This window comes from Pogonomyrmex barbatus, unplaced genomic scaffold, assembly GCF_055798465.1.
Source record: "Pogonomyrmex barbatus isolate J1 unplaced genomic scaffold, ASM5579846v1 scaffold9, whole genome shotgun sequence".
Classification (NCBI taxonomy): Eukaryota; Metazoa; Arthropoda; class Insecta; order Hymenoptera; family Formicidae; genus Pogonomyrmex; species Pogonomyrmex barbatus.
This window is the reverse complement of record NW_028297193.1, coordinates 7,043,549-7,157,096: the sequence shown is the minus strand read 5'-3', so window position 1 is coordinate 7,157,096 and position 113,548 is coordinate 7,043,549. Positions and strand designations below refer to the sequence as shown.

General features: G+C 35.0%; 6 protein-coding genes, 2 long non-coding RNA genes and 1 other non-coding gene across 10 annotated transcripts; 6 read left to right on the top strand and 3 right to left on the bottom strand.

The window, feature by feature from the left end:
• Positions 1-1,384: 1,384 nt before the first annotated feature.
• LOC105431119 (BTB/POZ domain-containing protein KCTD9) lies at positions 1,385-6,701 on the top strand. The gene is made up of 7 exons (XM_089084492.1): positions 1,385-1,893; positions 2,652-2,773; positions 2,887-3,063; positions 3,174-3,334; positions 3,407-3,633; positions 3,944-4,273; positions 4,426-6,701. The coding sequence occupies exons 1-7, from the start codon at positions 1,846-1,848 to the stop codon at positions 4,540-4,542; spliced, it is 1,182 nt and encodes a 393-aa protein (XP_088940618.1). The 5' UTR covers positions 1,385-1,845; the 3' UTR covers positions 4,543-6,701.
• A 7,432-nt stretch (positions 6,702-14,133) lies between these two features.
• Positions 14,134-14,205, bottom strand: TRNAT-GGU (transfer RNA threonine (anticodon GGU)). Its single transcript has one exon. It is a non-coding gene; the product is annotated as a tRNA-Thr (tRNA).
• A 2,214-nt stretch (positions 14,206-16,419) lies between these two features.
• Positions 16,420-50,218, top strand: LOC148934575 (uncharacterized). 2 transcript variants are annotated; one of them, XM_089084486.1, is made up of 3 exons: positions 16,420-16,946; positions 22,697-22,808; positions 47,684-50,218. In XM_089084486.1, exons 1-3 carry the CDS (start codon positions 16,899-16,901, stop codon positions 47,773-47,775), a joined length of 252 nt encoding a protein of 83 aa, XP_088940612.1. In that variant the 5' UTR covers positions 16,420-16,898; the 3' UTR covers positions 47,776-50,218. The 2 variants fall into 2 exon arrangements, with proteins under 2 accessions (XP_088940612.1, XP_088940611.1); XM_089084485.1 differs by lacking the exon at positions 47,684-50,218 and adding an exon at positions 23,110-25,819.
• On the top strand, positions 32,062-38,308 carry LOC148934576 (uncharacterized). The gene is made up of 2 exons (XM_089084497.1): positions 32,062-37,071; positions 37,190-38,308. The coding sequence occupies exons 1-2, from the start codon at positions 36,676-36,678 to the stop codon at positions 37,220-37,222; spliced, it is 429 nt and encodes a 142-aa protein (XP_088940623.1). The 5' UTR covers positions 32,062-36,675; the 3' UTR covers positions 37,223-38,308.
• A 1,394-nt stretch (positions 50,219-51,612) lies between the features above and the next one.
• On the bottom strand, positions 51,613-55,222 carry LOC148934574 (uncharacterized). Its single transcript, XR_016141236.1, has 2 exons — positions 52,594-55,222; positions 51,613-52,540 (listed from the first exon to the last, which is right to left on the bottom strand). It is a non-coding gene; the product is annotated as an uncharacterized LOC148934574 (long non-coding RNA).
• A 1,131-nt stretch (positions 55,223-56,353) lies between these two features.
• LOC148934573 (uncharacterized) lies at positions 56,354-60,190 on the top strand. The gene is made up of 2 exons (XR_016141235.1): positions 56,354-56,964; positions 57,019-60,190. It is a non-coding gene; the product is annotated as an uncharacterized LOC148934573 (long non-coding RNA).
• A 10,937-nt stretch (positions 60,191-71,127) lies between these two features.
• LOC148934572 (uncharacterized) lies at positions 71,128-73,330 on the top strand. The gene is made up of 2 exons (XM_089084609.1): positions 71,128-72,767; positions 72,844-73,330. Exons 1-2 carry the CDS (start codon positions 71,128-71,130, stop codon positions 73,328-73,330), a joined length of 2,127 nt encoding a protein of 708 aa, XP_088940735.1.
• Positions 73,331-79,922: 6,592 nt separating this feature from the next.
• LOC148934571 (uncharacterized) lies at positions 79,923-81,148 on the top strand. Its single transcript, XM_089084608.1, has 4 exons — positions 79,923-80,068; positions 80,127-80,551; positions 80,602-80,798; positions 80,903-81,148. The coding sequence occupies exons 1-4, from the start codon at positions 79,923-79,925 to the stop codon at positions 81,146-81,148; spliced, it is 1,014 nt and encodes a 337-aa protein (XP_088940734.1).
• Positions 81,149-102,694: 21,546 nt separating this feature from the next.
• LOC105431122 (venom serine protease 34-like) lies at positions 102,695-108,758 on the bottom strand. Its single transcript, XM_089084594.1, has 8 exons — positions 108,603-108,758; positions 106,280-106,494; positions 105,907-106,110; positions 105,490-105,691; positions 104,742-104,945; positions 104,516-104,667; positions 104,226-104,382; positions 102,695-104,115 (listed from the first exon to the last, which is right to left on the bottom strand). Exons 1-8 carry the CDS (start codon positions 108,607-108,609, stop codon positions 104,090-104,092), a joined length of 1,167 nt encoding a protein of 388 aa, XP_088940720.1. The 5' UTR covers positions 108,610-108,758; the 3' UTR covers positions 102,695-104,089.
• Between the last annotated feature and the right edge of the window lie 4,790 nt (positions 108,759-113,548).

Below are 113,548 nucleotides of genomic sequence, written 5' to 3'. Positions count from 1 at the left end.
GTATAGCCCAGACATGGCGCCTTCCGATTATTATCTATTCCGGTCGCTGTAACATCATTTGGCTGATACACATTTCGTGAGATTTGAAGAGATACGAAAATGCATTGATGACTTTATCGCTTCGAAACCGATGAGCTTCTATCGTCAAGGAATTCGCAAGCTACCCGAAAGATGGCAAAAGCTCGTTGATGCAAACGGGGAATATTTCGCCGATTAATATTTTTTTGTTTGTTTTTGAATAAAGATTGAATTTTACAAAAAAAGCTCAGAACTTTTTTGTACACCTAATATAATTAATAATAAATAAATATATAAATATATATATATATATATATATATATATATATATATATATATTAATTTATGGGAGCGTCCCAGATGCGCACATTTTCAATCGGACATACTCACATCATCCGATGACTAGGAATTTTCTAGTAAGCCACCTATCAAAAATTTTTTTATTTAATCAACCAATCGGCAATATGTCCGATTGGACTTCACCCTGAAGAACATTTCGTAATCTTCAAATTCCATTTCTTTGGTCAGATTGTCACTTTGTAATAATCTTCGTCTTTTTGCGAATATCGGATGCACCCACATTCTATGACAAGTTTTTTCTTGTTATCAGTTTCCATATTCCAAACAATTTTAAAATATTATATCGTCTAATTTTCTGTTGTTTCATCTTCTTCCACTTTTGCCATCATTTCCATATTATTAATAATAACGGATCAGGGTTCATAATGACTTCTGAATCATTCTCACAGATTAGATTCACATCTACTTGATTTATTCGTACATAAAGTCTCGATTCCTCATGAAGCGTACTTTTTCAGATACAAAAACCAATCACAAATTAGTTTAGTATTTCTGTTAGAGAGTACAATAGAAATCCTAATAGCAATTGGTTGTATTAATTACGCATTTCTCGAAATTCCGCGAAATAGGCTCTATGTGAAAGAAGGCTTTCAAAATGGCGTAACGTGTTTTAGTAAAATACTAGAATACGCAAATTACGCTTACGCAAGTTACGCCGCATGTGATGGCAACCCTTAAGGCCATATCAGACTAGCAGTTGCCCGGCTGCGGTTGCTGATTAACGATTCTACTATTACCAATCACATTGACCATAATCAGGACCTGCTACATTGTGATTGGCTGAAATAAAATCGTCAACCGGCAACCGTAGCCGCGCAACCGCTAGTCTGATATGGCCTATAGGATGCCGTCCCATGAAGCGTATCGCGCGTATCGAAAATCTGACCAATCGCGAAATTTACAATAATGGATTCGGCGGAACGGCTGCGTATCGAAAATAGCGGAACGTCTGCAATTGGTCAGATTTTCGATACGCGCGATACGCTCTATGAGACGGCATTCGTGCTATTTGTTCACTCTATTTACTTCATGTTATTCGGTGTAAACACGCTAGATTTAATATTTAATGCATTCCATTTTGATTCGCGTATTAAAATTTGCGTATGGTATAAACTAAGTTTATGCTGATGAGTGAATTTTGAAACGGTGTTCATAGGTGTTCATAGTTACTGTCAGCGCTAACAATCAATTTTGGAACACAGCTCATAAACATCTGTGACTCCAGCTTAAATACATGCATTTAGGGCATGGCACATATACGTGTCGCTGTATTTCGTCGATATGATAGATTTTTTAATCTGGAAAGTCGTCAACTTTAATGATTAATATTTCACTTCGTGGGGCAAAACGACGTCTTTTTCTATCTAATTCTTTCATTTTGTAAAATTGCATCAAATAAGTATAATTTCAACATAACTGAAGTTGGTGGGGCTAAATAGAACAATTACCAAAAATTATCTTTTCATCATGAAGAGAGCAATTATTTTTATTAATGGAACTGATGTTAATGGCAAGGTATTGTCATGTGTCACTCTTAAGTTAAATTAAATCTACTCTTAAAATTATTTTTTTATTTATAAATTTATTATTTGATATACGAGAATAAATCAGAAACTATGCAATTATATTATTATATTTTGTTCAAAATGTTTAAAAATAGATGTATTATGTTTGTAGACATAAGATAAATTTGCATACTGCAACTATATTTGTAATGACATATCAAGATTTGCAATACTCTTGTAATTAATGAGTAAGCATGAAAATATCATTTGTGTATCAATATTGTGCTCTGTTAAAATTTCTGTGAGCAGGGAAGGTAAAATTTTTTCTTTAAAAAGAGTGGTGCTACAAAATTAAGAAATAATTATGATATAAAAATATATAATTGAATACAAAATATACAATTGAAATATTGAAAGATTTGATTAAGTAACAAATGAAACAAAAGAAACAATGTGTTTCTGGCTAATTAGTAAAAACTATTTGTTAAAATATAAGATTAAAATATAAAAAGTATAGACAACAAGAGAAATTGAAAAGAAATGACTTTGTTACTAACACTTTTATTGTTAAAATAATTGTTGAATAAAAAAATTATTTTTTTTAAAACAATATATGTTTGTTTTTGATTTAATCTTGTGATATCTTTTGGTGTATTGAATTAAAAAATAATATATATCTCTTGATAATTGTTCTTATTTTATGCAAAAATAATATTTTTAGATAAAAATATTTTGACAATGTAAATTTGATATATTTATTTACCCTAGGTATTTGTAGTGACTCATTCATTGAATGAATTATTGGCAGCAGCTAGTATAAAATTTGAAATAACGGCAAAAAGAATTTTTACATCACAAGGTGGTGAAATTGATGATATTAAACTCATTAGGTAAAAAGTCTATTTAATTTAATTTTCCTTTTATTATAAATATACTTATACATAAAATATGAAATTGATCAGATCTTTTGGTATCATAAAAATATTGAAATTTTTCTTCATAGAGATGATGATATTTTGTATGTTTCAAATGGAGAAAATTTTATACATACAAATAAAATTTGTAATCACAATTTGCTAAATAAGAATTCCGAATGGATAACATTGAATGTTGGAGGAAAATATTTTACTACAACTAGGGATACTTTAACGAAAAAAGAACCTATGAGTATGTTAGCAAGGTATATTATCTGTTCTGTTTAATCAGTTTTATTATATATAGTTTTATAAATATAGTTTTCTATATACATGAAATATTGATATAAGATTAATGTAGTATTTTACTTACTAGAATGTTTATAGAAACTGGAAATGCTGAGCATGTTATACAGCCAAGTAGACAAGATCACCGTGGAGCATATCTGATTGACAGAAGTCCTACTTATTTTGAACCATTATTAAATTATCTGAGGCATGGTCAAATCATACTTGATTCCCATGTTAATATTACGGGTACATAGTAAATTATATTTATATTAATATGATTGTATCATATTAAAATAAATATTTTGAAATATTTTGCAGGAGTTTTGGCAGAAGCTTGTTTTTATGGCATTGAAGGTGCTATTCAAATTCTAACTACAATGGTAGAAAAGGAAGAATTGCAGAAGGAAGGTCTTATATCTCTAACTCGTAAAGATGTACTTAAAGCAATCATGTCAACATCAACTAATGCAGAACTTAGATTTCAAGGAGTTGATTTTGTAAGAGCTGATCTGTCGAAATTAGATCTTAGGAATATTAATTTCAAGGTATATCTATTCCATACAATGTAAAAAGAATAAGTTAGTTTATTAATTTGTTAAGTTAACAACATGTAATGCGATTTTTTGTGTTCAAACACAATTTAATGAATTATTGATCACTATATGATACATTTTTAGTAATTTCTTAAATTTTGTGTGTGTGTGTGTGTGTGTGTGTGTGTGTGTGTGTGTGTGTGTGTGTGTGTGTGTAAGTGTAAATAAATATGAAAAATAACATTAGCTCTTGTTAGTTTTAATTGATACAAAATGATGATAAAAGAAAGCTACATCTACTTTTATATATTTCTTATTCTAGTACGCCATTATGCATCACTGTAGTTTAGCAGGTGCTAATTTGTCAGGATGCTGTTTTGAGCGCGCTGATTTATCCCATGCCAATTTGCAAGGCGCACAACTTGTATGTGTCAAAATGTCATGTGCAAATTTAGCCGCAGCTAATCTGCATTCGTGTAATTTTGAAGATCCTGGTGGTTTGCCGGCGAATATGGAAGGTGTAAATCTAAAAGGTGCTAATCTCGAAGGTAGTAATATGGCAGCCGTCAATCTCCGGGTGGCTACATTAAAGAATGCTATTCTTAGGAATTGCATTTTGAGATCAGCTGTTTTAGCTGGTGCTGATTTAGAGGTATTAATCTCATTATTATGTGTACTATTTTAGTAAAACATAATATCCTTATATTTTTTCATTAATACATTTTTCATACATCCGTTACTTTTACTATTAAATTTATTATATTTATACATGCATTTGTATATTTATGCTTCTATTCTTTTTAGTGTTGTGATTTATCTGGTTCCGATCTGCAGGATGCAAATTTACGCGGTGCAAATTTGAAAGATGCGGCTTTTGAATTAATGTTAACACCATTGCACATGTCTCAAACAATACGATAACAATGAATATGCTGCACATATTAGCGCAGCTTAAAGTAATGCTGGAGGGATGAATGAACTTTAATAAAAGCATCCACACATATGTACATTTATGCACATCTAAACATATATACATACATTAACTTATGCATATATTTGTGCACATATATAAAAAAATTTTTGTATACATTTTTTTATATCATATTAGGTATCTAAGCTTAATTTTAATAGCGGCTTCGATCACCTGCATTGGGTTAATGTACATTAAAAATACATATGAAATATCTACTACATATGAAATATTTAAATGCTATAGCATAAGATTACTTTTTTGATAATGAAATTACTATAGTATATAGTGCATAACATATAGTGCTAAATTACTATAGTATATAGTGCATAGCATATAGTGCTAAATTACTATAGTATATAATGCATAGCATATAGTGGTGTAACATATAGTGCTAAATAATATGACATATTGTTAACTATTTATACAATTATGTGAAATGTTTATATACTTTTATATTTCAATAATTTTATGTTATCAGCAGCATTTAAAATGCACTAATCTGATGTAATACAGGTGATTGAATTCGTTATAAGAACTTTTATATATATATATATATATATATATATATATATATATATATATTATTTCTTCATTTCTGTAACTTAATGTTGTTTCTATTAGTGATATCAATTTTTTATATAGGCTGTAGAGAAGAAATCTTATATAAAATAAATATTGATATGACTTGATAGTTTTGGATATTATAGCAAATGATAAAAAGGATTCTAAATTAAAAAAATTTTTCGCGTTCTTAACAAATCCATATGTTAAGAACATAATATATATTAATGTAAACATAGATATATATTAATGCAAAAACTTTAATCGTGGAAAAAGATTTTTAAATCTATAAAAACAATATAGAAAAAAAAAACGAAAAATATTGTATTCTGTCAGTAATACAAACGAATATAGCATTCTCTTAAATTCTAATAAATATTTTATATAATTTTACATAATTTATAACAACATGAATGTATCTAACGTGATAACAAAATATTTTTTTTTAGTACAAAAATAACGAATTCGGATGCATTAGTATGCGCTGATGCATCTTGAGTTATCGTTATACAAATTAAAAGTATGTGTATTGTACACAAGCGAATTGGACCACGAGATGCTTAATATAATTAATTACATTGTTTAATGAAATGTATATTGAGCATTTTATTAGTAAAACGTATTTATATTATGTTTCTATCTATAAATAGATTAATGTACAACGGACTTTAATCTGCATCAGTGCGCATTGGTGCCTTCAACCGAAATCGCTATAAATAATTATATTGTTTGAACTGTTTGAACAATAATTATATATTAGACTGCAAAAAAATATTTATAGACACATAAGTGCGCGTATGTGTATTTTTATACTATACATGCACGCATGCGCGCGCGCCTGTGTATGATCTTTTATTATTATTTTACCTATAATGTATTGTGTAAAAATAATAGCAATTAATGAATAAAACGTGATGTTTTTCATTGTCAATTTGTCATTATGTCAACTTTATTTACTAAGTAATAAAAAGAGATTTTTAATATATTATATCTTTCTTTTTTTCGTTATTATTAAAATTTCTAAATTATTTATACAAATATTTTATATCATAATTTTGTTATATTTTATAATAAATTTGATATACTTAATTGATACTATTTTACAATTAAGTGTTCTCAATTTCGAAAGATTAAAAAAGTTATATTTTTTGTAAAAGTTTAAAAAAGTTATTAGTATGAAGTAAACTGGAAGTGATATAAAATATTAAAATATGTAATTTGACAATGAAAATAAACAAAAGGTGCTTTATGTATTTTATAAAATTCTATAAATTCTTTGTATATTAATTAAATAACAGATTTTTTCTAAGAGAGAACCAAAGAATGTACGGAATTTGTGACATATATTTATGATATATATGATATATTGAATTACATATAAATATAACAATGTATTTACATGTATAGCAATAAGGAAAATCAAAATTTAACAAATTAATGTAAAAATATTTGTTATAATTTTAATATTTTAATATTTTAATAAGTTTTGATTATATATTGTATACTTTATATATTGTTATACTTTAATAAATAGGTGTTATAAACATATTGTGTGATATATATTATTAAAAATTACGATGATTTTATCTTAGTTTTATAAAACGTATCAAGTTTATATTGAATATATAATATTATTGTATTTATATTTTTTGGATTGAATTTAATAATTATTATTGTATTATATGTATGTCATACTAGTATATTGTGTATGTCATACGTAGTGTATGAACGTATATATTCTAATAGCACAGAACGTCCTTAGGATGATCCTGTATTGTTCTGAATATCCCGGGATATATGTAGAACATGTTTAGAACATTACACTTATATTAGACAAAAATTTCTGGATGTCCTGTGGACTAACAAATAAGCGTCTCATTACGACCTGAAGACGTCCTCGGGATGTCCTCCACTCAGCCTCAGGCTATTCTGAGGACTTTTTTAGCACAACTTTAGGATAAATTCAAGATAACTTCAGAATATTCCGCAAGCATTCTTAGGAATGCCCATAATGTAACAATACTGATCCAGAATATGTTATTATGGTATTTTCAGAATACGTTTCAGGACTGTGTCAAGACAATGTCAGGATTATTAACATTTTTTATTAAAAATGCTTTATATATATATATATATATATACTATATATTGTTGTACCCCGGATGAGCTACAACGTTAATATTAGGGATAGTCGGGTTCGTTAAGCCTAAAGAGAGAACTCCGAGCAGGATCAAAAGAATATAGGGATCTTCTTGAATTCATTAACACACACTTCCTTTATTTTAATTGATTTATTCTCACAAGTGCACAGATGCTGGATATATTAACGATTATATTTTACACACGATTAAACGTCGTCGGGTGACTCGGTGCGTATCGCGTTACTCTGGCGGCCGACGACCGAATATGTCACCTGAGATGCTGATAGTATGGCTCGCGGGAACTTCGCTACGAGATTCGATAATATCTCGTGCGATTATTATAAGTCCGATTCCGGACGACACGTAGTATTTGACTCTCCCAACTCTGCCTTGTATGATCGATTATATAGACTGGTCGATGCCCGATCAGCATTCTGATCGGTTGCGTCGATTGATCGCGTGATATTGATTGCTCAATATCACGCCTGGTTCGATCAGCAAATTGAGGAATTTGCTGATAGACTTTTCGCAAATGTTCGCAATGTTCTCGCGCGATGCATTTCTGCGGTCTTTCGAAAGACTGATCGCAATTTTGGCGATCACGCATTTATGTCGTCTTTCGAAAGACTTTTTCCGATTTCATGCGGATTAATTTTGTTGCCATGTGGATTACTTTTATTATTAGTTGTAGACCTGGCTACAACAATATATATATATATATATATATATATATATATATATATATATAAATATAAAGTTCTTTTAAAAATTAATTATCCTAAAAAAATATTATTTACGTTAAAGAATTTATAGTTTATGTTTTATATATATATATATATATATATATTTTTTTTTTATTTCATATGCTAAAAATGAGAATTTTTATGTTTTGTATAACTAACAAGTTATAATTAATAAAGCTTGATTCATTTATGTGCGCATTTATATATAACGCATTTTTAATAAATAATTGTTGATAATCCTGACATTGTCTTGACATAGTTCTGAAACGTATTCTGAAAATACTAATTAACTTCCTAATAACTATTATGATCCAGATAACAATATCAACATCATTATAACGATGATTAAAGTCATTTTTTGTCATTCGTCATCAATGTACTAAATAATGACGTAAAATAAACGTTACATTTGTTATGAAATATTATCATAAATATATCATTATTTAATCGTTTTTATTTTTAAGACATTTTTAATGAATAAATAATGATAATGAAACATTATTAATTACTATCTTTCTTAGTTAACTATAATATATAAATAAGAAAAATATTTCCCATATTCAATACAATTATTAACAAATTCATAAACAAATACGCAAAATATATACAACAATTTTCATAAGGAAAATGATTCTCATTAAACATCCCAGCAAGCAAAATGCTAGCAATTTGCTAGCAGATTGGCAACAAATTCAATTAGATATTGACTACAAATCCATAACCATCTGTGTCCGCATTAGTCTCGGAATTTGTCGCTGACATGTTATGCCAGCAGATTGACGGCAGAAACCGAGCAGAGTCTGTTGACATACTATGCGAACAGATTGGCGACAAAAATCAAGCAGAGTTTGTCCTAACTTCCTTGTTGGACGATTATCTCATCTTGCATCAAATATATACATAAAAATACATAAAAAAATACATAAATGCATGTTTAAATTTTGATTATGATTTCGCTTATATAGAAAGTTTGATAAATTTTGCATATGAGAAACGGATGCCATCTAGCGGTAGTTTTCCAATTATTGTGTTTAAATATGCGTAATGACAGGCTCTGCTCGGTTTTTGTTAACCAGATTTATCATATTTTAAACTGAGATTCTGTAAAACTTATTTCATCACTTTATTTCATCATTTATTTCATCACTTATTTCATCATTTCAGTATCCTTGTAGAAAAATACTATTGTGCACCTCGTATGAAAAGGAACTATTGAGAAATATAACTATTCAGAACTATTCAGAAAACTATTAAAATTTTGTGTAGTATTATGGGACATTACTATTGAAAACATGAATGGTTTACTATTGGATGAATAGTTACTATAAGCATTTATTATTCATTGCTATTAGAATTATAAATAGTTTACTATTGGAACGAATAGTAACTATAGGGCACTCACTATTCATTACTATTAGAATCGTAAATAGTTTACTATTGGAGCGAATAGTAATTATAAGGATTTATTATTCTTTACTATTAGAATCATGAAGTTTGCTATTCTAGTGGAACAAATAACTACAAGTTACTAATTCGCGATTTTCGCAAAAAATCATGGAAATCTGATATTAGTATTGAATAATATGCCAGTTACTCTGGACAGTACGCGGATGCCCTGATTAATAATCTTTTTATTATATTTTTTAAAATAATGTTATGATGTATGTACAGGAGGTCTTATTTTAAATGACGGATTGAAATTACTTTACACTTTACACTTTACTCTTACACATTTCAACATAAAATGTCAATATAAAATATCTCATAAATTCAGTCTTTGCTATTATATCTTAACACTTTTTTATGCATAAAATAAGATAAATAAATTAGTGTATAGAAAACATATAGTTGTTTTTAAAAAAGAATTATGCAATTCGTAATATGCAATTACATGTTTTTTTTTAAAAAGCAATAGCATTTTTCTTACACTCCCACTACTGCGCACTAGTAGTCCCATATAAAGGAACTACTGAAAACTATTGAGAACTATTGAGATTTCTATATATCTTATTATTCAATTTCTATAATAATTTGAGTAGTAACTGGCGATTACATGCATGAATAACTATTCAATTACTATTCATACACGTAGTCACCAATAGTCACCATAGTTACTACTCAAGTTACTACAGAAATTGAATGGTAACTATAGAAATCTGCACAGTTCTCAATAGTTTTCAGTAGTTCCTTTATATGGGACTACTAGTGCGCAGTAGTATTTTGAGACATTACTACACTACTATACTACTATACTATTGCACTATTATTGCACTACTATGCACTACTATATATTACTGCGCGGTACTGCATTATTACGAACTACTGCACTACTACACTACTCCGCTGTAGTAATAGTACAAAAATATCCAGTAATGTAACTGTAAATGAAACTCAAAACGGGCTAAACATGTCTATTTTATCGTAACGAACGAAATTTATAAAAATAAAAAATATGTTTTTTTAATATATACTTACTTTTGTAACTTTTAATAATTATTTGTACTAAAAAGGAAAAAAAAAATAACGTAATATAACGTATTATGTCTCGTTTTATTACAATATGTTGTACTAAAGCTTATTTATTGTATACTACATTATATTTGAAAACATTATTTGAGAACATTATTTGAGAAATAATTGTTTTTCAAATATTCTGTATCGATGAAAAATAATAATTTTATATTAATAGTTGTATCTGGTATTGAGATGAATAAAATAAGTTTTTTATAACTTTTGAATTGGATAATTTTTGTCCTAATTAAATGAGACCTTAAAGTCATTAATACGTACATATCAAAAATACTAATATGTGCATTATAGCTCGTATTCAGAACGCGCAAATATGTTAATGCGTATTTTTGTCATTCTATCTTATTCGTCTAATGATTGATAACGGGTTCTGAATACGGGCTTACGTGTACACAAGCATAGAGCTTTCAGTAATAATAAAAAATAATACGATTCGACAGATACAAAATATACTGTTGTTCTTGTTTCAATGTCATATATAATTTTTATTTTTGATATTTTTTCATGACGATTATTAATTTTTTTAATCCGTAGCTTATTTTTGTACACACACACACACACACACACACACACACACACACACACACACACACACACATTTCGTATATTACACTGCTGCAGCACTACTTATCCTAGCAGTGACACTATTGCCGCACTAGTAGAGTTGAGTAGTGACATTACGTCACACTGCTAGTGCTTAATAGTGAACACTATGACTATTTACACGTCCTCTTCATTCAAATTTAATAACATCCGTAATTATAAAACTTCACAATCATTCCATTCTTCAGAGGAATAGCTATGATTGGCCGGTTTGATAATTATTAAATCCGATTAAAGGGGATCTTAAAATAAATCTATGCCGCACTAGAAGTGCTAAGTAGCGACACTACTGCGCACTAGAAGTATTCAGTAGTGACACTATTGCGCACTAGTAAGTGCACAGTAATACTTTTTAACAAGGGTAACAGATTTCATTCCAATACAGAGGTTAAGCGACATCGAGCAGGATCTCTAAGTGGATGGGTGATTTTAGAAACATGCAATGATACGAGATAAAACGAGATAATGTTTCATCACTTTCTCTCTTTTTCGTTTTTTAATTTTTTTTTCACTTATTTTCCGTAAGGGATGTCACGTATATTATAGATTTTCAGTACTAGCAGTCAATATCGGAACGTAATCGTTTTCAGGATGTCCCTGAAGTCATCCTGAAGTCATATTAAGAAAGTCTTCAGGATAGCCTGATAAGTGAAGAACATCCTGAGAATGTTCTTGTCTCCAGGTCATAATGAGACGCTTATTTGCTAGTCCACAGGTCGTCCAGAAATTTTTGTCTAAGTGTAATGTCCTAAACATGTCCTATATATGTCCCGGGATATTCAGAACAATTTATACAGGATCATTCTGAAAACGTTCTATTAGGGTAATATATTTCTAAAAAAAGTATATATTTAAACAAAATTAAATACTAATTTTTAAAAATTATAAATACACAAAGAATATATCTTGAATATATCAAAGGTTGAATTTGGGAAACGCGCTATTAGAACTATCGCATCATTCTATCCTTAATTTACATATAATGAGCAATAAAGATGAAATGATGCGATAGTGCTAATAGCGCGCTACCCGAATGCAGTCTAAGAGTGCGTTCGAGAAGCTTGCTATTGTATTATCAACGCTAACTATTATCAACGTTACTAACTCCGTTCAATCAAACCAAAATAGCAAATGCGAACTCCATGTATAGTAATAGTGAATATAGCATTAAGGGAATCCTTAAACGAACTGACGAGCGAACTCCGAAAACGTTTATATCATGGATCTAAGAATATATGGATGAAGCCTGTTGCGCGGAGGCTAGCTGAGATTAGCGGTAAGGAGAGACTAATTTCGGCTACTACCGGCGGGGAAACGTCCTGTTTGATCACGTTGCGATCATAACCACTCACAGCGGCCACTGCCTAGAGGTTTTCCTCTGTTCTTCAAATGCTATGAGCGGTTGGTGATCAAACGGGCCCAATTCCTACCGGGATTTTTCGGATATATTCGATTTTATGTGAAGACTGTTTTATATATATATACATATCATGGACCTAAGAATGTATGAACGGAATGTATGGACCGAGAAAATATATTATCAGTTAGGGCAAAGGGGGCAGTGAAATTAGCGGTAAGGAAGAACTACATGCATATCAGATCGATTCGGATTGACTCGGAATTATTCGGCAATTCGGCTTCCAGATATTCGCTTTTAAAGTAAATGCATGTTGTGGCCACAAATAAAAACTTGTGCAAATTTTAAAATTTTATAGTTATATTATGAGTTATTAAAGTGCATATTAAAGTAGTAAATACATATTTATATACATATTAATTCTTTTATATCAGTTTTCATTACGATTAGCGTTAATTTTTCAAATTCGATCCGTCATATTGGATCCGCCATCTTGAATTTTGAAAATCTAATAGCGGATTCATAATCCCCCAGTGACTCCAAAAATCCTTTATGTACTAGCTTTCATAAAAGTCATTATAAAAATGTGTACTTCCAATAGTTAAAACATTTTCTGGTATTATTTGTGACAATAAATTCATTTTGCCCCCATCAAGAGGCATCTGAGCTGACATTTCAAAACGGGACACACGGCATTTGAAAGTAGGTATTTCAAGCTACAATTTGCGTAGCATATTTTTAGTTACAATGTATTCTGGGCAGGGGGGGTCCGCACGCACGCACGCACGCACGCACGCACGCACGCACGCACGCACGCACGCACGCACGCACGCACGCACGCACGCACGCACGCACGCACGCACGCACGCACGCACGCACGCACGCACGCACGCACACACACACACACGTACACACATACACAGGATATCTAAAAAAATGACCAAACGGTCATATGCAAGAAAAATAGATTAAACTGAGTCCTGTACTATTTCGCGATTTTTGCAATAGTTAACGAGTTATTAATTTATGAAAATAGTCAAATTGCAACCGCGCGATGAGATAAGACCGCCCAGTGAGACATTCGTTCGCCATCGCTAAGCACGCATGGAGTTGTTGATTGCAAGCGGCATTGGCCACGCTTTCATCTACGTATGTTATGTGAGCCTACTGCTCCACGCATGCCTAGCAATGGTGAATGCGTGTCTCTGGGCGGTTTTATCTCACCGCATACTTGCAATTTGACTATTTTCATAAATTAATAACTCATTAACTATTGCGAAAATTGCAAAATAGTACAGGACTTTTCGACTCAGTTTAGTTCTGCTCTACCTGCATATGACCGCTTGGCCTTTTTTTGGGGGATACTCTGCATATATATAATACATATATATTTATATTTATATTTATATATGTTACGTCCAGACTCCGAAATTATTACTTACAGATTGAAGGGATGGGGCAAGGAAAGACGCACCAAATATCCTCTCGCAAATGACCGCTCTGAAGCGTGCCTGCGAGTCGGAATAAGAAGGGAGGGTGTGCGTCACGGCGGGGCCCGACCACGAACCAGTCGTGAAAACTCGTAATTATTTTGCGAAAAAATACCACCTCAGCCAGGAATCGAACCTGGATCTCCTGCTTACCAGGCAGGCATCTTATCCTTTCGACTACCGAGGCATGTCGGACGCACCGTACAGCCGGTACGGGTCAACGTCTTGAAAGACTATGATTCCGACTGCGTGACTGCGTGACTGCGTTCCGACGTACGTTCATCAGTCCGTTAATTTAGGCAAGAAAATTTAATTTTTTTGCTTGAGATAGGATCATATGCGATCCCCGAGAGCGGGCGGGCGGGAACGAGCGTGATGAGAAGGTTAAGTTAAGAATAAATAAATCGATTTATTATTAAAGTAAACATTTAATTAATTAATGTAAAAGGAACAAAATACAGGATTAAAACACAAAATATTTAAACATAAAGAAGAAATGGTACGCATAATAATTACTCGGTAGATAATGGTAACGATTAATATTCTTTCGAATGCTTGCATGTGAATGGAAGAAAAAAATGTAAGTGTAGCGGGTGTTACAAAAGGAAGTCGTCGGGCATGGCAATTCGGGGTAAGACTCTACGTTAAAATATTTAGGGCCATGCTCGATTTTTATAATATAAATGGATAAAAATAATATTTTAATAGAATATTTTAAATAAATTTATGTAAAAGTGTTAAACCTTAAGCGCGATAAGCCCAGAAAGGTAAGTGAGGGGAGCAATGGGAAACGATTGGTAATGGGTAGATAACAAATAATATTAATTTATGCAACTTACAACTGAGATGACTGAGAAATGTCGTTGCAGATAGCTAAAGACAAAATGGGAGTCAGGATCAGCGGCTAGCGATTAGTTCTCTGCAGAATGCTCCTGGGATTCCACTGGGTGAGGTCGAAGAAAGCAGAGGCGCACGAAAAAAAAGGAACACTCCCATTTGGAATATAAACAAAATGATAATTAAAGAAAATTACGAATTTATTTTAATTTATCCGTCTCAATGTTAAAATTTTAATAATTAAATCTGCAATTACTTCGGCGAGAATCAACAAAGGTTAAACCGAGACTTAAAAAGTGAATGCGGATGCGAACGAACGCGAATGCACATGAATATCCGTAATGAGCTCGTGAATACTGACGGATAAGAGTGCATGAACATTGATGGAAAAAAGGTTTCCTCCGGGAAGGATCTTAATAAAAAGTTGTTTCTGGGAAGGATGTTAATAAAAAGCTGTGGAGGTAGAGCTTCGGTTCGAAATGAAAAATATCTCACGGATCTTTAACGATAATAGGAGTCTTTAGCGAGTCGTTAGAGAGGGGTTCGATGTGGAGGGAATTAGTCTATCGTAGATTTGAATTTTGAAAAACGAGTCTGATTGGTAGGGGGGTAAGGAAAGGATTTTTAGGGAGGATAGTTAATGGGTCTGAGCCTCTGTTAATATATAGCATTATCTTAACATTTGTGGCTAAATGGGTGGTCGGCGGATTAAATAACTGATGCCACGAAGGCGACTATTCGCGCAGCCTGTCATGAGAGAAAACAGATACCTGCTTTCGCAGTTTATGATTTTCCGTCGTCGTTAGTACACTAAAGGTTTCTTTACGTTCGATATATGGCTGTCAAATGTTATTTTAGTTTGGTTACAATTCAGTCGGGTTTTATAGTTTATTTGTTAGCTCGAAAAGCGGGCCTTCAACAGTCTGAGATTCGCATTGTCGACTGGCGTCCATGGAGCTTGAGCTCGTAAAAATTATTTTAGCTTATTATTCAGAATAATTTTTTACACTGTATCGGAGCTCGCTCATTCGCTCCGAAAAAGAAAAGAATCATGAAGTTCTTCGGATATAAAAGTACATATTTATATTTATATTAATATAATTATATATTTTAATTATATATAATTAATACATTTATTAATTAATATATATTAAATATATTAATATATTTAATTATATATAATATATATATCTTATATGATACTATTTAATTATGAGTAAATTCTCTCTCCCTCTTTCTCTTTCTCTCTTAATTTTTAATATATAATTTATTTGAAGTTGTGTACAAATTTATAAAATAACTTAATTTTTTTGTAAATCTTTCAAAATGTAACTTTTACAAACTTTAAGACTAAATATTATTTGCTCTTACAAAAAAATGCATTTTATTCTCTTTAAAAATACATGTAGATAATAATGAAAATAACAATACAGAATATTTCATATAAATTCTTATATATATATATATATATATATATATATATATACAACAGTCTTCACGTAAAATCGAATATATCCGAAGAATGTCTAGTAGTCGAAGTGCATGTAGTCCCTCCTTACTGATTGTAGCTCAGCTACCTCCACGCAACAAGTTCTATCTATATACTCTTAGATCCATGGCTAACTCTGTTTGCAGAAACTTTCACTGCCCGACGCTAGCCGAAGTTATGCGAGTAGACGCGAGCACACGAGTTGCTTGCTTGTGTGGCATGCTATAAGCTTTTTAAATCTGGCAGCTCTAGTGCAAGAACGTGCTGCAATTAGTACACTAGATGTCATCGATGCCTTCCCACTTGAAATTGATTTTGTCCGTTCAGACGCATCTATATATCTGTTCATTATGATTGTCAGGTTCGCCAACGTTACTTCGGAGTTGTATGTAATGTATACATATACTGTGTTCGGCATTGTAAATCTGAGATGCGAGCTAGCAGATGGCTTGAATCACGTGATCTTTGAGTAATCCGAGCACCAGTGATGCTAATTTTAAGACGAGAGTCACGAGAGAATCAGGGAGTGGGGATGCCGCACACAAGGCGAAAGCATGTCCGTGAGAGTTCGAAAGTTCGGCCGGCGTCGGGTAATAGACGAGGTTAGCAAACCTAGTCCTGACTCTTTTGCTGTTTATTCTCACAACTAGCCTGCTCGTTCGGCGATTCTGACTTCTGACTATCGAAACGATCGCGCTTTACGATATAGGCTACGTTCGCTTTAGCGCTTACAGTTATAAGCATTATATCAATAACATTGACATACAATGTTTGTTATATTAAAAAAAAAATGGAAATTATATCTGTAATTAGAAAATAATAAAGAATAGATATAATAGAAGATAGAAAAATTAGAAAAATAAAAAATGTTATTATATTTTTTTGTATTTTTTATATTTTTTAATTTTATTTTTTATTATATTTTTTACACATTTATCTTTGTAACAAGTGTAATATGTGCACATTAAAACAAGATAAAATTTTGTGCAGATGCAATGTTCTTTATAGATATTATATTATATATTATTTATTTAAACTTATTGCTATTATTATTATTTACTATTATTATTATTATTTATTTAACTTAATGCTTTAATCATTTGATGAAACATAAGCAATTATCCTTTTTGCATATTATTGTTGCATATTAGACGAAGATAGACCAGCAATATCGTTTGCAGCATATAGCTGAAAATTTTTCTTTTGCTTTACCGAAGAAATAACATATAATTTATCTGTCGACATAAAAGATAAATGCTTTTCATCGAGCTTCATGTTTAAAGCAGTTTCGTTTCTTGCTTTTAATGCTGATTTCAATACACCAACGGCATTTACAGTAGTCGACGATAATCTGTTTCGTTTTTTTGTTTTAACATCTGTTAAGAGGGAAAATATTCTTTCCGGAGCTGCATTTGAATTTGGAAGTGCTCTAATAGAATTCAAGAGGAATCTTAAATTGGGATATTTGGTTTCATTATTTAAATATTATTTTTGTAAAATTTCCTTCCACATATTATCAAAATTTAATTTTAACAAATCTTGTTTCTCTGTTATTGAAAAATCTGAATTTAAGGCAAACCATTCTTTCTTTAAATCGTTTTTGTCAAAACTACCCATTCTTGCAGCAATAAAAGAAAGATCATAAAAAAATGATATTTCCCTATCAGTACTCAATAAAGCTGTATGTAGTGAAAGAATTTGTAATTTTGATAAAAATGTATCACTTACTAATCTTTTGAAAATTTTTTCGGCTGTAGTTATGTAAAGTCGCAAACAGTTCTCTCGAACCGTTGCAACCATGTTTGCGTATCCATCAATTGATGAAGATATTCTTCGCACTCCGATCATAAAAAAAATATCATTTAAAGATTTATGATTTATGATTTTCTGTCTTACAAAATGTTATATTTGGCAAATGTGTCAAAATTTCTGGTTTTATAAAATTTGTACAAATTTCTTTTAAAAAAATCAATTTGACTGTAACAGATGTATCCTCATTTTCTCAGCTTGAAAAAATACATTAAATATATTAAAAAAATATAATGTATATTTTAAGAATAGCAAATATGCTTTTGTATCTACATTCTGCATAACACGCAACAAATTTTCTGCAGAGGTACCTTTTTCGATCACAATCATTTTATTCAAAAAATGTTATATCGTATTCCAAAATTGAAGAAGTCTGTCGGTACACACGTGGTGAGAAAGCCGTGGTGAGAAAGCGTCGTGTATTACACAACTTTACAATTTTCCTTTCTTCAAAACATTCACTTAGTTTGGTGAAAATAGACCATCGCTTGGGACTACAAGTTATATACGTCAATACCTCAAGCTTGTAATTCTTTTCAAGAATTCTTCACAAACTTGAGGTATCTTAGCACACGCGGCATGCGAAGCTAATGAAGCAGAATGGCATGGACATGATAATGTCAATACATTATAAAAGCTTGTTGCGTAAAATATATTTTGCGAGCATATTTGACATGTAATATAATAAATCATAATAAAGTACAATTGTAAAGTACAACGAGAACCGGTACCGTGGTCAGAAAGGTTCCGTATTTTTATATATTACATTTCATTCATGATTTATCATCATGAATTATTAAGAATGCAAACATTAAGAATGCAAATTATAAAATTTATTTATCATATAATCTTGTTTTATATTCTTATATATCCGCGAGGAGGTATCGATATCATTTTCAAAAATTAAATTTTCTTTTTCTATTCTTTTAAGACACATTCAGAAATATATTTTACGCAACAGGCTTTTCATATATATTTGCATTTATTTCTTATATTTGCGACAAGTCAATCTTACATTCAATCATAGTCGCAGTATTCATTAATATAGAGTCTGGAGTAATTATTAATACTGAGTATCGGAACTTTTCTCATCCTCCTCTTCCCTCCCTCTCTCCCAGCATCAGGTGACGTGGTCACTCTCATAAGCCACCTCATGACGGATTATTTAACAATGAAGACTCGTATTATAATATTATTCCAAATTACGCTGTTGATTAGAGCGGACGGAATAGAAAAAGAATCGTCTACGTAGTGAATATGGATTGTCAATAAAAGTAATAGTTGTAATAAGTTTAGCTTTAGAATTGTTCAGTGTAGTTAGTTAATGCAATTGGCTACTTCTGTTTATTAGCTACCTCTATTTAATCAATAAGTTTTACATTTTTGGTTTTGCTATATTTCTACTTTGATATGGAATCGTGCGATGCATTGAAAAAGAAAGTAAAACGAAGCTTCTCAGAAACTTGGCTTAATGATGAGCGATTTAAATTTTGGATACAAAAAGTACCTTTTGATGATAGTCTTTTTCATTGTATCGTATGCGCTAAAAATTTTTCGTGTGGTCCAATATCAAATATTATAAGACATGCAGAATCTGTGCAATATAAAAAAAATATTGACAAAGATGTATCATCATCTGATAATGATAATGTAACTTTTGAACAAAAATCATTGTATCCGAATGTATTTAAGCAGCAATGGTTAGAGATCGAGCAATTTAAGCCATAACTACGCGAAGTGCAATGTGATGCAAATTTATTTGCATCATGTATGATTTGCGAAAAAACTATTGCTGGCGGTTTATCGCAAATCTATCGCCGAATCTAAAATACATAAGAATAATTGTGAAAAGTTTGATGAAATAACAAGCAAAGACTGAAAGTTCGAATGAAGACTGTAACATAGAAATTAGCTATCTGTTTTCATCCTTTGAGGAGCGGAAAACATTCGCGGAGATTCGATTTGCTGCTTTAATCGCCGAAAAAAATATTTCACACGAAAATGCAAAAATAATACTCGATTTTTTAAAAAATGTAGACAAAGATCCTAACGTTTTGAAAAGTATGACTATGAGACGACAAAAATGTACGAATATAATTACGAACGTTTTATGTTCAGTTGAGACGGATCGTGTGATAGAAAATATTCAAAATACAAAATTTTCTATTTTTATAGATGAATCAACAGATATTTCTAGTGAAAAATGGACATTTCATGTTCGATATGTTCATATTGAAACATTAGAAGTTCATTCGCAACTAGTAAAATTAATTGATATCGATGCAACAGATTGTAGTGCGGAAAAATTGTTTAATGCATTTAAATATGAAATGTGGAAACTACAAATATTGTTGCCTTGTCATGTGACAATGCGTCCGTTATGGTCGGAAAACATTTATCTTTCAAGAAAAAATTGGAGATGTGCAATAATGTATTAACATTATCATGTCATTCTGCTTCATTAACTTCGCATGCAAATTTTATAATTTGCATTCTTAATGTTTGTATTCTTAATAATTCATGATGATAAATTATGAATGAAATGTAATATATAAAAATACGGAATCTTTCTGACCACGGTATCGGTTCTCGTTGTACTTTATAATTGTACTTTATCATGATTTATTATATTACATGTCAAATGTGCTCGCAAACAAAAATATATTTTACGCAACAAACTTTTATAATGTATTGACATTATCATGTCCATGCCATTCCGCTTCATTAGCTTCGCATGCCGCGTGTGTTAAGATATCTCAAGCTTGTGAGAAATTCTTGAAAAGAATTACAATCTTGAGGTATTGAGATATATAATTTGTAGTCCCAAGCGATGGTCTATTTTCACCGAACTAAGTGAATTTTGAAGAAAGGACTCACAAAATTGTAAAGTTATGTAATACACGACGGCTTTCTCACTACGTGTGTATCGACAGACTTCTTCAATCTTGGAATACGATACAACATTTTTTGAATAAAATGATCGTGAGCGAGAAAGGTACGAGGGTGAAAAGTTTTGAGCCTAACAGAAACAAGTATTTTTTCGGTCAAATATAGTTTTATTTTTCAACATAATCTCTTTTTAAGTCGATACACTTTTCCCATACTCTAACCTCTTTAACTCCTCCAAATAGTAGTTGGCTGGTCTTGCGCAAAATAGGCGTTTACATATGCGATGATCTCTTCGTTCGATGAAAATCTCTGTCCTCCAAGCGAAACTTTAAGCTTAGAAAACAGGAAAAAATCGCTGGGGGCCAGATCTAGTGAATACGATGGATGGTCAACCAATTCGAAGTGCAGTTCGTGAATTTTGGCCGTGGCGACCGCCGAAGTGTGAGCAGATGCGTTGTCTTGATGGAACAGCACTTTCTTCTTCTTCAAATGCAGCCGTTTTTTTGCAATTTTTGCCTTCAGCTTATCAAGTAATGATGCGTAATACGCTCCCGTTATTGTTTTACTTTTTTCAAGATAGTCGATACACACAATTCCATGATTATCCCAAAAAACAGTCGTCATTACCTTCCCAGCTGATGGAACCGTCTTCACCTTTTTCGGAGCAGGTTCATCCTTTGCAGTCCACTGTTTTGACTGTTCTTTTGTCTCTGGAGTGTAATATGTGTAATGATGGATCCAAGTTTCATCTACAGTTATGAATCGACGCAAAAAATCTGACTCGTTTCGCTTGAACCGCTCCAAGGGCCTTGGAAATGTTCATTTGAATTCGTTTTTGATCTAAAGTGAACAAACGCGGCATCCAACGCGCGGATAGCTTGCGCAGATCCAATTCTTCAATCAATATATAACACGCGTTCTTTCGATATGTCCATAGCCTCTGCTATCTCTCTAACCTTGATTCGACGGTCGTCCAGTACCATTTGGAACATTTTCGATGTTATCAGCGGTAGTCGCAGTTTTTGGCCGTCCCGAACGCTCATCATCAGCCAAGCTGATACGACCACGTTTAAATTCAGTTGTTCATCTTTTTACGGTGACAAATGATGGGGCAGAATCCCCGTAAACAGCGTCCAACTCGATTTTAATTTGCGCAGGTGTATTGCCTTTCAAATGTAAGAATTTAATCACGGTACGATATTCAATTTTTTCCATTTTTACAAAAACACTGACATCGACTGACACAAATGACTGTCAAACAACAACTGAGCGTTTAAAATGACTGAAATTTTCACAAAAGTCTTTCAAAGCATATACTATTGTAGTATGATTGAATGGTTTTGACGAGTAATGTCATCTTCATGTTAAGGCTCAAAACTTTTCAGACTACCCTCGTACATCTGCAGAAAATTTGTTGCGTGACATGCAGAATGTAGATACAAAAGCATATTTGCTATTCTTAAAATATACATTACATTTTTTTAATGTATTTAATACATTTTTCCAAGCTGAGGATACATGTTACAGTCAAAAGCAATTAATTTTTTAAAAGAAATTTGTACAAACTTTATAAAACCAGAAATTTTGAAACATTTGCCAAATATAACATTTTGTAAGACAGAAAATCATAAATCTTTAAATGATATTTTTTTAGGAGTGCGAAGAATATCTTCATCAATTGATAGAGGATGGACACGCAAACATGCAACTGAGAGAACTGTTTGCGATTTTACATAACTGCAGCCGAAAAAATTTTCAAAAGATTAGTAAGTGATACATTTTTATCAAAATTACAAATTCTTTCACCACATACAGCTTTATTGAGTACTGATAGGGAAATATCATTTTTTCATGATCTTTCTTTTATTGCTGCAAGAATGGGTAGTTTTGACAAAAACGATTTAAAGAAAGAATGGTTTGCCTTAAATTCAGATTTTTCAATAACAGAGAAACAAGATTTGTTAAAATTAAATTTTGATAATATGTGGAAGGAAATTTTACAAAAATAATATTTAAATAATGAAACCAAATATCCCAATTTAAGATTCCTCTTGAATTCTATTAGAGCACTCCCAAATTCAAATGCAGCTCCGGAAAGAATATTTTCCCTCTTAACAGATGTTAAAACAAAAAAACGAAACAGATTATCGTCGACTACTGTAAATGCCGTTGGTGTATTGAAATCAGCATTAAAAGCAAGAAACGAAACTGCTTTAAACATGAAGCTCGATGAAAAGCATTTATCTTTTATGTCGACAGATAAATTATATGTTATTTCTTCGGTAAAGCAAAAGAAAAATTTTCAGCTACATGCTGCAAACGATATTGCTGGTCTATCTTCGTCTAATATGCAACAATAATATGCAAAAAGGATAATTGCTTATGTTTCATCAAATGATTAAAGCATTAAGTTAAATAAATAATAATAATAATAATAAATAATAATAATAGCAATAAGTTTAAATAAATAATATATAATATAATATCTATAAAGAACATCGCATCTGCACAAAATTTTATCTTGTTTTTATGTGCACATATTATACTTGTTACAAAGATAAATGTGTAAAAAATATAATAAAAATAAAATTAAAAAATATAAAAAATACAAAAGAGTACAAAAAAATACCAAAATACAAAAAAATATAAAATTTTTTATTTTTCTAATTTTTCTATCTTCTATTATATCTATTCATTATTATTTTCGAATTATAGATATAACTCTTTCTAATAACAGATATAATCCATTTTTTTTTAATATAACGAACATTGTATGTCAATGTTATTGATATAATGCTTACAACTGTAAGAGCTAAAGCGAACGTAGCCTATATCGTAAAGCGCGATCGTTTCGATGGTTTCGATTAAAAGTCAGAATCGTCGAACGAGCAGGCTAGTTGTGAGAATAAAAAGCGAAAGAATCAGGACTAGGTTTGCTAGCCTCGTCTATTACCCGACGCCGGCCGAACTTTTGAACTCTCACGAACATGCTTTCTCCTTGTGTGCGGCATTCTCACTCCCTAACTTTCTCGTGACTCTCGTCTTGAAATTAGCATCACTGCCAAGCACTGATATTAATTCCGAACGATAGCACAGAGTACAGAGCTGTCAGAGTTATTGTAAAACTGTTATTTAAGGTTATAAGGTTATAAGATTACAATGTTTTTTTATGTGAATGTTTAACGTACTGTTAACCGTATATTTCTCTGGTTTTTGACATTAAAGATTACAAGATTCAGACTAAAAAAAAAATTAAAATTGAATATTTATTTTTTAATAAAATATAAAAAAATAAAAAATTGATGAAATGTTTTTATTATTTAATGGTTTTGTTATTTAATGGTTTTTATTATTCTTTTTATGATTTTTTTGTCAAGGAAAATGAATTAAAAACTTATGTAAATATTATTCACTATCAATTTTTATTATTATTTCATAGATATTGTTTGTGAATGCAGCCATGATAACTGATAATTGTTTATGCTGGCTGCTTTTCTTTTAAGTGATACTCTCTACACAAATATTATTTTATTTTGAAAAATAGTTGCTATAAGTTATAAATTTTAATTTAGGCGCGTAAAATTAAATTATTTCTGCGAGCTCGGTTTTTAAATCCGATGTGAATCAAGGAACTTGATTCGCTCTAAAAATGTTAATACCGAACGCAGATGAAATGACATCTAGCAGAAAGATATGAATTGCCGAACGAGAGATGAAGGAGCAAATAGATCTGTCTTTGATTTATAAAACACGCAGTAGTATTAAAAAGAAAATATTTCACTGCTATGATATGTTTTATTAGTGTTATTAATAGTATAATGTAATATTAAATTTAATATTATATATTAATAACAATATATAATATTAAAATTATGATGAAATGCTTGCGTTTTTAGTTCTTATTATTCATTTTATTTAAGTTTACATTTCATTATTTATAGCCGGTAATACTTAAAGTTCAAGTTTGAGGTATTATAATAAGATTTTATAATAAAAAGCGATAATTGAAATAATACAAAAGTGATAATTGATGTAACAATGCAAGAAATAAAATCAAAATAAAAAAGTTTATTAATGTAAGAAACAAATCGATATATTAAATTTTTTAAAATAAAAATTCTAAATAAAAATTAATAGACATAAAATTGTAAATAAATAAATATTTTAAATAAATTTTGTTTATTTTGTCTTTTTTTTATATTTATTTCTTTCTTCGATATTGAAATTCAAAAACTACAAAAATAAGAAATAATACAAAAATCATAATACTATTTAATATCACTATTAACAATAACATTATTTTAATACGCTGTACAGACATTAAGTAAATAGTTTATAAGTTATTTATTATTAATTAAATTAATAATTTATTATATTATAATTTACAAGATTTTTAAGAACGATAAATATATTACAACAATATATTACAATAATCGAATTACATTATAACAAGAGAAAAATAAAGATTGATAAATTATACAGTACAGCATAAAAACTGTTTCATTATGGATTAGAAAATACGAAGAAGGCGATATAGTCTTCGAAGCTTTAAAAGATCACAGGAAAAATAATACAGGAAAAACTACAGTGCAACGGGAGCGTCCCGTTTGACCGTTGCAATTGGCACTCACAGCAGCCGATGCCTAGAGATTTTCCTCTGTTCAAACGCTATGAGTGGCTAATGATCAATTGCAACGTGATCAAACGGGCCCCACTTCAGTGCAAAGAAACTGTTCGATTAATTTATAGAAATGCTGCTGTAATAGTAATTTTCTAATTTCTGAAAGCACAGTAAAACGATTAAAAGCTGCTAAAATTCACTCACCTACACCCGTAAAAAAATTTCACTCACACAAGCTTATAAAAATCAAAGAATCGAATTTCTTATGTAATATTTAAATATTTCACAAAAAGAATGGAATGCTATATGAGTAAACAAAAAAATTTTTTTTCAACAGAAGACGAATGATATAGAGTATTGCTTAGCTGGAGAACGTCTAAATCCGAAATATGTGTTTTCCTCTAGATACAGTTGAAAAATCATATTAGAATTTTAGGAAAGCATGATGTCTGCAGGATTAATGGATATTGTAGAAATATCACCACGTATGAAGATTATGTCAAAATTTTGGATTGAACAGTGCTTGAACAGTGAAAAAATTCTAGGCGACGGTCCCTGTGAGTGGCTAATGGTCAATCGGGACGTGGTCAAACGGATGTCACCCGAAATTTTGGAAGAAATATTGAAAAGTTAGTGCAAAACAAATATATCCTGAGGAACAATATTCAATTATCATTGTGCGAGAAATTATTAATCTATGTATTCTTCAAGTTCAGAAATGGTTTCATGCGAATCCTAACTTTGAATTAATACCTAGACCAGTAAAATCTTTTGATTTAAATCCAATCGAAAATATGGGATAAGATAAAAATATCCAGAAATAACTGAAGCACATAGCTAAAGCTTCTAATTTTCACATTTTTCTAATTTTTTGCTTCTAAAAAAGAAAAATTTGTATATACAGATTATTTAGAAAAAAACTTTTTTAAGATGCACAATATTGAAGTATAACACTACTCTCAGAAATCACAATAATGGACTAATAAAGGCGGGATTCTGCATATGTCGACAACGAATGAAACATGAAATAGATAAGGAGAGAACAGGATAGACAGATAAATCAATCATATCGATAATTTCGATGTTTCTGAAACATTAAAATTAAAATTTATTCAATTTAAAGATTTTCAAGTAAACGGTTGCTATATAGATACATGATACGCCGTTACGTGAATATTTGATATAAGATACAACTGTCTCCGAATATTTACCAATATGGAATCTAAAAACCATCTTTTTGGATAATTTGTTGTATCCGTCTTGGCATTGAGTTCACCAAATTTTGTGTATAATTAGGACTCAATGCTAATTCGTCCCATATTTGATAAACATGGTTTCTTCATGCTTCTTTGATTTATAATTCACCAGCTATTCGGGATCTTTTTATTTTACCATACATTTTATCCATACATTTTCGATCGGATTTAAATCAAGAGATTTTGCCGGCCAAGGTCAATTCAAAATCAGGATTTGCATGAAATCATTCCTGAACTAATCTTGAAGAATGCACAGAACTATTGTCTAGCACAATCTAATTGGATAATTGGATATTGTTCCTCATATATTTGTCTTGCATTAACTTTCAATATTTCTTCCAAAATTTCGACATATTCTTCAGCATTCATACGTGGTGATATTTCTACAATATCCATTAATTCTGCAGATGTCATGCTTCCTCAAAATCCTAATGTGATTTTTTTCACTGTGTCCAGAGAGGACCATGTATTTCGGATTTAGACGTTCTCCACCTGATCGCCTTATTCTATATCGTCCATCTTTTGTAGAAGAAAACATTTTTTTGTTTACCCATATTATAGCATTCCACTCTTCTTGTGAAATATTTAAATGTTGTATGGCAAACTTGATTCTTTAATTTCTATAGCTTGTGTAAGTGCAATTTTTTTTACGGATGTATGTGAATAAATTTTAGCAGTTTTTAATCGACGTCTTATTGTGCTTTCAGAAATTGGAAAATTACCATTATTGCCATTAGCAAAACTGTTGCAACAGCATTGAAAGGATTTCTATCAATTAATCGAATGATTTCTTCGTCTTGTTGCATTGTAGTTTTTTTTTAATTCTGTATTATTTTTTCTGTGAACTTTTAAAGCTTCGAAGTTGTCTTCTTTGTATTTTTTAATCCATAATGAAACAGTTTTTATGCTGCACTGTATGATTTGGGCAATATTTATCTTTTCTATTCCTGCTATATAAAGTCCGATGATACAATCCTATCTGCTTCCGATAAATTTGCAAATATATGTCTTTGCATATTTATTAAATTTATTGAAATATTATTATATACTGCGATCGCTGCCCTGAGTTCGTCGGTCGCCGGTCTCACAAATAGCGACCGCGCGGTCCAAGTCCGCCACACGTCCGCACTCCCGGATCGAAGATAACCGGCACACGACAGCAACACTTTAATAATTTGTTAATCGCTTACATACAACACGGTTGGGTACCAAGCACGCGGTACAAAATTACGAGACTTCGTAATTTTGTTCGTACACGGACCGAGGCGCGGCACGCGGCGACGGAATGCACGGCTACTCAGAAGTCATCATGTAAAGGGGATGGTTCAATGGGGCGTTATTCGAGGGGAAAAGAAAGAGATCATCAAATAATTACCATTGATAGTTAACAAGTATTAACAGTTTATTCGCGAATCTTCCAATACGACTCCGAGGTAGTCCACAATACAACTTTGATCTCACCGATCACGTGGCGCACGGCCGAAGATCACGCGACGTAAACAAAGATGATCGGCAGTTTCCAAAAATTTCGGTTTAATACCCGCAGTAATTCGTCAACGACTTCTCACACAAAATTCGTTACAATGAGCCTTTGAGATTCTGTGTGAGACTGGCAGCAAAATATATAATACCCAACATGCAATTAATTAGCGCACATAATTGTTTTAACGCAAATAAGGCGATAATAAGCGCGCGATAATCCGCAGCCCGAACGATAGTACGCGCAAGCGAAAATATGCAGCAAGCTAAGCTCGCGATCGAAAGCGGAATAGCGTAACATATGAAAATAGCAAACAGCAATCGAACGTTAACGATAATTTGGAACTGCACAATACTACACGGAAGTGATCCACAATCACTACGACAAATCGACATGCAAATGCAACGCAATTTAACAGCGCGATACAACAATTAATAGCTGCCGGAACGGCAAGAAAAGACAATGCATACATTAATTATAAAACGGCAAAAGAAACATTAACGGAGGTGACTTAACGTGGCCGCTGGGAGGCGAAACGTTGTCCGGACTTTCTTCTAAAGAGAGTGATTGCCACGACCGTCACAGGCACCGGCACTGTTACACTCTAACTATCACTCACAGAAATTCGCGCTACCGGCGCTTCCCGCGACGCTCGCTTGATTCACTCGATGGAAGTGACGGCTTTACACGATAAAACAGCTTCGGCTCATCAACTACGTTAGCTATGTCTCTTCGGCAAGTCGATCACGGCTTTCGGATTCACGTCTGTACAATATGAGCGCACCACGAGAAGTGATGATCCCACGCCCTCGCGGGATACACGCAGGCAATCGCCTCCTTCTCGCGATTTGAGGTAGTATTATCATTGGCTGAAAATCGGCTAATCGCGCGGCCCTAATCGCGAAGTCCTCGCGGGAAATTCAAATGTGGCGGCATCTGCCACGGCTTCTTGACTCTTCAGGCTCTAAGATTCTCGCATCTCCTATCATCAACTCGGTAGCCTTGCCGGACGTTCCATGACCGGGGTTCTCCACGTTTTGTTCCGTGAGATGGCGCCTTCCCCATCCTCGCCTCGCTCGCTTCCCGATCGGCAATGACAACTTTTCAAGCTGAAACGAGATCTTTTTCAAAAGCATTTCCCTTCCCGCTAATACGAGTGCGTGGGATAATACAATCTGCGTGCTACAATGCTTCCGCGATGCTCCTTCCTCAGCTATTCCTCAACTGCATCCTTGTATCAGCCCGGTTTTCATCCGTCAGTGAGAGCACATACATGTGAAAGACAGCCGCCCACTCCGCGCTCTGAAAATAATTATGGTCGCCGCACGCGGCCGCGACAATAGGTTCGCTGGTCAAATGACAATTGTCCGCTTTCCTCCCCCTCTCGGAGGACTCGAATCCGACTCGAGCCTACGGTCCCTTGTGATCGGCAGCTATAAAGCATCACGTCACAATACTTATTAATATTCAGATTGAGAGTAATATTTATTGATTAAACAAATAACTATTATTAAAGCTGCATTTCGATATTTATTGCCAATACTGAAAATATATATTTTAGGGCACATATATATTATAAATTTTCATAATTTTCATTATTTTTTTCATTTTTTTAATTGTTAGTGGTAAATAGTATTATTATGATTAAATTTTTGTATTATTGCTTATTCTTGCAGTTTTTGTATTTCAATCAAAGGAAAAAATATCAAAGGAAGAAATAAGCATAAAAAGAAAAGGACAAAATAAACAAAATTTGTTTAAAATATTTATTTATTTACAATTTTATGTCTATTAATTTTAAAAACTTTTATTTTAAAAAAATTTAGTCGATTTATTTCTTACATTAATAAACTTTTTTATTATTTTGATTCAATTTTACTTCTTGCATTATTATATCAAGTATCACTTTTATATTATTTTAGTTGTCATTTTTTATTATAAAATTTTATATCTCAAAATTGAACTTTAAATATTATTGGCTATAAATAATGAAATGTAGACTTAAATGAAATGTGTTGGCGTTATTATCACTAGATGAGGCGCCCCTTCGCAAAATGGGTAATATGGGTAGCGTGAGGACACCACCGTGCGCTCTTCTTTACGTACATCTCTATAAGCGTTCATGGTATCCATGTTTGTATCGCCCAGCAAGGCTATTAATAAAAGTTCTGTGTTTCATTTTATCTGCATCGAGTTTGTTTTTGGTGTCACTCTACAACTCTAATAGGTTATAGGTCCAAACACCTGGCATTCAAAAACAAGTGTGTTACCGTGCATATCGAAACATTGTCACGCGTACGAGCGTGAGACCTGCGTGATCGAAAGACGCGAGTGCTGTGTTGCATGTGCAGAACGGACAGGTTACGCGTAATAACAAGATACGGGCGCAGCGGAATAAACACGTTATCGCGATTAATCGAACTCTAAGTGATACATGAAACAGCGTGGTGCGAACAGCATCGTGCGTATACCAAGGCGCTCGGACGATAATTATGACACATGGAAACTACAAATGTGCGAGGGGGGGGGGCGTCGATCGAAGTCGCACGAGTAACATGAGTAGAGGTAAAAAGCGCTCCTCAAAAAGGTAAAAAAAGAGAAGCAGAATTTCGGAGGAAAAAAAGATAACTAAAGATAACTAAGAGAAGGGAGAGATAACAGAGAATAAAGACAAGAAATTTTAGGAAAAAATTCAAGAAAAAGAGGCAAGTCAAGAAGGAATATATAAAGTTACGTCCACGTCTTGTCCATTATGTGGACAAGATAGCAGAAAAGGTAAGGTGACATCTAGTAATTGTCACCTGCAAGATCAAGATCGATAAAGTAGCAAAGAACTGACAGCGATAAATAGAGGTAGAAAAAAGTCTGAGCGATAAATCAGGAAACAATAAATGAATAGCACGAACGAACAGAGGACAACACAGGAAGAACGAATGCCGATGAGGGAAAAAGGAGAAGGAAACAAAAAAGGAAACATAATTTTAGACTATCTAATACCAAGAGTCGAAAGCGAGAAGTGAGGAGTCGATTGATATTTTAAACAAAAAAAGAAGAAACAAAGAGGAAGATAGAATCGAAACGAAAAGGGAGTTTAGGAAAATTCAAAAAAGCAAGGAAAATCACAAAATCACCGTCACGAAGAAAAACATATTATAAAGAAGAAAAAGGATCGATAACGAAAACAGAGGGAGGTGCAAAAAAAGACAGAATGAGAAACTATGAAGAAGACATAAGAACAATAAAATAATTTATAAAAGACATCAGAGAAGAATTGAAAAATGCAATGGGAGAAATAAAAGCAATCAAGGATGAATGGAGAAAGAAAGAAGAAAAGTGGGAAAGAAGAATCAAAGAAGCTGAGAACAAGATAGAAAATTTAGTGATAAGAAGCAGAGAAGATGAAGATCTACGGGAAAAAATTAGGAAATTAGAAGGATTAGAAGAGGCAAGAGAGAGAAGAGAAAGAAGAAATAATATTGTAATAAAAAGATGGGAGATACCAAAAAGAGAATCATTAGAAGCAGTGGACGAAATGTTAAGGAATGAACTCAACGTCGAAGCGACTGTAAATGAAGCATATTGGATGAGAAGAGGGACAAACATGATAACAGTAAAAATAAAAAGCAAGGACCAGAAAAAAGAAATTATGATAAAGAAATTATAATAAAGAAAAAGAATCTGAAAGGTAAGAATATATTCATAGATAATGATTTAACTTGGAGAGGCAGAAGGAAATACGCATAATAACAGAAGGAAATACGCATGATAGCAGAAGCGGAAAAAGAGAGGAGAGCCAAAGTGAAGATCGGTTATAGGAAACTGCAAGTCAACGAAAAGAAGTTCGTATGGAAAGAGAAGAAGGGATTAAAAGAATAAAATTTTTGGAGCAGACAGAGCTCCGTAGGCTCATAGATAATGAGCAGACGGAGGGAGAAAGATCCCACATAGCCATTCCGCCGAGGTCTGCGAGAGCACAGGAATACAGGAAAGGAATATAAGAAAAAAGACGAAAATGAAGGAAATAAAAATATAGAAATAAAGATAGAAACAAGAAAACTTAAAATTGGCTTCTAGAATGTTGCAGGATTGAACAACAAAGATGCGCAATTTTGGGAATATATCAAAGAATTCGACATAATCGAAATGATCGAAACGTGGATAGAAGAAAAACGCTGGAATAAATTAAAAGAACGTATGCCGGAGAATGTCAACTGGAAGTGTCAACACACTAAGAGAGAGAAGAATAAAGGAAGAGCGATAGGAGAAATTATCACAGAAGTAAAAAAAAATATTGAAGAGGAGATCAGGATAGAAACAAAAGAAAAAAGGACTGAAGGAGTATACGTAAGAAGAGTAATTATAGAAAAAAATAAATACAGTAAATACAGAAAAAAATAAATAACAGTATATAATAATCAAGGAATAACTGAAATTATGACAGAAATCAAAGCTTTAATACCCGAAAATAACGAAGGAAATCTTTCATAGGAGGAGATTTCAATATCAAAATAAAAAAAAAGAAATGCTTATTTGGAGAAATGATAGAGACAAGTTAGGCAGAAAATCAAGGGACAAGATGTTAAATATCGAGAGTAAGAAATTTCTAGAAGAGATAGAAAAGAGGGGATGGAACATTCTAAACGATAATATACTGAAGATGAAAAAGGAGAATTTACGTACATAGGTACAAGAGGTAGTTCAGTAATTGATTATGTAATAAGAAACACCGAGACAAAAGAAAAGATTGAAAAGCTAGTAGAAAAGCAGAAGAGAGAACAGAATCGAATCACTTATCAATTTGTGTGTGTATATATATATATATATATATATATATATATATATATATATATATATATATAGGCCGAAGATAAAATACGCTCCTTGGACACAGGAATAAGAAGAAGAATCCCAAATAAGAAGGGAGGATGTGCGTCACGACGGGGCCCGACCACGAACTAGTCGTGAAAACTCGTAATTATTTTTGCGAAAAAATACCACCTCAGCCAGGAATCGAACCTGGATCTCCTGCTTACCGGGCAGGCATCTTATCCTTTCGACTACCGAGGCATGTGATGATATTTATCGCAATAACGTGTTTAAAACAACAAGTCAACAATACAATGACATACACACATATACATATATTACAATATACACACATATATATATATATATATATATATATATATATATATGTATGTATATTTTCTCAAATCCCCACGACCGGTACTCCAGAGAGATGATGGTCCTATTCTCTCGATGGATGCAGGTCGGACGACTGCAGCGGCGACATTCCTCCAACGCCATTGGCAAATATACAAATAATCCTCCTGGAGCACGACAGGAGAGATTGCATTAAGCATGGCTCGAGCCCCCGAAGAAAACAGGGGCATAAACTTCAAGCAACAAATATGGACAGGGGCATAAACTTCAAGCAACAAATATGAACAGAAGAAGGAATTGAAAAATTTAAGGAATTTTAAGTTCTCGGAAATTTAAGAAAACAAACCTGGAAGATGCATGGACAGAGCTAAAAGAAGGGATAAAAACAACTACACAGGAGAAAGAAATATTTATTAAAAAAAGAACACTAAGTGAAAAAAAGTGATGAAATAAAGAATGCAGAAGAGAAAAGAGAAGAAGAGAAAAAACTCAGGAGATTTCTCAGAAGAGCTAAGAAGAACAGAGAGCTATTAGAAGAATATAGATATCACAAACAACAATACTAGAATTTCTGCAAGATAGGAAAGAAAAATTTAGAAAAGAGAAGAAGAAAAAACAAAGAAAATCAGTACGGAAACATGGAAGCATGGAAATACATAAACATGGAGAGAAGAAAAAGAGAAAACATATCAAGACGAATTTCAAAAGAGGAATGGAGACAACATTTTATGGGACTTCTCCGAAAGACAGAGGAAAAAAAAACGGAAACAAAAAAGGAAGAACAAATATTAGATACAGAAAATGAGATCACCTTAACGGAAGTGGAAAACCAAATGAAGAAACTGAAAAAGAAGAAAGCCGCGGGCGAAGGTGAAGTAAAAAACGAAACCTGGTTATACTGTACAGACGAGGCAAAATACAGGTTATTAGAGATCTTACAGAGAATTTGGAGGGAGGGTTTCCCAAATAGTTGGAGGAAGGGAGTGATAGTTCTTATATATAAAAAAAGTGACAAAGATGAGGTATTATCGCGATATCTTACTTCTCAATACGGCATATAAAATCTACGCCATGATCATAGAAGAAAAGTTCAAAAAGGAGGTAGAGAAAAATAAGATTCTTTCAGATACGCAAGCAGGGTTCAGGAAAAAACGTAGCACGATGGATATTTATATATTAAACTATGCTGTGGAAAAGGAAATAAGTAAAAAAGGAGGAAAAGTATATGCTTTTTTGAAAGCGATATTATAAATACCTTCGATATCATAAATAGAGAAAAATTATGAATAATAATAAAGAAAAAAGAATTAAATAGAGACATTTATTAAGGAGAATAGAGAAAATATACGAGGAAACAGTTAATACTGTGCTAGTAAACATACTTTAAGGAGAAAACATACTCTAAGGAATTCTGGACAAATGCAGGAGTAAGACAAGGATGCCCTTTGAATCCAACATTATTCGCAATATATATAGCGGATTTAGAGGAGGCTCTGCAAAGGACAGGCGGGAGGACTGATGCTCAACAAAGAGAAGATATGGAGTCTTGCGTATGCAGATGATATCATATTGATGGTGTGGCTAACGATATAAGAGAAATGTTAAATAGATTTACAAATTTTGTAGGGAAAAGGGAATTAATTCTCAATGTAGAAAAATGATGACGTTTAGGAAAGGGAGTGGAAGGAGGAAAAAAACAGTGGTTTTGAAACGGAATAGAGATAGAGGAAATCGATTATTTTAAATATTTAGATTACATATTTAAATTATAGGTACAAAGTAATGATGGCGCGGATAGACTCAAAGAGACAAATAAAAAAGCTATATGTGCTATGAAGCAAATTTGGGAGATAGGGCAAAGGAAATTCGCTGGAGAAAATTCAAAAGGAAAATATGAATGTTTGACCATTTAATAAAGAGTATATAAGAATAGAATCAGGTAGGGCGATTAAATTTAAGGAAAAAATTAGGGAGAAATCAGATAATAAAATATTAATAGAGTGCTAGGGAAATAGAAAAAAAAATAAGAGGAGATTGGAGTCGGAAAGAGAAATGTATTTTCATAGGAATGAAATGTCGGGAAGAGAAGTTAAAAGTTGTAGAGAAAAAGGCGTGAGGTTGTAAGCAACTAATGGCAAGGGACCTAGAAGTATAAAAACAAATACAACATAATAAAATCCAGAAGTTGAAATATGGGAAAAGATATAAAGAATTATGTACGATAGGGATACCCGAATATTTAAAGAAAGGTAGTCACAAACACTTTCAAAGAATTATTGCGAGATTTAGACGAAGAATTAAGTAATAGATACTGGCGCGAACAGGATAAGAACGTATGTAGGCTGTGCAATATTGAGATTGAAACATTAGAACATTTGGCGACAAAATGTATAGTAGAAATAAGAGATAACACAAGAATAAGTCAGTTGCTAGGAGAAAAGGGGGAAGAAATCAGTTGAATGAAAAAAATCGTAAAAGCAAGGAAAGAGAACAAATCCAAAGAAAATATAGAAAAGTAGGAAGATAGGCATATAGCAAAGAGATTTAACCGAAGTAATTAAGCTTAAGAAAATATTCATATATCATATTAATACGTCTTAGATTTATACATTGTTATGTAAGATCGATGTAGAACCCATTTCAAAACCGAAAGGCAAGAAATAAATAAATATATATAACTAAATGCGCGCGTTATTGGTAAAAAATGATGCCTGGGGCTATGTGAGTGGCGAGATAGTGAAACCCGAACCAGCGCAAAATAATGCAGTAGCGATTCAGTACTGGAATATCAAAGACAAAAAGGCGAAGTCAGATTTGAATGATTTGAATGCTTTTGATTCTGTGCATAGGTGCTACTTAGCTCAAGTTAATTAAAAACTGCATAACTTCACACGAGATATGGATTAAATTAGAGAACGTCTTTCAATCAAAGGGACCTGCTCGCAAGACCACATTATTGAAGAGTGGGTCTCATTAGTGCACAGTACACACATCAGCCGCTACTTAGGAATTTTCCAATGGACCACCAATTAGAAAATTTTATATTTAATTGGTCAATCAGCGTTGTGTGCTATCGGATCCCCTCTCTCTTGAAGAGCCTTACTTTGTAAAAGATGGAAGAGAATGGTGACGCACGTCATTTGCACGATTTTTTCGATGCGGTCGATAAATTGTCAGACATGGACGTACATATAAATCTGGATCAACTGGCAGTCATGATGCTTTACAGCCTTCCTTTAAGTTATGAAAATTTCAGGATTGTTATTGAGAACTGGGATCAGCTTCCCACGCCTGAGAACTCACGAACTAAGATCATCGAGGAGAGTGATGCGAGAAAAAATACAGCGTCCTCGAACTCGATGCAGGGCGCCATGTTCGTCAGAAATCGAAAAGCTAAGAAAGGGAAGGAGGATTCAGGCGATAACAAAAAGAAGCAATTGACGACCAGATCGTTCATGTACAAGTCACAAGTGTCATCGGAAGGAGCACAAGGCTTCCGAGTACGAATGGTAAAAATTTTTCAAATGTATCCTTTTTGTCGATCGAAAATAAATACAAGTGCCAAATAGCAAATGACCGTCGATAATGTGTAGTGTCTTAACAGCGGGTGTCTTAGCATCTTTGCAGGGACATCAATGCTTTTACGAGAATCAGCAATAATGAGACAAGCAAATTAAAACTAGCAAGTAGCGCATCCGCAGAAATCAAGGTCAGGGATGTAGCAAACATTTCGACGACCAAGAGGTACGAAGTGACTCTACATGATACCTTGCACGCTCCGGAATTGCGTGCAAATCTGTTGTCCGTTTCCAAAATCACCGACAGAGGCTATGTAGTGACATTCAATAAATGGAAAGCCACGGTGACGAATAGAGAAGCACGTTAAATTAATTGCGAAGCGCTCCGAAAATTTTTACTATGTGAAATGGACATCATCTGACAATTATCGAAGTGCGGAGACTGTTACTAATCGAAGCGGTAAATCAACGCAATGCGCCATTCAAGTTTGATATCGATGGATGGGTCACCTCAACTTCCGTAACTTGGTGAACGCGTCGAAGAACGAGGCAATCCGTGGAATCAAATTATCAAACAGAACTGTTTATATTATTTATTTATTATATTTATTTATTAAATATTTATTTATATTGTTAATATATAATATTAAATTTAATATTACATTATATTATAAATAACATTAATAAGCATATGTATATCATAACAGTAAAATATTTTTTTTTATACTGTATATACAACTCCAAAGTAACATTAACGAATCCGACAATCATGATGAACAGATATCTAGATGCGTCTGAAAGAGGAAACCAATTTCAAGTGAGAAGGTATTGATAACGCCTAGTGTACGTGATTGTTAAAAGCGTTTGAAGTGAAGTTGTGTTTGCGCGATGTGTTTATGTGGTTATGACAATATTTTGACAAAATGGACTGGCAAAAGTTGGAACAACGTTAAATTTTACGTAAAAATGTTCTCCATAAGCCATGTTCCCCTTTGTATCTTTTTGTAAATCACAGTAGCAGATTTGTCAAGCTTTAACCCCCGAAAATCCCTTTTTGGAAATTTAACGTTGCTCCAACTTTTACTAGTCCATATTGTCATAACATTGCCGTAACACGGGAGACACCCGTTTGACCACGTCCCGATTGACCACTAGCCACTCACAGCGCTTGAACAGTGGAAAAATTCTAAACGCTGGCCCCTGTGAGTGGCTAGTGAGTAGCTAGTAGTACCGGTCGTGGGGATTCGAAAGAATACATGTATATATGTATATTGTAATATATATATATATATATATATTACAATATACATATATACATGTATTCTTTCGAATCCCCACGACCGGTACTACTAGCTACTCACTAGCCACTCACAGGGGCCAGCGTTTAGAATTTTTATGTATATATGTATATTGTAATATATATATATATATATATATATATATATATATATTACAATATACATATATACATGTATTCTTTCGAATCCCCACGACCGGTACTACTAGCTACTCACTAGCCACTCACAGGGGCCAGCGTTTAGAATTTTTATGTATATATGTATATTGTAATATATATATATATATATATATATATATATATATATATATTACAATATACATATATACATGTATTCTTTCGAATCCCCACGACCGGTACTACTAGCTACTCACTAGCCACTCACAGGGGCCAGCGTTTAGAATTTTTATGTATATATGTATATTGTAATATATATATATATATATATATATATATATATTACAATATACATATATACATGTATTCTTTCGAATCCCCACGACCGGTACTACTAGCTACTAGTTCTATATATATATATATATATGTATCATTGTATTGTTGACGTGTTATTCTAAACACGTTATTTGCGATAATATCATCACATGCCTCGGTAGTCGAAAGGATAAGATGCCTGCCCGGTAAGCAGGAGATCCAGGTTCGATTCCTGGCTGAGGTGGTATTTTTTCGCAAAATAATTACGAGTTTTCACGACTGGTTCGTGGTCGGGCCCCGCCGTGACGCATACCCTCCCTTCTTATTTGGGGTAAATATAGTAGCTATATTTTATAGCATCTTATTTTGTTCATTAGGCCATAAAATATATAATATAATTAATTGAAGAGAAGAGCCAAAAAATAATCAGGATGTTAATAGATTCAATAATATTTTTTATGTTTATATATTTTATATATATTATATATATTATATATATATTTTATAGTTTTTCAAACTGCGTGTGACTTTAGTTTTAAAACAGTTTTAAATTAAGATAAATAAAATTAATAATATTACAATATTAAATTAATTATCAATTTAATATTGTGATATTATACTAATTCAATTTAAAACTGTGTTTCAAGACAAAACAATGGCAATTTGAAAAACTAGAAAATGTATATACAATCACATAAGAAGTATTATTAAGCATTGTGATCTTTTTATCTTGATCTTGATTTTCTGATTATGATCTTTCCTCTATTGCTTAGTCCTCTTCTTCAATTAATTGTGTTATAAATAGTATTTATTTAAAATTATTGTTATTTATCTCTTTATGTGCATAGGACGTCGTGTATTTATTTTGTAACCGTTCCACTTAATCTTATGCCTTAAGTAAATTAAGCCAATTGTCAAACCGGGTTGCGCGGAAAGCTACTGCGCGACCTAAAGATATACCGCGAACGCTGACGACCATTATGATTGTCTACAAGCTTCTCCCATCTTATTCTGTTAGGGGCAATGACTTTTATCTCCGACTAGCTCTTCCTTATCGCTTTTATTTCTTTGTTAACCATTCTTCTCTAGGTTATGGCATGTCTTCCTCTACTCCCTACATGGTCATGCGAGTTATATTCTGTGGAGCTTTTCTCAGAGTATGATCAATCTATCTCTTTTCGTCGACGGATTTCTGTATCGATTTCTTCTTGCTTGAATACGTGCAAGAGTTCTTCGTTTGTTAGCGTATTTGACCAGTATAGTCTCATTGCATTTGATTGTAGAAATGATCTTTTTCGTTGTCATCATCATTTGCCGCCTTCGTAGGTGAGTAATATTGAATGATTGTTACATTGTGATTTTTGATTCGAAAGCGATTATTTGGTCGGAGACTGAGCTCTAGTCTATTAGTCTTTTTTATTTCAGTGGTCATGGCAATTCCTACTCCATTGATATGAGCGGATGAATTGCCCGAGAATATCATATAGTAATTGTCTGGCATTATATAGTAATTGTCTGGCGTTGTTATATCGCCGCTGTCTTTCCACTGCACTTCGCTAAGGCCCAGGATCTCAATTTTATAGTGAGTCATTTTTTTGGCTAGTTGTGCCTGCGTCAATGTCCAAATGTTCCAGGTACCAATTCTATTCGTATACCTTTTCGATAGCCAAGGGTTGTTGTCAATGGATCCGTCCGATATCCGAGGCTCATATTTATTTCTCGAATCATGTTTGTTTCTTCGAATTTATGAATGATTGGTCCACAGAATTCTATTTGGTCGTCAGAGTTGTGCTGTCGGTCAGTCGAAGATGGGAATCGGTTTTTATTTTTATTTTATTTAGGTTGAGTTCTAGGTGGATTTGAACTTGGATTTTTAGCTTAGGAAGCTGGTATATTGTTACGTATGCCACGACCGCTACTGCATTTATTTAAAATAACTATTATTAAATAAATATTATTATTCATTAATATAACTATAGATATAGCTAAAATGGTGTCCATGTCGTCCCTCTTTATCACTTTTGCATCTAGCAGCGGAAGAGAACCACAAAAATGTGCACATTACCTATGCGAATAAAGATACAGTTAAAACACGTCCATAACCACTCTCAGACTTTTCTCTGGTTTCCTATATTACCGATAGATAGTCCTTGCGAACCCAACAGATAACCTGAATCAAATTTGACTTCACCTTAGACTTCACTTAACTTTTATACATTAATAAGACAAGATAAGGAAAAATATTGTTAACGAAATTATGTTTCACACAGGGAATAAGAGGATAATAATAATTTTTGAAGAGGTACAAATAAATAAGACCATGATGATGTCACTCAAAATTCTGTAAATAACAAAATAAATTTAAATTTGCAAAATAGTCAGTTTAGTAACAATAACAAGGACATAAAAAAGATTTTTTCGAAAATTCAAAATTGTAAATTTTCAAGATGACGATCCCCTGATAACAAACTAAAATAATAACGCTATTTGATAGCCCTATGTTAATTGTAAACTATCACGTTTAAATTTTCTTGATACGATCAATAGTTTTCGAAATAATTCCATTTGTTTATAATTTTACAACTTTTTCTCAGCAACTCTCCTTCTACTCCTCTCTCCTACTAATCACCTGTATTAGTAAATATCAATCCGACGCTCCGTTTTTGAGATATTTACAATCATTTATTGCAAAAGGCAATCAATCAATAAACTATATTATTATAAAATAAATTATAAACAATAAAATTTCATAACAATAACATTTTAATTGTTATAAATATTTAATGGTAAATTTTTATTAACAAATAACCATAGTAAATAATGTCAATTTACTCCCTCTTTCGACCTAATATAAAAATCTTGTGAAAAAACGAGAAATAAGGAAAGGAATAAGGAAAACTGCTCTTATGGAAGAACAGCATTAAGCGATGACGCCATCATCGACATGCACGAATAGACTCATACCTTGTTCTATGTGTGCTTAAAAAGATACCACCTGTAAAATGTAACACGCGTACCATCTATTACAATATAGTATATTTTACGGATATCCTATATTCGTGTCCGCCATAAATTATAAGATTTATGGAAACTTATGTAATCTTAGGGCCGCAGCACACACTTCTGCATAACGCATAAAAAAATGAACCAATCACTTTCCTCGTAATGGAAATGAAAGATTCTAATTGGTTTTTCTTATGCGTTATGCATTATGCAAAAATGTGTGTTGTGGCCCTTACGGATGCAGTAAGCATATAAGCACTCGGAAAACTAAATCCTACTAAATAAATATGTGAAATTAAAACGCAAGTTATTTAATGTAAGGATTTTATTAGAATTCAATAGAAACATTTATTCCTGATTTTAGGAAACTAAAACAAAATCCGTAATTTCAAGAATAAGGAAAATGTAACATTAATTCTTATACTCATTGTGTTCGTTAGACAATTTTAAGTATAATAATATACATTTATATAATATACATTTCTTTGTGTACTACAGAAAATTGCAGAACGTTAAACATACAGATATATATATATAAACATGCATGCACTGCTTTAAAAAATTTTAAATAATTTCTCTCTTAAAGATGGTATTTTTTGATATCAAATTACAGATTCTATTTTCTTTTGATATGTCGAACGAGCATGTAAACTTACAATTGGTTCCTAAAAAAATAATTCAGAGTCATGTTAGTTTATATCAGCGCTCGGAGTTGAACACTTCGATCCGATTTCGAAGGCGACGCCTACAGTTTGCCCACCACCGCTCGAGTTTCAGTGGCCGAGCCGCCGAACGGCTGTGCCTCAGGAGCATCGTCCTGTGAGAAACATGCTCGTACGCCTTTTGCCTCAAACTGTCACTTAGATATCTTTTTTGCTAAATTATTTTTATTTTTATAAATAAAATGTTGAATTTGCTATTATTTTCTATTATTAATATATTATATTGTAAGAATTAGACGACCGTAAGCGGTCATGAAAGAGATTCGGAATATAAACAGCTAACAGAGAAGAGTCGTCGTGGTCGTGCAGACTAAGTGTCAGATTAATAAACGAGAGATCCCGAGTTCAAATTCAGTTAGTCTCCGTTTATTTTTCCAAACCTAATAAATATCTTTCTATATATTAAATGGATGTTCTTTTTTCAAACATAATATGTTTCAAACATAATATCTCAAAAAATATAAAAAATATAGAAAAACATTTCAGATAAAAGATTTATAGCTTCGAGAAAGAAAGATGATTATCAATTTCATTGTAAATAGCGCCACTTTCGATTTTTTATGATTGCCATTCTTTTAAATAGAATCATATATTTTTTGTTATGTAATATGATTCCTCTAATTATTCTGGATATAAAAATATTGTACATATAATATTAAGACACAAATTAAAAAGTTACTAATTTACGAGATATTTTTTACTTATTTTTTCGTCGTATTTTGACATAAAACATAAAAGAAATCAATCATTTTTTGGTAAACGTATCTTAATATTTTGAAATATTATGACAGAATAATGAGATTATGGTGGTTGGGTACACCAATGTGGTTCGTATGTCCACCAATGAAAACGTTGTGCATCTGATGAGTCTCCGGCGCAACCAGTCCGCTGTCTGCTTCTCGAGTGTGCAAAGCGGAATGGGCGACAGGGAAAGGAAGGTTTGTCGTGCTGGTTCCCAGAAATAGGCGATTCTCACAAGTACATTTTATACATTTTTAATATAGAGAAAGACGTCGTGTACATCAGGGGCGCGGCGTGGGGGTCTGTGTCCCCCGTGTATACGAGGTGCCTCTGGTGGTGACCGGGTCGCGAGGTTCCTCCCGGTACCGCTGTGCGCATCTCTCGCGGGCACCGGCTCCGCCGTGGTGTCGTCCTGGCTCGGGTTGTCAGTGCGACTTCGACGGATGGCGAGGCCTCGGTCTGAGAAGCGGCGTGGAACGAAGGCTGCCGGTGGTCTCGGCGGGGCGTTCCCCGCGTCATGCTCCCCAGGTCCAGGGGTATGAGGCGCCACGGACTGCTAGTGGGCTCTGGTCGTAGTCCGGTAAAGCCTGGGACCGACGGGCAGCGATGTGCCGCGATCTGAGGCGAGAACCTCGCCCGTTGCGGGGTAGTTGGTTCGCTGCGTGCGTCCCTGCGGGCCGGAAAGTGAATGTTGCGGCCCGGCGTAGGCGGGCAGGTCCGCGGAGCTGCTGCGCTCGGACGCGGTGGCGTCCGTGATGTTGGGCCGGACGTGTGGCTATCCGCTGATGAGGAGGAAGTCGAGAGGGCGCCAAATAACTCGACTAATCGTTCTCGCTCCGAGGCCGTGGGGCGATGGTCGCTCCTCCGCGCTGGCAGCGCGGGCTCTGGTCGGCGCGGTGTCGCCGGTGTTCCGGGATGCGTCGGTGTCTGGCTGTCTCGTTGTCCTCCCAGCCGGGATGTCCGCTCTGTGCTGGTCCTGGCGGCGGAGGTAGGCCTCCCCGCGGTGATGGCGGCCAGCAGGCTTTCATTGGTGGCCATACGAACCACCACATTGGTGTACCCAACCACCATAATCTCATTATTCTGTCATAATATTTCAAAATATTAAGATACGTTTACCAAAAAATGATTGATTTATTTTATGTTTTATGTTAGGGCACGGACGGATGCGGCTGCGACGTGGTGGCGGAGTCTGGTCCTCGGCTGATGTTCTCCTGCGTCGTCTCCGCGGCGTGGCCTTCCTCTGGAGTCTGCGGCGGTGGCTCGTCCAGGTGCCTCTCGGCAGGGATGCCTAGAGTCCCGCTCAACGGCGTGAACGGCCGCTGAGGAGAGTTCGGCGAGAGGAGGCACGGCGTGGACGGCTGCGTCGGAGGGTAAGGAGTCCCTCTGAATGGCCACCGAGGGAGAGTACGACCTATGAGTGGTCGGTAACGCCAGCCGCAAAAAAGGCCGTGTAATTGACCGCAAGCGATCGGACCTCAGTGCTTCTTTAGCCGTGTACGGGCCTCAGAGCGCACTGAGGGGTAGTGCCGGTCGCTGGTGCTAGCCGCTCTTATATAGCGGCGATGTGGTTTTCCGCGCACGAGTTGATGATTGTTCGGTTGGCCATCTCGTGGCGAGCGCGTGTATCACCCTCGTGCGCGGGCGGGCCCTACTGCTTTCCGCGCACGAGCAGACGGTCGGACGGCTGGCCATCTCGTGGCGAGCGTGTGTCACTCCCGTGCGCGGGCCCACGGTGTCGGCGCGTGGCAGCGCGGCGGCGCGCGCCGGCGCGCTCGTTGCTGGGCCAGAGTGGCGGTGACCGCCACAAGATAAATCAATTGGTGTAAAGTTTACAATCTCGAAAGTGGCGCTATTTATAATGAAATTGATAATGTTATCGTCTTTCCTCTTCGAAGCTATAAAACTTTTATCTGAAATGTTTTTCCATATCTTTTATATTTTTTGAGATATTTGACATATTACGTTTGAAAAAAGAACACCCATAAATAAAGCACAATATAATATATTAATAATAGAAAATTCAACGTTTTATTTTATTTATAAAAATAAAAATAATTTAGCAAAGAAGATATCTAAGTGACAGTTTGAGGCTAAAGGCGTACAAGCATGTTTCTGGGTGACGCTCCTGAGGCACAGCCGTTCGGCGACTCGGCCGCTAAGACTCGAACGGTGATGGGGAAACTGTAAGCGTCACCCTCGAAATCGGACCGAAATGTTCAACTAATTCCGAGCGCTGGTTTATACAATACTTCCTTGCTGGAATGTTCGAGCCAATTCGTGGGTATATATGAACTCTAAGGAGCGTTCAGAGATGTCGTCAAATTTGGTGATTAAGAGAGTAGTCAAATTTGGTAATTAAAGAGTGCGCATTTCCGTAGCATCTCCGTATCGATAAATTTTTAAGGATTATATTTCTGTGCGAAATAGAGCAGTCAAAAATTAATGAGCAGATAGTGCGCATCTTCGTATGAATGAAGAAGAATTAAAAATAATAGAAAGAAATATAAAAATTCAAAAAGACATATACCAAGAATCGAAAATTATGCAAAAAACAAAGTTAAAAAAAATTTTAATTTTAAAATAAAAAAATTAAATTAATTAAATTAAATTTTAATCTTTTAATCTTTTAAATTCTTCACTTAAATTTAACAAAAACTTCTAAATCTTCGGATTAACAGACAATTCACTGTTAACTACTATTCGTGAAGCTCGCAAACATTAAGGCTGGTTGCACATAGAACATGGCAAAACGGCAACACGGTAGCCAATCATGATATAATTCATTACATATCAGAAAACAAGACGGTGATTGACTATCGCGTTGCCGCGTTGTCGCGTTTCCACTTTGCCGCGTTCTGTGTGCAACCAGCAGTAAGGATCATAGCACACAAAAAGAAAAGCAGTAAGCGAATCAGTCAATTATAGTGGAATTATAGTGGAGAACGTAACATATGGAGAACGTAAGGCAATAACAGTAAGTCAATAAGCAGTAGCAAATCCATGACGTTGTTTCCTTATTGCTTAAGTTTTCTTTGTGTGTTATAACCCTAACGCTATCAAACGCTACTAATGCACTTTCTCAGAAGCGATAGTATTGATAGCGTGAAGTTATAACGTAAACATGCTATCGATATGACGTCATGATAGTATTTGATAGCGCTATCAATTAGCTCTCCGAACAGTAATAATAAAGATTCTCTAATAAGAGTCGCGAAATAATGTCAAGGTTAGGTCGGTATCTTCATTTTTCAGCAAAAAATATCAGCAAAAATATGAAAAAATATCTCCAATATTCTTCACAGTTTCTGATTCATCGAAATCTGTTATCTGTTGCTATTCTGTGTTTCCTGTTTCCTGTATTTTTTCATTGTATCTCTTAATTTATAAGTTGCTAGAACATGTTTAAATACAGTCAGAAAAGTTATATTACATATTTTGATAGCAAAACAATGGCGATGCATAATATTTGAGAAATAAATAAAAGTTTGTTATCTATGAAATTTTTTTCTTTTCTTATTTAAAACACCATACTTTAGAAATTAAATTTTGCGCCACGTTACTTCCGGTTTTTTATTGAAAAATGGAAATGCCGATCTAACTTGGACGTTATTTGCGATTCTTATTAAAGGGTCTCTAAATAATAATGATCAAAAGTATCGATACGACTATCAATATGTATCGATATATTGCTAGCATCGATTCTCATTGATAAGTTTTCTCCCTATTGTTTGAGTATCGATATATAGGCCGATATTCATAATCATATTCATATTATTTTAAGCTCTTTTTAAGTAATGTCTTAAAGATCATTGCACATAAAAAAATTTTGGTCATAATTGTAAAGCCACAAGCAAATTGACCAAGGCTACGTTCCAACCAATATTCACTGCCAGAAAGTCTATAATATACATGACATGAACTATATATTTTCAGTACTGGCAATAAATATCGGAACGCAGCCCAAATCAAGTATTTTCACCATCAACATATAGAATTCTATATCGATGATTCTCACAATGTCATAATAATACTTGACTGTGATTGATCACCTCTCTTATGGACTTACGATTATGACTAAAACTTTTTCACGCGCAATGACCTTAATACGGCTCTGTGATTGATTTATGACATCTTAAGACTATACCACAGTATATACAGTAGCGCAACTCTCCCGATTTCAGCGTATGTCAAAATGAACTGCACATGTGCAAGCGAGGTACGTAACCAATTAGGACACGGATATTCCGTCTCACTTCTTCTCTATATTTTCTTCTTTTGTTAGCATGAGATGCCTATACAAGCTGTGGGTTCTTATTCCTCACTTATTTATCGAAAAGGATAGGATAAGATCTCGAACACCACATAGAATAGGGTTACTGACAAAATATATCTTTATTTCTTCCAGGTACGAAAAGAGGTGTATACGGCTCTCAAGGCTCGGCGACAATGATGGTTAAGCTTGACGGGATGTCTAAAGGCATGTGTCCACGATGCTAGAACTCGGTCCGAGAACTCGGATCGAGAGAAAATTACTAAAACTCAGATCGTGGACACACTGAACTTAGATGAAAAACTCAAATAGAAAGCTCGAATGAAAAAATGCACGTCCCATTTTTTCATAATAGTTATTAGCTTTCTGATAATCAAATACCTTACTATCAATCTTTTATACAAGCAAGACATTAATAATTTAGATCCATTGATTTACATGAAAAATAGGTTATAGATAAATCTTTGCCATTAGTGTGAAGAAAGAATAAAAATAAATTTAGTTAGACTAATTAATAACTAATCTTGAATATAATAAATTAATTACATTAAAAACCCATATTGATATTGAAATAAGAATTTTACATATATGTGTATTAATATATTGTTATTAAAAATTATATTTTAGATGAACATGGATAAAGATAATATAAAAACATTAATATTATTATATCAACAACATTCTTGTTTATATATTATAAAATCTGCAGATTAGTAATAGAAAAATCTATAGATTACTATAATCGAACGCAAAAAAGCATTAAAAATAATTAGCGAGCAATACAAAAATATAACGCAATAATCAATAACAACGGAAATTATAAAGAAAAAGATTAATAATTTATGATTTTAATATTTAAAACATTTAAATAAAATAAAACAATCTAAAATAAGTGGTGCATCTTCTAATGATATTGTTGCGTGGGTCGTTTCGGGGATCGATCAAGGAGTCGACGGGAAAGAGGCGCTCACCATTTTGTTCGACACTCAATAAACTTTATTAAAAAATTGATACAGGTTGTCCTTTTTAATTCGGATCGCGACAGACGTGACGGCAAGGCGGATCTCGACGAGTCCTCTCCTAATATCGGTCTCCCGTTTTTATCCTGTTCCAGGCGGCCGGTCCTTGCCGTGTCATCAAAATGTTCGTCAGCGTTCGCGATATATTTCTGGGTCGCGCGGCGGCTTTCGCGTAAGGGCCGCGCAACCCGGTTAGCAGTTGCTTCACATGGAGCGGTTACACAATAAATGCGCGATTAGCACGGTAACGTTGGTAATCGCTATCGCTTGATAAAATAATAATTCGTCGGGTAAAGTATCGCTTGCCGCAATCCGCTTTGTCAGCGATGGGCGTAATTACGTTCTCGACGCTCGCGACAATATATATAAGCCATTATGGTGGTTTTTTGAAGAAATCAGTTTTTTAAATCCTTATATCACACAAAGAAAAGGAGAATCTTCATTAATAGTGAGCAAATATAAATTGTTAAATATTTAAAAACATTTTAATGAAATATTTAATAGAATTTAATAATTTAATAAAGTTATATTCATTTATAGATCTCAAAAACTCAGACAGAAGATACATGTATTGTTAATGAAATATATGATGATGAGGACAACGATGATTTACAATTTCTAGATGTTCAAGATATTTAAAAAAAACAATAATAATGAAAATATTAAAAGTAATTAATATATTTTGATATATGTATGTTTTTACAATATTGCAAAATTAGTATAGTTACATATTTTTCCTTTTTTATAATTATAGGTAATATTTGTTTAAATGTACGATCATCGAATTCATCATGCAGTTCTTCCAATAGGTCACGTAGTCAAACACCAGTAAATAAAAAAAAAAAGATATGACAATTTTAATGATATTAAAAACAATTTTTGGAAAACTGCTATCAATATGATGACATCAATGGAAATTGACAAAAAGGTTCAAGATGGATTGAAGCACTGGATTTTATATTTAGAAAGCGAAATATTTATATTTAGAAAGCGAATTAAGAAATATAAAAATCCAAAGAATATAAAAAATTTACAAAGAAAAATTATTCAGTTAATCGATAATGCAGATACAGAGTAAAATGAGTTTTTTTCATATTTAATATTTTTTAATAATATATTTTTCTTATATTTCACATTTTTTCAAAATTTAAGGTATATAAAAAGCTCGAAGAACTTAAAAGCTCTACAAAAAAATTATTTAATTAGCCAATAATGCAAATGTAAAGAAGAATTCACATCTTGAAAGCAGAAACCAATCAAAACTTGCAGTGATAGTAAGCAATACGTGAAGCATTGAGTTCTGATTGGCTCTTGCTTTTCTGTTTTCTGTTAAAGAGTGAATTTTTCCTAAAAATATTCTTTTTCATATTTCATTTCTTTTAAAAATATATTTCATATCTTTTAAAGAATTAAGGAACGTAAAGAGTCCAAAGAATTTAAAAATACAAAGAAAAATTATTTAGTCAATTGATAGTACAAATATAGAACAAAAATACTTTTTATTTTATTAAATACTTTACATAATAATTCATAAAATTTTATTTTATATTGTGATATATTTTATTGTGATATATTTCATTGTGTAATATATATTTTTTTAACATAAGTTTATATTTTATAATATTAATCTAATAAAATAAATTTATATGACAATATTATTCTTTCTCATTCAAATAAACTCTATCAACCACTTACAAAATTAATTTTCAAATTATATACTTTTACAAATATGATTTCATTAATAATTAAATTGTTAATTATAGTTAAGTTTAAAAATAATTATCTGTAAAAATAATTATCTATTACTAATTATCTATTTAAATTTTCAGACTTTTTCATATGTCATATACCAAATTAAAAAAAAAATGATTGCTATTGCTTTGATAGCCAAAGATGTAGAAAAGAAACCAAAAGATGAAGAAACAAAAAATTAATTAAACATCGAAATCAATCAATTTGTACTCGAAAATCAATTTTTCGGAGATATTTTCAATTACAGGATGTACTTAACTGTTAGTTTAAAAAATTAATATATATTGTATTATACATACAAAGGTACAAACAGTAAATATATATGATTAAGTTTCTTTAAAAATTAAATAAAATATGAATAAAATAAAATAAAATAGATTAAAATAAGTTAAATTAAATCACATATTCCTGCCATTCAACATGACCGACGGTTAAAATACTCCTTAAAAATATTACGAATAGAGATAGCGTTTCTGCTAGGTCTTTATTATGCTAGACATTTATTATTTTTAAATTACGTAATTTTTCATCCATAGAAGTAATACAGTTTGGAACATTCCATATCTGAAAATAATTATCTGCTATCTTCTCCCATTCCACAGTTATATTTGGTGTCTGTAAACATTAATAAGAATATAAATATTAAATTACAAAAGTTTTACTTAAATATTATTAATAATCTATGTAATATATTTTAATAATTTTTATATATTTTTTGAAATATATTTCTTAATGTAGATTTTACCTGTAAATAATGTTTAGAATCTCATATAAAACACGGCAAGTTTCAAGAATAATACGAAATATTGTATAAGCTGGGATTCTTGTTGAATATTCTAGACTTCTATAACTTTCATCCGTAGCCAAAAATCTCAAAGTAAGTGATAACTGTTCTTTAGGACTTATACATTCCCTCATATTAGTATTTTAGTACGTTGTATGCTGTTATTATTTCCACAAGACGATCAAATAAATCATTTCGCATCCTAAAAAACCTTTCAAAACATATATTATCTTTTCTTCTTAATTCTACGTGTGCAAAGTTAAGTGTGCCTCGTAATTGAAAATTTCTTCGAAGAATCCATTTTCGAGTCCAAATTGATCGACGTCGTCGTCTTTGATGTTTAATTAATTCTTCTGTTTTTTTATTTTCTACAGCTTCGGCTATTAAAGCAATAACGATCAATTTTTTTAATTTACACATTATATGAAAAAAATCTGAAAATTTAAACAACTAATTAGTAATTACTTTTAAACTCATTTTTACAAAAAGAAATGGATATAAATTAATAATTTAATAAATTAAAAAAATATATTTATTTACATAAATAATATAAATATACACAATTAAACCTTTCAAGTTCAATACTTTAATATTGGCATGCCTAATTATAGTTAATTTCATAAATTGAAATATATTGCCATCTGTAGTTATCCGAATCAAATGAATTAGTAATAAAAACTGGGTGACACCCGTTTGACCACGTCCCGATTGACCACTAGCCACTCATAAGCGTCTAGAATTTTTCCACTGTTCAAGCGCTGTAAGCTCCATAAAAACTCGATCCGAGTTTTCGGACCGAGTTCTAACATCGTGGACACAGTCCTTAACAACATGGAAGAAATAAGTATAGAATGGAAACTCTAGTGGTTTAAGTTATCAGATAGTGCGCGCGTCATGACCGTGCCATGGATTGTAAAAGTTGCATGTGTGCGTATGCTGTGTGTGTGTGTGTGTGTGTGTGTGTGTGTGTGTGTGTGTGTGTGTGTGTGTGTACACGATTCCCCCTTGAGTGTCTATGCATAAGCGCGAATTATTTATATTACGAATTATTTATATTCTTTGTACTAGTGGATGCAAAGTGTATTTTTTTGGTATCACAGGTTTTTTTTGGCATATTTGTCCCAGCTGCGTTCTCCGTTGGTTCCTGCTGAAGTTACTGGAGTAGCTGATTGTTATTTACTTGCTCTAGGGAGGCTCCTATGGCAGTGCTGAAGCGTTCGTAGAGAAGAATAATATTGCTTTTTCCATAGAATGTGCTAGCATGTTGTAAAGTGTGCCAGTTCGGTTCTGCAGGTTTCGAAGGCGTTTATGGATCTTGACTAAGACATCAGTCTCTTGTCGTTTCTTCGGCTGTCCTTCAATAGTTCATTGAGTGGCATTTGATTTGCTGCAGCTTGTTTCAAGTGACGGCGGTAATAATTTAACATGCCTAAGAATCTACGGAGTTGGATTAATGTTTCAGGTCGTGGGAAATCTAATATGGCTTTTACCTTGTCTGCTAGTGGTTTGATACCGCTGGTTACTTCATGTCCCAGGAATTCTATCTTAGGTTGTCCGAATTTGCATTTGGCCGGGTTGATAGTTGCCGGTGACTTGCAAGTATTGAAAAACTTGGTGAAAAACGCAGATCTTTTTTGTGTTGTTCTTCATTCGTTGAAGCGATTAGCACGTCGTCCACATAACAAAAACAAAGCCTTGTAGAATGTGATTCATCAGGCGCTGGAAAGTTTGCTCCGCATTTCGTAGACCATGCCGAAAGGCATGGTTACAAATTCGAAAGCTGGGTGGTTACCGGGCGATCTTTGATATATCTTCTTCATATATGGGCACCTGATAGTATGCTTTGACTAGGTCCAGTGTGCTATATGTTTTCCAAATATATGTGTGAATATATGTTTTCCATAGAGGATGTTCGTGAAATCATGTATGTACAGAAGTGGGTCTGGTCGTCACCGAGTGATTAGGCCTCTATAATCCCCATATGGTCTCCACATGTCCGATTGTTTCTTTGATGCAAGGTGCTGCTCATGGGCTGTTGGACAGACGGTAGATTCCGAGTTCTATCAGATGCGCGAATTCCGCTTTCGCGACTTTCAATTTTTCTGGAAATAAGCGGCGAGGTCCGCTGGCGACGGATGGTCTTTTGGTCTCTATGAAATGGTATACCTCGTGTGCCCTTTATGCGGGTGACCTTGGTTCTTGGGGAAATTTCGTCAACATTTGATGATATGTTGAAGACAAGTCGAGAGTCTTAACGGCGACGTAGCTCACTCGACATCGAAATTCTGTAACGTTCAGTTGCGTGACTTTATCTATTAAGCGCTCAAGCCTTGAATATCGACGACTAGACCGTAATTTTTCAATAGGTTCGCTCCTAACCGGACGGTATACGTCGGCGATTGTGAAGTGCCACGTGATAAGTCTGCGTAAGCCTACATCGAGGGTGAGAAACCTCTGCCCATAGGTTTTTACTTGCGACCCGTTTACGGCATACAATGTGAGTGATGCAGCTGCGATTGTTCCTTTGATTCCTGTTGCTGGTAAGAGAGATATATCTGCACTTGTATCAATTAGAAATATTAGTCCGGAGCGTCTATCGATTATATGGAGCCGGTGTGATATTTCGGGATTGTCGTTGCTGGCTCTTTCTAACGGCGATCCGTTTCGTTTCCCTGCGCGAGCGGGCTGTGTGCGTTGCATAGGAGAGTACATTTGCGTGCTTGTCTTCCGAATTTCTTATGATAGTAGCACTGACCTGATTTTCCTGTGTCGTCATCTCTATTTGAACTCCGCGCGCGAATTTTGCTGCGGTTACATGAGCCATCTCGATTGGTTGGTCAGGTTTCGATCTTTGCCGATAATACAGCCATCTGTTTTGCCAATTGTTGTACGATTCTTGTTGTGTCGGTAAGGTAGACTGTACTGCGTGGACGTTCATGGGCACCGGATGATCCATCAATTTATCGGCGCACTCTGTCAATTTGTCCAAACTCGCATTGTCAAAAATTAACAGCATTTCGTGAATACGGACTGGAATTCGTTAGAGCCAGAGAGTTCGGAGGAGACCCTCGGTTGCATTCTCCCCCGCCAATGCCTTCATCTCGCGTAGCGATAATTGCGATCTTTTGTACCCGAGTTCTTTGTCCATCAGCAGCGTTCTGATTTGTTTTTCCTGAGAATCTGTAAATCTTTTGATTAGGATTTCCTTGAATCGTCTATACTTATCTATTTTTGAGGGATTTTCCAGGATGTCGATAATTATTGTGGCCTTGTCAAGGTGTCGGATGACGGCGCTATATTTGACATCATCCGATCTGACTCGGAATGAACTTCAGATTCTAATTGTACAAACCAAAGTTTAGGGCGGTTTTTCCAGAACGTAGGCAGCCGGACGTTCCGGAATTCTGCACCGAATTCTTCATGGCGGGGCATCGTCGGCGGCGGTGAGTCGAGAGCTATGCATTGGCGTGATCGCGCCCTCAAAGATTGTCTGTATATCTTCCTCCATCCCTGGGGGCGGTGTAACGGACATTTTTGATAATTATGCTCACTCTTTATTAACGTTCTCTTGTGCGGAATGTTTACTTCGCGGAATGTTCACTTCGCGGAATATTCACCTTATGATACTCTTGTTTTAAGATTAACGTTTTCTCGCGCGGGACATTCGCTTCGCGGTGTGGTCGTTTCGCGGGAATAATGGCGACTATGCTGACGGAATCACGCCGGCACGTGTTCGCAATTTTTTGTTCACGTCGAGGTCACCAGTTATGTGGGTCCTTATTCTTCACTTATTTATCGAAAAGGGTAGAATAGGATCTCGAACACCACATAGAATAAGGTTACTGATTCAAAAATATATCTTTATTTCTTCCAAGTATGAAAAGAGGTGTACACGGTTCTCGAGGCTCGGCGACAGTGGTGGTTAAGCTTGTGGCACCCTTGCCACCTACTTCCGCTGCGCCACCTGGCGTGCCCGCCGCCGAGCGTCACCGAGGAACCAGACGATCATATCACGACCAGTGTGGTAACTTCTTCTCCATCAGCTACATCGTGTTGAGTGACCATTACGCGGTTCCTCGTATCTGCCATCGGACGCACAGCCACACGTCTAGCGCAGGGAGAGAGAGTGCCAGGTATCATCCCAGTCGTCCGTGTCGTGCGAGTGTGTGACCGCGCCCTGCGTAGTGTCGGATGTCACGTACGTGTCAGGTTCTGTGCTGTGTCGCGATCGTGCGACCATGTGCGATGTTCCGCCTGTTGCGTCGGATGCTCGCCGCCCCTCTCGCTCTCCGTGCGCCTCCACCTCTCTCGCCTGTGCGCGAAACGCTGGTGCGCCCGTTCCTGCGACCTGCGTGCAACGGTTCGAGAGAACTGTTTGCGATTTTACCTGCAGCCGAAAAAATTTTCAAAAGATTACCAGTAAGTGATACATTTTTATCAAAATTACACATTCTTTTACCACATACAGCTTTATTAAGTACTGATAGGAAAACATCATTCCATGATCTTTCTTTTATTGCTGCAAGAATGGATAGTTTTGACGAAAACGATTTAAAGAAAGAATGGTTTGCCTTAAATTCAGATTTTTCAGTAACAAAAAAACAAGATTTGTTAAAATTAAATTTTGATAATATGTGGAAGGAGATTTTACAAAGACAATATTTAAATAATGAAACTAAATATCCCAATTTAAGATCCCTCTTGAATTCTATTAGAGCACTCCCAAATTTAAATGCAGCTCCGGAAAGAATATTTTCCCTCTTAACAGATGTTAAAACAAAAAAACGAAACAGATTATCATCGACTATTGTAAATGTCGTTTGTGTATTGAAGTCAACATTAAAAGCAAGAAACGAAACTGTTTTAAACATGAAGCTCGATAAAAAGCATTTATCTTTTATGTCGACAGATAAATTATATGTTATTTCTTCGGTAAAGCAAAAAAAAATTTTTAGCTACATGCTGCAGACGATATTGCTGGTCCATCTTCGCCTAATATGCAACAATAATATGCAAAAAGGATAATTGCTTGTGTTTCATCAAATGCATTAAAGCATTAAGTTAAATAAATAATAATAATAGTAAATAATAATAATAGCAATAAGTTTAAATAAATAATATACAATATCTATAAAGAACATCGCATCTGCACAAAACTTTATCTTGTTTTAATGTACACATATTACACTTGTTACAAAGATAAATGTGTAAAAAATATAATAAAAAATAAAATTAAAAAATATAAAAAATACAAAAAATACAAAAAATACAAAAAAGTACAAAAAATACAAAAATACAAAAAATATAATAAAATTTTTTATTTTTCTAATTTTTCTATCTTCTATTATATCCATTCTTTATTATTTTCTAATTACAGATATAACTCTTTCTAATAACAGATATAATTTCCATTTTTTTTTAATATAATGAACATTGTATGTCAATGTTATTGATATAATGCTTACAATTGTAAGCGCTAAAGCGAACGTAGCCTATATCGTAAAGTGATCGTTTCGATGATCAGAAGTCAGAATCGCCGGAGCAGGCTAGTTGTGAGAATAAAAAGCGAAAGAATCAGGACTAGATTTGCTAGCCTCGTCTATTACCCGACGCCGGCCGAACTTTTGAACTCTCACTGACATGCTTTCTCCTTGTGTGTAGCATCCCTACTCCCTGACTCTCTCGTGACTCTCGTCTTGAAATTAGCATCACTGCCCTGAAGGCGGCCCTGATGTGCAACCCGGACATATCATGGCCACAGCTATTACCGACTGTCCTGCTGGACCTGCGCACTTTCGTCAAAGAGGATCTCCAGGCTTCCCCGGCTAAGCTACTCTTCGGCACGTCTCTCCGCATTCCGAGTGAGTTTTTCGTCACCCAAGATCTCCCAGCTGATCCGCAGGAATTTCTTCCAGCACTCAGGGACCACATCAGGTCAATCAGGCCCACCACACCAGGCCACTTCGTCCTCCAGAACTTAGCCACGTGAATCCACGTGTTCAAACGGGTGGACTCGGTGAAGAGGTCTCTGGAACCGCCCTATCCCGGCCCACACCAGGTTGTCCGGACAAGATTTTTGTCATCCTTGTCAATGAGATGGAGAAGACGGCCGACTGTCTCAAGCCAGCTTATCTGCCATTTACTTCAGAGTCAGCGCATCTTCAGCAGCCAGTGCCTCAACGGCCAGCATCTAAAGCTCCTACCAAGAGGGTTCATTTTTCGTGTCCTTCGCCACCGGCGAAGATCACTAAGAGGGGCTGTGGCGCCCTTGCCACCTACTTCCGCTGCATCACCTGGCGCGCCCGCCGCTGAGCGCCACCGTCCACCGAGAAAGCAAACAATCATACCATGACCAGTGTGGTAATTTCCCCGTTAGTCACATCGTGTTGAGCGGCCATTACGCGGTTCCTCGTGCCTGCCATCGGATGCACAGACAGCCACACGTCTAGCGCAGGGAGAGAAGAGAGAGTTCCAGGTATCATCCCGGTCGTCTGTGCAAGTGTGTAACTGCGCCCTGCGTAGTGTCGGGTGTCGCGTACGTGTCAGTTCTGTGCTGTGTCGCGATCGTGTCTGTGTCATGACACAGACCACGTGCGGCGTTCCGCTTATCGCGCCGGGTATCCACCCCTCTCGCTCTCCGTACGCCTCCACCTCTCTCGCCTGCGCGCGAAACGCTTGCGAGTGCGCCCGTTCCTTCTCTCTCGCTCGCGTATGACCGCTAGTTCTCATTCTCTTTTTCACTCACGTATGTGTTGCTTTTCTTTCTCGCTCGCGAGCGTGTGTCTTATCCGCGATCTGCGTGCGTCTCATCCGCGTCCGTCTCTGTTCTGTTCCGTCCCGTCTTATTCTGCGTTTTATCCGCGTTCTGTGCAATCGTCAAAGTTCCACGTCTCGTTCTCTGCGTTTCTCTTTCGCATGCGCTCTGTTTACCCGCGTCCGCGTGGCGTTTCATTCTGGTCTGCGTTGCGTTTCATGCTCTTTTTTCATGCTCATTGCGTTTCATTGCGTCTTTTCAGTCTTTAATCAGCGTTAGGCGTGCGGCAGTCGCCCGCGATCTCCTGCGATTCGCGAGCGTTCCGGCTACGCAGCGTGCGTTCTCCGGCGATCCGCCACCTCTTTCGCGAGCGATCTTTTTCAGCGTTTCTTTTTTCTGTTTCTCTTTGTTTCAGCGTTTTCTAATCTCGAACGTTCCTTTGTGTCCGCGATGCCCTTGCTGGCATTATACGTACCGCAAAATAAATATTTTGTCACGCGCATTCTTCCTGTTCGCGATGCCCTTGTTGGCATTGTATCGTTTCGATTTTCTTTGTCCTGTGATATTAGCTGTAAGCCGTGTAAATATCGCGTTCGCGTTTTTGTTTGTCAAATAATCGACTATTCTAGAAATTATTATCCGTTGTCTGTTGAAATAAACGAGATTGATTCAGAACTTCGCGAGACGTTGCTGACAACGGTCGAACTTCAAATCGTGGTGGTATTACTTAGTTGTCTTGCAACCTTCCTGCTTCTCTGATTTTTCAGGGATCAGCCTAAATCAGACCGGCAACGCATTATCCACTACAAGCTGGCGAGAGTTTAAGAACATGGAAGAGATAAGTATAGAGTGGAAACTCTAGTGGATTGATCAGATGATGCGCACGTCGCGCGTGCCATGAATTGTTAAAGTTACATGTGTGCATATGTGGGTGTGTGTGTGTGTGGGTGTGGGTGTGTGTGTGTGTGTGTGTGTGTGTGTGTGTGTGTGTGTGTGTGTGTGTGTGTGTGTGTGTGTGTGTGTGTTTGTGTATCCCTACAAAGCATTTAACGTTCAGAAAGTGACGGAGACATACATCTCGTACGAAAATAAAGTGAGAAAGTGATTAGTGCTCAGTAATTAACATTCAGTAAATAGTGATAAATAAATATAAAATATTAATTTATAAATATTAGAAGTTAAGGCATCCTGTTTTATTTAACACTGCATCTGCATTTAAATTACATGTTTATTGTATTATTGTATCTTTTAATATAACATACTTTTAATTATATTTATTAATATTTGTCAATATTTGTTTCTTTACTTTCTAAATATATATTGCTTTGTATAAATCTATACTATGAATTTTTTATTTCTATTTATTATTTATTCATTTCATTCATTCATTATATTTACATCCCAGATAGCAAAACGTGTCAAAAGCACAAATTGCGAAATTATGGTACATGTTATGCCGGCAAAAATCGAGCAGCAATCCAGCATGGGCTGCTGTAACAGATATTGCCAGCAAAAATGCAGCACATATCGAACAAGCTTTGTATCATGCTGCAAAAATGCAGGAAAAATTAAACAAAGCTTGTCGTCATAAATACATCAGAATTCAAGCATTTTGTGTTACCATAATATTCAACAGAAAATACTCCAAAATTTAGCAATAATATGCCGTTAAGACATGTTGCAAAAATATAGTAAACATCTGATATATTTATATTTATATTTATTCTTTCACACTATGACAGCAGAAATGCGGCAAGAATGCAACACAATCTGTAATATCAGATATTGACAGCAGAAACGCAACAGAAACAGAGTATAGTGTGCCATCACATCGTGACGGCAAAATTTCTACAGATATAAAGCACGATCTGCCTTGTCAGCTGTTATAGACAAAAAAATAATAAAAATCATAAACATAATATGCTGTCACGTCGTAGCGACAAAATTGTAACAGAAATTTAATAGGGCTTGCTGGCATAATCTGCTAACAAATCGGTAATAGAAATCGTACATTCTACATCTGTTGCTAAACACAATAATTAGAAAACTACCGCTAGATCGCGTCCGTTTCTCGTATGCAAAATTTATCAAACTTTCTGTATAAGCGAAATCAATCAAAATTTAAACATGCATTTATTATTTACGTATTTTTATGTATGCGCTTGATGCAAGATGTAATTGTAACATTGTTATTACTAACAAGATAATGTATTAATAAAATATAGTACCTGAGAAATAGTACATTATATAAAATGTATAATGATACATTGTACAATGATAAATTATTTAATACGTCATATAAAAATAAAAAAATTAAAGTACAACTTATATTTATAAAAAGCTTTTTATACCTTATTTGTGCTGTGAATAAAAAATATATTCATTTTATCATTAGTAAAATAATTAAAAATTATTCTTCTAATAATAAGAGATAAAAAAAATAATAGAAACAAAAGCGTTCTGATCGTTCATCGATTGATTTCACAGTCTCGATTGATCAACATCGCGCGCCATTCGATCAACAAATTAAAGAATTTGCTTTTCGCAATGATCTTGCGCGATGCGTCTCTGCGGTCTTTCGAAAGATTGATCACGGCTTTTGCGATCACGCACTTCTGCCGTCTTTCGAAAGACTCTTTTCGAAATTCACGCGGACAACTTTTGTTAGTTGTAGATCTGGCTACAACATCCTCTCCCCCCTTAGTAAAAGAAAACGGAAGTACGAAGTTTTCGCTTTACAAATATTTTTCCCGATACAATTTTTGTTATAATCGTTTATTTAAAATCGTGTATTTTCGCTTTTTCTAACGGCGCGATTTATAGTACGTAATTCGCTATTTCTACTTAGCTTTATTAATATTTGTTTAGTAGTGTTTTATTGCTCTTTCTTTTTTATTGCAACTATTATCGCTATCACAACGATAATTATTATTAACGTAGTGCTACTTATCGATATAAGGTATACAAAGTGCTTTTGTAGAAAGGGCGATATTTCCTTAGTGTTTATTTCGTCGTTTATTTTGTTTAATTTTTTTGTTAGTTCTGTCAGGTCTGTCGCATCTTGTACAACCTTTAATTTAATTTTTTCTGCTTTGTTTGTATTGGGAGTCTTGCTCAGTATTATAATATTATAATTTGGTAGATAAGTTTTTATTTCTTTCCCGTGTTTCACAATTTTCGATTTTATTATCGCGCTGTGACTATTCTACAATCATTTGATAGTGTTATTTTTCCCATATTTATGATAATTCTACGCGTTTCTCTGTTATTTTTACATGAAATCGTAATAGTTTGTTTCGCTGATGTGGAATATAATCAAGAGTATGAATTACTTAAGATTATTCATATATTGTTATATATTTAATTTTATAATTTTTATAACAGTTATCGGTTTCTATATATATATATATATATATATATATATATATATTGTATCTATTTCGCATAATAGATCGATCTTAACATTATTAATCGAGAAACTTTGCTTGCACAAATAATTTGAATTTATTTCTTTACATTGTTTTAGCTTTTCTTGAGTCAGTCTTGCGTGTGTCTGTCGGTGTTTAGAGCTATCAATGAGTTGTTGATTTCTATTAATGCAGACATGTTTTCTTGTGTGGTACTGATAGCGATATTATGTTTAGTATTTCGTATATTGGAAGTGAAATTAGTAGGAAATATAGGATTGTGTGTCTGTTTTGTCGTAGTGTGTTTATCGTCGTTACTTTCTCTTATAGTCCAATCTTCTTCCCTTATTAAATGGAAATATAATATATAAATATAATCCTTGAGGTATTTGTGTTGTTGCTTCTTTAAGATTTTCTACTATTTTTTTCTAGTGGTATTAGTCGCGGATGTAATATTCCATTCTTTATTGCAATTAGATATTCTAATGTATCTTCCGCATGCTGTGTCAATTCATCGAGGACTGCATTTGTAATTATAAATGTTCCTTGATATTTTTGTGACTTATTTCCGTTGTTGTTGTAGTTTCTAATTTTTTGATTGCATAAGATTTGTTTTCGTTGTTTTGGATTATTTTTTCTTGATTGTTTATATGTGCTATCGTCGCGTTTATAATTTTGATTTGATTTTTTATTATGTGCTCTGTCGTTTGCTGTTTGTTATGTAAAATATTTAATTGTTCGTTGATTAGTTTTCTGTCGTCATTGTCCATTGTTCTGAATAATGTCTTGGCAACGGTTCCTATTCCGTCGATCAGTCCTCATCCTCATTTTGTTTTCGTCTCTTGCATTTTATACAGAGAATTTATTCTTTTTATTAAATGTTTTAGTCGCTGGTAATGATTTTCAATTATATTATTATAGTTGTAACACGACCCTTTGTAAATTCTAACATGGTACGTACGTTTTGCGTCTTAAGAATGTATTCTTCTATTTGCTCTGCTCGTTTTTCAATTGGTGAAATATCTATTCTTATAACTATTTTCCAAAATGATTCGATTACATTTAGTTTTCCTATCTCCTCAAAGTATACTCCGAGGTGATTTAAAATTCCTTATTTCAAACGATAGTTTCTCTTCTTTCTCCATAGCTCCATACATTTATTCTGTAATGTTAAAAAAAATAAAATTTCTTTTTATTTCCTGAAAGAGAAGGGAGAGAGAGAGAGAGAGAAAAAATTTTTTTATTGCTGTCTGAGCTAGCGCGTATATCTTTCAGCTTCTCATATGATTATTCATTTTTCGCTTTCTTATTTTTTTTAGACTTTTGATGTCTTCTTTAATTTATCACTTGCTTACTTGTTTTTTTTTATTATATTAGTTGTTTCCTGTGAGCTTTGTGACTATTTCATTTGTCGCAATGAAACTTGCGACTGCATTTTGTCAGTCGCTGCAACATCTTTTTTGTCTCAACATAGGCTCGCGAGAATCGCTCTGGGCGCGACGTGTCGTCGGAAGTGTCATTCGATGACAACGTGCTTTCCTTTGTGATTCCCGAAGTGGATGATGCCGAGTTGGACGAATTCTTGAATGATCCAGTCACTCAAGCGTATTTTCGCCACATTCGCGAATGGATGTGAATCATCAACAATTTTTACAATAATGGAGTCTTCCAAGTTGATGAGAATTCCATTTGGTATATTCGTAATGATCCGGATGCTCAACCCGTGGACGCTTGAACTTTTCGAGTTGTTGTGTAGTATGCCTAGGAGATTTTAGATAATGGTAAAGATAATATGGATGATCCGGCGGCCAATCTTGAGAGAGTGAGAGGACGTTGACCTGGAACATAATTCGGGACAGGTTATGACCTGTTTTTAGTTTAAGCTTTAGTGTAGTGCTTAGTTTTAGTGACCATTTGTAGTGATTAGTTTTTTTGGAGTATTTCTATGAGCGCTTTTTCAGAGTTTTTTTTTTGGTGAATCTTTCTTGTTTTTTATTTTTATTTTTATTAGATTTTGCTAAATGTTTTTTAATCAAATTGCACGCATGATTTATTTTGTAATATTTAAATAAAATTTCTTATTTCGTAGGACGAGTTTTTTTCCCGAAGATAGACGTTTCTTTTTTATCAAATTCTTTGGGATAATGTTACTTTATTCTTGTTATGCTTTCTTAACTAAAGAGCGTTTCCTGTCGATCTGTTGCGTTTGCTTTTTCTCACCGTGCTTATCCTTCTTCCCTTATTCTTTTTTCTCTAATTTCGCGGTGTCTTCTTTTTGATAACCGCTTTCCGTTTGCTTTCTACGTTATATTGTAACAGTGTATCTTTCTCGCGGATTAACTCCTCGATGTCAGGATTCGGGAGAAGGGGGAGATCCGAGCTTACGAACAACATAGCAATTAACCAAAATAATTTATTGAGTGACTAAGCATATATGCAGAGAGTAAGTGTGTGAATAAGTGTGTGTGTGTGTGTGTGTGTGTGTGTGTGTGTGTGTGTGTGTGTGTGTGTGTGTGTGTGTGTGTTTAGTTTTTAATCGCTTATCTTTAAGTTTATCTTATTATTTTTACTGTTTGTATGTAACTTGTGTTGTGGACCGTTTTTTGGATTCTTATGATTGCTCTTCGTACTGGTGAATTTCAACATTTTTCTTTTATTATTTATTTTATATTTTTACTTTTTTTTTTAGTTTTCCACGAACGTTTTTAGTCAGTTCGCGTGTTTATTGTGCGGCGGCTCATTTTTATTTTATAGTTGACATCGTTTATTTTTTTCTAGTATTACGTAGGGTCTTATCCATATTGCGTCTAGTTTTTTCGTCCTCTGCGTACCGTTTCATCATGTAGCAGTCTTTGTCTTTTTAGCGTAGCGTTCCTTTGCCTTTTGTTTTTTTTTAACGCTTTCTTTTGCTATTTTATTCGCGGCTCGTATCCTTTCGCGGAGCTCTTGCGCATAATCATCGTATGTATACGAAGATTTGGATAAACTAGTTAGAGCCGTAGGTAGCGGTGCTTGATGCCCATAGACTAGTTCAAACGACGTGAAACCCGTGGCGGTATGCGGGGTTATGTTATAGACAAATATCGCGTACGAGATCCACTCGTCCCAATCCGTCTGATTCTCATTAATATAATATCGTAGATATTCTGTTAAGGTCCGGTGTGATCTTTTGAAAACTCCGTTTGTCTCTGGGCGGTAGGCTGTCGTTTGTAATTTTTGGATTTTTAACAATTTACATATGATTTTAAATAATTTGCTAGTGAAATTTGTTCCTTGGTCGGTTAGGATTTTATTTGGGATTCCATATTCTAATATGATTTTTTTCACAAATTCCTTAGCCATTGTTGCCGCCTCTTGATTTTGTACCGGTATTCTTTTGTTGAATTTTGTTAGGCTATCTTGAAATATAAGCACGTATTTATTCTACTATATCTAATGCGCATTTCTTGAAAAGTTGGCGTGTCGGTTAGGAATAATGGTGCTTTGACGTGTTTTTGTAATTTATTTTTTTGGCAGTGTTCATATTTCGCTATGTATTGTTCTATATTCTTTTTTAATCCTGGCCAATCGTTATGTGATTTGATGCGATTTAATGTTCTTTCGACACCCTGATGTCCTCCTATCGGAGCGTCGTGATATTCATATAAAATTTGTTTTTTTTCTTCATCTCTATAAGTTTTTTTCGGACTCGGCATTATTTTCTATGTTGCGATATTTCGATTTAGAGCGTCGGCATTCGTTTTTTCCGGTTTATGGATTATCTCGTATTTGTACTCCTCGAGTTTTAATCTCCAGCGGATTAATCTCGAGCCAGGATCCGTAACGTTAAATAATCATATTAGTCTGTTGAGTATTGGTTGAGTATTAGGTTTGTAGTCTATAATAATTTTAAATTTGATTCTATATAGATATAGTTTAAAATGTTTGACTAGACAATCGCTAATAATTTTTTTTCTGTTGTGTTATAATTTTGTTCTGCTTGTGATAGTACGCGGCTGGCGTACGCGACGTAGTTGATCTTGACCTACCTCACCTTGCGATAACACGGCTCCTATTGCATAGTCCGACGTATCTGTAGTTAAGAAAAATTTTTTTGTAAAGTCAGGATATTTTAATACAGGTCGTTAATTTGTCTTTTAATATGTCGAACGCGTTTTGTTGTGTTATGGACCATTCAAATTTCTCTCCTTTGTGAGTTTCATTAATGCTTTGCTATTTGTGAGAAGTCTTCAATAAATTTTCTGTAGTTGTTTGCAAATTGGTTAAACTATCACAAAAATGCTGAGACTATGAGCGATTTCTCGATAGTCGATGCCGCGACTCGCATAGTCTATATCACAGATTTCACTCGCGATTAGTTTATGTCTATTCTCACTATCAAAGAGTTTTGAACTGCGTACCGAGCGAAGCACTGATGATATACCGTTAGAGTTTGAAAAAAGTCTGAGTTGCCCTGTATTTCCTGACTCTTAGAGAAAATGTATTAATGCTCTCCAAGCTAACACCAAGTCCGAGAGACGAGATCACGGATTCATTCATCGGCCATGTGAACACCGTGGTGAGCACGAGCACGTCTTGAGGATGTAGCCTTGTGAGTCCGGCAGCACTCCCGATCACGTTGCTTTCACTGACATTGGATGAGCGAAGAGCTCATGAGATGCTCTCTTGAGAGCAGAACTGTCCTTTGCTGATATTAATACTGCACAAGTCACGATAATCAAGCACTACCTCGAGCGATATGTGATGCGTATGATGGCCGAAACATGAAAGTCCTGATCTAGCGAGAGCGCGCATTAGAGAAGCGTCGGAAGCGCCTCAGGTGGTTACTTTCCCCTGAGCATGCATAATGTATGTGTGCGTGCGGTGCCGCCATCTAAGAACTAGACCCGCGCAACTTCCATCGAAAATATAAGCTAATATAAGCTCATTCTCGAACAGTAATATCCGGCTAATCCAATGAATGCTTGCACGTCCCTTACCTTTTTGGGCGTAGGAAAGTTTTTTACGGCGTGTAATTTTGATGGATCTGGCGAAATTCCATTTTCGATAATTATATGCCCTAAATTACTTCTTTTCGTAAGAATTCACACTTGACTTGGTTGGAGCTTTAGATTGTTTTCTCTTAATCTTTGAAAAACTAGTTTTAATCTTTTGTTGTGTTCTTTAAGACTAGGACCGTATATTACAATGTCATCGAATTATACTAGACATTTAATCCGTTGTAGGCCCGTTAGAATTGAATTCATTAGGTGTTGAAAAGTCGCAGATGTATTTTTCAAATCAAACGGCATTCTATTAAATTCGTAATGATCGTATGGAGAACGTAGAGAATGTTTTATTTTTATTTTTATCTCGCTCCGCCATTGGTATCTGGTGATAACCTGATGCGAGATCTAATGTCATGAAATACTTCATGTTGTCCAGCTGATCGAGTATATCTGTTATGTTGAGTAACGGGAATGAATCTCCGATTATGAGATTATTCAATTTTCTAAAATCAATCACAATTCGTAATTTCGTTTTACCTGAAGCGTCTGTCTTTTTCGGCACGACTAATAGTGGTGCGTTCCATTGGCTGACGCTTGGTCTGAGCTGTCCTGCTCTAGTATTTCTTTGATTTGTTTGTTTACTTCAGTAGGATAACAAAGGGGGTCCGATGTCCCCCAAAGGTATGGGGGGGGGACGAGGGGAGATAGGAGGATCGTAGAATCCCCAAGGGCCATCGGACCCCCTTTGTCGGTAAGATGATTTTCTTTCTTCAGAGGGTTCATTCGGGGAGAGAAGGTGGATCCCTATGGCGGTCATCGAGACAGGTTTATCCCTCTCGATCGGTAAGGCGGTCGCGGGGTCGGTTCCCCCGTTCTCGACGCCGCCCTAGTGTTTTTTTCTATCGTTTTTTTTCTAGCGTTTTTTTCGGGCGCGTTCTCGACGCCGCTCTAGCGTTTTTTTTTTCAGGCGCGTCCTAGCGTTTCCCGCTAGGTAACTCCGGGCGTGTCGCGTTTTTTTCGGGCGCGTTCTCGACGCCGCCCTAGCCTTTTTTTTTTCTGGCGCGTCCTAGCGTTTCCCGTTAGGTAACCCCGGGCGCGTCATCGACGCCGCCTTAGTGTGTTTTTTTCGGGCTCGCGTAGCCTTGGGCGCGTTACGCCGCCCTAGCGTTTTCCGCGCGGTCTAGCGCTTTTCGCGTAGCCTTGGGCGCGAACGTCGCGATTAGTCGCGTCGTCGAGACGACTCGCGTTGTTGACAGGATGTTGCGGTTTGTCGCGTCGCCTTAGACGTGTCTGTTTTCCATAACGTCGCGATTAGGCGCGTCGTCGAGGCGACTCGCGTTGTTTACAGGATATTGCGGTTTGTCTGTTTTCCATAACGTCGCGATTAGGCGCGTCTCGCGTGGCTTAGCGCGTCCTGTTTCGCGGGATGTCGCGGTTTGTTACATCGCCTTAGGCGTGTTTCATATTTAGATGACTATGAGGATATAGCGCATGCCGCTTGTGCGTCTCGCATCCGAGCGTTTTCCGCGTGGCCTAGCGCGTCCTATTTCGCAGGATGTCGCGGTTTGTTACATCGCCTTAGGCATGTTTCATATCTAGGTGACTATGAGGATATATAGCGCATGCCGCTTGTCCTGTTTTGTAGAACGTTGTGGTTTGACGCGTTGTCGAGGCGATTTTTGAGCGATACTTGTCGTCGTGTGTTTACGATGACGAGAACCGTTAAAGTGGCGAATCGGTGCCAGATATGTGAGACACGAATGATCGACGACGATGAGATGTGTTGGTGCCATTCGCTGGATGATCTAACATCCTCTCCATTGCGAAATGTGACGGCGTATTCATCGGTCAATGTGACGGAATTCGTCGTGAGAGGACAATACGCACTGATTTCCAATTAATTAAAGAGGCGCGGTTGTCGAGTTCCGCCTCAGCGTGAGATTTCATCTAAAAAGATAATAGAGGCATGCGTATGTCATCATTATCGAGGGATGGCATATAATCTTTTATTGGAGATACTCTACGAAAAGAAGAAGCCGATCGAGATTAGCAGGCGACAGGAGTACATGGTGAATTTTAGCGAAAGCGGTTATTACGATGTGTTTAATGATAACGATGACGACGAGATGTTTTTTTGCGCTCATCGTAAGTATTGGAGGAAAAACGGTGTCGTTTCGTCAGCCGCGTACGAGGAGGAGAGAAAAAGAAGAGAGCGCATTGGCAACAATTGGCGCAACTAAGTGTGCGCGCATGTAAGTATGTATTATAATCGTAATATAACAATGGATTGTATATATGAATATTTATGAGAGAATAAGATTAACCGCGAGAGAGAAACGGAGTTTTTCCTCGTTCGTTTGCGGCGTATCGCGGGGACGAGAGGCGGATCGACGATGCGTCGGGAATCTTCAATTAGTGATACCGAGAATGACGTTATATTATTGGGAACGTATGAGTAACGAGAGGTGGAGACCGCGCGAGTGGGAAATCGTCGCACGAGTATTAATAATGAGAGATTTAATGTGCAATATCAAGGACAACGGTATTGGGAATGTATGAGAGATGGAGGTCGTGCGAGGAGGGAGAATTGTCGTAGGAGTATTAATGATGAGAGAATATTTTATTATTCTATTGTTATTATTTTATTACTCTATTGTTGTATTATTTTATCAGGCATATAAAAACAGGAAAGAGCTATTTGTAGGATGTTGCGGTTAGGCGCGTTCTGTGTCTAGACGGTTTCCGCGGGGATCTAGCGCATGCTGTTTTCGTTGCAACGGGAAGACGCGCGTTTTGATTATGTAAGATGTCACGTGTTTTGTCATTTCGGAATGTCGCGATTGTCGCGTTTTCGACGCTGTCTCGGGGGGTATATATCTAGTCGTGAGAGGCATTTTCTCTCATTGTTAGGAACGTATATGGAAACAGTCGCGCCTAACGGTGGTTCGTCTTCGAGTGAGAGCGACGAATCGTTTTTACGCGCATTCGATCGTAACGTGACATATCTCGATGACGATCGTTGCGAGTTGCTTATTGAGAGTGACGATAGTTTAAAGTGTCACGAGACTATTGCGCCCGGTAACGACAAGGAGTGGATCGTGATGAGAGAAAATGTTTGCTGGAATGTGGCCACGTATCATTTGCGACGGGGGATCGGTACGGAGAGTCCGCGAGAGAAACTGTGGATCGAAACGTTGCTCGCTCTGAGCGATAGAGCGGTAATCTACGAGAGAACAACGAGAGAGAAAAAAGTTCAAGACGTTAAATTCGTCGTTCCTACGGACAATTGGGGTAACACAGTGTAGGAAGTTGCGACATGGAGAAGAGTCGCGATCTTCTCGAACGCGCGGCGGGAGTTGAAGGGGTATGCGTCTATCGTATTTGGGAACAGGAGTGTATCGAGTGTCTCGAGGTCTTGAGAGAAAGATGTGAGAATAGAGTCGATCCTACGGTTACCGGAACGATAAATTCTTTAATGTCTCGAATAGCGCAGTTGGAGGGTGCGAGATTCGCTTTGAGTCGATGTTTTAATTACTTGGGTGCAGGATACGACGAAGGGATTCGAATGGGTGGATATCGAGACGGCTTTCGCGAATCGCGTACGAACGGGTGCTGTGGTAAATATCGAGTACATCGAACCTTGACGGTTTCTTGAGGACGCGAGGGCCACGGTGCTCGAGCGAGTGCGAGTCGATCTTGATATGCACGCGTGTTTAAAGGTCAACACCGTGTTTCACGGGGAGTTCGTCGCGAATGATAAAAGCGCCGTTAAGAGCATTCGCACGAAGAATTGTCAGCTATTCGGTATGTCCGATCTACGAGAATGGTACGACGGGAACGTTATGAATGTTGTTCTGACGTCGCTGGAGGAATTTCAGGAACGCGATAGCGGTTGGGCGTTATTTCGGATATTAAATTTAATGATTAATGTAAATAAATGTAATCTTATGCACGCTGGATGTTAGATGTTACTTCCTCCGAAGATAAGATATAAGAGAGCCGTAATTAACGTACGTTCACACGACAATGCATGTTTCGCGTGGGCGGTGATGGCCGCTCTATATCCCGTTGATATACACTCGGATAGATCGTCGTCGTATCCTTACTATTCGTTGGTGCTGAATTTCGATGGTATTGATTTTCCTATGACACTACGAAACATCGCTAGATTCGAACGTCTCAATGATTTGTCTATTAACGTTATTTGCTATTCGAGAGAAAACGGGGAAAAACGATATCATGATCGTTCCTTTGTCGCTTACGGGAAACAAAAAGTCTACGCATGTAAATTTGCTCTATCTGTCGAACGAACGGCGCGGCGATAATGTCGGTCATTTCGTATGGATAAAGCACTTGTCTCGACTGTTAACGTCGCAAATAAATAAGCATAAGGAAAAAAAATACATATGCGATCGGTAAGCGTAAGAAAGATTATTCTCGTTGCGAGATAAATTTTGCATTAATTATATATTGTATTTTTCAGATGTCTACATTATTTTTATTCAAATAAGAAATTGGTCGCGCATAGCGTCGAGTACGGAAGAGCGAACGACTGTGCTGTTATTCTTCCGAGCGAGGACGACAAGTTGCTCTCTTTTCACAATCACGACAGAAAGGAGAGACTACGATTCGTCGTGTATGCAGATCTGGAGTGTGTTTTAGAAAAGGGAAATCAACGATTCAGTGGGAGTCTCGACAATAGATTCGCCTATCAACACCATAAAGCGTTTAGCGTAGGATATTATTTGCAGCACATACGACGGAATTGTTTCCGCGTATAGATTTCGCCGAGGCAACGACTGCGTCTCGTGGTTCGTCGAGGAGCTGCGCGCTCTCGCGTGTCGCGTGAAGAAGATTCGGTGCGCGAGCGTACCGATGTCGGAGCTCACGCCGAACGAGTGGAACGATTTTCAAAAGGCGACAAATTGTCACGTGTGCGGAAAGAGCTTTGAGTCGTACAATATTCGTGTTCGTGATCACTGTCATCTTACCGGACGATATAGAGGATCCGCGCACGCGAGTTGCAATTTGAACTATCAGAATGCGTTCGTTATTCCTGTTTTTTTTCACAATCTATCCGGTTATGATGCACATTTCATTATTAAGGATATAGCGAACGCTTTCGAGAGTAGAGTCGATTTGTTACCGTTGATTAAGGAAAATTACATCGCGTTTTCGAAAATCGTCAACGATTCGATGTACGGAAAATGGAAAACTTGTGTTAAGCTACGTTTCGTGGATTCGTTTAAGTTTCTTAATACTAGTTTAGAAAAAGTAGTTTTGTATCGAGAAAAATTGAGGATCTCGCTATTCGAATTTTCTGATCTCATTGCGGAGGATTTCGAGTTGCTCACGCGCAAGGGCGTATTTCCTTATGAGTATATTGATAGCGTTGATAAACTGTTAGTAATCGAATTACCGCCGATCGAAGCTTTTTACAGTTCTTTAACTGGTGAAACTGTGAGTGTTAGTGATTACGAACACGCGCGAAAGATATGGGAACGTTTTCACGTGAAAACTCTCGGCGAATACAGCGATCTATATTTGAAAACGGATGTGCTTCTCTTGGCGGATGTCTTTGAAAATTTTCGAGATACTTGTATGGAAAGTTACAATTTGGATCCAGCGCATTATTTCACATTACCGGGATATACGTGGGACGCTATGTTGAAATATACGAACGTTCGATTCGATCTGCTCACCGATATCGATATGGTGATGTTCGTAAAGCGCGGTATACGCGGCGGTTTAAGCCAATGCTCGAATAGATACGCGCGAGTTAATAATCAATATGAATCATCATATGACTCGTCTCAGCCGTCGTCGTATCTTATGTATTACGATGTGAACAATCTTTACGGCTGGGCCATGTGCGAACCTTTACCGTATGCGGAATTTCGGTGGATCGAGAATGTCGAGAGTCTCGATATTATGTCCGTGCCATCTGACTCCGATATTGGTTATATTCTAGAAGTCGATCTCGAATATCCGCGACATCTTCACGACGATCATGCGGATTTTCCGTTTTGCCCGACGCGCGAGAGACCGCCGGGAAATCGAAAAAACGAAAAGCTACTCGCCACGCTCTACGACAAGTCGCGTTACGTGACGTATTATCGCAATCTTCAGCAGTGCGTGCGACACGGTTTACGCGTGACAAAGATCTATCGCGCGTTGCGATTCGCGCAGTCTCCTTGGTTGCGCGCGTACATTGAGTTCAATATGGAACGGAGAACTCGCGCGAGCAACGAGTTCGAGAGAAATCTGTATAAGCTGATGAACAACGCGGTTTTCGGTAAAACAATGGAGAACGTGCGCAATTACGTAGACGTGAGACTCGTGACGCGTTGGGACGGAAGATATGGCGCAGAGGCGCTGATCGCGAAACCGAATTTTCACAATAGGAGCGTTTTCGACGAGAATCTTATGGCTATCGAGTTACGCAAACTCGAGGTTCAATTTAACAAACCAATCTACGTTGGTATGTGCATTCTAGAAATATCTAAGATGCGATTGTACGATTTTCATTACGATTATATGATGACCGCTTTATCGCTCTAAATGCAAAATTATGTACACGGATATCGATAGCTTGATATATTTTCTGGAATGTCAAAATGTTTACGAGAATATGAAGCGAGATATCGCGAGATTTGACACTAGTGATTATTCTGATGACAACGCGTACGATATACCGCGCGCGAATAAGAAGGTTCTTAGTTTGATGAAAGATGAGAACAACGGAGCGATAATGACGGAGTTCATAGGACTTAGGCCGAAGATGTATGCTCTGAGAGTTTTGGGAAAGAGCAATACGAAGAGAATAAAGGGCGTTAGGAGGAATACCGTCGCGAAAACGATAACGTTCGAGGATTTCGCGTGTTGCTTGAACGAATCGTTGCAGCAATCGAGACGTCAGGTGTGCATACGCTCGATGCTGCACGAGGTTTACACCGTGTCTGAATTAAAGCTAGTTTTGAGTCCTTACGACGATAAGCGATACTTAATACCTGACTCCACTAATACATTACCATGGGGTCATTATAAGATACCATTATTACATACTAATGTAGTATAAAAAATTGTACCAATATAGAATAAGTAAAATTTGTACTAATATAGAATAAGTGATACTGTACATTCTTTATTCATTATAATACAGCTGTTTTGTGAATCCAAGAGTTATGTGTATTGTCCATTCCTAGCCATTTGACAAAAACTTTATCGTCTTTTCTACGTAATACTTTCTCAACGAGATAGATATCAGGATTAGAAACTCGCAGTAACTCGTGTTCGTAAAACCCTCCGGCTATTGGTTCTTTACGATAGTCTTTTAGCAGATACATCATGGGATTCGTGTGTTGCACCTTAGCGATTCGAAAAATCTCAGTCGTCCAGTTAGGCGTATATCCCTTTTCGAAAATCGTTTTGAACTTGCTGACGCGTACCGGATCGTTCACCTTGAATCTTGCGGGGGCTGCGATCTTCAAGTGACTGTATACCGTGGAAAGGAGTCTCTTGGCAATGGCTGGAGTTACGTCCGCCGGTCGCATTCCAATCGTTCGATGCGTGCGATTGTTATACTCCGAGATTAAACGCGATAGAGCGTCGAGCCATCTGTACGATCCATTTAGCGTGAAGAGTTTCCACATGTTGTTCTTGAGCGTGCGATTAAATCGCTCCACAACCGCCGCTTTCATCACCGAGTATGTCGAGTAGTGGCGTATCGTACCTGTCAGTAATCGCTTTTACGGAAGTGTTGTAGAACTCCTTGCCCTTGTCCGTTTGTAGATTTCGCGGATGTCGAGAGCGTCGTCGCGAAATATCTTGGATAACGCCGCGGCTACCTCGCTTCTGCTCTTGCTCTTCAGCGGCACCACGCGTATTTGCTCAACACATCGATAATCGTCATCACGTAATTGTAGCCTTTGTTTTGTCGCGCGCACGGACGCATCTCAACGACATCGGCCTGCCACAGGTCGTCGTAATCGCGCACTACGACTCGACGACGCGGAAAATTTCTTCGCGCGGGCTTGTGAAGCTCCTCGACGAGTCTCCTCTTCTCGACACTCATCGTTGATTTTATGAGGAAGCGCGATTCGGTTTTATTCGTGCGTGTTCGCTCCTGTTCCTCGTTCCAAACGTTAATCGTGTGTTTCATGATATTTGGAATATCCGTTTTTAGTGCGATTAGTAATTCGTTTATTGTTTCTCTAGTCACTATTTCATCCACGTTCAACGAGGCCAGCGTCTTGTCCAGTGTCTCTCTCGTTACCGCTTTATTTGTTAGCTTTCTGATTCTCGTCAGATCTGTCACGCTACGCGCGAGATTCTCCACGTTCGTCGATATTTTCTCGCGGCTCGTCGACGATGCGTCGAGCTCGTTTCACACGGATTTCTCTCAGATTATGCAATGATTCCTCTAGGATCTGTGTTCGTTTCTCCTGAGCGTCGCTGATCGTCTCGACGTCTTTCGAATCTCGCTCGAGTCTCTAGTTCGCACTTTGTCTTGTTTTTCCTCCTAACTCATTCGTCCTAACTCATGTTGAAACATGAGCAGATCTTTAATTCGTTGATTGTTCCGTTTATCGAGTGCTTGTTTCGTTTCTCTTATTCGTTTATCGAGATCGACGAACAAGGCTTCCCTCCTTTGCTCGATCTGTCGCAGCGATTCCTCTAGATTTCGCGTTCGTTTCTCTTGAGTGTCACCGAGCGTCTCGATGACTCCTCGGATCTCGCTCAGATCTCTCTCGCGATTCGTCTCGTTTTTCGAGCTCTTGTTCCACCGTGTCTCTCGTCTCCTCTATTCGTTTGTCATGATCGACGAGCGAGGCTTCGCTCTTCTTCTCGAGATGCCGCAGAATGTCCACCTCGGTTTTTACGTCATAATACTGCAGGAGAATATTTCGAATTCGCTTGTTCATATCTTCTAGTTGTTTTCGTAACTCGTTCGTTAGAACTTTTGATTCCTCGCTCCTTACGCGAAGCGCTTCGTCGACATAACCTTTGGTTGTCGCGTCGGTATCATCGATCGGTGTATCCAAATGGCGTATCTTACGTCCTAGTCGTCCGGATTAAGACAGAGCGCGCTGCGACGCACGTACGCCCGCAGGGATGCGATCGTCGAACGATCGTCATGCCGCGTTGCTTCTCCAGAGATTTCCCGAATTTATTCACGGACATCATGCCCTCGCGGGTGACGAATCTACCGCGCGCGATAATTTGCTCGTAATCTCGGCGATCTGCATATCATATTTGAGAAACAATCTGGCTACGCGCGTCATAGATTCCTCCAATTCGCCGATCGATCTAACCGTGCTCTCGTTCATCTTCGACAATAAAGTTCGAGTGCTTGTCGAGAATTCGCTCGTCTCGGAGATTTTCGCTTCCGCGTCTCGAAACGCGCTGTCCACGTAACTTTTACTCGCGGCGTCGGTATCGGTTCTAGGTGTGGCTAAACGCCGTATAATTTTGTCTCTAGCGTCGTAGTAATCGTCACTTAGACAGAGAGCGTTATTACGCATATAGCGACGTAAAGAATCGATCGACGGTCGCGAGCGTGCCCTGTCGCCTCCGCCGAACGACTCTAGCGGTCTTCCGAACTTGTTCACCAACATAACGGGAATATCGGTCGCTACCAGCGCGCGTCACGTTTTACTCGATCGCGTCGATCTCGCGAAGTTCCTCGAGTATCGATAGAATCTCGTTGTCGTGAGCGTCGTTGCCAACTCGTCTAGAGGCATCGAGCAATCGAAGACGATCGACTAGTTCGTTGGGATCGTCCCAATGGACATACTCGATTCCTTTGTTTCTCACCCGCATAGCGGATGGAATAGAGTCGATCCCTTTTTTCTCGTTTTACTAATACCAGCGCCACTTTTGTCCTTATCGAGCAATAGGCGCGATGATATGTTTGTACTTGAAACCTTTGTTTCCTAGAATAGGCATAAGCGCATTGTGGCCACGTCGATGGGCGTTTGTAGTTAACAGTATACTCTTATACGTTTGCTTGTCGTTCTCCGTGTACACAGCGTCGTCGGGAAGTCTCTTGAAGATCAACTCGTATAAACCCGGGGTACCCGAATATCGCGTGTCGCCCACGATCACGCTGTCGTCGGCGGTCACGTCGAATCGCCTATCGCCAAGCATCGAGCCGTCTAAATCGAAGTACACTCCGTAAACGTGATCGATCTCGCTCTGTTTGTCCCCGCTTAGAAGCGCGCCCATATATTTGCGACCTAACAGTCCCCATTGCGCGTTCGAGATTCTTCCGATTCGTTTCTAGTCACGGGACTCACCGTCGCGATCAAGAGCGATCTCGTCGAGAGGCGTCTTCTCGTCGATCTAGACGATGGCTCATCATCGTCATTGGTTTCGCGTTTTCTCTTAGCACCAACGAACGCGATCGGATCGATTCCCTCGTCTCGCGTAGTATTCTCGGCAATTCGTTTCAACGGCTGAACGATCGGTTTGAGTCGTCTCTCCAGCGCGATCTCCTCTTTTATCTCACCGGTCTTTAACTCTCTGTACTTTTTACGTATAGAGTTCTGAGTCTTCGCGATCTCCGCGCCGTTTTTTCCAGCCGAGCGACATTCGTACCAGCCGCAGCGTCAACGTTCATACTCGCAGCAGCGTCAACGTCCATTCTCGTAGCACAACTGATCGCTTTACACCATGGCGAAATCGTTAAATCCTCGTCTGCATCTATCATTTCTTAACGCGCTGTCTTTATCGATGACTACGAAACCATATTTGCGTTTCCAACACGCGCGATATAAGACGTAAAAATTCTCATACGACATATCCGTGTTCACGTGCTCGTTGTAAACGTGCTTTAGGTTAGTGCCATCTTGTTTAAACAGAATCAAGAGATTCGCGTTGTCGCGTATTAGGTGTTTTGGAATTTTAGCGTATGTCTGACAAAGATAGAAACAATCGATATTCGAGTGTCGACCCATGGCAAAATATTCCCTGATCGCGTTCTGCTTGTCACAGGCCACGTCGTCGAACACGAATATCGAATCGGGAAGCGCCTCGCTCGGTGGCACGACGTCGCTATTGTTTGAGAACGCGCGATAGCCGATCTCGTCCATCGACTCGAGCAGTTCCGCCAGATATCGATATTTTGGTTGTTGCAGAGATTTCGAGTAGACGTACATATTCTCAAAGCGTGCGCCATGCGGACTTTCGAGCATGCTTATCAACACGTTCGTTTTACCGCAATTGGAGGGGCCGCAAATGATGCAACGTATCGTGTTCGGTAGTAGAGGGCCGTGTCTGCGCGCCCTCCCGACCGCGTCGCCCGAGATTCGTCGAGCCTTACGATCGAAATTGAGCACTCCTATAGCTGGCGACCGTCGAACGAATCGCATTTACGCGCGCTCGCTTCGAGAAGACGCAACCGATAATTGCTCCACTTATACTCGACGGCGATTCGATCGCGCACAGTGATCGGTATGTTTCCCCTATTAACGGACAAACGCGATATTTTCAATCTATCCACTCAACAGTTGCAACTTATTCCGAAGTTCGTTCTCGTACGTGATTTCGACAGATACGTGGAGCTACTGTGGGACAGATTACCCGATCATCTGAGAGCGGATCCCGAGGTACAACGGTGTCGCGTGTGTCTGGAACATTATAATCGTCCGTGGCAACAATCGCATATAGACGGTCCTGCGTCTCTTATCAAAAATTGTAACGAATGTTTAGCTGCGTGGGACTACTCAATACGGCGATAAACGCGCTTCCCTTCGAACTGCATATTCCCGGGTATCAATTTTGTGGGCCCATCTCGCGAAACGATTGGCGCGCGGCGATTGAGGCGTAAATCCATTGGATGCGGCGTGCCGCGAGCACAACATCGCCTATTCGCGAAATAAGAAACTCGCCGATCGCCACGATGCCGACCGAGCTCTCGCCGAGAAAGCGTGCGAACATATAACAGCCGGAGATTCCACCTTCGGCGAGAGAGCTGCCGCGATCGCCATATGGGCTGCTATGAAAACAAAGACAAAGCTAGGCATGGGTTTGAGAAAGAAGAAGAGGAAGACGACAACGAGGAGGAGGATACTTCCAACAATGAAACGTGGAGATTTGTTACCCATTTTTCCGATATTAGGCGCGCTCGGTTCTTTAATCGGTGGCGCGGCGGGTGTCGCGAAGGCGGTAAACGCCAGTAAAACTGCACGGCGTCAACTGGAGGAGTTGCAACGTCACAATCGAGCGATGGAGGGTCACGGATTGCATCTAGCATCTTACAAATGTGGCAGTGGTGTGACGAGAAGAACGAAAAAAAAAAAATCATGGAAAGAAACGTTAGGATCGCTCAGGTTACCGTTCTCTGGCATCACGACGAACGAACAATTGAACCGTTCGACGCGTCGTCTACGAGTACCCTTCTTCAGAGGAGTGTTTATGCGTGACGCATTACTATTAAAGGCGCGACATAACGAGAGTCATCGTGAATCTCGATGACTCGATGGTTCGGGTACTCACTGGGTCGCCTATGCGAAGAGGGGAAACGACGCGATTTACTTCGACGGTTTCGGCAATCTTCGATCGCCGAGGAAACTCGAGAGATATCTCGGCGGCGTAAATATAATGTACAATCGCGGATCGTATCAGACGTACGATCAGAACATTTGCGGTCAGTTGTGCTTGCGATTTCTCTCGAAAATCGGTTGCGATGTCGCTGAGTCTTTCGTTCACCGGTAGGAGTAGCGTTCTCACGGCGTGCTATTTTCCCGCTTTAGATCTGAGCGATGACGATTACGAGTTAGGTCTCACGAATTTCGAGACGTACAACACTATACCGAATGTCGATTCCACGAATAATAAATTCTATTACGACGACAAAACGATCATGATTCCCGAAGGTTCGTACGAATTAAGTGCGATAGACAGATATCTAAACGCCGCTATCTCTAAAAAGCGAAAGATCGACGAAAGCAAGAGGACGAGCGACGATGATGAGAGCGATGACATCGTCTATGACGAGCGACGATGACGAGAGCGACGAGGACGAGAGAGGCGCGCGGTCTCTGATCATTCGAGCCAATGAGAACACTATGAGAAGTGAAATTAGATGCGAGCATCAAATCGATTTCGCGAAACCGAACAATATCAGTTCGCTCCTGGGATTCTCATCGTCGCGCGTGCTACGACCGAACAAATGGCATACGTCCGACGGATCCGTGAATATCATGGGCATAAATATCATTCGGGTGGAGTGCAATATCACCGCAGGTGCGTACAGCAATAACGAGCCGGTTCACACGATACACGAGTTTTCGCCGAATGTTCCTCCGGGATATAAACTATCGAACGCTCCAACATCGATCATTTACTTTCCGATCATCGCGCGAAACGTTACCGATATCACGCTTCGAATCGTGGATCAAGACGAGCGACCGATCGATTTTCGCGGAGAAGAGATAACGGCGCGACTTCACGTGCGACGACGAAGGCATTAGAGAGAAATGCGCGAGAGCAAAAGATGCTCGTTCTAAATGAGTGGTACTCGAGAGGAAGAGAAGACGCAAACGCTACATCCGCGATCCCACCACAAAACGACGCGACGAGGAAGGCACACGAAGGAAGAGCGAACGAGCTGAACGCCGCGAATGTTGCATTCTTAAGATCTTTAGGTTTCGTCGTGAAGAATCGACATGACGAGCGACATTTTAAGTATCGGAGGTGCCCCGATCTTTGACGATCGTATCGTGAAAATAGAAACTCACACTTACAATCCATATGCTAACACTACGTTCGGATACAGCGACGAGATACGAATACCTATTCAGCAACAGGATCTGTATACGTTGCCGTGTGAAAGTTTTCTATACATCGAGGGAAAATTCGCGACGAGACAGAGCGAAGGAAGGCACGGCGAAGGAAGACACGGCGAAAGAAGTTACGAGAACAAAGCTAGTCAATAACTGCGTCGCGTTTATGTTCGACGAGATTCGATACGAGCTTAATGGCGTGGAGATCGATAAGAGCAGAAATGTCGGCATAACGACCTTGATGAAAAACTATGCATCGTTGAGCTACGAGAGAGATAGAGTTTTACAGAACACCGGATGGGAAATACCGCCTATAGCGTTGGACGATTTCAACTTTTGTGTGCCTCTCAACATACTTCTTGGTTTCTGCGAGGATTACAAACGCATAGTGATAAACGCGCGACACGAACTCATTCTGATACGCGCTCGCAACGATAACAATTGCGTCGTAGCGTATTCAGATCAGAGACCGAAGATCACCTTGTTAAGAATAGTTGTGGCGAATGCCACACGTGATACTTAATGACGTTAACAAACTATCGCTTCTGTGAACATTGGACAGTGGACGATATCATGGGTTTTCGTTCGTGGGATCTATACGAATTTCCGCTGTTGCAAAGTACGACCAAGCATTCCTGGGCGGTAAAAGCGGCAACGCAATTGGAGAAACCGCGATACGTGATCTTTGCGCTACAGACCAGAAAAAAAAACGTACTGTCAGAAGACATTTCTAAATTCGACAATTGTAAGCTGACTAATGTAAAACTCTATTTGAATTCCGAATCCCTACGACGATATGAATCTAGATTTCGAGCGAAACAAGTTCGCAGTACTGTACTGATATGTATCTAAAATTTCGAAAGACGTATTACGGGTGTGAGACTTGCGAACCGTTCATGTCTGTCACTAGATTTCTGCAATACGGTCCGCTAGTGATCATCGATTGCTCCCACCAGAACGAATCGATCAAGAGCGCCACCGTCGACGTTCGCGTAGAATTCGAATGCAAAGAGAACGTTCCGGCTAACACAACGGCTTATTATCTCATCATTCACGATAGAGTTGTAGAGTATAACCCACTGACGAACGTCGTACGTAAACTCACGTAATCGCGGTTTTCCTACGAGAACGATGCCGAACATATCGATCTTCGTCGATCTGCAAGGTTTTACCGTTCGAGAACAATTTATGATTAAAGAGGTAGCAATATTAAAAAATGGAAAAGAGCTGACCCATCGAATATTTCGAGAAGCGATACCCTGGAATCTTCTTACAAAAACGGAAAAATCTAAAGCGTGTTGGATAACCTCCAATCATCACGGCCTGCAGTGGAGCGACGGCGACGTCGCGTACAGACTCTCGAAGCACGTGATTCGAAACAGCGTGTGCGATCAATCGCGAGACGCGCCTAAACGAGTGTACGTCAAAGGCTTGGAAAAAAAGAAGTGGTTAGAGGAAATTCTCGGCTGCGACGTCATCGCGGATCACGACGTGATCGTCGAGACTATTGACGCGGATTTCGAGGATATAGGACGCCTAAGCACTCTGGACGACGTTCGAGCGTTTCACTGCGAGCGTCACACGCGAAGCATTGCGCAATGGAGAACGTGTGCAAATTGTACGACTCGTGGTCAAACGACGGGAATGTATTACCGAATTGTAATATCGCATTAACGACTTATATCATATGTCAAATTAATTTTTAATCATTATATTAGATTCAGTGCTTATATATTATAATTAGATTCATTGCTTATACTATAATCGAATTGAAATTAGTTTTTAATCATTATATTAGATTCAGTGCTTATATATTATAATTAGATTCATTGCTTATACTATAATCGAATTGTTTTATCGCTCGCTATACTTATATATACATGCTTGAGGAAATACACAAAACATTGTTTATGATATATCTCACTTTTATTTCATCTCAATCTTACATCCCAAAGTACAGAGCAACGAGTTCGCAATCGATAATGTCGTTACGATCGTAGGCATCGCTATCGCGTATAACTTTCGAGATATTTTCCTTATCCTTAGCGATTAACGCAATATCCTTGAAACGTGCCAATTTCGCATTAATTTTTCCTAATATCTTGGTCAACGAGATAACGAGTCGACTGATGCAATGCTCGAACTCGAACATATTTTTCACTGTTTCCTTCGACATGGCCAGGCGAGCCGCGGATGTTTCCAGGCGTAATATCGTCAAGTTGTTGATTTTTCCGAAACACACGGTCATATTTCCAATATCCAACGGGGCTGGAAAGGACGGTTCTCCGTTGATACTCTGCAGATACTTCAAGAGAACGTCTCGTTGCTCGACAAGCTGCCTCCACGTATCGGGCGACATCGAGACCTCCTTGCCATGACTATCTCCCAGAATAATATTCACGCGCGAAGAGCGCTCAAGAGTAATACATACATTAAGAAATTTGTATCCCGTCTTAGTCAAGGAATATTTTCGTTCTAGAATTCTAACTGAATTATTCGTATAACCGGCGTTACTATGACTCGACGCGATCGATCTGTCATCGTCGAGCGTCCTCTTTCTCCTTTTCGCGTCATCGCTCTCGTCGACTCGGCACGTCTCGGAATGCGAGCGCTCGATATCGTACAGCTTTACGATCGAAGAGATCGCGCAATACCGTTCGTAAACGTTTCGTATCCTTAGCTCTATACACTATGCGAAAACTTCCGTGCCTCTTCCTCCTCTCTCTCCTCTTCTAAATCGTCCTCGCTCGAAAATATGTTTCTCATCTGAGCGAGTCTTTTCAAAAGAGCGCGCAATTGCTCTAACAATCCGTCCTTTGGACACACGATACCAAAAATCTCTGAATCAAATTTACCGGCCATAGTTACACTTCTAGTAAATTCGTTATATTTGAAGAACTGTCGTTTAACAAAAAACACACACACACACACACACACACACACATCTTATTCATATTTTTTTTAGAGGTATGAGCAGCACCAAGTGTTTTTACATAAAAATTTTTTTATTTAAATAAAATTTTATCATTTATTTTATACTGTTACTTTATAATTCTTTGTAATAAAAACGTAAATTGAGTAAAGCAATTTTGTGATATAAAAATATTTTAAAGCTAAATAATTACTACCACTTGGATTAGAAAAAGAAGTTTTTAATGGATAGAAAGATATACATATAATTTGGTTTTTATTATTTTTAAATTAAAGAAACTACTACTTGAGTTTTATTTTTTTAAAACAGTGGTTTATCAAATCTTTTATACGATTGAAATATATAATTTGACTCATTTCTTTACTTATATCGTCATTTCAGTAGCAAGTTTTGTCCCAATATAGAAGTTAACAGCATCGAGCAGAATCCCAAGTAGAATGGGTTGCTGTTTTAGAAACATGCAGTGATACAAGATACAAGATCATCACTTTCTCTCATCTTTTTTTTCATTTTTTTATTTTTTCATTTATATAAATAGAAGACTTGTATTATATAACAATTGTTCCACATTAAGATATAATTTATGTCTAATATGAAAAAGTCAAAGTGAAGCTAAAGCAAGGCAGCCAGCATTAATGTCAGCAGCGCTGCCATCACGACAGCAAACATACAAATCCAGCAAGAAATATAGCAGCTAAAAAAGCACCGTGTGCTGCCGGCAGTGTAAATATGATTAATATTGGTCCAATGTTATTGGATCAATATTGTTGCTTTGACATATTGGCTAAAAAAGAGCAGACGTCCACTTTGCAATGTTGGACGAATGTTGAAGATCAATTCATATCAATACATATCCAATATTGGATTTACTTTCCAATATATTGCGTCAGTATATTGTGCTACTAGGGCGGTATTTATAATCGATTCTTAAGCCGGCAGGTGCTTTTTTAGCTGCTATTATTACAGATAAATGAATTCGAAACAGTAAGAGTAATACAATGCAAAGTCGAAATCGATAAAATGATCAAAAGATGTGGAATGTTCTCTCACTCTATGGACGTTTTAACGGCACATATTCATACATAGAAGAAACATGACGCGAAGTATGCCAGCATATGCACGCCTATGGAACTTATCAATTACACAACATCTATATTATCGGATTGAAGCCAAATCACACCATAGCACGACCAATGACATTAGCAGGCAACGTAGACGCTGACCGTGCATGCAAAGAGAACACGTATTCAGATCCGGCACGTGGACCGACGTTGTCGTACTTGCCAGTATAAAGATTACATTACAAGAAAATAGTAAATATTTTTACAGGTATTATCCATGTCATTATGCATTGTTGAATGCCAACGTTTCATGAACATTGCAGTTTACTTCATCAGGGCGAGGAGTAGCCTGATATTATATTGCTTCTCCGGTGGAATTCCTTTATATACACTGTATGAGAGGAGGGTAGGAGTGGAGGAAAATAACGGAGGAGATAAAGATTGGCTAAATCTATGATGGAGAGGAACAGAGAGAGGAGGGAGGATGGGGAAGTCATTTTCGATCAATCGGGAGAATGGTTTTTCATATGTCACTTATATTGTAACCATTATCTCTATTTAGGTTGTCGTGATGTTTCTGAATCTCTATAGCCTTTCTGTACTTCTTTGAGAAATACTAGATAGTCTATTGTTGTTGTTTTATCAATAGTATTTGATGTCTTGTTTCAATGTTATGTTCTGATAATGCTGACTGTGTTTTAATCTGACATCGCATTGATGTTCTTTCATACGTTGATGATTCTCCCGGTTTCCCTAATGTATACTTTGCCGCATGAGTAAGATATTTTATCTCACTCCTGTTGAGCTGAGTGGAGATCTTTGGTCTTTAGGATTCCTCGATTAGGATTGATCGAAAGTGACTCCTCCCCCCCTTTCTCTGCTTCTTTCCATCATAGCTTTAGCCAATCTTTATCTCCTCTGTCACTTTCCTCCACTCCTATCCTCCTCTCATACAGTGTGTATAAAGGAACTCCATCGGAGAAGCAGTACAGTATCAGTCTCGCCCTGATGAAGTGAACTGCAATGTTGGCATTTAACCATGCATAATGACGGATAATACCCGTAAAAATATTTACGTTTTTGAAAATAATAACCGTGGAAACCTTAAAAGTATTATATTACAAGATTACATAGTCGATGTACGAATAAATACTAATCGAACATTACTTACAAGGGGAGGGCGCGGACTTGGAAACACCGATTTTGAAAAAACTTGTATATGTTAAAGTACTCTACTAGAAGAATACTTAAGTAAAAGGATAGACACAATATTCAGTTGTTTTCTAGAATAACTGGTTTAAAATTTATAGCGTTCCTTATATAGCGGCCGCGTTAAACGACTCATTGTCGCCGAGATCGGGTAGCTCGAGCGCTCGGCCCTGTACTATCAATCTGTCGACCCGGATTCGATTCCTGCTTATTATATTTTTTTTTACTCTAAAAAATATTTATTTATTATATTATTATGTTAAATATGTATTATATTATTATATAAAATAAAATTAATTTAATTAACAATTGTTTAGATTAAAAATTTTTACTTTTAACTTCAATTAATAATTTACTTGAACGTAATTTTTATTCAATTAACAATTTTATTATTTTACATGTTCTGTTCGATAATCTTCGCTCAACTCAAATATCAACTATCAACTAATCCCGTCACTATCTTACGTTGAAGTGATCGCTCACTGCCTTTGTTCAAGAACAGGATCAAAAGGGATTTCGAAATTCTTTGTGTAGATATATACATTAAGGTAGAAAAGTAGTGTAAAAGGGAGGCCAAAAATTGTTATCTGAGGACATCAGGTATACAAATATGCAAATATTAGGGTCGGAGCAGTGAATAACTTAACGTTGAGTGAAAAATTACGGATCAAATATTATAAAATTATAATAAATAAAATATTTCTTGTATTAAAAAATAACTATAATAACTATAATAACTATTTTAAATTATTAATTGAAATTAAAAGTAAAAATTTAATATAAACAATTTAATATAAACAATTGTTAATTTTATTTTATATAATAACATAATACATATTTAACATAATAATATAATAAATATTTTCTAGATTAAAAAAAAGTATAATAGGCAGGAATCGAACCCGGGTCGACAGATTGATAGTACAGGACTGAGCGCCCGAGCTACTCAATCTCGGCGACAATGAGCTTAACAGCCGGTATATAACGAACGCTATAAACTTTGAACCAGTTTTTCTCGAAAACAACTGAATATTGCGTCTTATCTTTTTACTCAAGTACTCTTCTAGTAGAGTACTTTAATATATATAAGTCTTTTCAAAATCGGTATTCCCAAGTCCGCGCCCTCCTCTTGTTAGATCGGGAGTAGAACTTAGCGTTCGTTGTGCAGATATAGAAGGAGGCAATAGTTTTGGGACTCAATGCCCGCAGATTCTTGTAAATTCAATAATTACGGGATATTATATAGCGGATGTGCAGACAAAATAATAGACAATATGAGCGAACAACTTCTAATGGTTTATTCTTTAACCGCTCAAGACATTGTTTTTGCTTTAATAACTAGAGAAAAATACGCAACGGATATACGCTTACACGCACCGAACATCCCAAATTAATTATTTTTGAAACTTCACCTGGCGTAGCAGTCTTTAAAAAACAATCTCGCGTTTCTAACCTCGACATCTTTACCTATATGAACTCGAAATTCATATACGTCGAAAAACATATCCGCATACAAATAAATCAATTATACCAAAATATTTTACTACAGCAATGTACACTAGAACACAAAATGCTGCAAAATGCTAAAAGTGTGTATCGGAAATGGTTTGCGAAATTTCGTTGCGGAGATTTTGATCTTCAAGATGCTTCTCGCTCTAGTCAGCCCAGTCACTAATGTCGATCAAATCAAGGCTTTAACTCCAACCGGCATTTGACTACAGAAATTGGACATAATCTCAATATTGATCAATCGACTGTTTCGAGACATTTACGGAAGCTTGAGATGGTAAATAAGCTTGATGTTTGGGTGCCGCACGAACTGAGCGAAAAGAATTAATGGACCAAATTTCAACTTGCGATTCGCTGCTTAAACCGCCATCAAAACGAACCATTTTTAAAGCGGATGATCACTGGCGATGAAAAGTGAATTGTCTACAACAATATCAGTCGAAAAAGATCATGATCAAAACGCTCAGAGGCTGCTCGTAAGACGGTCGCAAAGCCTGGATTACACCCGAAGAAGATTATGCTCAGTATCTAGTGAGATTGGAAAGGAATCGTCTATTATGAACTGCTGCCACTCAACAAAACGATTGATTCGGCCAAGTACTGCTCATAACTGGCCAAATTAAAATGAGCAATCGATCAGAAACCTGAATTGGCGAACAGAAAGAGCGTTGTGTTCCACCAGGACAATGCTAGACATTTCTCACATATTTCTCTGATGACCCGGCAAAAATTATTGCGGCTTGGATGGGATGTTTTGGTGCACCCATCGTATAGTCTGGACCTTGCACCTTCAGACTATCACTTGTTCCGGGCGCTACATAACAATTTGAATAACAAAACTTTTAGTTCCCTGGATGTCCTTAAACACTTGGATGACTTCTTTGTTCAAAAATCTCAGGACTTCTATGAAAGAGGGATAATGAAGCTCGTAGAGAGATGGCAAAAAGTCATTGAACAGAATGGAACATATTTAGTTGATTAAAATCGCTTTTTTTGCTAAATATTTTGCGTTTGAAATTTACTCGATTTTCACTACGAAATTATGCATAGACCCAATACAACAATTTTGATAAGAACAATGATTCTCATTAAACGTAATATAGGTTGACGGTTCTATATAATTAAATTATCTACAAGAATTACACGTGCAATCGAGATTTTAAAATCGAGACTATTTATACAATATAGTAACATTCATTAACCAGATTTATTATATTTTAAGCCGAGATCCTGTAATCACTTATTTCATCATTTCACTAGCAGAATTCATCCCAATACAAAGATTAAGCGACATTGAGCAGGATCTCCAAGTGGATGGGTGACCAGTTTTTAGAAACATGCAGTAATACGAGATAAAAGATGTTTCATCACTTTCTCTTTCTTTTCCATTTTTTTATTTTTTTTTTTTACTTATTTTCCGTAAAGGGTGTCACGTATATTATAGATTTTCAGTACTAACAATATCGGAACGTGATCGTTTTCGGAATGTCCTTGAAGTCATCCTGAAATCATCCTAAAGTCGTCTTAAGAAAGTTCTCAGGATAGGCCTGAGGCTGAGTGGAGGACGTCCCGAGGTTTCCAAGTTATAATGAGGCGTTTATTTGCTTGTCCATAGGACGGCTAGAAATTTTTGTCTAAATGTAATGTCCTAAATATGTCCTACATATGTCCCGGAATATTCAGGACTTATACGGGTTCATTCTAAGGACATCCTGTGCTATTAAAATATCTTCATCATTATCAAACATATTTCTTTCGATACGATAAAATGATAAAATAAATTTCGAAAAATTATGCACGATAATAGTTTAATCTCAGAAATATGTATCTCAGAACGTTTTCCTGTTTTTATCTTACGTTGCACACAATTAAATGAAGACTATTTTTATTTCAATTTCCTTGCGGGCTATTCCCGAAGTTCGGGATCCGAACTGCACGGGAAATGTAATAGCACGATGGAGGGGATACGCTGTTAAGCTGCCAGTAGAGTCCTAAATAATTAGAAAAGCGTCATGTGACATGCATAGTGAAAACAACATGGCGGCTGTATCGATACGATGATATATCGGACCAATCACAGATTGCTATAGCTGCCATATTGTTTCCAATATAAATGTATATAGATTTTCAAAAAAAGGTCATGTTAGTGATTGCGTACTAGTATATTTCTTTCATATGTAACCGTGCTATTGCGTTTGCAGTGCAGTTGGCACTGCTCTCGGGTCTCCGTGAAAAATCAGGACAAATGGCGTCCCGCCTAGAGTTCTTTCGGGACATATCTATAAAGCTCTGAAAATCGGGATGTCCCGCAAAATTCGGGACGTATACTCTACTTTCACTCTAGTGACAGTAGTGTCACTTCTGCAAGTCACTCCGTGTATCTTCTTACAAACAAATAAAAACATTCGGCATTCTTCATTCACATATTGTATACGTCGGTCACGGTTACTGTGACTCAACACAAGTAGCTTAAAAATTATAAATCAGCAGTGTCCTGCCGAACAAACATACCAGGAGAAGTTGCGAGGCAAGAAATTTACAAAACATGTAGACAGTTGTATGTACTTTTGAACAGAATCTTAAAACGAGTATTCGAGTCATTGCTCGAGAACACAATTTATCGTATGCAACTGTACAGAGAATATTGCAAGAAAAAAATTGCATGCGTTTCCCTAAACACACGTACAATATTTGCGCTCGGAAGATTACAAGATACTGTAACGGTTCGTCCCTGCGCGTTTGGTTTATTCTACGGTACGAACGCGGACGTGCGCTCGGAGTATGCTCGTTGGAGGCCGGGTTTTAATTGTTTTATAATGATTTCGTTATAAATATGAATGACGCCTCTTGCAACGGTCGCTCGTTGTCGTTTCTCGCTCGTCGCTTTGCGATGTTCGTAACGCGGTTGGATTGATGATACGACGGATGACGGCGGTCTGATCGTGTTCGTATCGGTGATGCGTTGCTAGGCAACCGGACCTGCGCGTGGCTGAGTGTTCGGACGCGTGGGTTGCTAGGCAACAGTCGATGCTCGCCGTGACACGCGTGGTGGCGGATGTCGCTGGAAAGTCTGATGCTCCAACTTTCGAATACTGAAGTATACTGGAGTACTGAAATCGCGTGCGTCCGATATTCCGTAAGAAAGTCCGAGAACACTCCGACTTTCTGGATGGGATGAAACGAAAATATTGAGGACGCTCGGTATTGTCGTGGGGAGAAAAAATCCGAGAACACTCCGATTTTTCGAGAAAGAGAGAACGAGAATACGGAGAACGCTCGGTATTCTTTGGGAGAATCTTATCTCGCTGTTCTGGTTGCATCGGTGTTTCGGAACGGACAAGTCGGATGAGCGGACAGGTCTCGATCTTTTACGCGAAATTCGTTGGGTATTTATACCCATTTCCACGTCACGTGTCAACGTTTAATTTGTTATTCGTTGTCAAGTAAAACAGCTGGTCACGTCGTCGACGCGTGACAGCTCAGAGGTGTATGGTTCGGTCGCGGTCGGGGGTGTTCGGGCGGCCTCGGATGGTGCGGGCCGCATAGCGCGTGCTGGCAACGGAGCATCTTTCCGGATGCTCCGTTACAATACGAAGAACGTTTTGTGAAAATTTTCTCAGAAAAGATCGAGATTCCGATTTCTTTCTCGTGTTGTATTCAGCGGTGGATCGTTATTCACACGAGAAGGAGCTTACAATTCGCAGAACATGCATTTGTGGACCGAAGAAAAGAAGAGTCTCACGACTCAGAAGTTTTCAGACTCGCTGAAAGATAAATCTGTGGGTTGAAATCATGGGATATCAAATTCTAGATCCGGTTATTCTTCCACATACCATACTTTAACTGAAGAAACATATGTGCAGTTTTTAAAAAAAAATTTATCAAATTTCTTAGAAAATATGTCATTATTAGAGAAAAACAGAATTACATTCCAACAAGATGATGCTGGATCATATAACGCCAGGATTATAATATAATATTTGGACGAACAATTTCCTGGACGATGCATGGGTCGATATGGATTAATACGTTGGCTCATAGTATCACCGGATCTCAATCCCTTAGATATCTTTTTATGAAAATATTGTAAGGATGTAATTTATAAACTTTAATTTATAAAACGCTTTCCGAGCTTTGTCGATGATTTGGATACGAGATTGCGACATGCTATTTTAATAATTAAAAAAGATGTAATGAAGCACAGGTTTTAGAAAATTTTAGAGGAATTTTAGAGGAATTTTTAAAATAAGAGCTTGCATTAGAATGGACGATTATTTTGAGTAATTACTATAATTATTTTCAATTCTAAATTCGCTCTTTTCGGAGCGATCTAGACAATCCGTTCTAAAGCGACGCAAAAGACAACCCGCTCTTTTCAGAGCGATCAATGTACTTGTACATGGAATATCTTATGTTTGCAATAAAAATTTTTAAGTTGCTTATCCATGCAAAGATCTATTCTTATTATTTATTCGTTAACATTCAATCTGTATAAGGCAGTTCTCGCAAAGAAATGCAGATTTCAGACCGATTTCCGAGGCGACGCCTACTGTCTCCCCACTGCTTGAGGCTCGACGACCGAGCCGCCGATCGCTGTGGCCTCAAGAGTGTTCCCGTTTCAAAAATACTGAGTATGGCCCTTCCGCCAAATTATTAACAAAACATTTTTTCAAATAACTTATTTTCATATATTAAACATTAAATTTCCCATTATTAATGTATTTTATGTGTTCCTTATAACATTGTGACAATAAGTAATAGAAAATATATAATGTAAGTTTTAACATAATTTTCTACATCACTCTTGAGGTACCATTTTTTTTAAGACTTATAAGAAATACATATAATACATTAATAATGGAAAATTTAATGGAAAATTTAATGTTTTATATATGAAAATAAGTTATTTAAAAAAATATTTTATTAATAGTTTGGCGGAAAGGCCATATTCAGCATTTCTGAAACGGAGACACCCCTGAGGTCACAGCGATCGGCGGCTGGGCCGTCGAGCTTCGAGCGGTAGTAGGGAGACAGTAGGCGTCGCCTCGGAAATCGGCCCGAAATGTGCATTTGTTTGCAAGCACTATAAGATAAATGTATAAGATAAATGAATAGAGAGAGAGACAGAGAAAGAGAAAGACAGACAGAGAGAGAGAGAGAGAGAGAGAGAGAGAGAGAGAGAGAGAAGTGTGCGCGTAAATGGCGGATGAAGCTCATTTTCATAATTTCGCATAAAATATGTTAAATATATGCGAAATAATTGATTATTATTTTAATATTTATTGAAGAATAGAAAACAATGTAGATGACAATCATTTGATATACTATTTGCTATTGATTATTGATTATTGGGTATAATAAATAATACATATACTGTATTCTATACATATCTTTTGAGAATATAAATGATGCAATCTTAAAAAGGGTAAAAATCTTAAAATGGATAAATAAGGAAGATTACAACATTTGATTGATTGCTGTCATCGATTCCCATGACTGTTTATGATAAATATTTTTTTTATTATCTCCTTTTTCATAATATTTTGGGACCTTGTACATATCTATATTAGAATTAGTAATTTTATTCACGCGCATAATTGTATTCATATAAGAGATCGGAGAAAAACATAATTTTACAAAATAATAAAAAATATTCTTATTCTAGAGAGCATAAATATCTTGTATCGTACTATATTTATCCGATAAACAATTTTTCATAATGTGCAAAAAAAAAGTTTAATCAAAGATAAATATTATTTACATTTATGACTATTTATATTTTATTATTCATCGAAATAAAACAATTTAATTTACAATTAAATTCGTTCCAATTAAATATGTGATTATTTTAAATATCTTTTGGAATTCTTTGCTCTTAAATGTATGTATTTGAATCGACTATATTTATGCAAATAATGCAATTCGCATTATGCAATCACAAAATATATCAAATTTTCTTTGGTAATTAAAAGAACACTCTCTCTATTGGGTACATTGAGTGCGATACATCAATGCTCACAATGCTTGCATTGATGTATTACACAATTAATTTTCTCTCTAATATCAGTTTATACAATCTTCGCAAAGGGTAAAACAAAAGTCGATATGGCTGAATGATATTAGTGAACTGTAGCTGCATTATAGAGATAATATATTGCTCTTGCATTCTCTGTCAATAAAAGCAAATGATATTCAATGATATTCATGTTATTCTGTTCAATTGAATATTTCTGTATCTATTCTATTCATTACATTCATATATTATATATATGAATGAGATAATACTACTATATGGTTAATGAAGCTCTCAGCGATACCACAACACTACGGTGTAGACAGTGCTCGTCTGTCTTTATCACTGTTCAGTTTATTGTAAAGCGCGTGCGTGACATTTGTCCTTTCACTATGGTCTAAGCCAATACGGATTTGCTCTGATGCTATATTGAAAACTATTCAATAGTTCAATCGTTAACCTGTAAATTTTGTAAACTCATTATTTATTCGTATAATACTTTATTGCGATAATAAAAAATTAAATAAAATCAGTGAAATAAAATGGTGAGATATTATTATATCTGCAATAAGAAACAAGAAACTAAGAATGAAGACTTTTACTTATAAATAAATTATAAATGTAAATTTTAATGTGGATCATTTTATGTCATTTATATCATTTTGTTATTTATTTTATATCATTTTACGTCATTTATTTTATGTTATTTATTTTTTTTTATGTCATTAAAAAAACAATCTGTTTATTTTGTCGTCACGCTTGCGCATTAACGATTATTGAACACTGCTCCCACTCTTTCCTATAGAGTCAATAACCATCTATCTTCTATCCTTCAGTATCCTTTGGGTTCACTCCCGCTTATAAGAAAACTGTTTCACTAGTCATATAGTAGTATTACATGTATGATTGCATTATAGCACAAAAATTTAATACTAAACTTCATATGATATTTACAAAAGTCCAAATCAAAATTAAAATTTATTTAAACTTTTATTTTAGCTGTTCCCTTTTTATAACTATAATATTTAATAATTATATAAATACATTTTTAAGAAGGTACAAAAATTTTAAGATTTAACTTTTAATTTAGATTTAATTAGATTCTATTTAATAACACAGTTTAACAAAAAAAGCATCAAAACTAGTCATTTTCCATAATTTTTTGGACAATGAATCTGAATTTGATTATAAAATTGCTCTATCACGTAATGTTTAGAAATTTGCAGTTAAAGAAATTTGCAAAAAATGCTATTTTCATGAACTTTGTCATATTATAAGAAATGCGACGTGCTGGAGAAGTGTTCTTGCAATCAAAATGTAGGACTTTCAATCCTCAAAAGAATTTTTGTATCCGTTATGGTTAACAAATTATTTATTGTTAAACATGGGATCTATTGCGGAAATGTTATAAATTAGATCATTGATTATTGTCAGTTTTGTTGATCTAACAAGAGGAGAGCGCGGACTTGGAATCGATTTTGAAAAGGCTTATACAGGGTATCCCAGAGCAATGGGAACTATTTTCACGTGTAGATAGAGCGAGTTATACTGACAAGGGAAGTATCGGAAGTGTCCGCCCCTGATTTTAATGAGCTTCGAGTACGTTAAAATATGAACAAAAATAAGAGACATTTTTTTATCTGCGTTCTTAAATATTAAGAGAGTGAAACCACCCCTTGAAAAAAATCAGTTTTTTCTTCCTGAGTAAATATCATCCAAATCGTTAAAGATATCAAAAAAAGTTTTAAACAAAAGTTTTACGTCTGCAAATGCACTTTACAACGACGTATTTGAATTTTTCAAAAATGTTACATTTTCGAGCCTCCTCATCCCCTCCCTCTAATTTTCAAAAATTTTTTAATTTTTATAAGAACATGAATTTAAGAGCATTTTATACTGAATACAACGGTATATAATAAAATCATTTTCCAAAATCGCATTTTTGGGAAATAAGCGAGAAATATCTTTATATACTCGCTCCATACATATTCGTCTCATATCGCGTTGGCTGCGCGGGACGTTAAAGATGAATATGACGCAGTTCGTCAGTACAGTATCAGTGTAACAATAATTATTGAAATAAAAGCTTTTTAATACTTGTTTTATACTTTTCAAATACTTTTTGTTATAATAATAATCATCATCAAAGCAAAATTGTATCAGACAGCTCGTATAAATTAACAAGAGGAAAGAGAGCTTAGTGAATAAGCGAAAACGAAATGACGTGATAAAAACAAATTCGAATAAACAATATTTATTGTAAAAATAACAATTAGCAGAGTTACTCTCATATAAATTTGATATTGTCCATTTCGGCTTTGCGGGGCCTTCTTCAGCAATTTTTCTTAACAAAAAGCGATAAAAAACGAAAGAGAATTGTAAATGTAAAAACTGGTTCGGTGAAATTATAGAACACATTTAGATTGAAGCGCAAATAGATAAAAGATTATGAAAATGTGAAAAATATAATAATTATAAGAATGAAATTAAGAGTTAATAATCAGACGTATAAGTTTTTATGCATTTAAAATTTCTCTTCGTTTTTTATCGTTTTTATTAAGAAAAATTGCTGAAAAAGGCCCCGTGAAGCTGAAACGTACAATATCAAATTTATATTAAAGGTGACACTGCTAATTATTGTTTTTACAATAAATATTGTTTACTCAAATTTGTTTTTGTCACGTCATTTTATTTTCGTTTGTTCATTGGTCTCGTTCTTTTTACTAATAATAATCATAATCTTAATAATGATAGTGGGTTTATTAAACAATATTCAAATATTTTTGATGATATATCAAAGAATATATGCAGTACCATGGACAATTAAAAACAAGTTACAAATAAAGAAATGATTATTTTTATAAAATATCATTCATTTAATTTTGGTCGTGTGGCAGCTATTGCAGTGCTTACGGTAGCTTGCAATGTTATGAATATATTTTATTGATCAACATTTATATTTCATAATATATTTCATTATCGCAACTCTACGCAAGAAACAGATTTGTGAAGATGTAGTTTTATTTGCATATTGTTTACATAAGCATCGGGTAAAATTTTGATAAAAAAAAATTTCGAAATTTTTGTTTCACTCCTTCAATTCTTTTTGAATTTGTCTTATTACTTCTTCAACATTCAATTGCTTTTCTTTGTATTAGGTATATAAAAAAGTTCTGAGCTTTAGATTTCATACAACCGAAATAACAATTTAAATTTTATATATCTTCCCGCCTTTTTGCGGTTTTAAAGCGTTGACATTTTTCTTCTAAAATGCCATACGGTTTGGCGTTTGATGCACATAACCTAAAAAATCAGTAGTGTTCACGATGGCAATAACAAAAGAGCATATTCGATTTTCCATCCACTTCGCGTTTCATCTGAAGAAAAATGCTGCTGAAGCCACTGCAATGATTTGTGCTGCATATGGAGAGAACGCTGTAAGTCATACTACATGTAAAAGATGGTATCAAAAATTTCGCCAAGGAGATTTCAGTCTTGAAGATGAACCGCGTGCTGGACGCTCTCAAAAGATTGAAAATGAATTGCAAGCACTGCTGGATATAAACTCTGCGCAAACTGAAAAGGAGCTTGCAGAACAGTTTGGCGTTACGCAGCAAACCATTTCCGTACGTTTACATACGATGGGAAAGGTTCAGAAGGAAGGCAGATGGGTTCCGCATGAATTGTCCGAAGACAACAAAAATCGTCAGCGTGACACTGCACTCACTTTGCTTTCAAAGTTTCGGAAAAAAGATTTTCTGCACAAAATCATTACAGGCGATGAAAAGTGGATTCTTTATAACCCTAAACGTAGAAAATCATGGATTGACCCTGGTCAACCTTCAACATCGACGCCAAAGCCCAATATTCATGCCAAGAAGGTTTTGCTCTGGTGAGATTGGAAAGGTGTGTTGTATTACGAGTTGTTACAACCGGGTGAAACAATCACGACAGACCGCTACCAACAACAATTGACTAATTTGAGCGATGCATTAGAAGAAAAGAGGCCATTTACTGGCCAAGGACGTCGTAAAGTGATCTTGCTTCATGACAATGCTCGACCACATGTTGCGAAAGCGACTCAGGACCATATCTTTGCGTTAGGCTGAGAATTTCTCCCGCACGCGATGTATAGCCCAGATATGGCGCCTTCCGATTATTACCTATTCCAGTCGCTGCAGCATCATTTGGCTGATACACATTTCGTGAGATTTGAAGAGATACGAAAATGCATTGATGACTTTATCGCTTCGAAGCCGGTGAGCTTCTATCATCAAGGAATTCGCAAGCTACCCGAAAGATGGCAAAGGTCATTGATGCAAACGGGGAATATTTCGCTGATTAATATTTTTTTGTATATTTTTGAATAAAGATTGAATTTTACAAAAAAAAAGCTCAGAACTTTTTTGTACATCTAATATTTCACCGAGATATTATCATAACATAACATTTTTTTACATTATATGCGTAATTGTCTTGTTGTCAGTGAGTTCTATTTTTTTTGCATCTGGTATATCAAATGCGGTTTGAAAATCCAATGATTCTTTGTCTTCCATTTTATGTTAATTAATTAGTAATACAAGATATTATACAAGATTATTTATTCTTCTTATTCAACAAATTTTTTGTAAAATAATTACTTTTGTAACGGAGCGCTCCATTCCTCCTCCGAATTTCCCCCGACCGACCATCCGTCGGGGACCGCCGAACATCAGGCGGAATGCGGCAGTGGCCGCAAAGAGGCAGCAATGCCTCCTTTTTAATACATTTATACGCGAACTCCGAAGCGTCGGAGAATACCACGAAAACACGTATGTTTTCGTGGTATTTCCCCGCACCGCGCCAAGCGTCGTACCAACAAGCGCGAACGCACTCCGCACCGCGCCACGCACCGTACCACCGAGCGCGAACGCGTCCCGCGCCGCACCGACGCCGCGCCACGCAACCGAGCGAGCGTCCCGCACCGCGCCACGACCGCGTCCACCCCGCACCGCGCCGCTACCTTCCCACCGAATTCCTTCCCTACCAAAAAACCAATCATCCCCCGATCTTTTTTTTCCGTTCCTGGGGAGAGATGCTAACCCCGAGATCGACCAATCCGACCGATCCGACCGAAAATACCGAGGTCGATCTCGGATATAAAAAGGCATCGCTCTCCACAGGAAATCACTCCTCGTTTACTCCTGTTCCTAGCTCGTTTTCCGAGAGCCCGTCTCAAGGAAGCGAGCATCCGTAACCGGTAGCAAGCCTGAGATTTGTTGGGGTTCTCCCCAACGCGCCAAGTTCGCTTGGCCTGGCCGAAAGCCGTCTCCGTAGCTCGCACGGCAAGCCGAGAGTTGCTGGGGTCTCCCCAGCGCGTCGAGTTCGCTCGACCCGACTCCGCCGTTCCCGAGATTTCACCGCCGAGTATCGGGGTTCTCCCCGATACTACCTCTCCGAGCACCAGGGTACACCCTGGTCGGCCGAGTACACTCGGCACCGCCACTTTCTTCTCCGCACACAGCTGGGGCCCTCCCCAGCTGGCCGAGTTCACTCGGCATTCAGACAGACAGACGAGGGGCGCACCCTCCGTCAGCCGAGCCCTCTCGGCAGGGAACGGGCCCACCCGTTCTCCGATCTAAACGATCCGCCGACCTCGCGAAATATCCACCCTCGCGACAACACCCGCGTGCACGTTTAAACCCACGCCGATTTAAAGGCCCGCGACGAACACGTGCGACACCGCCGCCGTCGCGCGCGTCCCGCGCCACCGAATGGCGCGCCGCGATCAGTATCGCGCCGACCGCCCGAGCGATATCTTATTTTATATTCACGCGCTATCCGCGCGCCGATCGCCGTCTCGCCCGTCCACGGCCACGAACATTAACGCGAAGACTCGATGCATTCCATCGCACCACTATTAGTCAAATAAACATCGTTATTTGTTATAATTATCGCCTAATAATTTAATAACACCTTTCTGTCTCCAACGTCCTCGCTTCCCCTCCTGGTAACCGACTGACCGCTCTCCGCGCGGGAAAGCGAGACCGTTTTATTTTTAATAGCTAATTTATAATGAATAGCTAATTTAAATAGCTAACTTATAATGAATTTAATGTATCTTTGTAATAACTGATTATTTTACAAAAAATTTGTTGAACCAGAAGAATAAATAATCTTGTATAATATATAGATTATGTATTACTATGTCTAAAAATCTTTAAAAAATATTATCAAAATTAATAAATTGTTGATTAAAAAATTTTTAAGTTAATTAAAATAAATAATTATAATTTTAACTTAAAGAATTTATCAAATAAAAAATGTATGAAAATATAAACAGCAATAAAAACTTCTATAACTTTTTTAAAATACGTATTCATTTATTAAGCTCGTATCTCTCACTTATATAATATTAATACTGTAGAGTATGAAATTAATTATAAAACTGCGATTCGCTGCAATTTGCATTCTTTTATACTAATGTTCATGCAAACAATGCTCATGTAAATAATATATGCAAATAAAGCTATGCCTTAGCAAATATATTTCTTGCGTAGCGTTGTGATAATAAAACACTACGACACGAAACATAAATGTTGATCAATAAAATATATTTATAACATTGCAATAGTTATCGTAAGCATTGCGATAGCTGTCGTACGACCAAAATTAAATAAACTATATTTTATAAAATTAAATAAGTCATATTTTATAATCATTTCTTTATTTGTAACTTGTTTCTAAATATTCAAAATGCTTCGTACGTCTTCTAATATCTCATCAAAAATATTTAACTTCCGTTTAACAAAACCTGCTATCATTATTACTATTATTACTATTCTCATTATTATTAATATAAAAAAGCTTTTATTTCAATAATTATTGTTGCATTGATACAATACTGACGAACTGCATCATATTCACCTTTAACGTTGTCCCGCGCATCCAACGCAGTATGAGATAGATATGTATATATGGAGCATGTATATAGAAGTATTTCTCGTTCATTTCCCAAAAATGCGATTTCGGAAAATAACTTTATTATACATCGTTGTATTTAGCATAAAATGCTCTTAAATTCATGTCCTTATTAAAATTTAAAAATTTTTTGAAATTAGGGGGAGGGAGTGGGGAGGCTCAAAAATATAACATTTTAAAAAAATTCTAATACGTCGTTGTAAAGTACACTTGTAGCTGTAAAATTTTTGTTTAAAACTTTTCTTGATATCTTTAACGGTTTAGACGATATTTATTCAGAAAAAAAATCGATTTTTTTCAAGGGGTGATTTCACCCCCTTAACGTTCGAGAACGCCGATAAAAAAAAATATGTGTGTCTTATTTTTGTCCATATTTTAACATACTCGAAACTCATTAAAATCGGGAGGACACTTCCGATACTTCCCTTGTGACTCGAAAAGTCCATCATTTTGCAATTTTTGCAATAATTAACGAGTTATTAATTTTTAAAAGTTACCGTATTAGCTCGGCCCATCGGCAAGCGCGGTAAGAGACTCCCGCCCAGAGATCATCGTTATTAGACACGCGTGGGATTGTTTTCTTTAAGCGGCAATAGCTATAGCTAATATATTGAAGAAAACAATTCCTTGCGCGCCTAGCAACGATCGCCGGGCGGGAATATCTAACCGCGCGCTTGCATTTGCCAAATTACGGCACACGGTGATTTTAAGAATTAATAACTTATTAACTATTGCGAAAATTGTAAAATATAATAATATAGGACTTTTTGACTCAGTTTAGTCCGCTCTATCTACACACAAAAATTCCTATTGCTCTGGGACATCCTGTATATGTTAAAGTACTCTACTAGAAAAGTACTTGAGCAAAAAAATAGGATGTCATACTCAGCTGTTTTCGAGAAAAACCGGTTCAAAGTTTATAGCATTTCTTATATTCCGGCCGTGTTAAGCCCAATGGTGAGAACTTGCGCCCGAACACGCTGACGATTTTCCCCTTCCACTTACGTACACAGAGACGCTTCGTCTATCCATGTGTCTACGCGCGCTCGACCAAGTTCGGCGCGTCAAACGAGAAAGAGATTGTCGTCTCTCCTCGCTCCGCTCGCTCGACTCTACTGCGACCGAGAATGCTAAATGTTTTCTCGACGTGAATTTGAGTCATGGGCGCAATTATAATTATATGATATGATTTTTAGGAAACATCACACCTAAAATAACTGAAAAAAGATAAACATATGAAATAAAGAATTTAATAGAGATTTAATTTATTCAATAATTTCGCAATTATTTTACCCAGTAAAAATTGTTTATATAAAATATATATAAATATATGTAAATATAATAAACGTATATAGTTAAATACGAAATATGTTTTCATATATGTTCATATTAGTTTTTTTTCTTTTGTAAAATTCTTATTTGGTAAGAAAAACAATAGTAATAATGAAAAATAGTAATAATGAAAATAATTGAACAAGAAAAATAATTGAAAAAATAATTTTCGCATTACTTGTTTTTTTACCGAAAGTTAAGTGTTTTGTTATTTATATATTTATATAAATTTAGATATATATTTATGTGTCTCATTACATAAAAAAATTTTTACTATCAATTAAAAGAATAATTTTTTCTTATTACAATTTCAGGAAATTCAAATGAATTTAGAATTAAGCATTATCTTAAAGATGAACAAAAAAGTATTCTAAAACTTATAAAAATAACAAATAATAATGCGAATTCAGTACCTGCAATCGCGATTTATAACATACGTCATAGAATTTATAAAATTTATCAACAATACATTATAAGAAAGTTATTGCATCAAATAATTGCTGTTATTGCAGCATAAAATAGATGTTATCGATCCTTTTTAGAAACTATAAAATGATTTTTTTAAGAACCAAGAAATTTTATTTGCCAGAGAAACTACGCATAGGCATATTTTTCTTATTAATAAAAAATTAACTATATTTGAGCAACTTTTGTCAAATTTTTCCAAATAATCTAGGTATTTCATCTGTATTATCTTTCATGTGTATTATCTTTTCTTTTTATTTATTCACGTTTATGTATTTCTATTATCAAAAATATCTTTTTCTAAATATATTTTCTAAATACATTTTTTGGATGATAAATGTTCCGCTTTTTAACAGTATAATTATAAATATATTGTCCTCACTTAATGTTTCCCCCACCTTCTTCTATTAGAAAAAGAGAAAAAATCAGATGTTTCTTCTCACTCGCACATGTCGTCCATTGCCTGGTATAGCATGTTCGGTCTATCTATACTATGTCTATGGCCAAGATCGAGTAGCTCGAGCGTTCGGCCCTGTAATACCGATCTGTCGACCCGGGTTTTATTCCTGCCTATTATATTTTTTGTTTTCTAATCTAGAAATATTTATTTATTATATTATTATGTCAAATATTTATTATATTATTATGTAAAATAAAATTAATTTAATTAATAATTGTTTTTATTTAAAATTTTCACTTTTAACTTTAATTAATAATTTACTGAACCTAATTTTTATTTAATTAACAATTATTATTTTACATGTTCTGCTCAATATGAAATTAATAAAATGCCACTTTTAATATAGTTTAATATAGTATATTTTTAGTATATTTTAATTAAATTTTAAAATTTAATAAGGTTAATTTAATAAGGAATAATCGAACTGCAAGTATTAATAATAAAAATAAAGATATATAAAAGTTAATAAAGTATTAGTGATAAAGATAAATAAAAGTTTTGGCACAACATCTTTCGCATTTATTTTTCAATTTGTTATTAAATTAACTTTTTTAAAATTTAATTAAAATATATCATATTAAACTATGTTGAAAGTGGCATTTTATTAGTTTTATCGGACAGAACATGTAAAATAATAAGATTGTTAATTAAATAAAAATTAGATTCAGTAAATTATTAATTGAAGTTAAAAGTAAAAATTTTAAATAAAAACAATTGTTAATTAAATTAATTTTATTTTACATAATATTATAATACATATTTAACAAAATAATATAATAAATAAGTATTTTCTAAATTAAAAAAAAAGCACAATAGGTAGAAATCGAACTCGGATCGACAGATTGGTAGTATATGACCGAGCACTCAAGTTACCTCATCTTGGCGACAATAGGCTTAACGCGGCCGATATATAAGAAATTATAACACTACAAACACTATAACACTATAAACTTTAAACTGGTTTTTCTCGAAAACAGCTAAGTTTGGCATCCTATTCTTTTGCTCAAATATTCTTCTAATAGAGTACTTTACATATATAACATATATAAGCCTTTTCAAAATCGGTGATCCCAAGTTCGCGCTCTCTCTTAAATCTAAATTTTTTAAATCACTAAATATAAATCTGATGTCAAAATTGACACATTCAAAATGACAGATTTAATATGATCTCTATATATTAATTTTTGCAGTACATTTTAAATTTTGACATCTACCATTTACCATCTATTGAATCCATCATTTTAAATTTGTCAATTTGTTAACCATAACGGACACAAAAAATTCTTTTTGAATGTTGAAAGTTCTAACAACACACTTCATTTTGATTACAAGAATACTTCTTCAGCATGTCGCATTTCGTACTTATAATAACAAAGTTCGTGGAAATAGCACTTTTTGCAACTTTAACTGCAAATTTCTCAAAATTACGATGTGATAGAGTAAGTTTACAATCAAATTCGATTTCAGCGTCCCAAAAACTACGGGAAATGATTAGTCTTATCGTTTTGGTGTTAAAAAAAAAATCATTTTTTGTATAAAATTAATATAATCAAGTAAATTAATTAATTATATTAATTTTTACTTTAAGAAAAATAAAATTTGCAATAATTTGTAATAATAATCATACAAAAAATTGTATTTTTTTATAAATATATCTTCTCAAATATCATATGCTTTAGTATTTTTTATTTAAGCAAAAAATTTTTGATCATAGAAAATAGATCAAGAAAATTAGTAGAGACATTTAATTTCAAATAATAAGGAAGGTAAATACTTAAACAAATTATACAGAGATTTCTGCATAGAAATAGATTTAATAGAATATTATTAATATGTAATTGAAATTTAACACATATATTATATACATGCACACACACACACACACACACACACACACACACACACACACACACACACACACACACACACACACACACACACACACACACGTATATATTATGTATTTTATATATATATATATATATATATATATATATATATATATATACATGTATATCGACATGCAAAAGTGCAACGAATAAAGCATCAAGTATTCATGATGAATAAACGATCCATAAAACGATTTTTCTTCTTAACTATATTTAAAATTTATTCTACTTGACAATATTGCGCATCTGTAATAAAAAGCGATAAATATATATATATATATGTGTGTTACGCCGGTCGTCTCTTACAATGATAACATTTTTATATTTTTATGATTTAATTTTCTGCTGATTCTTACCAGGTGTTACAGATATTATCCAATCTATGTAACTTCCTACACGCATCGCGATAGCAGGATAATCGGAAGCGCAGCCAGAACCAGAAGACGTTATACCAACTAGTACAAGTTTTCGCGTGGTAGGATCTTCCCATAATAAAGGTCCACCACTGTCCATCTATGAGCAAAAAGAAAAGAAAAAAGTCTACAACGTGATACTTGTTACACTACAATTCTAGAATTACATTTTACACATAATACATTTTACACACAATGTTATCATTATATAGAAAACAATTATATCCTTTTACCTGACAAGTATCTTTTCCTGGTGTAAAAGTACATATGTTATTGTCGCTTACATGTTTGTAATGCTTATAACATTCTTGTAAAGATATTACATTTAATTGTACTTTTTGAAGCGTACTTGCTTTGTTACCAGCAAATTCCAATAGACCCCAGCCTGGCAATTCAATAGAATTAAAAAATTAAAATAAATAATTATATCAAAAAAATATATATTTAAAAAATACTAACCTAATGCAGTTACCATATTACCAGCAAATGAATCTTGTTTATGTTGGATTGGCAGACAAACCGGCCCAACCGCTTCATTAAATTCAATGATACCATTAATCTTACAAATAGCTACATCATTGTAAGCTTCTGGATTACTTTCATATTGAGGATGAATAACGCACCCAATCAAATTGAATAATTTAGTTGCATTGGTATCGGTACCTATCCAAAAAATGTTTTGTGAAAATATACATATATATATATATATATATATATAAATTTAAAAAAATATATTATATATATATATAAAATATATGTATAATATATAAATTAAATATATATATATATAAATTAAAAAAATTTTATATTAAAAATTTCATAAAAGCATATAAACTGACTTCTCTCTTTGCAACTTTAAATTAAATAAATTTTAATTTAGAGAAGAAGGAAATATAAGAAGATAATATTATATAGCGAAGAAGAATATAATGTGTTTATGTTTATTATCAAATAGAATAATAAAAGTTAAGACTTATCTCTCTTATAAAAACTTTTCCTATTACTATAGTAATAGGCTATCGTTTTATAAATTTGTAAAGATTATTTCATTAAAAAAATTAATGAAAATAAATTTCTATTATATTAAATACAAAAGAACTATACAATTTAATTCAGTATTATTGTGATTGAACAATATAATATTTTATTTTATTTATTTAATATTATTAGCCTTATATATTAATGAAATGCGTATTTTAATATTTACCTGTTTTTAAATCATGTTCACCAACAACTATGCCAAAATTATTAATATTTTGTATTTGTTCTAAACAATGAGCTGCAGTTGTTATATATTGTTTAGATATAATAGTACAACCGCAAACTATATCACGTTTCATATAATCAACAAGTCCAGCCATCATGGGATATTCATTTACTTCAGTTTCACTGCCGCCTACTATTCTGGTCTAAATAAGCAACGCAAATAATGACGTGTACTTTTATTCTTAATGAAATTAGTATTCTTAATAAATCATATTTTACATGTGCACATTACATATTGATTATGATTATAGATTATAAATTAAAATTTAATTATATATAATAAAGCAAGAATAATAAATATATTTCCAATAAATAATATTTGACAAAAATAAATTTAAAATAATTTAAATAAACTTACTACTTTTTTCCAACCGCATTGGCAATTATCATTATTACTTGCATATATCTGGCATAAAAATCGACCTTTCGAATAATTTGAAAATGAATTCAATCTTATAGTTGGATTCATCCCTATGAGTGTAAATGTTTTATAACCGCAATATCTTATTGTATTTCCTCTATCAAATTGAATAGAAAAATTATCTTGAAAACAGTTTGGAGTCTATAAAATAATTTATTATTTATTTTATTTATCCAACTTTAACAATAACTCTGATAACAATTAATATAAATTCTAGACTTAAATAAAATTGTTAGATTCTGTTTGAAAATCTGATTAACATTATATGTATGTATATACTTCAAACAAAATAATTGTATAACAAACTTACCATTGGTTCTATTTCTATAGAACAATTTAGTTTTACAATATTAAAACTTGTCATTTGCCAAACGCACTGATTTATTCCCTCGTACCATTCGGGAAACTCTTTATTATACACGTAATATGTTTGGCCAGCATCCAAATTTCGAAAATAATTACAATCAGACTGAACTCCATTTAATGACAAAAGAGATAGCAATAAGCCGAATAAAACTATTTTGACTAAAATAATTATACTTATTTTAGAATTATATTGTTTAATATTATAAAATTTTTATTGGAATATTAAATTATCAAACAATAAAATTTTAACTAAGCATTTGCGATATTTAAACTAATATATTTAAAAACATCTAATATATTTAAAAACATTAATTAGTGAAAAATATTTTTTTTTTAATATCAATATGGGATTTAAAATTTTTTAAAGAAATCTTTTAAGAAATTAATACTTAAGAAACTTTTAAGAAGTAATGAAATATACGAAATAAAAAGAATATCAGCACATCTTTTATACTTTTTATATTTGTATATCGTTTTATAAGTAATAGTACAGTACACTGAGAGAAAACAAAATAGTTCAACTATATTTATGACAATTATAAAATTTAAATACTTGCAATTAGTTTTTCAAAGTAATAAGTCCGAAAGTAATATTAATGTATATCTTATTTAGTAGAAATGATAATTTAACTCTCCTAGTTAAATTATAATAAGTTATCAAACGTATATAAAAAATTTTCTAATTAATAAAGAATGCTTATTACAATTTACATAAATAAATAAATTTTATTTAATTTAGACGCTATTCGTTTTTTAAAATTGTAGAATTGATGAATTATGTGTTTAAAGTAAAATTTTCAATATAAAATATTATTATAATTGTTATAATATTTAACTGTATAAATAAATTGAATTTTTTATGTTCAATGATATATTATTCTATTGTATACGGTACTAAATAAAAATTTAATTCTACTTGATATTAATATTTTGTATTGATTTCTTAATAAAAGTTGATAATCAAATTATTATTACTTTTTATTATAACTTCTTTTAATACACAAACATGTCTTTTCGATCATCTAGTTTCAATTATATTATTTATTAAATTACTATAAACGAAGATAAATTTTTTAATTTATCGATCGTGCTAGCTATCTCCAATCTACTTCCAATTAATTTATTACATACAATTGTTTTAAAACATTCTTAAATATATTCCTCTATATCAGTAATAGCAAAAATTTGATTACCTGCTTGCATGATATATTTGTGTGACAAAATATTCTAGATTTAATTTTTTGAGAAAGTAAATTACTGTTCTGACAAATAATCACATCACATGTATGACAGATGCGTCTGTTTTTATCCAAATGCAAAGCTAAAGTAAACTTAAAACTGATAATATCAGATGTCTTATCTTTTACAGTTATAGCTGATGAGTAGAGCTATAGCAAAGAGGAATATTTTTCAAATAATCATGGAACTGAGTAGATACATAATCAAATATTTTATTTGAGCATTTTATAAAAAATCATTGGTCTTGTTAAAAAGTAAAAAAAGATTCTAAGACATGGAGATATTTTGCATTTTTTTACATTATAAATTTATAGATGCCAAGATCGTAAAGTGTATATTCAGGCATTTTTACTGCGTCATAAAATTCGAAAATTTATTTCTTCTTAGTAGAAATGTATAATCGATCGTATTTGTTTTAAGTAAAAGAAAGTTTAATTAAAGAACTGTTATATGACGTTAAATTCTATTTAATTTATTTTATCAAAAATTATATTTTATATACAATCTCTCTCAAAAAACTTTTTTCACAAAATTTTAATGCATACAATTTAATTACCAACTTTATACTATATCGAGAAATAAAATTTTTAATAAAAAAAATTAATTAAATAATATGCTCACAATTTTTATTTGCTGATTTGTATAATAATAATGTCCTGTATAAGATATTGTTTTATATGTTTTATATGTTTGTAAAATACTTAAACTTGATTAACATTATAATGTATATTATTGTTTAAGTAGATTAAAAAAAGGAAAATAACATTTTATTTTGCAAGTATAAAATATAAAATTAGAGCATATATTATTTTTTGCAAATGATATATTATCCAGTAATGTCTAAATAGATACATATTTATATAGATATAGATTTATTAATATATAAATATATATAAAATGAATAACATAATGTATAAAATATAAATTAAATGCTTTAAATAATATAGTAAATATTTGTAAGTATTATAATCAAAGTTTGGATTAATCTACAACCAATTTAATTGATTTGAATTTTAATTTTTACGTACGTTCCATATTTGTGTAGAACTTCCAAACAGGATACACGTATCGTGACAAGTAACTTCCGTAAATAATGAGACTAAAGGCTTGTATCGTATAAAATATATCGTGCCAAGTGTTTTACTGACAAAATACATAAAAAAACAATTGTTTCTCGCGATAAGCATAGATCAACTGTCTTACTATTTTGTGCATAATGGTGATAACGCGCACCAATACGCGCGGGTTTCTATATTGTCTTGAAAATATGCAAATATCCATCCCGTTCTTTATTTCTTTCCACACATGTGATAAGCATACTAGCAATAGACAACCTTTGTTATGCGAATATTATATCTTATGCAAACATTGTAAACAACGAACAAAATTTGAGTACATGATTTTAGATAATGAAAGAATGTCAGCGTATAATGAGGAAAGGAAAGTGAAAAAACATAAAGAAAATGTATATTTATTCTAATAATATACAAACTATCTATATTAAACTTTAGATATAAGTACACAATTTATATCAATAGTTATGCAGTTGTAGAATAGTGCATGCTGTTATACAAATCATATTAATATGATTGTGTATAATATGACACAGTATTATAATTTGAAATGTTTCTACAAATATAAACTTGATATAGCATTTTTATCGCATAAAATAAACTAATTTAATGCAAATTGATTTCGTATTGTAAATTTATATAGAAATATATATTTCGCAATCATATCCTTTTTTTTAAAAAACAATTGCATTACTTTTATATTAATAGATTTATCTCATTATTCTATAAAAATATTAAGGTACAATTACCACAAAATGAATATTTTACAAAATTAGAAGTAAAAATAAACTCAAAGATAAAATATCAGTAAAAAAAACAGGACTAATGAACCGAGCAAAATTGTGCTCATTATTGTTTAACTTTATTGATTGCTTAAAGTATTATTATACATTCTTCATAATTCTATAAAAAATGCAAATGCTTCGATCTTCCACAATTATCTTATCTTACAAAAGTAAAACGACGAATGAATAAACAATCATATAAACAAATTAATATCGATCCAATTTATTAGAACCAATGATATTCTTATGAAAAAATCGTGTGATTGTTAAATTATAAAATAATTCTTCAGACGAATAGATTCATCACGCTGAATCTTCGGATATTATCAAATCATGCTCAGAATACAGAAAAGCATTTTTTATAAAGATTCAATATTCCCCTTTGATTCGATCCTTATTTCTCACAAGTTTCCGTGTTCTAAAATTAATTTTAATTTTATAAGCAGTCAAAAATAAAAATATGACAAATAGATAATAAATCACATATTGAAAATCAAATATTTTATAATATTTTTTATATTTTATGTCAAAATATAATAAAATAACTTCTAAATTGACAATTTCTAAGCGTAATTTTATAACAACTTTTTATAGTTGTTATATTTTAACGAAAAATTACATTGATTAATTACATTCATAAAATATAAAGTCTAATTATACAAAAAATTCAAATTAAATTTTATATGATCTTGGGAACTTCATTCAAAATCAAGCTATTATTAGCATTAGGTAAATTTATTTTTAATGTTACAATTTTGTCTGTTGCATAGATTAATATGTATATACACGTAGATTGCTAATTATAGTTTTCAAAGCATTTCTTGATTGAATGAATATAATATAATTCGTGTATATAATATTTCGTTTTTTGGAGAACTTTACCTATAAGGTAGCGGACTGTCAATTAAGGACAGAATTTTTAGAATAGAGACCGAACATCGGTAATCTATGTATACTTATCAGTGGTCGCATACTTTATTATTTTATTACTTTATTATTATATTTGGACAGTTTTTAACAAAATTTTTAATATTTCTAGATTTCCTATAAATCCTATGCGTATGTGTGTGTTGCTTGTAAAATATTGCATAGAATATGTATAAAATAAAAAAACTTGGATCGATTTACAGTCAGTATAGTTGCTGAAATTGTATAAGTTTTTTTGCTCATTATTTTACTATTTGCCATATTATTAAATAAGAAATGCAAATGTGCAACAATTCAATTAGCAAATTATTACAAATTGTGATTAAAATTTATTCTGATTAATTAATCGTAATTTTATGATTATTTCCGTTTTTACCATTAAAAATTATTTCAATAATGTATGTATAATCTACTTCAATAATGACCAAATTTTTAGACGAGATTAAATTAAAATTATATTTATTTAGAAAATGACTTAATAACATTTTAATTAATGTGGAATAATTAACACAAGTGTCTGTATGATAGAATGTTTATTTGTTTCTATTTCATTTAGTTTTTTATAGATAATGGCATTTCCAGTGCCTTTGAATATAGCTAGATACCATATTCATAGTTTTAAGTTCATAGGTTTATTCAGTTAATGGTCAACTTTTAATTGAAAAGGCTGAGATAAAGTCAAAACTAGCACTGATATAACTATGAATACCATACCTGAAAAGATCGTATCTGAGAACAACTGTACGCAGTAAGTATTTTATCGCATTGACGTTTGCGTTTTCCGATTTGTACCAGTTTCCAAAGTTGTCACAATTACTATTCAAACTCTTTTTCTAGCTTTACTTTAAAATATTAAAACAACACATTTGCGCGCTAGGTATGCGCTATTTATTTTCTAATATTATATTTTAATTAAATATGTATAATTAAAAATTATTGAACATATATATATATATATGCAACATATGTTTATACATATTAGACAACATATATAAAATTATAGATATGAAAAATATAGAATATGTGCGTGCGTGCGTGTGTGTGCGTGCGTACATGCGTGTGCGTGCGCGCGCGCGTGTATGTGTGTGTGTGTGTGTGTGTGTGTGTGTGTGTGTGTGTTTTATTATCGTCACTTTCTTAAATTAATATATTCGATCTCTCCTCTTTTAAGTCAAAGAACAAAACAATGAGAAGCTTCAACAATTTCTATGTTTATATGTTTTATGTAACGACTTATTAATTAACGTTTGCAGCACACGTTTGCTAGAATACCATATGTCTCTTGCGTAACAATTTTGTCATATATGTTATCTGACGTGCAAGACAGCATGAAAAGCAATGTTAAAACATAATGCGTTAATGCACGATGTTTGTAACATCTGGTATGTGTCTCAGAGTTACCACAAATTGCGCTATGTTGAAAACGAAGTGAAGCTGCAGATGCGACTATGAAATTTGTGAGGGTGCACATTAAATTATCAAATTATCTGAAATTTTCAGTAAAATTAGGAATATAATAACGACGAATAAATAAACGACAAATTAATATAGGAAATATGAAATAAATTTTAGTTAAAATTTTCTATGATGTTTGTTATGACTTATTCCGAAATGTTTCGAAACACATTTCTTCGGACAATTCATGCGGAACACATCTGCCTTTCTTCTGAACCTTTCCCATCGTATGTAAACGTACGGAAATGGTTTGCTGCGTAACGCCAAGCTGTTCTGCAAGTTCCTTTTCAGTTTGCGCAGAGTTTATATCCAGCAGTGCTTGCAATTCGTCCGTTTCAATCTTTTGAGGGCGTCCAGCACGCGGTTCATCTTCAAGACTGAAATCTCCTTGGCGAAATTTTTGATACCATCTTTTACATGTAGTATGACTTACAGCGTTCTCTCCATATGCAGCACAAATCATTGCAGTGGCTTCAGCAGCATTTTTCTTCAGATGAAACGCGAAGTGGATGGAAAATCGAATATGCTCTTTTGTTATTGCCATCATGAACACTATTGATTTTTGAGGTTATGTGCATCAAACGCCAAACCGTATGGCATTTTAGAAGGCCAAATATCAACGCTTTAAAACTGCAAAAGGGCGGAAGATATATAAAATTTAAATTGTTATTTCGGTTGTATGAAGTCTAAAGCTCAGAACTTTTTTGTACACCTAATATTTTGGTAAAAAAAAAACAATTTTTTTTATCGTAAAAAACTGATTTTTTTTATTTAGTTTTTTATTTTGAATTCAAAAATATGTATTTATTTTTTATCTCTAGTATAATTATATGTAATAATTACATCTTTTCTAATAGCTGAAAAGTTTTTAACTTCAATCCGATTTACATAAAATATTCACTCTTCTTTCACATAAACATAAAGAAAAATTATAATAATTTCTAATTATGTAACATACAAAATAAAATTTTGTAAATTTTTTTTTGCTGCTTACTTCTATTTGTTTTTATGTTTTATGTTTTTATTTATGTATTTGTTTTATGTTTTTATTTGAATAAAAGTACGAATAATTTATACAAATATTTGATAAATATAAATTAATTATATCTTTAAAATTATGTGTTAAGATTATTGGAAAACAAATAAACTTATTTTTATTAACTTTACACATAGATTATAAAAGAATAAAAAAGAAGAGAAAAAATTTCTATAATAAAGCATATATAGTAAATGTAAGAGATAACTTAAAAATTTGGATTGCATTTTATAGTATTTTTCGGCAATATTATTATATTTACTTCTTAATACATATGTTACTTGACAAATAAAGCTCAATTTTTATCAAAATTTTATTGAATTAATTAAAATATAATTGATTGTGTAATATAATGTTAGTATACGAATTGCTATATAGCTTGAATTTGAAATGTTTAAGTTAATATGTTTGTTTAAATTCATTCACACCGATTATTATATTAGATTATATTAATTAGATTATATTATATTATATTAAATTTCATCAAATTTTCATTTTATTATAAAGAAATAAATTATAAATATTTACATTAGGGGACACAGCTCCGATGACCTTGACCTTGATATGTTATAGAGGTGAGGATACTGATCAACTTTTTCTTATAACTTAATTGGCGGTCTCGTATAGTTTTTGAGATATACTTATATAAATGTTAGTAAATTATTACATTAGGGGACATAACTCTGATAATCTTGATC

What these genes read in the sequence shown, in the direction of transcription:
- LOC105431119 (XM_089084492.1), top strand. Translation starts at nt 1,846, where the DNA reads ATGAAGAGAGCAATTATTTTTATTAATGGAACTGATGTTAATGGCAAG. An exon ending in GAACTGATGTTAATGGCAAG is followed by an intron (nt 1,894 to 2,651) that starts GTATTGTCATGT and finishes TATTTACCCTAG; the next exon opens with GTATTTGTAGTGACTCATTC. An exon ending in GATGATATTAAACTCATTAG is followed by an intron (nt 2,774 to 2,886) that starts GTAAAAAGTCTA and finishes TTTTCTTCATAG; the next exon opens with AGATGATGATATTTTGTATG.
- LOC105431122 (XM_089084594.1), bottom strand. An exon ending in AATGCGGTTGGAAAAAAGTA is followed by an intron (nt 105,692 to 105,906) that starts GTAAGTTTATTT and finishes TTGCTTATTTAG; the next exon opens with ACCAGAATAGTAGGCGGCAG. An exon ending in GATAATATCTGTAACACCTG is followed by an intron (nt 104,116 to 104,225) that starts GTAAGAATCAGC and finishes TTTTTATTACAG; the next exon opens with ATGCGCAATATTGTCAAGTA.
- LOC148934575 (XM_089084485.1), top strand. Translation starts at nt 16,899, where the DNA reads ATGTCCGTGAGAGTTCGAAAGTTCGGCCGGCGTCGGGTAATAGACGAG. An exon ending in GGCGTCGGGTAATAGACGAG is followed by an intron (nt 16,947 to 22,696) that starts GTTAGCAAACCT and finishes ATATTTTTTTAG; the next exon opens with GAGTGCGAAGAATATCTTCA. An exon ending in AAAAAATTTTCAAAAGATTA is followed by an intron (nt 22,809 to 23,109) that starts GTAAGTGATACA and finishes ATTCTATTAGAG; the next exon opens with CACTCCCAAATTCAAATGCA.
- LOC148934576 (XM_089084497.1), top strand. Translation starts at nt 36,676, where the DNA reads ATGGAAGAGAATGGTGACGCACGTCATTTGCACGATTTTTTCGATGCG. An exon ending in AAGGCTTCCGAGTACGAATG is followed by an intron (nt 37,072 to 37,189) that starts GTAAAAATTTTT and finishes GCATCTTTGCAG; the next exon opens with GGACATCAATGCTTTTACGA.
- LOC148934572 (XM_089084609.1), top strand. Translation starts at nt 71,128, where the DNA reads ATGTCGGAGCTCACGCCGAACGAGTGGAACGATTTTCAAAAGGCGACA. An exon ending in GAAATATCTAAGATGCGATT is followed by an intron (nt 72,768 to 72,843) that starts GTACGATTTTCA and finishes GGATATCGATAG; the next exon opens with CTTGATATATTTTCTGGAAT.
- LOC148934571 (XM_089084608.1), top strand. Translation starts at nt 79,923, where the DNA reads ATGACGAGCGACATTTTAAGTATCGGAGGTGCCCCGATCTTTGACGAT. An exon ending in AGTTGTGGCGAATGCCACAC is followed by an intron (nt 80,552 to 80,601) that starts GTGATACTTAAT and finishes AACATTGGACAG; the next exon opens with TGGACGATATCATGGGTTTT. An exon ending in ACAATTGTAAGCTGACTAAT is followed by an intron (nt 80,799 to 80,902) that starts GTAAAACTCTAT and finishes AAATTTCGAAAG; the next exon opens with ACGTATTACGGGTGTGAGAC.